Source organism: Lotus japonicus, chromosome 3 (genome assembly GCF_012489685.1).
Source record: "Lotus japonicus ecotype B-129 chromosome 3, LjGifu_v1.2".
Taxonomy (NCBI): domain Eukaryota; kingdom Viridiplantae; phylum Streptophyta; class Magnoliopsida; order Fabales; family Fabaceae; genus Lotus; species Lotus japonicus.
The window spans coordinates 72,269,163-72,411,192 of record NC_080043.1 but is presented as its reverse complement, the minus strand read 5'-3'; the positions used below and the strand labels follow the sequence as shown (position 1 = coordinate 72,411,192).

Here is a 142,030-nt window from a genome sequence, read left to right as displayed (position 1 = left end):
GAAGAGGAAAAGACGAAGGTAAGTGACCAATGAATATGAGCCTCTAAAAAAGGGCATGAGGCGTTCATTTAAAACAACTCGTAACTGCTCACATAAGGAACATAAATCGTCGCCTGCCAACCAAGGGCAAGGGTTGAGTGAAGAGTCTTTCAAAATGACAAGATTGACGGTGCAACTAGAGACACGTGGGACGCTGATAACAATGTGCCACTATGCGTGGAAACTTGTAAACAATAAATACGCTACCGATCGACAACTCAAAAGACGAATCAAAGAAAAATCTCGCAATCCACAAACACAATAGATCGAGATAGTGAATAGCCGAAGTTAAAAGCACTTGAATACCTTTCACAATCGAAATTGCTTATGTCTTGGGGTTGTGTACCATCCTAAGATCCGATCCAATCAGTCGGTCAGACTTGAAAACACCTTAGTAAATTTTGTCCGGATGTTCGCAACAGTATAATGATCCCAAAGAAGGAAACAACCAATCCACACAATTTTCATTTTATTTTACAAATTTCGGTTTTATTAATAATTAATAATTATATTTGAATATTTAATATTTTTTATTGAATAATTAATTAATATAGTAATTTCTATTTGAGGAGTCGAGGGCTAACCCCCCATTTCATCGAAAATTGATCATGAATGCGCTAAGTCAAGATTGCGGTCAAGCGACCATTGAGGGAGACCAATGAGCATGGAAACCCTAATCCCCCACTCTATATAAACATAAGTAATCTCCAATTGTACGACACACTAAATGAGCAAACTAGAGAGGTTCAATGAAACGCACCGTTTTAGTAAATGAGGGTAAAATAAAAAATAATAAAAAAATAATAAAAAAGAAGACAACAACGTAATGGAGGGAAAATGGGTTGAATACCCATTATTTTCTTTCTCTAGTACCCGAAACCTCACTTCCCCCTTCTGTTTACATTCTTCTTCACCTCAAAATTTTCATTCTTCTCCTTTAATACTTTCATCTTCATCATTTATGTGCTATCATCAACTCAAAAACACGGATACCCATTGTAGATTAGGTTTGCAAATTGAGTGATTTGAAGGTTACACATCTTCTGAGTTGGGTTCTTTAGGGTTCTTTGAGGTAAAGTCTACAACCCAAAAACTCATAATTTTACTTTTGCAACATGTGTGGGTAGTGAGTACTGTCATAGCATAGTAGACATGAGTTCTCTAAAACCCTATGTCTCATAAATTGGGGGTTTTTATCTAATCTCCTTGCTACCCATTATTGATGCTTAGATTCACAAGGAGGCGCTTCTCTTGGTCCAGCGGAGGGCATGTGAAGAGATTGAGCTTGCTCTTCATAGTTGTGAGTGTATAGTTTATAAACTGGCAAGTTTTTATATTTAATTTCTTTTATGGGAGAAGCAAAACATTTTCAGCTCAAGTTCTTCAAATATGATATCTTAAGTTCATGAGTCTATTTAATGTTTGAATCATATGAATTAAATTAGTGTTCAAACTAATTTTGTTGCTGCCCCTTTTCTCTCTATATGTAAGTCCTTGACTTTTGATTTTCTTTTAAACTCTATGTGTTATGATACTTAAGTTTTACGCTTTAGGAAAATGATAGAAGATTCACGAATGTGCTTGACGGCTATGTGAAAGTTTAGAATTTAAACTTATGAGAAGGAAGACGAAACTCAATGATATTTGAAAAGTTTGTACATGATATATATATACATATATATTTTTGTATTTGAACTGAACCTAAACCCATATTCTATCGAATCTTATGAATGAAAATATGTGATGAGTTCCATTTTGGAATGTCGTAAGTCGTAACGAAGAGATAATGCGGCATATATACCGTTCGTCGCAACGAAGAGATAATGCGGCATATGTACCGTTTGTCGCAACGAAGAGATAATGCGGCATATGTACCGTTCGTCGCAACGAAGAGATAATGCGACCTATGCACTTTATGTCATAGTACAATACCGTTCGTCACTTCGAAGAGATAATGTGACTATGCAAATTCGTGCTTTATAGTAGCACACCGTTTTTCGCAACGAAGAGACAATGCGGCCTATATGCATATAGTTTATGAAAGTTATTGTTAGTGAGTGATGAAAGTTGGAGTGCTTCGCTGTTTTATGATTCAGTTTCCCAATTAAAAGCTTGTGTGAAAGTGTATGGAGTTTTCACAAATATAAAAATGTTCACGAGAATATTGATTTAAAGTTTCCTATATATATATACACCTATGATATGTCAAAGTTCAGGTTTGGTTTTAATGATCGTGCCTTGACTGCTTCTCTTTTCCGCGCACTTTATTTGCTATGCCTCACTAAGTCTTTGTGACTTACCCCATTATTGTTTCCATTTTTTTTAGATTCACAAGCAGTTGTGTAGCAGATTTTTGGGCCTTGCTGAGTTACCCAAGAGTCTTCACTTGTTTTGGTATGCCTCCCTTGTGCGGTGGCTAGTATGTTCTTTTTGGTCGACTCCAGTATAATGCAGCCATAGGGATAGAGAGTCGTTTGCTTACTTTGAGTTGTAATTATTAAACTCACTATGTTAGCACTTTGTTGGGCTCATACTCTTGAAACCCTATGATGAGTGTTATTTTGTTATGATGTAATATCTTGTTATTGGATATCTAGATGTATGTTATGACAGGTATTTATCATTTTGATGATGATGATGTTGAAAATACAAAGGAAACTCTGTCGAAATTTCTGTAAAACTTGATACTTTAATTTTAAGTGTCCATAGTGTGGTTTTGTCTTTAGACTTGCCAAACTAGTTAAGGGTATGATGGTTGCTAGTTTGTGCGCCGATCATGAACCTAGAGTGGGTTGTGACATTCAATTTATCAGTTGACCTAACCCTCTTGGATCTTGCATGAACAGAATCCAAAACTAAATTCTGATCAAGTTCTATTTGCTGATTCATGTGTTTTTGGATAATGAGTAAAAGGAAAATCACAAGTTAAGGAGTTTAATAACCGACAAAAACAGGGGAGAAAACCCATGAGTTAAAAAAAAGAATATACCATTTAAGAAATTTAATGACCGACCAAAAGAGGGGAGAAGAACCCACAGGCCACAACTCCAAAGCATGGATAAATATGGTCTAAAAGTTCCAAACCACTTGGATAGTTGGATTGATACACACCCCCAATAAACACCACCTTTTATTTTCCCTTGCCGTCCATAATTTTTTCCCATCTTCAAATCTTTCTACTCAACTACCAACTGCATCACAACATGAACGAGAAAAAGGAGAAAGAAAATAAAATCTTACTATTGAAATATTGAAAGATGAAGAGTGAGAGAAGGAGAGAAATAAAGAATTAGACCTACTTTTTCACTCCTCACTGCACTATTTCTATTAATTAATTAATGCCTCCGTTCTTATTGGATGACTCAGTCATATTTATATAACAACTCTGATTCCCCTTCACTCTTATGCGCATGTAGTGCAGTGGTCCTCTCTGATCTTGTGAGCTTTCATGGCGAAGAAATCGCAGAAAAGCCTCAAGAACAACACTGCTTCCACTAACAACAGAAGAAGTAAGAATAAGACACCAAAACCAGTGAAACGGACACGCAAAACCACCTCAAGAGACTCACCTCCACAGCGAAGCTCAATCTTCCGGGGTGTCACAAGGTGAGATATAATATCAATTCACATCTATATGTAGATCTTCTATTTTCCTCTGTTTTTCTCTGTTTCATACTATTATATATTTTGAGATGGGTGATTATGCATGTGGTATTTATTAGACATCGATGGACTGGTCGCTATGAGGCTCATTTATGGGATAAGAATTGCTGGAATGAATCACAGACCAAGAAAGGAAGACAAGGTTCTTATTTAATTAATTAAGTTTCTCTTTTCATATTTCTAGCTTAATTTCATGATCTCTTTCACTTAATTATTTGATTTATTGTCATCTTACATATGTTGTATTGGTTGGTGATGGCAATGGAAAACAACTTGCTACAGTATATCTAGGTATGATTTGAATTTTAGTTTATGTAACAGTAATCATTCACAAAAACCTTCATCTATAAATGTGTTTTTTTTTATTCTTAGTAATTTTTCTACTTAATTTGTTAATTTTGAGAGTTGAAGTTCCTTGTGAATGGGGGCGATTTAATGAGTGAAAAGTTGGGTTTGATTTGTTAGGGGCATATGACAATGAAGAAGACGCAGCACGTGCCTATGACTTGGCAGCATTGAAGTACTGGGGCCAACACACCATTCTCAACTTTCCAGTATATATCTCTTACCCTTTACTCAAATCATGATTTGGTAAAAAAAAATATATTCAGAACTAGATATGATGAGTTCATTATATAAATATTTTTGGTTATAGTTATCAAATTATCCAGAGGAGCTCAAGGAAATGGAGGGACAGTCAAAAGAAGAATACATTGGATCCTTAAGAAGGTTTAGTTGTTAAATCCTTAATATTAACCTTTTATTTGTTTCTTTGGAGCTATTAATGTCTTTTTCTCAGGGTTTATGTGACTTCATAGAATCAATCTTCATTCTTCAATATGCAGAAGAAGCAGTGGGTTCTCTCGAGGAGTCTCAAAATACAGAGGAGTTGCAAGGTACAGGGGATTTATTGCAAAATGCAATATTCTGTGACATTTGAATATTATGATCATTTCCACGCTACTACTTATCAAAAGGGGATGAATCTGTTCTTTCAATAAAATAAATCAATGATTGTTTTGTTGAAGTTTGAAAGTGGGACACACACAACATACATGTAAAATAATTATTTTTTTTAAAGAATGTGATAATTTAATTAAAGTGGAGTTGATGGAATAGAAAGCTAGGTTAGTAGTCTTGTTATGTTTATGGTTTTCATTTTGGACAAAACTTAAGGACACTTTTTTAGATGCAGTTTTTACTGTACTTCAAATACAACATGAGATGTATTTAAATTTTGCATACCCAAGAACTTTAACTAGAGTTTACTGTTCTTTCAAACCTGTGATATCCACAAATTCGGTTATTGATGAAGAACAGCAGAACATTGGTTGAGGTTCATTTATTTCACATTGGAAGCTTTGACTCAAAGATTTCATATAAATTATCCTAATTTTTGTTGTCTCTAGTTCAATTTTAATAGTTTAATTCCCGCAAAATTTGAGGTTACTATAATTATTTTAAATAAAATTTTAATTATTTATTCAAATGAAGGGGATTTTTTTATAAGCAAATGAAGGGGATTTATAATTTTCTCAATTTCCATAGTGAAATTTTCATTTTTTCAATAACATTAATCCTCACGGCCAACAGTCGTGAGACTAATCTCTCACCCTACGGTTAGCGCACTAAACGGTAGGAGGCTGACTAATGAGTTTTTTCTATCATTGACATAATTTTTCATTATTAAATTAATTTACATGAAAATTTTAAATTTACTTTTTTATACCCTTCAATGAGGCAATTATAAGGAAAAGTTAATCCGTGACAAATGGGTTACCACCTTTACATGCAGTTCATTCCTCTTCATATATTTCTGTGTAAGTTTTTTTTTGTACTGTAACTATTTCTCTTTAAATAGTTAAATTGGTGACAGATGCTCTGCTAATTAGTTATAAATAAATGTTTAGACACCACCATAACGGAAGATGGGAAGCTCGAATTGGCAGGGTCTCGGGCAACAAATATCTATACCTTGGAACTTACGGTAGTTAATTCATTTCCTATATGATACATTTATTGCTATATAGTATATACTGTATGTTAGTACTAGTACTAGTACTAATTAAGTGCATGCATGGTAGCTTCATTAATTGTTCTTATTGCTCATAATGTCAAGATCTTTCAAAAACATACATTAACATGTTTTTTTAGTCATGATCTCCCCTCGATAATAAATGAATAATTTTACTGTAAATTCTGATTAAAATTTTGGAAATTGCATTTACCTCCCGTGAAATTAACCGTTATTGCACTTAGTTCTCATTTATTTTACAAAATGCATTGAGCTCCCCTATTTCATACTATATCATTAGAATAATAAAGATATGTTCGGTGTTATAATAATATATTTAAGGGGAGGTCGATGCAATAATGATAAGTTTTATAGGAGATTTATGTAATGTTTCGATAAAATAAAAGTTGTGTCTTGTTTTTTTTTTTGAAGCTGTGATTAGTGTCTTGTTAATTGTTATAAATAATACAAGAAGGATCGAGTTGTGTAAAAAGGTAAATGCAATTGGTCCTAATTTTTTTTCCACATCTCAATTTTTTAATTTCCATTATGAAACTAGCCAAGAAAAGTCATTATCAAATGCATTTTATGTGCAACACGCTTAGTTTTCTTAGACAAGAGTATGTGGCATCATCATATTTGGATGCATTTATAGGCTTTATCTATATCCTGATGGCAAACTGGAGGACAAAGTCATAACATGTCACATTTTGCAACTATTTGAACATTTTTTAGCATGTGCATGTGTTTGTATATTATGGGTCGTTATATTATTATGGTAATCCTAATCAGCGTATAATAAAACATGCCAGAGAAATGTTTATGTCAGCTCCCTAATCAAACAAATTAAATAATCAAATAAATTTTAAACGTGGATTGGAGATAAAAAATTAGATAGAGATTAGGGTGTAGACTATTGGAAAGAGATATAAAGAGATAAAAAATAAGTGATAAATGAAATACATAATGTGAAGTGATCGGAAAAAAACCATAAGAAAAAATATCCAGATGTGCATACACTGTATAGTAGTTTATGAATTATTAATGTTCCAAGGCAATTGATTAATAGATGACGCTAGCACCTGAAAGTTTTAAAATTCATTTGACCATACCTTCCAACAAATAAGTACCTACTTCATATCTACCTTCAAAAAAATGAACCTACTTCTTATGACTAAGGTCCCACGGACCAAAATCAAAATAGCTGGAAAATTTGAAGTTCAAAATATGCAATCAAATATAGTTAGTTGTGATATTAGCTGCCAAACTTCAACCGCTTAGTAAAGCTATTTAATAGAAGCTCTTATATTATGTGCACATACATTATTTTGGCCCACACAAAATCAACACACGTTAGTAGGGTTTGAATCACCATAAAATTTAATGGTGATTAAAAACTGTCACTAATATATGTGTCGATTGTTTTGTTGGTCAAAAGTGTATATACTGACAACATTTTTGATTTAATAGTGATGCCATTCGATTTTAGTCTTTTGATTCAAACAAATTAAACCCATAAAGAAATGTGCATCCTAATTAATTAGGTATCATCATTAATTTTGATTTAGCTTACTGTATATGTGTATTTATGGTGTCCTGGAACAGCTACACAAGAAGAAGCAGCCATAGCATATGACAGGGCAGCCATAAAGTATCGAGGACTTAATGCCATTACAAACTTCGACCTCAGCCGTTACATCAAATTGTTACGTCCTCAAACTCAAGACAGCAACAACCATCAAGACCAGACTAGCAATCAAGAACTCGAGGTAGAGTTTGTTTCCGATGAGCTTGGCTCAACTACGGGTGAGACCGCACAAGATGATGCGGTCTCAACATCTTCAACAATTGGCCTTCTCTTACAACCGTTCAAATTCAAAGAAATGCTAGAAAAGACTTCTTCAGCTTTAGCACCAGTAGAGTCAACGACCCTTCCTCGACGAACATTTCCTGAAGATATTCAAACAATATTTGAAAATGAAGATTCAAGTATCTACACTGAAAATGATGACATCATATTCGGTGACTTGAGCTCAATTGCTGCCCCAATTTTTCATTTCGAGCTTGATACTTAGAAGAGGGAACTTCCAGCCTATATTTATGAACAATGTTTTATCAATTACGTTAATTTTCAAAATGTCATCAACCAAAAAAGATGACTAGGAAATTAGGGTATGAGTAACGATTAAGCGAGTGAAAGATTTTTTTTCAAAAGAGTAATATTTTTTAATGAACATTTATATGAGACGGACAAAAGGAATATGCCAATTTTATTTAACTTTCATATATACTATTCATCTCTTACAATTGTGATGGAATAAGATAGCAGTGAATAATGACCTTTGACAATTTAGTTTTATTATGCTTTGTTTCAACCATATATTTCTAGTTCACTCTTAATTTTTTTAATGCAAATTATGAACTGATCATCATCTCTTAAAAGCATGCTAATTTTACATATGTAAGTAACAATTCAAATATTCAATCCCCATAGTCAAAATTGTTAGATTTCATTTCATGATTAATTCTAACTCCAAAATTCGTATTTTTTTAGAATAAAACTGCAAATCATAGCTTCCTATATGACATAACAACAATTACTATGTAAATTTTGAGCAAAGTTTCACGTACGGCAATTCAATATTGCAGTGGTTAAAAGTGATTTTTTAAACACCTAGGTCCTTGGTTCAATTTCTAGATTATTTCAATAGATGATACTTGTGGTTATAACAAAAAGTTCACATACGGTCAACAAAGAAATTGGACGTAAATTTGATGTCCAATTATAATACATTTATAAGAATATGTGGAACACTCATTTTTTTCTCTATATCTCAACTTTTAATTATGACAAATATTATATATCATTGCCTTTACTTCTCTCTATTCTTATATTTAAACGTCTTTATGGTCTACCAAATATTTTCATGTAATGTCACATGAACATTGATATTAATTGGCCCATATATGTCGAACACCCATGTGTATGTATAATATAGACAAACATCAAATAATCATAAGTATATAGTAAAATTAAGGGTTAAACATCATCATATTGGTCCCTGTCTTTGTGTCGCCATCTGATCTAGGTTCCTCGCCGAAAAAATTATTGGAAAATGTCATCTTCTTTATAAAAGGTTTGGAGCAAGTCCTCGCTCGCTGGAGTCTAGAGCTCCGACGAGTGATGATTTAGATCGCTGACTGTGTTAATTAGGCTGACATGAAATTAAAAATTAAAAATTAATTACATGTCACTTTTATAATCTAATTAACAAATTATTAAAAAATCATTAATTTGTAATTTCATAAATATTAATATCTAAATAAACACACAAAAATTCATGAGTATTATCAATGTTCTTCAAATTTGCTTCAACCAAACTTGAACCCAGAAAAACAAATCATTACCAAGAACATTGATTTAATTTCCAGAATAAAACTAACAACAACGGAACAACATAACCCAGCAACATCACCCAATTTCCAGAGCACAATATCAACCCAGAATATCAAAATCAAATAACCCTAATCCCCAATTTACAACCCAGCAACATCACCCAATTTCCTAAATTCTTGCAGATCCCCCAAGCCTCCTAATTGATTCACCATCCCTTTAAACCAAGCCAATATGAATGAATTGAATAAACCAGTTGACTACGAACCAGTTGAATAGGCACCCTTCAAACAATAGCATCAACACCAAGCCAATTTGAAACGAAGTGCCACAACATTGAAATAAACAAATCCACCTAAATTTAGAACTGACACACAGATTTCAGGCACACATCACTGTTAGATGAAACTTTAACATTGTATTGATTATTGAAGAGATGAGGAAGATGGTTTTGCAATGTAAACAGGTTGTTTGTCGTTCCCTCAGGTTCCATGGTTGTGGGTTTCAGTATCTAGTTCTTGGGTCTTCTACCATCCTCTCCTTCCTCAACTAGTTCTTGGAACCAGATCGAAGTCCTCCCCTATCTCAGGAACAGATCGAAGCCTCCCCTCAAGCTTTCTCGTCGTCGTCAACAAACTGAGCCCAGATCGAGACTATGCAAACACGGATCGGAAAACCATGGGTTTGTTTTGAGCTTTTAAGGTTGCCAAGGGGGTGGTTCCGCCAGCGATGGCTTGGCTGACGGTGGTGATGGCTTTGGTTTGGTGTTAGAGAGAGATATATATGATGGTTCAGGAAGAAGAAAATATTTTTGAAGGTGAGGGGAGTGGAATGGGTGGCGGCTAAAGGATTAAAGGGAGAAGATGGTTGGTGGCAATGGAAAGAAAGATGGAGAATTAGGGTTCATGAAAGATGAAAGCAGAAGATGATTCTTTTTTTGAAAGAGAAGAAAATGAATTCTGAAAAGATAATTGTTTATTTTTATTTTTTATTAGTGAAAGATAATTGTTAATTTCTTTTATTTATGTTAATTTAATTTAAATTTCTGATGTGTTATTTTTTAATTCCATGTCAGCCTAATTAACACAATCAGCGATGAGCTCCGGCGAGGACTTGCTCCAAACGTTTTACAAAGAAGAGGACCTTTTCCAATAGTATTTCTGACGAGGGACCTAGATCAGACGACGACACAAAAACAGGGACTAATATGATGCTTAACCCTAAAATTAATGTACAAATATGTATAGAAAATGAGTAAATAGTCATTAGTCATATTAGTACTCAAATACATATTTGGTTGACCAAAATTAGTCCTGGAGGTAATGGCGTGAGAGACTAATGTGATTTCGAGCATCAGTGTGGTGATTTATGTATTATTTTCAGAAACTAGCATGACCGATATTATCTTTTTTCTAGGGACTAAATTGAATGTGTCTATTCTAACACAATAAAACGCAAAGGGCAAAAAGTGGGATCAATTCAGTTCAAGAGCACTCACCAAGTTGCTTCATGAAATAGCGAGTAGTGGATTCTGAAACTCTGCCATGGTGACTGTTGTAAGCAGCAAGGTGCCCACCACCACAATACTCCAAAACAAAGTAAATCTCTACTGAAAGTTCATCAAGAAAATAAGAGTAAGAATGAAGAAAGAAAGAGAAAGAAAGAAAAATAGGTTAATTACCAAAAGATTAATTGGAGTGTTCCTTTCTTGGCACTCTGATATCTTCAAATTCAACTAGTTCCACAGCTCCCCTGCAACTTGTTCCACCTTCATTCCTCATAAATGCAAACTACTCTCCTGAAACACTCCCTGGAATGATCAATCCAACTTGGTTGGCAAGTTCAGATGGGACAATACAAGTGAGGTTATTGCAATTCACATCTAACCATATGAGCCTCCAACACTTCCCAATCCCCATACGAACCGACTCTGTATTCCCCCAATGGTTCGACATACCACATACTTCACATATCGCGTACTACCATCCCGTACCCGTACTACGTATCGGAGCGTATGGCAAACCCGGTAACTATGCTCTGGGGGATATTTAAAGTAAGTGAATTGTTATCAAGTTGGAGAATAGCAAGTGCATTCAGGTTCCCAATACAGGAACCCCCGGGTAATGCGGTTGCTCACGAGGGACACCCAAATCATGTTGGTGCGGTTGGTAACTCACTGAGGAATCGACTTGAGATGAAGTTATTGTTGAGAATCAATGACTCAAGGTTCCCTCCTCCTTCAGGAATTTCCCCTGAAGTTGTAAGCCACATAATCAAGTCAGAGATTAGGCAAGGAAGTTTCCAGAGAGAAAATCCTCATTCTGTAAAACCATTTACAATGGTTCAACACTCTCAATACCACTTTTCCTCTTCCCAACACTCCACATCATTTTCTCTCTCCAATTCAACACTCATTCAACTTTTACCCACTCCAATGATTTTTCATTCAACACCCTACCCCACCACTTTTTTATTTCATATTTTTATTTAATTTTATATTTTTGTTTTTATGATTACATAAAATTATAATTATCGATTTAAATTAAATTAAAACAATAAATACTTAACAATTATTATTTTTTAAATATAGACAGTAATTTATTTTATTTAGAAGAATTCTGGGTGTTGAAATGATAATTGTTGGGATCCATTTCAAAACAAAGACTAATAGAAAGATAATAATAATAGTGAAAAACTTGGTTTTTTTTTCTGTGTCCAAATCAAACGAACCAAGTCTCTATTTATAGAGGAAAAAAAATCATGAATTTTGGTTAAAAAAAAATTTCCAGAATTTTTTTTTTGCAATTAAATAATTGAGTTCAAAAGATTAAGATGATAAAAATCCAGGCAGTCAATCACACGTTACCACGTGTCCTAGCCTTGGCAGATTCAACATGTTGAGAGTTTTCATCACCTCTCTCCACCACATCATCTTTCAACACTCTTCAACAAACCATTGCACCTAGGGGTGGCAATATGGGTTGGCGGGCCGGGTTGAGCCCAACCCGTCACTAACCCGTCGAAATGCGGGTTGGGTTGGGCTAGCCCACTTTTAGTATTTGGGTTCAAAGTCTCAACCCAACCCATATTTTGACGGGAAAACGGGTTGGCGGGCTAACCCACTTAGAAAATGTAGTGAAATATAAAAAGAAATGCAATGAGAAATTTTAAGCAATCTTTCACTTTTTATATGTTGACACATGAAAAAAGTAGAATTATACTTGTTCTTTATCTTTAAATGTTATGAGTTCAACTAGAAAGTCTCACCAATAGCAATAACAAAAAAATATTTATCATGTGTGGTTATTAAAAGTTGTAAAACTGTAACCTCACTAGCAACAAGAGTTTACTTTAGCCAATAATAGTTAATCAACAATTATAAAATATAATGTCGAGTAGTCATGAAAGTTTTAGATAAAACATAACCTACGAATAAGAGCAGCAACTTATATAGGTGAATCCATTGAAGGGAGTTTTCAAAATAATTTTTTTTTTTAGTTTAGGTCTGTCGTATTATATGCGCACCTTACAATAATCTACTAAAAGAATAAAAATAGAAAGAAATTTTAAAAAATTTCAAAAAAAAAGTGAAAAATGGGTTGGCGGGCTAACCCAACCCAACCCGTCATTAACCCGCCAAAATACGGGTTGAGTTGGGTTGACCCACTTTTAAATTTGGGTTCAAAATTCCAACCCAACCCGTCAAAAAAGGTGGGCCAAACGGGCTGGTCCAGCGGGCCAAGCCCATTTTGCCACCCCTAATTGCACCCATTCAACACCAAATTCTTCCCCTTTCAACACACTATTGTAAATGGTCTAAGTTTAGAGACTAACTTATAGTGACACCGTGACACATTAAGCGATGAATTAACGCATTTGAAAAATTAAGCGATAAAAACTCACGGATCAAAATTACCCCAAATTAGTACTCCATCTTTTTCATAATAATTGTCCGCTTAGCACTTAGAGGAAAAAAAGATTATGGATTTGTGATTAAGCTATGATTGAGTTATTGATTTATCATTTATATGCATTGTTAAGTTGTGTTTACACGGATTTTTGGTAAACAAATATCCTCTTAGTTCGACTAAAGGAAGTTTAGATTTCAGGGTCCTTTTGAGAAAACGTTTTGCCAAAGTGTAGTGTGTGGACGGATGTGTTTTCGACAACAATAAACAACTTCAAACGAAACTTGATTTTATTGAATATGAGTCGATTACAAAATAGTTAAGCAAACCAAAATAACATGAAAGCAAATTTCGACAAAACAAGCTACACATAAGAACTGGGAATTAACAAACTGAAATGCAAGGAAATTAAAGCGTTGGTTCTGCAACATACTCCTCCATCATCACGTTCTGCTCTCGAAGTCTCATTGATGCGGACGTTTAGAGCTTTTAGTGAGTTTTCAGAGTTTTCTAGTTGGGAACCCCTTCTTCTGCTGCTGCTTCCTCTATTTATATTGTTCTTTCTGCCCATGTTCTTGGCGGTTTTCCTTGGATGCACGATGGCTTCGTGGGTTTTGAATTTTGGCGCCATACCCCACGTTTAGCCGATGGTCTTCGCGCACGTGACTCTATTGCCACGTGGGTGGTTCTGAGTCGTGGGCAACCGTTGCTATTCGTGGCATCGTGGGTGTACGCACGTGCTTGTAATCGCTTGTTATTCGGTAACTGCCTCTTCCATTAAGGTGATCGAGATTTCTTCATCTTCTGAGTGTGTCGAGTTATGGCTTTTACTAACTTGTCCTTGAGGGACATCGTGTGCTGAGTTGCCGGCTTCGCCCAACCCCTTCTGTCGAGAAACCATTTTTTGTACCATGGTGTCGATAATTGTAATGCTTGTAATTTTGGCTTAACAGTTGCCCCCCAAAAATGTTGGTTGTCGACTGCTTTAGCTCAAAGACACCAAGCATTTTTTCTTATCGCAGCCGTTCAATTCCAACGATTCAAATGCTTTGTGCTCTCGACCATTCGATCTTCAAGTCCAATCGGCAGCCATAACGTCTGGTGACTTCTCCACTAGCTGACAGTTATAGCCTTTTTAGGGCCATGATTTCACCTATGCCAAAAAGCTGAGAGGTGACATGAATTAATTAATAAAATAATCGCTTGGAACCCAAAGTTTTTATAAATTGCTGCTCAATGCGGCTTGGGTTCCGTTTCCCCTTCCGTTTATAAATACCCTCTTGGTATTCCTTGTTCAAGCTTTACTCTTTCATCCAACCTGCAACTTCTTCTTCCAGACTTCATCACTTCATCTTCTTCCGTCTTCTCTGAAACACTTGCTGCGTCCTTCAATGGCTTCCAATCCTGAGCAAACCATTCCGTTGGCCACCGAGCTTAAGCTGGATGAGTCCAAACGCGTGCCAATCCCAGAACCTCCCAACGAAGTAGAGAAGAGAGCTATCTGGAAATCCCAGGTACTCATTCCTTTCTCTGTTAATGGTACTTTACGCGCCATTTTGGGCCCTTTGAAAGTAGTGAAGCATGATAGGCCCAATAGTCTCCCTGAAGAACATGAATCATTTCATCCTAGCGTTAGGGGAGAGGAGCTCATTTTGGCATTTCAACCCTCTTACCGTATGCCATTTCTTTCTGACCCGAAACGAGCCTTTCGTTCGGCCCCTCCTAACCCTTCTGCTAACGACAAGGCCTACCTGAAATGGTTAGATAGGGTTGAGGGAGATAAGAAACAACACTGGAAGGATGTAGGGATTTTCGACTTGATTCAGTTGTCGAGATCTCCAATCTCGTATAACCCTGCTATGCTGTTGAGTGCACTTTATTTCTGGGAGAGGTCCACTAATTGCCTTCATGTTCCCTTTGGTATGATCACCCCCACCCTTTTGGATGTTGCTGCTATCACCGGATTGTGGCCCATTGGTGATGATTATCATTCTGCACCTGCTCCTGTTAAACCCATCTCGATTCCTACTGACAACATTTCGTTTAGTCGATTCATTAAGGACCATTATGTCGAGAGTGGTGAGGTGTCTGATGCTGAGCATGTCGCTTTCTTGCTGTATTGGCTGTCTGCTTATGTCTTTTGCACCAAATCTTTGCGCATACCCGCCAAGCTTTTGCCTTTAGCCAATCTGCTTCACGAGGGTCGACAACTTGCTATGGCTAGGCTCGTCCTTGGCAACCTGTATAAAATGCTGAATGAAGCTGTCGAGGATATCCGGAACACCAAGACCGTCTCTCTGAATGCGGCTGGACCACTTTGGCTGTTTCAACTTTGGTTGAATGCAGTCTTCGAATCTCTTCTGCCGGTACAAGATAATCCTCTAACTGCTTCTAACACCAGGATTGATGCCCATAGGCTCGAGACCCTGACCCCTGCTTATGATGCGTCGAGTTTCGAAGCGGACTTCAGGAAGTACTTTACCATGTTTCTCGAGCTGAAACACTACCGTTCCAGTTTCTCTCCTTACAGCAAGGCTATTCGTGGCCCTTTCTGGCTGAGGAATTCTTATCCTAATGCCTCTGATTCTGCGTTGCCCAAGGAGCACCACATCACACTTTGGAGGACCCTCTTATCTCCTAGGGTTTTAACTGTGGGCTTTGCTAGCAGTGACTACACTCTATGTGGCTACAACCCTCAATTGGTTTCTCGACAGTTTGGGCTTAGCCAAGTTCTACCCAACACTTTATTTGACAAGAGTCTAGTCCTGTACCCCGGAACTATTAAGAGGGTTTCTGTTTTCGACAAGACTGTTCAATTTTATAACAAGAAACTCCTCAACCTGAGCCCCTTCACTTACGCTCCTTCATATTATGCCACTAATGCTTTCAAAGCCTGGTGGTCTGAGTATTGGGCTCAAATTTCGAAGCCCCTCGTCGATTGTCTGCAATGCATGACAGATGCTTTTCTTTTGCAGAAGCAGGATCCGAAGAAGACCAAAGGTATGCACCTGGCAGAAATTCGATCTTTTCAAGAGTTCTTCGGTGTGGTATATTACCCAACTCTTCGCCTTCGAGATACAGTTGCGCAAGCAGCTCAAGTATTAAGGCAAAAATGGGAACTTAAAGCTAAGAAATCCAAGTTAGTGGTTCCTCCTGGTGAGGAAGGTCTATCTTTTGTTATTCGAAAAACTGGCTTTAGGTTCCCGTCTTTGCCTACGAGTAAGTTTGCATTGGCTTTTCCACCGGTCTTGCCTAAATGGGTTGACCATATAAACATAAATGTATTGGCCAATCAAGCTCTACCTCCTCGAAAGCGAGTGACTTGGACTAAGTACCACCTATGGAACTTTCCGTATCATGTGCCCGTCGAAATCTTCAACCACATATCGCTGAACATGCGTATTGGTCAAGGTAATACTTCGACTTGGCCTTGGTTTTCCTGTTTTACTTCTTAATTTTTCTTTTGTTTGCAGCTGAAGTCATTATTCGACCAGCTCCTCAAGTTATTTCCCCAGTGGCTCATTCCTCCAAGGACCAGCCGGTCGTGATTGAGGATGATGATGATGATGATGAGGATGATGATGTCAGTCTTGCTGACAAGCTCAAGGTACTTTCCTCATGCTTTTACCTTTTCCTTTTCGATTTCCTTGGATTATGGGCTGACGTATATTTCGACAGAGCCGGAAACGGAAACCTAAGCCTGTTGCTTCGGCCAGTCAGAAGAGGGCCAAGGGGGTTGGTGTTTCCACCCCTAGTGGGGCTTCTACGTTGGCATCTGATGCTCAAACAGAAGTCGCTGACAAAGAGGGTGGTGGCGGCGCCGCCATTCAGGTATGTTCTCCATTCTCGAGGGTACCTTGTGATATTTTTAACCCGTGGTTTCCTAATCTGAGTCATCTCTTGTTTGTTTTGTTTCCTTTAGACTGATGTTCATGAGCACTCTACCTCCAATCCTCCATCCCGTGAGAATTCCCCAGCTCCCATTCCTGCAAAATCCAAAACTGAAGGTGTCGAGAAACCTCCCAAGGCCGCATCCTCAGCTAAGAAGACCTCCTCATTTGAGGGAAGGAGGAAGGTCAGGAGCAAATCTCGTCATAAGTCTCCTCGCCGTTCCAGAAGCTCCACCAACTCGAGCCCTTCCAAAGACTCTGCTTGCCAGGTATCTTTATACTTTTCATGTTTTGTTGACTCCTTTAATATGCGTTTTACTTTATCGAAAGGACATAAAAGGGGTTTTTCTTGCAGGAGACTCAGGGTACAGCTTCTCCCATCCGCGAAACGGAGCCCCTTCCAGGCAAAGATGACAGCCCTATGCCTCCTCCAAAATCGACTGCCACTGTGCAACATTCGCCTCAAAACAAGGGTGGCTCTTCATCTCATGTGTCTAGTGAAAAGCTCGACACTTTATTTGAGGAGGACCCGCTGGCAGCTTTGGATAGCTTCCTCGATGGCACCTTGGAATGGGACTCTCCACCCCGTCAAGTTGATGCTACTGCTGAGACTGCTCAATCAAGTGGGGTAGCCAATTCTCAGCAGATCGAGGAGAGTATGGGTCGGCTGAAGGCTATTGTCTTCGCCAATGGGTTTCTCGACCAGATCCAAGCTGATCCTCAAGCAAGCCATGCTGCTAAGGAATTGCTTGTCTTCCTTCTTGGCCAAAAACTCGACTCTCAACAGGCTGCTGCTTTGGCTAACCTTCAATCTTTTTTAGTGGATGCTTCGGCCACCTTTCATCAAATCAAGGACGTTGGTCAAGCTGTCAGCTTTAAGGAAGCAAAAGTCTCTGCTGGTAAAGCTCAAGTTGCAGCAATGAAAGAGGACTTCAAGAAGTTCACTGCTAGGAAGGTTTTGATCGCAGATGAAATCTCTGAAGTCGACATCAAACTTGAAGAGCTGCACCGAGAGATTACCAAACTGGAGAAAAAGCGAGCTGATTTGGTCGAGGAAGGCCCTGCTGTGAAGGATCAATTGGACGTGCTTACTAAAGACTCCAAGGCTCTGATCATCTCGACAAAAGAGGTTATCAAGGAATTGGAGATTGATCAGGCTGTGAAGAAGGGTCTCGATGCCAAGATTGTCACCTTTGCTGATTGTTTGAACTCTTTTAAGACCCTGCTGTAGGACTTTTTTTCTTTATTAATATGTAATGATGGCACAATTCTAACCATGGCTTTCGATGCCAATTGCGTGTAATATTTCGACAATGGTTTTGGCACCTAAGCCATACAATTTGACGTTTAATTTGCCAAGTCTTTTCAGTTTCCACTACGCATTTATTTTGACGGCTATTCATTTATTGTTGCATCGCTCAAACTTCCTTGCACCCCCTCACACAGTCGTCGCTTTGTTTCTGGGGAATGAACCAATTTATTGCAATCTTATACCACGTTTTCTTGATTCAATGCAAGTCTTTGTTCATTAAAAGCCAAAGCTATTCACGATGGTGGTGGTAATCTGCATGGCCTATAACCGTAAGATGAAGAGTTGGCAACTGATTGCCACTAATTAATGCATTCCTTGGTTGTTACCCTATAAATGGAGCGTTTTTTGTTACTCCTTTTCAGTAACTTCTCCAAACTCTCCCTTGTTTCTTTTCCAGAATTCTTTTCCTGCTTTCATAACTCCCTTCAGTCATGGCTAGCCGTCGTGTTCTTAACCAGATCCGGAACTTGGCTTTTGATCAAGACTTATTCTGGGAGTTGCACTCTTTCCTCCCTTTGGCTGAAGAGCTTACGGGGCTCATTAACCAACTTCTTTCGAGGAATATTATTGCCTCGGTAAGAATTCCTCTTCAGGAGTTCTTGGGCCTCCTGCACGAAGCTGTACCTCTATATGAAGAACACCGGGAGCTTACTGCTCGAGTGTTCTTTGCTGAACACCAGATTGATGAGAAGATGGAGGAGTATGAAGAGTTGAAGGCTGCTCTTAGCCAGGCGAAACTCGAGGGGAATGTGGGAGCTCTGAAACCCTTGGTGGACAAGCTTTCTTCTACTGCCCGTGAAGAGCTGGATATTCGACAGGAGAAATCGCGACTGGAATCCCAACAAGAAGATGTCTTGAGGCGCATGGAGCCTCTTAGGGCCAGATACAATAGTTGTAGGGCCAACCCTCCTTTTTAAAATTTCTTTGCCATAGTTGTAATGCTCTATTCTATTCAATAAAACATTCGCATTTGGCAATTGATTCTCTTTTACTTCTTTATTCGATGTTTATCTCATGCAATGTTGGCTTATACGTTTTTAAATATTTGCCATTTATCGTCATTTGTCGATTACCTCCTAATTCCTTAATCGAATAAGCGTTGTTTAAAAGTACTTTCTCGACTGAAAAAGGGCCTTCCCAGTTTGGGGACCATTTTCCGTAACGTTTATCTTTTTTATCAATTGGTAAGACGACCTTCCATACGTAATCACCAAGCATAAAAGATTTAGCTCTAACCTTTTTGTTATAAGCTTTAGCAATGCGATCCTTTTGCCTGGTTAAGGTATCCAACACCAATAGTCTTTCTTCGTCGAGATTGACTAATTCGTCAAGCATCATACTCCAATAATCTTCACTTGGAATTTCCTCTTGCCTTTGAATTCTGCATGACTGTAAATATACTTCTACTGGTAGTACCGCTTCTTGACCATATGCTAGTCGAAAAGGCGTTGCTCCGGTAGATTCCTTAGGTGAATTCCTGTAAGCCCAAAGCACTTGGCCTAACGTTTGATGCCAGTTTTTAGGTTTTCGACCAACATGTTTTTTAATCAAGGAGATCAACGTTTTGTTGGCCGCTTCGACTTGACCATTCGCTTGAGCATAATAGGGGGTCGAGGTTAGGAGTTTTATACCCCAAGATTCTGCGAATGATGCTACCTTTTGGCCTACAAACACTGTGCCTTGGTCTGTAGTAAGTGACTCAGGTAGCCCAAAGCGGTACACTATGTGATTCTGAATGAACTCGATCACCGTGTCCTGGGTCACATTTTGTAGAGGAATTGCCTCTACCCACTTGGTAAAGTAATCTATAGCCACTATGATGTACTTATGCTGCCTAGAAGAACATGGGTTAATTTCGCCAATTAGGTCTAAAGCCCAACCCCTGAATGGCCAAGGCTTAATGATCGAGTGTAGTTCACTTGCTGGCACATGTTGTATCCCCGCGTGTCTCTGACAATCTTGGCACCTCTTGGCATACTCCATACAATCTTTCATAATAGTAGGCCAATACATCCCTTGTCGAAATAGGATCCACTTCATCTTGATTCCTGCCTGGTGTGCACCATATAGCCCGTCGTGAACGGCCGAGATCGCTATGAACGCGTCGTCTTCACTTAAACACTTCAGTAGTGTTCCGTCGATGTTTTTCTTGAATAGCTCGTTTCCCATGATGACATAGCTCATTGCCCTGTATTTTGTCTTTCTATCTGTAGTACCCACAGGATTCTGCAAGTAATCGACAATTGGCTTTCTCCAATCATTAGGTGCCATATTGTCAATGACCAGGATGTCGAGGTTAGAGGGGTTTAGTTTTTCTTTGACCTCGATAAGCTCTTTTAACCTACATTTATCGACCATATATCCTGATGCGATTTGTGCCAATTCATTGGCTTCTTGATTGTCCACTCTGGAAACGTGACCTAGCCTAGCTTCGTCGAACTTGGTCAACAAATTACTAGCTTTCGTGTAATACCTAGCTAGATTTTCACTAATGCACTTGTATTCCTTGGTAAGTTGCTTTATTACCAACTCAGAGTCCCCTTTTACGACGACATTCTTTGCCCCGAGGGCTATCAAGATCTCGAGGCCTGATGTTAATGCCTCATACTCAGCCTCATTGTTTGAGCAGTTACTCTTAATCCTAAACTTGAATTTCGTGGGGATGCCCCTTGGGGATACGATGAACATCCCGATCCCAGTGCCATTCTTATGGCTAGAACCGTCGAAAAATAGTTTCCAAGGTTGGATGCCTACGTAAGTTATGATTTCTTGAGGCAAAGTATGGTCTGCCAGGAAGTCAGCAATTGCTTGTCCCTTAACTGCCTTTAGTGGGGCATAAGTTAGTGAATACTCGGTTAGGGCTAAAGCCCATTTACCAATTCGACTATGCAAGATAGGTTTGGATAACATGTGCTTTATTATATCATAATGAGAAAAAACCATTACATCGATTGGCTTTATATAATATTTCAGCTTTACACAAGAGAAGTACAAGCATAAACATAATTTCTCGATCATAGTGTATCGAGTTTCTGCATCATTTAACACCCTGCTTAAGTAAAATATGGCTCTTTCTTTGCTATCTTCATCTTCTTGAGCCAACATGCTTCCGATGGTTCCATCCGTGGCAGAGATGTACAGCTTCATTGGCTTTCCTCTTATGGGTGGTGCCATTATAGGTGGGCTAGACAAGTACACTCTGAGTTCATCGAACGCTTTTTGATGCTCTGCTTCCCAGCGGAACGCATCTTCCTTTTTAAGTCGAAGAAGTGGGGAAAATGATTTGGTCTTCTCACTGAGGTTAGCAATGAATCTCCTTAGGAAGTTAATCTTTCCCAATAGTGATTGCAGTTGTTTCTTGCTAGTTGGTGGACTAGTGTCGAGAATGGCTTTAGCTTTGTTCTTGTTAATCTCGATGCCCTTTTTATGCACCACAAAACCCAAAAAATCACCTGCAATAACACCAAAGGCACATTTAAGGGGATTCATCTTCAAGCCATATTTTCTCATCCTCTCAAAGGATTTCCTTAGATGCAACAAATGGTCATCCCTTGATGGGGATTTCACCACAATGTCATCAATATAAACTTGCATGAAGGTTTCTATAAAATCATGAAAAATGGTATTCATTACCCTTTGGTAGGTCGCGCCAGCGTTTTTCAACCCAAATGGCATGACCACCCACTCGTACGTCCCCAAGGCACCGGGACATCGAAAAGCTGTTTTCGACACGTCCTCTTCTGCTATGAAGATTTGGTTGTAGCCTGAGTAACCATCCAACAAGCTTAAGTATTCATGACCTGCAGCTGAATCCACCATCATCTCAGCAATAGGCATGTGATACTCGTCTTTTGGAGTGGCGGCGTTAAGATCTCGGAAATCTATGCAAACTCTCATCTTTCCATTCTTCTTGATTACTGGAACCACGTTGGCTAACCAGTCCACATATCGAGCTGTTCTGATAAATTTACACCTGAGGAGTCTTTCGATTTCTTCCTTGATTTTCACCAACACATCTGGATGGAACCTCCTGGGCAGTTGCTTGACTGGTTTCTTGTTTTCTTTGATGGGTAACTTCAATTCCACCACTTCTCGACTGAGGCCAGGCATTTCATCGTAATCCCAAGCGAAACAGTCTTTGAATTCCTTGAGTAATTTCACCATCCTGTCTTTTAGCTCCGGGTCAATGAGAGCACTAATATACGTTGGCCTCTTTTCTAAGCCATCACCCAGGTCTACTTCTTCTAAAGGGTCTTGCGCTTCCATTCTCTTGGAAAATTCGACCACTGGCTTCTCGAAGCCTAATGGGCCTTCATCATAGATGCAATCTAGCCTCAGATTGCAAAGGTCCTCGAATCCGCATTCCTCAGCACTCCGCTCGTTTATTTCTATGCACGTGTCATCCTTATTTATTGTTGCCTCCTCCTGAGGTGTCAATTCGACAGGCAGGATTGAGACATTAGCTTCGTCTATAGCCATTTCTTTGGCTATCCTCTCGGCCTCCAAGGCCGTTCTTATTTTGTTTTCGGCTGCGTAAGCCGAAATTCGAGCCATGCTCGAATTAATCATCTTTATCATTGGCTTGCCACCCATCAGTGACATCTTTCTCTTCATCACTGTGCCATCCACTCATGGCATCAGGTTTACATGCTTCATTGAGGTTTAGGCCCCGGATGGGATCCAACGTTACTGAGTACTCTGAGTAGGGGTTGAAGTACTGGCTAGCTACTGTGTCTAAAGGAGCAATTGTGGCTAAACTCTTCTCGAAATTCTTCTTACCAACGTAGCTTGTTTCTGCTAAATAGTAGCTTTGATCTGCTTGTACATTTTCAACAACTCCATCAGCTTTCCAAATGGATATACGTTGGTGTAAGGTCGAAGGCACTGCCCCCACGCCATGAATCCATTCTCTTCCCAGCAGCAAATTGTAATTGGCCTTTGAAGGGACCACAATGAACAATGTGGAACGGGCTACTGTTCCTACGGTTATGTTCAACATGATTGCCCCTAGGGAAGAACCTGTCTTTCCTTCATAATCGGAAAGCACCATGTCATGTGAGATTAGATCCGCTTCAGTTTTTCCTAACTTCTTGAGCATAAATCCGGGCATGAGGTTAATTGCAGCTCCCCCGTCGACAAGGACTTTGTTAACACCCTTCTCCTCGACTCTGGCCCAAACAAATAGCGGTTTCAAATGGCTCTTCATTTGCTCGGTTGGCCTTTGGAAGATAGCTCTTTCATCTTCGACGGATCCTCTCTGCATCACATAATAACACAAAGGATTGTCATCTGGTTCGTCGTCGACATAGTAGTCTTCCTCGCTTTCAGTGACCTCTGAGATTCTATCGAATTCTGCAGGTAGGATGGACACGATGCAGATGATGTTGAGCTCTTCTCCCTCACTGTCGTCGAAATCTTCGAGCATGTCTTCATCCTCATCCTCGACGACATCCTTCCCTTTTTCCTTAGCTGGATTTGGTGGTATGGTTGTTCCCTGTTTGATGGCGTGATCCAGCTGGTTGATAATCGACGCCACACTAGGTTCATTGCGAGAGTTGTCTTCTGGCTTTATGTCCCATAGTGAACGGAACTTGCCACCTCTTTCCCTCTCAGCTTTCCTTTTCCTCAAAAAACGCCTGAACTGAGTCCTGGTCATCTGTTCGGGAGCATAGTAGTTCTCAGAGCCATAGGAGTAGCTTCGTGACACACGGGAATTGTTGATGTAAGAGGATCCCTGGCCTAAGTCGATTTTCTGCCACTTAGGGTATGGTTTTGGCCTTGGAGGCGTTGGCCTGAACCATTGGTTTCTTGGCAATCCAGCATTGGGGAGGTAAGTTTTGTCTTTACTGCTTGTTTTCTGGCCTTTATGGCCATCGATTTCCTGGTCTCTTTCGACCCACTCCTCGTGAGGGTACTTCAGTCTCCTGGATACAGGAGCCTTCCTCTGATAATGCCTTTTCATTTCTGAATCTTGATAGGCCTTGGCTGCGGATTTGTCGAAAACAGCGCTGCATCGAGGGCACAGCATAACTTCTTTCTCGCCATCTTTGCTGCGGGATAGAAACTCGACAAGGGTTTCTCCAGCCTTGGGGTAAACCTCTTCCAAGTTCACTTCTTTCACGACGTCTGGTTCTTCGACAGCCGTGTTTTCCTCCTTTGCCTCCTCGAGTGTCAGGCCCAGATTCAGCTTCTCGGAAATGTCAACCATGCCAATGTAGAAAGGTTCCATGTAGTTGGCTTCAGCTACCTGCAGTGGGTCGGAGTCAATCTTCATTTGACTTTTGGCTTTTTCGTCATACTTGAGCCTTCCTGAGTCCAATGCCCCCTGCACGAGGTCCCTGAAACGAACACATTGTGAGGTCCAATGACCAAAAAAGTTATGATATTTGCAATACTTCTTCCCTTTCCTTTGTTCAGGAGAAGGAAGTTTTTGGTCTTTGGGGACCACAAGCAAACCATCAGACACAAGTTCAACCAGATTGACGTCATTCAAATCGACGTCCGCAGGGACTTCTCGATAGACACATGGACTCTGACCTACTGAATCCGCATCTATGTACGCTACCTTCTCCTTCTTTGGCCACTTAGTAGTCTTGGCCCTTTCCTCTGACTTTTCGGCCTTTAGCAATTCGATGTGCCTCACTCTATCTGCGAGCAAAGACATATCTCGAATATACTGAGTGTCGATCTTCTTTCTAATAGAATACTCTAGACCACCAGCGGCTAAGACAACTAGCTCGTGTTCAGGAACATGGGTGAAGCATCGAGATTTAAGCATCCTAAACCTGTTTAGGTAATCATCAATAGACTCTGCTGGCTTTCTTTTGACACTAGCCAGGTCCTTCAAACTTACTTTGCACTCTCCCCTAAAGAACTGTTCATGGAAAATTCTTTCCAACTGGGCCCATGTATGGACTGACCTAGGAGCGAGGGTGGTGAACCAGGTAAATGCATTTTTGGTTAGAGAACTCGGGAAGTACTTCATTTTCAAATTCTCATTGATGGCTAAGTCTCCTGCTTCGATTTGGTACCTGGCTATGTGTTCTACCGTGGACTCTCCTGAATCCCCTGAGAACTTAGTGAATTTGGGGACCTTCCAGCCTCGAGGAAGTTCTGATTCGAGAACCTCCTCTGTAAAGGCTGACACAAAATGGGGTCTATTCGCGAAACCCACGTTGAAACCATGTTGGTTCAACAATTGCTCCACCACAGCAGCAACATTTTGTTGCCCCCCAGCGTTCTGGTGTAGAATTCTTTCTAGCACACCATCAGCGTGTTCTTCCCTGTTTACCATATACACATTTTGCAATGGTGGCTGCACTGCCTCGTACAAAGGGTTTGCCCTCATCTCTTGGTGTTGCGGCGCCTGATAGCGCACCGGGGCAGGGACATGGTTAGGCAACGGGACTTGGTTAATCCCTGGTGCCGGTTGGATTTCGACTGGTGCCCCCAGGGCTGTCGCCAAACGATCCATCTGTCGTGCCAAATGCTGATTATTGGCATTATTATTTTGGAGCACAGGGTTGATTAGCTCACCTATCTGTCGAGATAGCATGTTAACCATTTCATGGTTACTATCATCTACTTGCTGCCTAATGGCTTGAAGTGAACCATTATTCATACCTGTAGATAAATAAATTTGTGAACTAGATCCAGGAATAGGGGGACTAACACGACTTCCCAGGTTTAACATTGTTCCATTTGCCCCAAAAGGGGGTATGCTGAATGGGGGAACATTTTCAGGGAACGTCGAATACGTGCCTTGTATGCCTTGCATCATAGATGTAGGCATACCATAAGGCATGTCCCTCGTAATCGTTGGAACAATTTGTGCCTGTACTGATGTAGATACAGGCATTTCTGCAACTGCAGAAATTGCCACGTTCTGGGTTGGCATACTGGTGCCATGCCCCATTCCAGTAGACACTTCTTCATTATTATTACCACTACTTCCCCCGGGACTACTCTGATTACCCACGTTAGATCCTTGAGGGGAGGTTCTTCCTCGATTGCTTGCCATACTCAAACTCTTACCACTTCTCAGATGCATATAAATCACAATCAAGGCAAGTAGCAAATACCAAATAGCATGCAGCAAACAAAACACACAAAACACTTCTGTAAAACTTAGTTTTCACAAAAACGGTCCCACTGGGTGTGCCAATTTGTTTACACGGATTTTTGGTAAACAAATATCCTCTTAGTTCGACTAAAGGAAGTTTAGATTTCAGGGTCCTTTTGAGAAAACGTTTTGCCAAAGTGTAGTGTGTGGACGGATGTGTTTTCGACAACAATAAACAACTTCAAACGAAACTGGATTTTATTGAATATGAGTCGATTACAAAATAGTTAAGCAAACCAAAATAACATGAAAGCAAATTTCGACAAAACAAGCTACACATAAGAACTGGGAATTAACAAACTGAAATGCAAGGAAATTAAAGCGTTGGTTCTGCAACATACTCCTCCATCATCACGTTCTGCTCTCGAAGTCTCATTGATGCGGACGTTTAGAGCTTTTAGTGAGTTTTCAGAGTTTTCTAGTTGGGAACCCCTTCTTCTGCTGCTGCTTCCTCTATTTATATTGTTCTTTCTGCCCATGTTCTTGGCGGTTTTCCTTGGATGCACGATGGCTTCGTGGGTTTTGAATTTTGGCGCCATACCCCACGTTTAGCCGATGGTCTTCGCGCACGTGACTCTATTGCCACGTGGGTGGTTCTGAGTCGTGGGCAACCGTTGCTATTCGTGGCATCGTGGGTGTACGCACGTGCTTGTAATCGCTTGTTATTCGGTAACTGCCTCTTCCATTAAGGTGATCGAGATTTCTTCATCTTCTGAGTGTGTCGAGTTATGGCTTTTACTAACTTGTCCTTGAGGGACATCGTGTGCTGAGTTGCCGGCTTCGCCCAACCCCTTCTGTCGAGAAACCATTTTTTGTACCATGGTGTCGATAATTGTAATGCTTGTAATTTTGGCTTAACAAGTTGTGAATCATACGTGACTGCCATACATTTAAAGTTGTGGAATTGATGTTTACAAAAAAAGAAGAAGTTGTGAAATAGATCAACCGAACCAATCCAAACCGTTCATCATCGGTTCGGTTTTAGATTTTTTTTTTTTTTTTTTGCTAACAATGGATCAAAACTGAACCAATGAATTTTGATTGAATCGATTTCTGGTTTCACCTAAAACCAGTCCAAACCGAACTGCAAACACTCTAATTAATTTGAGGGAGTATAATACTAGGGGATGAAAAGTAGAATTAGAAAAGCACATGCCCTTGGTACGTGTTCGGTTTGAGTCCATTTAGCAAAAGCTCATGATAAAGTGACAAGTCGTAAACAAATGGAAAAAATGTGAAACGTGAGACATAACCTTCCCCAGTTCCCACAATAAAATCAATGACAACCGAAAACGAGTGGCAATGGTGTGAGTAACTTGGATACTGACAAACACAATCACATCGCTTCACACATCCTCAAAACATCTCAAACCCAATGTCCATTTTTTCGTTTGTTGTTTCCCTCCACCACCGTCACTTTTTGTGTGAATGAACAGCTATGACCAGCTCACTCATTTTCCCCCTTTCCACCTCAACTCTCACGTTTCCCTCACCCTCCACCACCTCCCGATTCAGAGTCTCCGCCATGGCCACCAGCGTCGCCACCAAGGTCATGCCCGCCGTCATTGTCGGCGGCGGCAGGGTGGGAAGAGCTTTGCAAGAAATGGGTAGCGGGGAAGATCTTCTCCTTGGGCGAGGAGAGTTCGTGCCTCTTGAATTTGAGGGCCCCATCTTGGTTTGTACCAGGAATGATGACCTTGATTCTGTGCTTCAGTCTACTCCTCCTTCTAGATGGAATGGTATGTTCTTCAATTCTTCCATATTTATGGTTTGTGATTGTGAGGTTCTGTGATTGAGGATGAATGGGTTGATGGGGTGTGGCAGATTTGGTGTTTTTCCAGAATGGAATGCTGGACCCTTGGCTTCAGAGTAAAGGTTTGAGTGATGCAAACCAGGTGTTGGCTTATTTTGCTGTGTCAAAACTAGGAGAAACCCCTATTGATGGAAAGACTGATACCAATCCTGAAGGGTTGACTGCTGCTTATGGCAAATGGGCTTCTGTTGTTTCTGCAAGATTACATGCTGGAGGCCTCTCTTGCAAGGTGTGAATTAAATTTATCTTGCAATGCTCTTTTCTTTCTAGTAGATTTGAGTGTTTTGAATGTCATGTACTGTAATTTATTTGACTATTTACTTTGTTCTTTCTTAAAAGTGAAATTGTTGTGAATCTGTACACATCTGATAACATATCACGGGTTGATCTGTTTCGAAAGCCAGGTTCTTGACAAGGAAGCATTTCAAAAGCAGATGTTAGAGAAGCTCATATGGATTTGTTCTGTCATGCTTGTTGGAGCACGTCATGGAGGGGTTTCTGTAGGTAACGTGGAAAAGGAATTCCACTTGGAAGTAAGCTTTGCAATTGCCATTTTCTCATAGTTAAATTGCGTGTTCTGTCAATAAACATTCGCTTGGTTGGAAGATAATATTGTAATATGTACATGTATAGATTGAGTTGTGTAGTTAATTGGATGGTTTGTGATTGCAATCAGAGTCTTTTATATATGTGTGTGCATGCATATATGTATATATATTTCTTCTTCTATCCAAAATGGAAGAATCAGTTTCCTGCATCTTTTTAGCAGAACTGAATCTGTTAGTAGTTGGTGCCATTTGCAAGTAGGGGTGCAAATGAATTGGGAAATGGCTCCAAGTTTTGGGTGAAATAAGTTATCATGAAACATGTTTGAAGTTAACAATCTATGTATTCATCTGTTGTGGTATGTTTGAGGGGTTGATCCTGGACATACAGAGCTTGTGTCCCAAATGGATGACCTGATATTGGACTAGATTGTGCTTCTTATATAAATAGTAGATATACATATTTGAACATGAACCAAGTTTCAACTGTGATGTTGGGCATAAAACAGAGCCCAAAAAAGAAGCAACTGTGAAGATTTTTTAGACAAATATTTTGAGCCTATATAATGATTTATTGAACCAAAAATGGAGTCAGAACTAACTCATGTTTACACTTTCAGCTGTGTAGCCTTATATCAGAACTAGCATTAGCGGCAGCAAGTGAAAAGGGGTTAACATTCGAAGAAGGCATGGAAGACCGCATGTGTGCATACTCGCGAGCTGTAGCCCATTTTCCCACTGCAGTTAAGGAGGTAATGACACAATTGATGGAATGAATCTTTAATGAGGAGTGGTAGCAACACATTCTTTAACACTTGCCTCGTAAATAGATTACTTTTAAAAAAATGTGTCAGACTTTGTAAAAATATGAACAAATCATAGAGTGGGATGAAAAGTGTGATAAAAAAAGTTGAATTGCTGGCATTTCTCATATTCAATTCACAAGATACCTATGGTATTTGCTCTTATCTGTATCTTGGCTTTGCTTGCAGTTCAAATGGAGGAATGGTTGGTTTTATTCTCTTTCGGAGAAGGCTACTGCCCAAGGCAAGCAGGATCCATGCCCTCTGCATACTCAATGGCTAAAAGAGTTAAAGATTGTATAAGATTTCAACTCTCATGCGTCACTGGGTTACAAACTTCCAAGAGTTATATGTAAACTGTAGTGACTAGGTTGAAAGAGTAGTTGGTTACCAGCTTGTAAGATTTATTCATGCGCCACTAGGTTAGTAGCTTTCAAGAGTGACTAGGTTTGACAGAGCAATTCGTTTTATCAGCTTGCAAGATTTGTTTGTGTTAGAAGGGATTGGAAAGACAATTTTATTAAACTTTTCTTTTTTGATACAAAGAGGCCCTGAAAAGTTAGACTGAAATAGGGAAAGAAATCCCAACACAATCATTACGGATTAAATCCCTGCACCTAGGAGGAGGTGAATCCATGAGATGAATACCCATCTCCAGCTCACTGCTCATGGGCTAATCCCTTTGTGCCTGGGCTTATCTATGTGCTCAGTGGTGTTATTTGAAATTGATTTTGGTCCATCTTTAATACTCCACTTGCTTCAGCTTAGTTGTGTTTGTCGTTAAGTTACTTACGAAGTTCTTGTGTAAACTCTAAACTGTGTTATTATTGGCTGGCTTCAAGGAAAACAAATTCACTTTAAGTGATGAAGAGAGTTAAAAATTTCTCTTCATGTTGCCTCTGTTCCCTTTTCTTCGTATAACAATTTTTGTTGACGTCATCGTGTCAAACTGTCAATAGGTAGCCTTTAGGTCTTCTTCAGGTGGTTTTTTAGTGTGTTCCCATCAATTACATTATTTCTCAACCTTTTTAATATAAATAAAAGTCTATGTATAGGATCAACAATGGTTTGGTGTTCGATAGGATTAAAATGAATAGACAAAAATGCTAAAACACATTTTTTGTTTTGTTTCTCAAGATATCTTTTCAGGACAACCATAAGTTATGAGATTAATTTTCTCTAAGTTTTAAGATCACATTAAGTGGGTAAGTCTCTCCTAATAAATCATCCTCCATACACATCGCTCAGTGATTGAACCCTGATTAGAATTGTGCTAGACCATATTAGTAGTAACAACTCTTTTAAACACGCACACTCTTTAACACTCTTAATGTGATTGATTTATTTTAAAACATCACAAGTGTATTGAAGAGTATGTTTAAAAGAGTGTGATGATGACACTCCTCTAAAACATAATAGTATTTATATCATAAGAGTTGATCTACTACATCGAAAAACAATACTCACTCTGTTTCTTATTATAAGAATAAAAAAACTACTCACACAGTTTAAGAAATCTAGTTAAAGCAGTTTAGTGTATCGATTTTTTTTTCACTGAATATCAACTTCCACAATTTCCCTTAACCCACTTCTCTTAATTTTTTATGCATGATCAATGCTTAAGAAAGTGGAAAATTTTATAAAAGTTAAATTAAATAAGGATATTCTTGATAAAAACTAATTGATGTACCACAAACTCCACTTTCTGGCGAGAAAGGCCGCATCAAGAGAAGGGTCTCAACACAACATATGGGGGCAACCGCCATCTGCTGTGTATAAGTTGTTGTATCTAGACGCGTATGCGTAGTTCTCTTGCCTGTTTAATTTTCCTTTGTAACCAAAAAACTCCAAATTGATTTTTATAAAAAAGACTAAGAGCGAAAAGCGTGTAGGAAAAAAATGTAAATGGTGGTGTATACTCAAATAATGAAGACTTCTTGAGTGGCATAAAAAGAGGTAAAAAAAAAAACAAGTAATAAATATTATATATAATGTGATGTGATAAGAAGAAAAAAATTGTGTTACATAAAAAAAAACTTGGCTTCATCCCTAATTGCCAGATAGATTGCATTGAATCATGAATAATGTTGTGTTAACATCTCATTTCCACCTCCATTTTATATAATTAGGAAGAGAAATGAGAGAAATGAGTGATATGATTTATGATTTGATAAAAAATACAGAGAAATGAAGAAAAATGAGATGAGAAAGAAAGTAAGATGCAAATGTAACCCTTCTTGCCCAAAAGTGTACGACAACTTTATGTCCTTAATAATTGATGAAAATTTTAGTGCACAGAGTATGACTTTTTTTTTTTGGTTATAGAGTATGACTTTTTTAAGACAAAGATATAACACTGAATAATCATCTTGTCGCAGGCTAGAAGATATGTTCTATGGACGAGAATTGAATTATTAAGAAATGGGGTGGGTAACTACATGCCACTCATAGTTATTAGAAATTCACTTTTACAAATAAAAGATCTCTGGCGATCATATTTTTCTTTTTACAGAAAGGAAAACTCTTTTTTCCTTTTTAAAGGAAAAAAAGAAAATAAAGTAAATACCGTAATTAATTAGAATAAATATTTGTGGGTAAACAGAAAATGAAGTATTACTATTGAAGTTTATGAAGACTTTTTTTTTTTTTTTATATTTTCATTCTCGTGAAGCTACTATTAACATATGTGCAGAATATTCAAGTCAAATTCAATTAAATCAATTATTTCTTTTAAATTAATCAATCAATTTTTTAAAGGTAAATATTTAATAAAATAAATTTAAATTTTATTAATATTTTCAATCAATAATTAACTTTATTCATTGAATAATAAAATAAAATAAGATAATTACAGACATTCATTATTTATTAAATATTTCAATATCTAGATATATATATTTTAACTATTATAATTGGTTATAATCAAGTTAAGCTTTTAGAAAAAAATAGTTTTTTTTAAAGAATAGAAATCCTCGTGCATTGCACAATTGCGCGTTCAAGGGAGAAACAACAACAGATTTTCCAAAATTTTCTGTGCTGTAATTTGCACCAATCCAAACCATCCAACTTCAGAAAATACACTTACTAATAATAATGAGAAATATCAACAACACTCTTTTTCATTAACCGATTAAAATTTATGTACAATTTACTAAATTATATTAGATTATATAGGTCTTATTTATATGAATTTGAACCGATTAAAAAAACAGCATTAGAAAGAGATAATACTAATAGTAGTATAATTTTATTTTATTTGTTTTATAAATTAAGAACAAAATCATATGTTTCCTTATTTTCATTTTACTCTTGACTCTGCTAAACCAGACAAACCACACACAAATTTGGTTGCGGCTCTCAGATTCTCCCAGCGACTCTCCAATTTCTTCTTCCTCTACAAAACACAACACAACACAACACTCTCAGACTGAGACTTGTTGCTTTTGTTTTCTTGTTGATTGTGTCTTTCTACCTATCTGTAGTACCCACAGGATTCTGCAAGTAATCGACAATTGGCTTTCTCCAATCATTAGGTGCCATATTGTCAATGACCAGGATGTCGAGGTTAGAGGGGTTTAGTTTTTCTTTGACCTCGATAAGCTCTTTTAACCTACATTTATCGACCATATATCCTGATGCGATTTGTGCCAATTCATTGGCTTCTTGATTGTCCACTCTGGAAACGTGACCTAGCCTAGCTTCGTCGAACTTGGTCAACAAATTACTAGCTTTCGTGTAATACCTAGCTAGATTTTCACTAATGCACTTGTATTCCTTGGTAAGTTGCTTTATTACCAACTCAGAGTCCCCTTTTACGACGACATTCTTTGCCCCGAGGGCTATCAAGATCTCGAGGCCTGATGTTAATGCCTCATACTCAGCCTCATTGTTTGAGCAGTTACTCTTAATCCTAAACTTGAATTTCGTGGGGATGCCCCTTGGGGATACGATGAACATCCCGATCCCAGTGCCATTCTTATGGCTAGAACCGTCGAAAAATAGTTTCCAAGGTTGGATGCCTACGTAAGTTATGATTTCTTGAGGCAAAGTATGGTCTGCCAGGAAGTCAGCAATTGCTTGTCCCTTAACTGCCTTTAGTGGGGCATAAGTTAGTGAATACTCGGTTAGGGCTAAAGCCCATTTACCAATTCGACTATGCAAGATAGGTTTGGATAACATGTGCTTTATTATATCATAATGAGAAAAAACCATTACATCGATTGGCTTTATATAATATTTCAGCTTTACACAAGAGAAGTACAAGCATAAACATAATTTCTCGATCATAGTGTATCGAGTTTCTGCATCATTTAACACCCTGCTTAAGTAAAATATGGCTCTTTCTTTGCTATCTTCATCTTCTTGAGCCAACATGCTTCCGATGGTTCCATCCGTGGCAGAGATGTACAGCTTCATTGGCTTTCCTCTTATGGGTGGTGCCATTATAGGTGGGCTAGACAAGTACACTCTGAGTTCATCGAACGCTTTTTGATGCTCTGCTTCCCAGCGGAACGCATCTTCCTTTTTAAGTCGAAGAAGTGGGGAAAATGATTTGGTCTTCTCACTGAGGTTAGCAATGAATCTCCTTAGGAAGTTAATCTTTCCCAATAGTGATTGCAGTTGTTTCTTGCTAGTTGGTGGACTAGTGTCGAGAATGGCTTTAGCTTTGTTCTTGTTAATCTCGATGCCCTTTTTATGCACCACAAAACCCAAAAAATCACCTGCAATAACACCAAAGGCACATTTAAGGGGATTCATCTTCAAGCCATATTTTCTCATCCTCTCAAAGGATTTCCTTAGATGCAACAAATGGTCATCCCTTGATGGGGATTTCACCACAATGTCATCAATATAAACTTGCATGAAGGTTTCTATAAAATCATGAAAAATGGTATTCATTACCCTTTGGTAGGTCGCGCCAGCGTTTTTCAACCCAAATGGCATGACCACCCACTCGTACGTCCCCAAGGCACCGGGACATCGAAAATCTGTTTTCGACACGTCCTCTTCTGCTATGAAGATTTGGTTGTAGCCTGAGTAACCATCCAACAAGCTTAAGTATTCATGACCTGCAGCTGAATCCACCATCATCTCAGCAATAGGCATGTGATACTCGTCTTTTGGAGTGGCGGCGTTAAGATCTCGGAAATCTATGCAAACTCTCATCTTTCCATTCTTCTTGATTACTGGAACCACGTTGGCTAACCAGTCCACATATCGAGCTGTTCTGATAAATTTACACCTGAGGAGTCTTTCGATTTCTTCCTTGATTTTCACCAACACATCTGGATGGAACCTCCTGGGCAGTTGCTTGACTGGTTTCTTGTTTTCTTTGATGGGTAACTTCAATTCCACCACTTCTCGACTGAGGCCAGGCATTTCATCGTAATCCCAAGCGAAACAGTCTTTGAATTCCTTGAGTAATTTCACCATCCTGTCTTTTAGCTCCGGGTCAATGAGAGCACTAATATACGTTGGCCTCTTTTCTAAGCCATCACCCAGGTCTACTTCTTCTAAAGGGTCTTGCGCTTCCATTCTCTTGGAAAATTCGACCACTGGCTTCTCGAAGCCTAATGGGCCTTCATCATAGATGCAATCTAGCCTCAGATTGCAAAGGTCCTCGAATCCGCATTCCTCAGCACTCCGCTCGTTTATTTCTATGCACGTGTCATCCTTATTTATTGTTGCCTCCTCCTGAGGTGTCAATTCGACAGGCAGGATTGAGACATTAGCTTCGTCTATAGCCATTTCTTTGGCTATCCTCTCGGCCTCCAAGGCCGTTCTTATTTTGTTTTCGGCTGCGTAAGCCGAAATTCGAGCCATGCTCGAATTAATCATCTTTATCATTGGCTTGCCACCCATCAGTGGCATCTTTCTCTTCATCACTGTGCCATCCACTCATGGCATCAGGTTTACATGCTTCATTGAGGTTTAGGCCCCGGATGGGATCCAACGTTACTGAGTACTCTGAGTAGGGGTTGAAGTACTGGCTAGCTACTGTGTCTAAAGGAGCAATTGTGGCTAAACTCTTCTCGAAATTCTTCTTACCAACGTAGCTTGTTTCTGCTAAATAGTAGCTTTGATCTGCTTGTACATTTTCAACAACTCCATCAGCTTTCCAAATGGATATACGTTGGTGTAAGGTCGAAGGCACTGCCCCCACGCCATGAATCCATTCTCTTCCCAGCAGCAAATTGTAATTGGCCTTTGAAGGGACCACAATGAACAATGTGGAACGGGCTACTGTTCCTACGGTTATGTTCAACATGATTGCCCCTAGGGAAGAACCTGTCTTTCCTTCATAATCGGAAAGCACCATGTCATGTGAGATTAGATCCGCTTCAGTTTTTCCTAACTTCTTGAGCATAAATCCGGGCATGAGGTTAATTGCAGCTCCCCCGTCGACAAGGACTTTGTTAACACCCTTCTCCTCGACTCTGGCCCAAACAAATAGCGGTTTCAAATGGCTCTTCATTTGCTCGGTTGGCCTTTGGAAGATAGCTCTTTCATCTTCGACGGATCCTCTCTGCATCACATAATAACACAAAGGATTGTCATCTGGTTCGTCGTCGACATAGTAGTCTTCCTCGCTTTCAGTGACCTCTGAGATTCTATCGAATTCTGCAGGTAGGATGGACACGATGCAGATGATGTTGAGCTCTTCTCCCTCACTGTCGTCGAAATCTTCGAGCATGTCTTCATCCTCATCCTCGACGACATCCTTCCCTTTTTCCTTAGCTGGATTTGGTGGTATGGTTGTTCCCTGTTTGATGGCGTGATCCAGCTGGTTGATAATCGACGCCACACTAGGTTCATTGCAAGAGTTGTCTTCTGGCTTTATGTCCCATAGTGAACGGAACTTGCCACCTCTTTCCCTCTCAGCTTTCCTTTTCCTCAAAAAACGCCTGAACTGAGTCCTGGTCATCTGTTCGGGAGCATAGTAGTTCTCAGAGCCATAGGAGTAGCTTCGTGACACACGGGAATTGTTGATGTAAGAGGATCCCTGGCCTAAGTCGATTTTCTGCCACTTAGGGTATGGTTTTGGCCTTGGAGGCGTTGGCCTGAACCATTGGTTTCTTGGCAATCCAGCATTGGGGAGGTAAGTTTTGTCTTTACTGCTTGTTTTCTGGCCTTTATGGCCATCGATTTCCTGGTCTCTTTCGACCCACTCCTCGTGAGGGTACTTCAGTCTCCTGGATACAGGAGCCTTCCTCTGATAATGCCTTTTCATTTCTGAATCTTGATAGGCCTTGGCTGCGGATTTGTCGAAAACAGCGCTGCATCGAGGGCACAGCATAACTTCTTTCTCGCCATCTTTGCTGCGGGATAGAAACTCGACAAGGGTTTCTCCAGCCTTGGGGTAAACCTCTTCCAAGTTCACTTCTTTCACGACGTCTGGTTCTTCGACAGCCGTGTTTTCCTCCTTTGCCTCCTCGAGTGTCAGGCCCAGATTCAGCTTCTCGGAAATGTCAACCATGCCAATGTAGAAAGGTTCCATGTAGTTGGCTTCAGCTACCTGCAGTGGGTCGGAGTCAATCTTCATTTGACTTTTGGCTTTTTCGTCATACTTGAGCCTTCCTGAGTCCAATGCCCCCTGCACGAGGTCCCTGAAACGAACACATTGTGAGGTCCAATGACCAAAAAAGTTATGATATTTGCAATACTTCTTCCCTTTCCTTTGTTCAGGAGAAGGAAGTTTTTGGTCTTTGGGGACCACAAGCAAACCATCAGACACAAGTTCAGCCAGATTGACGTCATTCAAATCGACGTCCGCAGGGACTTCTCGATAGACACATGGACTCTGACCTACTGAATCCGCATCTATGTACGCTACCTTCTCCTTCTTTGGCCACTTAGTAGTCTTGGCCCTTTCCTCTGACTTTTCGGCCTTTAGCAATTCGATGTGCCTCACTCTATCTGCGAGCAAAGACATATCTCGAATATACTGAGTGTCGATCTTCTTTCTAATAGAATACTCTAGACCACCAGCGGCTAAGACAACTAGCTCGTGTTCAGGAACATGGGTGAAGCATCGAGATTTAAGCATCCTAAACCTGTTTAGGTAATCATCAATAGACTCTGCTGGCTTTCTTTTGACACTAGCCAGGTCCTTCAAACTTACTTTGCACTCTCCCCTAAAGAACTGTTCATGGAAAATTCTTTCCAACTGGGCCCATGTATGGACTGACCTAGGAGCGAGGGTGGTGAACCAGGTAAATGCATTTTTGGTTAGAGAACTCGGGAAGTACTTCATTTTCAAATTCTCATTGATGGCTAAGTCTCCTGCTTCGATTTGGTACCTGGCTATGTGTTCTACCGTGGACTCTCCTGAATCCCCTGAGAACTTAGTGAATTTGGGGACCTTCCAGCCTCGAGGAAGTTCTGATTCGAGAACCTCCTCTGTAAAAGCTGACACAAAATGGGGTCTATTCGCGAAACCCACGTTGAAACCATGTTGGTTCAACAATAGCTCCACCACAGCAGCAACATTTTGTTGCCCCCCAGCGTTCTGGTGTAGAATTCTTTCTAGCACACCATCAGCGTGTTCTTCCCTGTTTACCATATACACATTTTGCAATGGTGGCTGCACTGCCTCGTACAAAGGGTTTGCCCTCATCTCTTGGTGTTGCGGCGCCTGATAGCGCACCGGGGCAGGGACATGGTTAGGCAACGGGACTTGGTTAATCCCTGGTGCCGGTTGGATTTCGACTGGTGCCCCCAGGGCTGTCGCCAAACGATCCATCTGTCGTGCCAAATGCTGATTATTGGCATTATTATTTTGGAGCACAGGGTTGATTAGCTCACCTATCTGTCGAGATAGCATGTTAACCATTTCATGGTTACTATCATCTACTTGCTGCCTAATGGCTTGAAGTGAACCATTATTCATACCTGTAGATAAATAAATTTGTGAACTAGATCCAGGAATAGGGGGACTAACACGACTTCCCAGGTTTAACATTGTTCCATTTGCCCCAAAAGGGGGTATGCTGAATGGGGGAACATTTTCAGGGAACGTCGAATACGTGCCTTGTATGCCTTGCATCATAGATGTAGGCATACCATAAGGCATGTCCCTCGTAATCGTTGGAACAATTTGTGCCTGTACTGATGTAGATACAGGCATTTCTGCAACTGCAGAAATTGCCACGTTCTGGGTTGGCATACTGGTGCCATGCCCCATTCCAGTAGACACTTCTTCATTATTATTACCACTACTTCCCCCGGGACTACTCTGATTACCCACGTTAGATCCTTGAGGGGAGGTTCTTCCTCGATTGCTTGCCATCCTCAAACTCTTACCACTTCTCAGATGCATATAAATCACAATCAAGGCAAGTAGCAAATACCAAATAGCATGCAGCAAACAAAACACACAAAACACTTCTGTAAAACTTAGTTTTCACAAAAACGGTCCCACTGGGTGTGCCAATTTGTTTACACGGATTTTTGGTAAACAAATATCCTCTTAGTTCGACTAAAGGAAGTTTAGATTTCAGGGTCCTTTTGAGAAAACGTTTTGCCAAAGTGTAGTGTGTGGACGGATGTGTTTTCGACAACAATAAACAACTTCAAACGAAACTGGATTTTATTGAATATGAGTCGATTACAAAATAGTTAAGCAAACCAAAATAACATGAAAGCAAATTTCGACAAAACAAGCTACACATAAGAACTGGGAATTAACAAACTGAAATGCAAGGAAATTAAAGCGTTGGTTCTGCAACATACTCCTCCATCATCACGTTCTGCTCTCGAAGTCTCATTGATGCGGACGTTTAGAGCTTTTAGTGAGTTTTCAGAGTTTTCTAGTTGGGAACCCCTTCTTCTGCTGCTGCTTCCTCTATTTATATTGTTCTTTCTGCCCATGTTCTTGGCGGTTTTCCTTGGATGCACGATGGCTTCGTGGGTTTTGAATTTTGGCGCCATACCCCACGTTTAGCCGATGGTCTTCGCGCACGTGACTCTATTGCCACGTGGGTGGTTCTGAGTCGTGGGCAACCGTTGCTATTCGTGGCATCGTGGGTGTACGCACGTGCTTGTAATCGCTTGTTATTCGGTAACTGCCTCTTCCATTAAGGTGATCGAGATTTCTTCATCTTCTGAGTGTGTCGAGTTATGGCTTTTACTAACTTGTCCTTGAGGGACATCGTGTGCTGAGTTGCCGGCTTCGCCCAACCCCTTCTGTCGAGAAACCATTTTTTGTACCATGGTGTCGATAATTGTAATGCTTGTAATTTTGGCTTAACAAGTTGTGAATCATACGTGACTGCCATACATTTAAAGTTGTGGAATTGATGTTTACAAAAAAAGAAGAAGTTGTGAAATAGATCAACCGAACCAATCCAAACCGTTCATCATCGGTTCGGTTTTAGATTTTTTTTTTTTTTTTTTGCTAACAATGGATCAAAACTGAACCAATGAATTTTGATTGAATCGATTTCTGGTTTCACCTAAAACCAGTCCAAACCGAACTGCAAACACTCTAATTAATTTGAGGGAGTATAATACTAGGGGATGAAAAGTAGAATTAGAAAAGCACATGCCCTTGGTACGTGTTCGGTTTGAGTCCATTTAGCAAAAGCTCATGATAAAGTGACAAGTCGTAAACAAATGGAAAAAATGTGAAACGTGAGACATAACCTTCCCCAGTTCCCACAATAAAATCAATGACAACCGAAAACGAGTGGCAATGGTGTGAGTAACTTGGATACTGACAAACACAATCACATCGCTTCACACATCCTCAAAACATCTCAAACCCAATGTCCATTTTTTCGTTTGTTGTTTCCCTCCACCACCGTCACTTTTTGTGTGAATGAACAGCTATGACCAGCTCACTCATTTTCCCCCTTTCCACCTCAACTCTCACGTTTCCCTCACCCTCCACCACCTCCCGATTCAGAGTCTCCGCCATGGCCACCAGCGTCGCCACCAAGGTCATGCCCGCCGTCATTGTCGGCGGCGGCAGGGTGGGAAGAGCTTTGCAAGAAATGGGTAGCGGGGAAGATCTTCTCCTTGGGCGAGGAGAGTTCGTGCCTCTTGAATTTGAGGGCCCCATCTTGGTTTGTACCAGGAATGATGACCTTGATTCTGTGCTTCAGTCTACTCCTCCTTCTAGATGGAATGGTATGTTCTTCAATTCTTCCATATTTATGGTTTGTGATTGTGAGGTTCTGTGATTGAGGATGAATGGGTTGATGGGGTGTGGCAGATTTGGTGTTTTTCCAGAATGGAATGCTGGACCCTTGGCTTCAGAGTAAAGGTTTGAGTGATGCAAACCAGGTGTTGGCTTATTTTGCTGTGTCAAAACTAGGAGAAACCCCTATTGATGGAAAGACTGATACCAATCCTGAAGGGTTGACTGCTGCTTATGGCAAATGGGCTTCTGTTGTTTCTGCAAGATTACATGCTGGAGGCCTCTCTTGCAAGGTGTGAATTAAATTTATCTTGCAATGCTCTTTTCTTTCTAGTAGATTTGAGTGTTTTGAATGTCATGTACTGTAATTTATTTGACTATTTACTTTGTTCTTTCTTAAAAGTGAAATTGTTGTGAATCTGTACACATCTGATAACATATCACGGGTTGATCTGTTTCGAAAGCCAGGTTCTTGACAAGGAAGCATTTCAAAAGCAGATGTTAGAGAAGCTCATATGGATTTGTTCTGTCATGCTTGTTGGAGCACGTCATGGAGGGGTTTCTGTAGGTAACGTGGAAAAGGAATTCCACTTGGAAGTAAGCTTTGCAATTGCCATTTTCTCATAGTTAAATTGCGTGTTCTGTCAATAAACATTCGCTTGGTTGGAAGATAATATTGTAATATGTACATGTATAGATTGAGTTGTGTAGTTAATTGGATGGTTTGTGATTGCAATCAGAGTCTTTTATATATGTGTGTGCATGCATATATGTATATATATTTCTTCTTCTATCCAAAATGGAAGAATCAGTTTCCTGCATCTTTTTAGCAGAACTGAATCTGTTAGTAGTTGGTGCCATTTGCAAGTAGGGGTGCAAATGAATTGGGAAATGGCTCCAAGTTTTGGGTGAAATAAGTTATCATGAAACATGTTTGAAGTTAACAATCTATGTATTCATCTGTTGTGGTATGTTTGAGGGGTTGATCCTGGACATACAGAGCTTGTGTCCCAAATGGATGACCTGATATTGGACTAGATTGTGCTTCTTATATAAATAGTAGATATACATATTTGAACATGAACCAAGTTTCAACTGTGATGTTGGGCATAAAACAGAGCCCAAAAAAGAAGCAACTGTGAAGATTTTTTAGACAAATATTTTGAGCCTATATAATGATTTATTGAACCAAAAATGGAGTCAGAACTAACTCATGTTTACACTTTCAGCTGTGTAGCCTTATATCAGAACTAGCATTAGCGGCAGCAAGTGAAAAGGGGTTAACATTCGAAGAAGGCATGGAAGACCGCATGTGTGCATACTCGCGAGCTGTAGCCCATTTTCCCACTGCAGTTAAGGAGGTAATGACACAATTGATGGAATGAATCTTTAATGAGGAGTGGTAGCAACACATTCTTTAACACTTGCCTCGTAAATAGATTACTTTTAAAAAAATGTGTCAGACTTTGTAAAAATATGAACAAATCATAGAGTGGGATGAAAAGTGTGATAAAAAAAGTTGAATTGCTGGCATTTCTCATATTCAATTCACAAGATACCTATGGTATTTGCTCTTATCTGTATCTTGGCTTTGCTTGCAGTTCAAATGGAGGAATGGTTGGTTTTATTCTCTTTCGGAGAAGGCTACTGCCCAAGGCAAGCAGGATCCATGCCCTCTGCATACTCAATGGCTAAAAGAGTTAAAGATTGTATAAGATTTCAACTCTCATGCGTCACTGGGTTACAAACTTCCAAGAGTTATATGTAAACTGTAGTGACTAGGTTGAAAGAGTAGTTGGTTACCAGCTTGTAAGATTTATTCATGCGCCACTAGGTTAGTAGCTTTCAAGAGTGACTAGGTTTGACAGAGCAATTCGTTTTATCAGCTTGCAAGATTTGTTTGTGTTAGAAGGGATTGGAAAGACAATTTTATTAAACTTTTCTTTTTTGATACAAAGAGGCCCTGAAAAGTTAGACTGAAATAGGGAAAGAAATCCCAACACAATCATTACGGATTAAATCCCTGCACCTAGGAGGAGGTGAATCCATGAGATGAATACCCATCTCCAGCTCACTGCTCATGGGCTAATCCCTTTGTGCCTGGGCTTATCTATGTGCTCAGTGGTGTTATTTGAAATTGATTTTGGTCCATCTTTAATACTCCACTTGCTTCAGCTTAGTTGTGTTTGTCGTTAAGTTACTTACGAAGTTCTTGTGTAAACTCTAAACTGTGTTATTATTGGCTGGCTTCAAGGAAAACAAATTCACTTTAAGTGATGAAGAGAGTTAAAAATTTCTCTTCATGTTGCCTCTGTTCCCTTTTCTTCGTATAACAATTTTTGTTGACGTCATCGTGTCAAACTGTCAATAGGTAGCCTTTAGGTCTTCTTCAGGTGGTTTTTTAGTGTGTTCCCATCAATTACATTATTTCTCAACCTTTTTAATATAAATAAAAGTCTATGTATAGGATCAACAATGGTTTGGTGTTCGATAGGATTAAAATGAATAGACAAAAATGCTAAAACACATTTTTTGTTTTGTTTCTCAAGATATCTTTTCAGGACAACCATAAGTTATGAGATTAATTTTCTCTAAGTTTTAAGATCACATTAAGTGGGTAAGTCTCTCCTAATAAATCATCCTCCATACACATCGCTCAGTGATTGAACCCTGATTAGAATTGTGCTAGACCATATTAGTAGTAACAACTCTTTTAAACACGCACACTCTTTAACACTCTTAATGTGATTGATTTATTTTAAAACATCACAAGTGTATTGAAGAGTATGTTTAAAAGAGTGTGATGATGACACTCCTCTAAAACATAATAGTATTTATATCATAAGAGTTGATCTACTACATCGAAAAACAATACTCACTCTGTTTCTTATTATAAGAATAAAAAAACTACTCACACAGTTTAAGAAATCTAGTTAAAGCAGTTTAGTGTATCGATTTTTTTTTCACTGAATATCAACTTCCACAATTTCCCTTAACCCACTTCTCTTAATTTTTTATGCATGATCAATGCTTAAGAAAGTGGAAAATTTTATAAAAGTTAAATTAAATAAGGATATTCTTGATAAAAACTAATTGATGTACCACAAACTCCACTTTCTGGCGAGAAAGGCCGCATCAAGAGAAGGGTCTCAACACAACATATGGGGGCAACCGCCATCTGCTGTGTATAAGTTGTTGTATCTAGACGCGTATGCGTAGTTCTCTTGCCTGTTTAATTTTCCTTTGTAACCAAAAAACTCCAAATTGATTTTTATAAAAAAGACTAAGAGCGAAAAGCGTGTAGGAAAAAAATGTAAATGGTGGTGTATACTCAAATAATGAAGACTTCTTGAGTGGCATAAAAAGAGGTAAAAAAAAAAACAAGTAATAAATATTATATATAATGTGATGTGATAAGAAGAAAAAAATTGTGTTACATAAAAAAAAACTTGGCTTCATCCCTAATTGCCAGATAGATTGCATTGAATCATGAATAATGTTGTGTTAACATCTCATTTCCACCTCCATTTTATATAATTAGGAAGAGAAATGAGAGAAATGAGTGATATGATTTATGATTTGATAAAAAATACAGAGAAATGAAGAAAAATGAGATGAGAAAGAAAGTAAGATGCAAATGTAACCCTTCTTGCCCAAAAGTGTACGACAACTTTATGTCCTTAATAATTGATGAAAATTTTAGTGCACAGAGTATGACTTTTTTTTTTTGGTTATAGAGTATGACTTTTTTAAGACAAAGATATAACACTGAATAATCATCTTGTCGCAGGCTAGAAGATATGTTCTATGGACGAGAATTGAATTATTAAGAAATGGGGTGGGTAACTACATGCCACTCATAGTTATTAGAAATTCACTTTTACAAATAAAAGATCTCTGGCGATCATATTTTTCTTTTTACAGAAAGGAAAACTCTTTTTTCCTTTTTAAAGGAAAAAAAGAAAATAAAGTAAATACCGTAATTAATTAGAATAAATATTTGTGGGTAAACAGAAAATGAAGTATTACTATTGAAGTTTATGAAGACTTTTTTTTTTTTTTTATATTTTCATTCTCGTGAAGCTACTATTAACATATGTGCAGAATATTCAAGTCAAATTCAATTAAATCAATTATTTCTTTTAAATTAATCAATCAATTTTTTAAAGGTAAATATTTAATAAAATAAATTTAAATTTTATTAATATTTTCAATCAATAATTAACTTTATTCATTGAATAATAAAATAAAATAAGATAATTACAGACATTCATTATTTATTAAATATTTCAATATCTAGATATATATATTTTAACTATTATAATTGGTTATAATCAAGTTAAGCTTTTAGAAAAAAATAGTTTTTTTTAAAGAATAGAAATCCTCGTGCATTGCACAATTGCGCGTTCAAGGGAGAAACAACAACAGATTTTCCAAAATTTTCTGTGCTGTAATTTGCACCAATCCAAACCATCCAACTTCAGAAAATACACTTACTAATAATAATGAGAAATATCAACAACACTCTTTTTCATTAACCGATTAAAATTTATGTACAATTTACTAAATTATATTAGATTATATAGGTCTTATTTATATGAATTTGAACCGATTAAAAAAACAGCATTAGAAAGAGATAATACTAATAGTAGTATAATTTTATTTTATTTGTTTTATAAATTAAGAACAAAATCATATGTTTCCTTATTTTCATTTTACTCTTGACTCTGCTAAACCAGACAAACCACACACAAATTTGGTTGCGGCTCTCAGATTCTCCCAGCGACTCTCCAATTTCTTCTTCCTCTACAAAACACAACACAACACAACACTCTCAGACTGAGACTTGTTGCTTTTGTTTTCTTGTTGATTGTGTCTTTCTACCTATCATGATTATGCTTCCAGATTTCAATTCAGGTAGGTAAACCACACCCTTCTCTTCTCACTCACTCACTCACTCACTCACTCACTCACACCCTTTTACTTCTACTTTTCCTTAGATCCTTCTCATTTTCCTTCTTTTTTATTGCTTCTGAAATCTTTCTATATAAAAAGACTAGATTTTGGATTCTGGGACTGGAACCTTGTAATGATGTTGTTATGCTATGAATGTTAGACACGTTTTTTTTCTCCCCAGATCGCAACCTCACTCTCTAGATCGTCTTACCTCACTTGCTTCTTCTTCAAATGAACAAGTGGGTCTGCTTTGCAGGCGCAATGTGCCTGCTGTGTGAGTTTTTTCTCCTGAAATCACAAGGTTCCTGTCAAAGTTTCTATTTTTCTGTGTTTTCATCATGTGGGGTGTTGGTTTTTTTTTTTTTCTGCGTGATTGGAGGGCAAAATGTTCATGGAAGCTTCCCTTTTTCATGTTTGTCAATTCCGGGGTATTCTTTAATCTTCTAAAATTCAGTGCCAACTTGTTGGCATATGTGGCCTCAGGCCTTCTCTGTTTTAATTTGAAACAGTGGATCCATTGTCTCTTATTTCCTGGTGTACTGGTTAGCACGAGTTTGATGCTGTCCTAGTGTTTGTCTTTACTAAGTGTGGAGTTGTTGGCAAAACAAAAGGCTCAACAACTCCAATATGGTCATTGCTGCAGGCTTAAATTCCTTTGCCTTTTTATGCAACAAAGAAATTTCCAGTTCAGGAAATTTCTCTGCCTATAAAATTTTAGAAATAGCATATTCTCATTAGGGTTGTCAAATAGCGGATATCGTGACGCTAGCGCTCTGAGGGCGTAACATAGCGGATTTTTGGCTTTCCGCTCTACGATCCGCGATTAAGAACACTGCTTGCTTCTCATTCATTACACATATTTGTAGACATGCCCTCCTATTTAGGCCTGTAATTATGTAAGGACGGATTACTAGGTATATTCTTTGATTGTTTCTTCATTCTATTGATTCATTCATTGATCTTGTGGTAATGGTTGGGGGAGTTGCTATGCTATATATATCTTCAATTGCGTGTGCATGCATTCAGAGTTTTAAATTGCGGTTGCGTTGTGGAATTGCGCCCAAATGCGGGTTGATGCAGCCGTAATTGCTGTCGTGATGCCGTTGCAGTGACTCCAAAACCCTTACGTTGCGAACGCAATTGCGGTTGTGAACCGCAATTTAAAACTCTGCATGCATTAAAGGTGCTTGGAAGTTGACTATCATATACTTTCTTTCTTCTTGATTATTTATACCTATTTAAGTGGCAACATATACAAGATTTACTTTCTTCGTGATGGGAAATGATTAGGGCAACATTTGAGATATATGTGCTCCCTTGGATGTATTAATTTTTAACAAGACTCATTATGTTCTGAAGAATTTGATAGGTTTATGTCAATTACGAATCTAAGATTCTCAACTTTGTTCTAAAGTTTAATGTTACTCTCATCACTGATTGTGAGTTTTGCTTTAATTACTAGTTATTGATCTTCTCTGTTCCTGTTGGCTGAATAATGTCTAACCCTTTCAGGATTTTATTTTTAGAACTTTCAGGATCACTTTGACAGTTTGACTTGTCCAGTATCAACTTTTGGTCGTACGATTGCGAGTTCTTCCATTGAAGTTAGATGGCCTCTAGAATCCCATCTCATCAGCTTAGCAATGGCCTTTATGTATCAGGGCGGCCTGAGCAGCCCAAAGAAAGGACTCCAACGATGACCTCAACAGCCGTGCCATATACTGGCGGAGATATAAAAAGGTCTGGCGAATTGGGGAAAATGTTTGATATTCCTACTGATGGCTCTAAATCTAGGAAATCTGGACCCTTAACAGGTGCTCCTTCACGGACAGGATCTTTTGGAGGAGCTGGTTCACATTCTGGACCAATCCAGCCGAATGCTGCTGCTCGGGCTGCCTATACTACTTCAGGTCCCATGACTTCTGGTGGTATGCCAGGTTCGACTTCAACAAAGAAATCAAATTCTGGACCACTGAATAAACATGGAGAACCTCTTAAAAAGTCTTCTGGTCCTCAGTCTGGTGGAGTAACGCGTCAAAATTCTGGACCTCTTGCTCCTATTCTTCCTACAACTGGTCTCATTACATCTGGGCCAATCTCATCTGGCCCGTTAAACTCTTCTGGGGCCCCTCGGAAAGTGTCTGGTCCTTTGGAAACAACGGGTTCAATGAAGCTGCAAGGTTCTGCTGCTGTTCACAATCAAGCTGTCACTGTTCTTAGTCAGGATAATGAGTATTCCTTCAGAAGGAATTTCCCAAAGGCGATGTTGTGGTTATTAATTCTGCTTTTTGTAATGGGTTTCATTGCTGGTGGTTTTATTCTTGGAGCAGTGCACAATGCCATTCTCCTTGTTGTGGTCGTGGTTCTGTTTGGCCTTGTTGCTGCGTCTTTCACATGGAATACTTATTGGGGAAGAAGAGCTATTATGGGCTTCATTACTCATTATCCAGACTCTGAGCTTAGAACTGCAAAAAATGGGCAATTTGTGAAGGTCTCAGGGGTATGTTTAGCTTCACTCTGCCTAACTTATTCCCTATTCTTGAAAAGTTCATCTTCTCTTCTTGTGTTTATATTTTCTATGTTAAATAATAAATCATACTGCACTAATTTCTAATGTTTATCTTCTTTACATGTCTTTACGTCACTTTGATCTTGCTTTTAATCATAAATTGTTCTTCACCTGCTTTAGAAGTTGTTCACGTAGTGAAATCAAGAGACTAAGCTAGGTCAAACTGTGTCCCTAACTCAGCCCTAGAACACAAAAATGAACATGTGTCTATGCCTCACTCCCTTCTATTAATATTAATATTTATTACATCATTAAATCAATACCAAATCACACCTCTTTTAAGCTAGGTCAAACTGTGTCCCTAACTCAGCCCTAGAACACAAAAATGAACATGTGTCTATGCCTCACTCCCTTCTATTAATATTAATATTTATTACATCATTAAATCAATACCAAATCACACCTCTTTTAAGCTAGGTCAAACTGTGTCCCTAACTCAGCCCTAGAACACAAAAATGAACATGTGTCTATGCCTCACTCCCTTCTATTAATATCAATATTTATTACATCATTAAATCAATACCAAATCACACCTCTTTTATGTGTTGGCGCGAATCATCACCATAACTATCCCTTCCGTAATTTCCGAGTTGCCTCGTAAGCATGGTCAGCCGGTCATTAATGAAGGAGCTGATATGTCCCCTGAATCGTGGGATTATAAGAATGTGCGGAAACTTGGTTGGCCAAATCTACGCATGTAACTAAGTCGGTCCCCATGTAGGAAGTAGGAACAAATGTATTTTTCTTGTCTTATAATTTGCAGAAGGTTTTCTAGGATGTCATTTTTTAATTAACATGGTGGAAGGATGGAAAATCTACAAGCATGTTTGACAGTCAAACCTAATTTTTGTCAATTTTAAGAAATTATATGATTGCTACGCTTGGCAACATGATACTCCTAGTAAATAGCCTTAACTGTATGAGTTATCTAAACTGGTACAGCTAGAATATGGACTAGATACTTCCACTAGTGTATGACTTCAGTATGGTTTAGATGAATGTGACTATATTTAATATTGAAAGTTTATCTTTGTAATTTGTTTCAAGACATGACATGATTGCAAATAAAAAAAATGAAAATAAAAGGAAAATTTATTATGAATGAATGGAAAACCTTTATTTTTTCCAGCAGTTTGAAATAATGTTATTTACATTATATAAGCTCTTGGATGATTCATAGATGAGTGCTTTTTTTTTCATGTACCTTTTTTGCATGGTCTACAGCCATTTGTCTTATCAGTATCATTACTATACTTCACCCATGTCTTATTTTGATATCAGTGCTTCAAAAAGCAAGATTAAGCTTGCACTTGATTGGGTTTCTTGTACATATCTTTTCTATAACTACATCACAATGATCAAATATGTTTTGTTGTGATATATGAAGGTTGTTACCTGCGGTAATGTGCCTCTGGAGTCATCTTTCCAGAAAATCCCCAGATGTGTATACACGTCAACAAGTTTATATGAATATCGTGGGTGGGACTCAAAAGCTGCCAATCCTACACACCGTCAATTTACATGGGGCCTTAGATATTTGGAAGTGAGTTACTAAGTTTTATCTGGGTTGGTTATGATGGAATTTAAATACTTTACTCTGATGTCTTTTGTACAATTCTTTACTTTTATTCAGGGCCCGAGGGGCACGGCAGTGGATAACATGTTTCTTCTTCTAATAAATTTTTTAGTATTGTTTTGACTTTTGAGTTAATGGCACTATCATGCTTGGGGGGAAGGAAAGTCATTCACTATGGTGGTGTTCTCTCCCTTATGAATGATTCTAATAACCTTTGTACTCATCTTGATTAACATTTTGTTTCCTGAAAAAAGGTGGAATTCAGATGGGTGCCCAACCCTTAAACTTGTCACATTGTGTTGAGACCTAGGATGTTTATTGTCAAGCTTTTTCATGGCACTCGAGGTTATATTGACCTATTTATGCTTTCGTATGTGGTTGCCTGACATCTGTACATTTGTATTTTCTTGATTGGTTTTTTGAACCATTTTTTATTGTTATATACTGCTTAATGAACTTGCTATGTCTACACGAGTCTGCTTTTTGGAACTGTTATTTCTTCTTTGATTTTGTTCTTTTCGGGTTAAAGGGACTGCTAATTCTATTGGCAACATTACTTTTCACGCGATTGACTGGAATATATGCTATGTGACAGAGGCGTCTGGTTGACTTTTACATCTCGGATTTCCAGTCCGGTTTAAGGGCATTGGTTAAGACTGGGCATGGAGCAAGAGTGACCCCTTACGTCGACGACTCTGTTCTCATCAGTGTAAATCCAACCAAAGAAGAGTTGTCACCAGAGTTCCTCCGGTGGTTGGGGGAGAGAAATCTATCAAGTGATGACCGCACCATGCGGTTGGAAGAAGGGTAAAAGTTCTCTTTTATGTTTCCCTGCTTTTTTATCTTTTTTGAATATAATAAACTCATTTGTCTCTGTTTAGGGGTTAATCCCAAATGGAGAAGTTTGAATTAAATCTGTATACGTGAGTGGTTCCAATTTTTTAACCTGTTGATTTTATTTAGCAATGTACTAAACTGATTATTACAGGTTTTTAGAACTAGGGTTGTCATTTTCATCAAGATTTCCACACTTCTATGTGATGCCTAGTTTTGGTTCAAGAGAGATAACATAACATTGTGAAACTTTTTTTCTGGTCAGGTACATTAAAGAAGGAAGCACAGTAAGTGTAATGGGGGTTGTTCAGAGGAATGAGAATGTCCTTATGATTGTCCCTCCGCCAGAGCCTATCACTATGGGTTGCCAGTGGACCAAATGTATCTTTCCAGCTAGCCTTGAGGGTATAGTTTTACGATGCGAGGACATGTCGAAGAATGATGTGATACCGGTTTAACGCTAAGTGCAATGTGTAGGATCATCTAGTTGTTGCTCCTAGATAGTATTCTTTTCCCCTCTATTATTAGTGGTGGTGGAATATCATATTGACAGATTATTTTAGATTAAAATGGCAAAGCTGTGTGTTTATTTTTTCTCCCTTTTAATTGCTGTATAGTTCTTGTTGGTTTGGTGTTCTTTCTAGGGTTTGTAAACTTTGGTAACGTTTGGTGCAGTGAAAATTCTTGCATGTATGGGCAGATTGTGATTATGCTAGCATTCTATATAGAATACAAACTTTATGCTGTTTGCAAAGCTCCCACCATAGCAGATATGGGCAAGAGTTGGCCTATTATGTATCTACTGTCGTTAGCCTTAGCTTGCATTTGCAAAAGGCTGCTGCTGTCTCCATGACTCAAACATGTGACTTCTATGTCTTGATGTGTTAAATATTTGAGGCAATCATATTTGAGTTGTGTAGTTCTATTGTTAAATCGGTAAACATATGAGGTTTTGTATATATAATTTTGAAAAGTTCAATAATTAGATGTTAATGAATGGAAACTCTGAACTCCATCCTCAAAAGATTAGGGTATCACCACATTTAATTTTTTTTATCAAAATACATTTAACTATTAAAGTATTACAATATTATGTGCGGAGTGATTATTAGTTCTTTAAAAGATATATAATTACCACAAAACGAATTTAAGCTTCTTTAAACTCATAAATACAACTTAGGAATCAAATGTGAAATTATAAGCATTGTTCATTACTCACAATGGTAGCTCACTTGACAAAACATATTAAGTTGCAAATCTGAATGACATGGTTCGGGCGTCGGTGAAGGTCGGTTCGGCCAAGCTCGCCGTCATCTGCGTCGGCCTTCTAGGTTTCGCTCTCGTCGCCGACTTCCTCTGGGCTTCCTCTTCCTCCTCCTCCATCTGGACCTCCAAACCTTCCACCACCACCATCGTCGTTCCCAATAAACCAGACAAGAACAAGAAAGATGCTGGAAGAGTCCTTGCAGCAGCGTACGCCGATTTACCCGGTCCCCAACTCACCTGGCAAAAGATGGCACCGTCACCCGTCCCTCGTCTCGACGGAGCTGCAATCCAGATTCGGAATCATCTATTCGTCTTCGCTGGCTACGGCTCCATCGATTCTGTAATTGCCATTTTTCATTACATCACAATCTCGATCGAAACCCTGACTGATTCTGTTTTTTGTTATTTTCAGGTACATTCACATGTTGATGTATATAATTTTAGTGATAATACTTGGGGAGAAAGATTTGATATGCCTAAGGAAATGGCACATTCACATTTAGGGATGGTGACTGATGGAAGGTATATTTATGTGGTTACTGGACAGTATGGTCCTCAATGTAGAGGTCCTACGGCGCGTAATTTCGTGCTTGACACTGAAACAAAGCAATGGGAAGATCTTCCTCCCTTGCCAGTTCCTAGGTATGTTGGATTCAATCCAATTTTCCTTTGCAATTCACATGCTGAAAGTTTTCACTTGAAATATGATATCTTAATGGTGCTTTGCCAATTTTGCATCTTGATGTCCCTACTGGTAGTATAGTATTTCTATTGACAATTAGTTCTACTTAGTGTCTAGGCATCTTCTAAGTATTGTTGTTAACATTTTTAGTGGTTTCAAACCTTTAGTTAGCATCAGATTTCCCTGTGTAGTTGGTTGCTTCAAATTTCTATGAATAGTTATACTTTCTGCTAGTGACTTGCTTCAATTCAATCCTTTTGAAAGAACTGCAATAAATAGAAGAGAATGATGAAGACTGAAATTTTTGACATGAAACAGAAATAGAGGATTCTAAGGGAAGGGAGGATATCTGGTCAAACTCACTTCGTCCTGTCTTTCTTGCTTGTCAGCTGCACTCTCTGCCCATAATGCTATCAGATAATGCAGAATTTTATAGCACAAATAGAAGGTGCTAGAGAACCCGGATTTGCAGCGGTGTCTGAGAGGTCATCTTATTTTTGTTCATCAAAATTATCTTTAACTAATGGGATTGGAAAGTTGATGTTTGGAAGGAGTAACAGGCGTAGAAACTATGAGACTGCAGAAGTTTGGGAAAGAAGATAGAGTGTTGGGTTTTTTTTACATTTAAAATGCAGTGTTAAAGGAAAACAGGGGCTCTTATGTTATTTGTATTGCTAATACTAATACATACACAAACGAGTTTATGGTGCAAAATGATAATAATATTTTAACTTCATTGACAACTAAATAGAACTAACTTTAATAATGTTATCGTATCCAATTTTATTCAGTTATCACTAGTCTGACTTTTGTTGGAGGTAGAGGGGGGCCTAGAAAACACTATAGATCAACCAATTAAGGATTTTATATTTAAATTGTTTGTTTTATGATATGATTTATGATCAATGTTGTTAATGGCGGACTATGGCGGATTGTTGCAGGATGTCGGCCATGGCAAAGAGCCAAAAACCCCACTTAGTGATAACACTGTTTAGGATAGGACATTATCTTCTTGCTTGATCCATACAACCAACCCCACTTAGTGAGAAAATACTTTTGTTATTGTTGTTCTCTAGTCTGAATATTTTCAGCCATAAGGAAACATGTGTGTAATTTTTTTGTATCGTGGTTTTGGGCGGAAAATTTTGACAATATTATATTCAGATATGCACCAGCAACTCAACTATGGAGAGGCAGATTGCATGTGATGGGCGGAAGTAAAGAGAATCGACATACACCTGGATTAGAACACTGGAGTCTTGCTGTGAAGGATGGAAAAGCATTAGAAAAGGAGTGGAGAAGTGAGATACCCATTCCCCGTGGAGGACCTCACAGGTTCGTGACTGTCTGATACACAAGTCATTCAATATAATAAGGGCTAGTGTAATACTGCATGTATAGACTATAGAGATAACAATAACATATTAGTAGCCTATTTTGTTTTGTTATAGCTATAAAAACATCAATTAGGAAAAGTGGTTTTTTCTTATAACAGTGTGTTTTACTACTATTGTTATTTATATGATTTTTTCGCAATACATTATTTCATTTCATGTTTCTCCGAAAGTCACATCTTCATAATTTTGAACCATTTTGGTCTCTTAGGTGGCATTTGATATCGGAAGAACTTCATGGCTTCCTATTTATTTCCTTTTTTTCTAACTTCTCCATTGGATTTTATACTCCAAATTCTATGCCCTTTCTGATTGTTGGAATGTGGCAACATGGAAGTTTTTCTTTTCTTGCCTTTACTAGCAGTATCATTTTTCATTATGTTCTCTTGGCCCTTATGGTTCATCTAACTTGGATGCTGTAAAGTGCAGTAAATTATTTAGCATTAAGAATGAAGCTGGATACCGTTTTTCAATGGATTTTGGTACAAAATTTAGACATTAGGAACATGTCATTTGAGTCCAACACATTATATTTAATCTAGGTTGATTTTCATATCATTTTCTTATTTGAATGCCATCATGTATATGTCACCTGCAATTTTTGCTACTTATTAATATCCTATTTTAGAGCTTGTGTTGTAGTTGATGATCGTCTCTATGTTCTTGGTGGTCAAGAAGGTGATTTTATGGCCAAACCTGGGTCTCCTATTTTTAAGTGCTCACGCAGGTTGGAGGTAAGTGACAAATAATATTATTATTCTTGTCTTATTTGGCCATATTGTGGTCAAACCCAGGCATCGTGCTCCTTTATATCAATTTTGGCCGAAAGATTGTGTTTGTGTGTGTGAATGTGTTTTCCTTTTCTCTAAACTGAATTGATAGTACATATGATTGACGTCCTTGTAATTTTTATTGATTCTAAGTTTTATTTTTTCACAAAGCTGCCTCATAGTTTGGAATTCTCTGTGCTCATTGTTTACTGTCATGCCAGGTAGTCTATGCTGATGTTTACATGTTGGATGATGAAATGAAGTGGAAAGTGCTACCTTCAATGCCAAAACCAAACTCACATATTGAATTTGCTTGGGTGGTTGTAAACAATTCCATTGTCATTGTTGGTGGCACGACAGAGAAGCACCCTGAAACTAAGAAGATGGTTTTAAATGGAGAAGTAGTCCAGTTTAACCTTAATACTTTGGTACACACTCCTCATATACAAAGCACTTGAGAATTTTGTCTACATTGCTGCATATTTCTTCATACTCAATCACTTATGTTGGCATGCATTCTCATACACATATTACTCATTTATACTAACAACACAAAGAAGTACTTCATTTCCGTAATTTCCTCCTGTTACCCTCCACTCATGTGACCTTGAAATTGGGGTTTGACAAAATTCGTCTATATTTCTCCCAACGCTATGAAGTTTCCATAATTTGTTATTCAGCCAAACTCCTGTCCTAAATAATATTCTATTCCACCTTAAGCTTGCCACAAGAATTAGGATTGAGTTGCTGGAGTGAGATTCTAAAATATTATAAGATGACTGAGCATTCTTGTTCTCTATTTCTTAAAACCTTGCCTTATTTTTAAATAACAAATGGGCTTTGAAGTGTACATTCCACTAAATGAATGTGACCACTGTTAGATGTTCTTGGGTACCTTTTTACCCTCACATTCAGTGAAATTCAAGCATGTCCTGAGTCCTTTTAAATGTCTAGTTTTTCAAAGCTCTTTACTGTCATAAATTATGGTTAGTTATGGACCTTATTTACTGTCAACATGTGATTGAAACAAGGAATTATCTAATTGCTTTAATTCAATACACATGTCAAGATGATAGTCTGCAGATGATGACAGCAACAATATAGTGCATGTTTGGAAATCCTTCTACAATTGATTATGAAGCTAGAATCCATGAAAGAAAAACAGATCCAAACATACTAATTATCTAATTGCAATTAGGAGCATCATACTATGTTGTCAGTGTTACTGATTGTTTATTTCCATTCTTATCAATTTTGCAGAAGTGGTCCGTGGTTGGAAAATTACCTTACCGGGTAAAAACCACGCTAGTTGGATTTTGGGATGGATGGTTGTACTTCACTTCAGGACAGCGAGACAAGGGACCAGATGATCCATCTCCCAAAAAAGTTATTGGGGAGATGTGGAAGACAAAATTACAATTGAATGACTGAGCAATTGATGTGGAATTTTTTAGTAGCCTGTTATTTCTCCAAAAGTGCAGCAGAGATGAAGAGGCCAAAATAGTTACACATTCTTTATCATAAAGAATATTCATTGTTGTAATTTACTAGTAATGACTGTAATTGAATTCAACATTAATAGATGTCGTCATTTGTCACCGATGTTTTGCAAAATTTTACTAACTGGTTTTTGTACTATATATTTATTTGCTGCCTATCCATCTTTTCAAGTAAATATTAGAAGTTGAAGTTGTTTTTTTTATAGTTCTTACTGGCTTATTATTGTTATGTAATTAATAACATAATTTAGCTCATTAAAAGAGTTGTAAATATAAAAGAAGTGTATCAAAATATCCAAATTAGTGGAAATGACTCAACTCAGTTTAAATGGGAATGAACAAAATGACAAAGATTCGAAAACTCTATGGAAATGAACAGTGCCAAAAGTTTTTGCAATCTTCATACCATCGCTTTCTAATTATGTAGTCACAGTTCATACAAGATATTTACAATAGCAAATACATTGGCTGACTAATAGAGCTGCTATTTACAGTAGCAAATACAGTAACAGCAAGTGGCTCTGGATAAGGGTATGTAATTGGAAGATGCAGCACAGAATGGTCTCAAGAGAAAGCACAATAGATCTGCTGTCCATTATAAGTTTATAACATGTTTGGATTAGCTTATTCTTCCCACAGAACTGTTTATGGTGCCCAGAAGCTGCTCGCATGAGTTTTTTCCCATAGTTGATTTGGCCATTTTGATTTTAAAATCAATTGTAAAGGATTTTTAAACATGCGCTTAGTCCTTAAAGCTGAAGCACAAGCTCCACAAGAAAGAGCTCCCCATCAAACCTGAGTCCAGAAGGTTCAGAAGGCTGAAGAAAACCATCCACCATTCCACCAAACACATACAAAAAACGTCCAGAAGGGTCTGCGCAGGCACGATGAAAGGATCTAGATTTTGGTTCATACCCATTTGACCTCCACCTTTTCCACATTCTTGTCAACACTCTCTTGGAGCTCAAAGTGGGTGTCTGCATGCTGATGTAAGGGATAGCACTAACATCTAATACCCAAAAATCATTTTTCCTGTGTCTAGCTGAGTCCTCTCCTCCATAAATTAGCAACCTACCTCCCAAAACCATTGTAGCACTGTGACCAACTCTAGGAAGGGAAACACCATCTGGTATGTTCTGTAAATCATACATGATTTGGAGCCATTTCATGTAACCCTGGCATGTATCCAGTAACCATATATCATCAAGAACCTCATAACCCAAGCCTCTTCCTCCAAATAGAATTGTCCTGCTTCTCCCTATGCAAGTCAATGTGTGCCCTGAACGTGGTGGCGGTGATGGATGCGAAACAATCTCATGCCATGTTCCAAAGCAGGGACTTTCTGACAACTCTAAGACCCATGTGTCCCCCAAACGGAGGCCCTGAAGTCCGATTCCTCCATGGATTACCATTCTCTTGTCATCAATACAACAAGCAGCATGAGCCCCTCTAGGGGGTGGAGCAATAGCCCCCACATCAAGCATTTTCCAGGAAAATGTAATGCCATTGTTTTCATTGTGTGTAACTCGCCCTACCCATGTATCATTTTGACGGTTCCCGTTATCATTGATGCCTCCAAAGAGAACAAGGAAATCACCCATTTCTACACATGTGTGCCCAAATCTCCCACTTGGAATGCCTGAGTGGACTGCCTGCCATTTCAACATTTTCTGGAAATTATTACCTATGTACGCAATCCATGTATCATCAAGATGTCGTCCTAAAACAAAGCAAAATGAAATATATTAGAAGGTAACAAGTTTGTCTAGAGAAAAGTAACTTCCTATAAATGGAAAAAACCAGCATACAGATCAGAATGCAGTTTTATAGGGTCTTGCTCCCTGGGATGGAACTCCTAACGAGAAAATACTTCCTTTATAGTTATATTCGCACCCCTAAAAAATTTATATTACCTTCTTCAATCAGCCATTTTAATTTTCCTTAATATGTTAAATTTTCACACTTTAACCAATTTTTTCTGGTTTCGTCTCTGCTTGCTCCTATATTTTGTAATTTTGCCATGGCATGGAAGATTTTTCTACACATACTCCCCTCTTTAAAATCAAGACACTGTTGATTTCTAGTTTTCATCTTTTTAATGAAAAACAAAAGAAAATTGTCAAACTAGAGACTATTATTTAGAAGGAACAAGAGTACTGAAATTTTACCCCATATGGAATGGCAGAACTAGGTACAAGAACCAAATATTAAATATGGACTAGAGAAAAAGGAAAAGAAAGTGAAATATACAGTTCTCAACAGTGACAGGCTCTACAGACTTGTGAGGAGTAGAATGTCCCCAATGATGAATTGTGTTTGCTCAAATTTTGTTAATAGCTCCCTTTTACTAAGTTCAATGATAGGATGAAACACTATCTAATTGAATCCTTCAATGATGATGTATTTGGACTCTTTTGCTTATTCCAGTCACTAGTAAGAGCCCTTGTATGTTTCAGAAATCATGCAGGTCCATATTTGTTAGATCCCTTTCTCGTCAATGACACACGCAATAGGGAAATTGGTGGAACTTTTCCTCAACTATAATGCAAACACACCCTTAGAATCCTCAATCATATGGTTGTTGTGAGGAGACATCAAAAGCTCATACGTAGCTAACTCTTTGAAATGATAAGTGTTAATCAAACTTGAAGTAGAAAAAATCATGAATTTATTTAATTCTTAAATATAAGCTCGATCATCTTATTTAGTGCTCGTTTGGACGCAAACCAAAGAACACTTATTGGAGCTATTTAGTGCATTTTCTAGTAGATAAGCTCCAATAAGCTTGTATCCTAATAAGGAACAATTACCAGCCAAAATGGTGGATGCTCAAAGTTGCAAGTCACCTAGTGATATAAGTGTGCTCCTAACACATGGCATAACAAGTCCATGCCATTCCAGATTAACCTAATATTTTTATGTTAAATTCCCTTTGTTTAAATAGGGAAAGGGCTTCTTGCCTCTCTCCATCAAAATCAGGTGACAATTATAAGATGATTGCATTTAATTTAATAATCAAAAGCCATGTGAAACACTTTCCAATATGCATAAACAAATAGAAGAAACATCAAAAGGAAGAAGAAAAGAGTAACTAACCTCCCTCAGAGCCACCACCAAACAACACTAGACAATCTGAGACAAAGTTGAGAGAGTGGGAGGCTCTGGCACTGGGAAAATCCAAATCAGACAATCTATGGCAACGAACAGAATCCATCTGAGAAACCTGCTTGTAGAGTCTCATCCAAGGACACTGATGATGGTGATGGTTTTGGTGATTGCTCAGTCTCAGTGCATCCACACAATTGGAACCCAAGTCCCTCAAGCACAGAGATTTCCAGAGAGTGTCAGAGGAAGTGAGATCTCTGAATCTCTTGCAAGTCATGGAAAGGGAAAGAATTGCATCTATGGGTAGAAGGAAGAGGATAGTAAAGAGGTAATCCTGAGCTATGTTGGTTATTGGTGGTGATGATGATGATGATGATCCACTGTAACTGTGATTCCCACTGGCACTAGCTTCTTCCATGGGGGAAAGAACCAGAAAAATAACCAATTTTTATGAGTTGTCTTGTGTTGGGCAGAGACCAGAGAGAAAGAAAACAAAGAGGGTTGTTTCTCTGAGATGCTGATGATGTTTGGTAATTTGGTAAAAAAATTAGGTTTATGTTGTTTTCTGTAAAAGAGTGATTAGAACAAAATGGTCTGTAACCCAAGAGGGTAGCTCAGTTGGCAACACAGACTGAGTGTGGGGAAGAACTCTCGGATTCGATCTCCACACAATACATTCTGGGAGAGGGATGAGAAGCTTTAACTGTGACTAAATCTCGAATCTGCCGGCATTCAAATGGTGACAGGGTACCAGCTGTTTATTTAAAAAATGGTGAAAGGAAAAATGATGGTGTAGAAAGAGACTGATTATATGGACAAGTGGGGTGACCATTTTCTTTGTCTCTTTATGAAATTATGAGCTTTGTCTTTGTTTTAACATGCTTTTGTAGCCTACTCAGCAACTGTGCTACATGCTTTTGGCTTCTTATCTGGACAAGTCAAGAGAATTCAATTCTAGTTCTATGCCAAATGTAATGAGAATGAAACAAGAAAAAGAATCTCTTGACCCTAGCTCAAGATCACTGTGCTTACTACAAAGTTAAAGATTGATGGTTTCCTCATATTGACTATCGTTGTCCGCACTCCATATTTGAATGGATAATCACTGGTATATTGATAAGGTTTGACAAATTAATTAGAGTTTAATTGGTAGGGTATAATCTGAGGGAACTGTGCTGTCCATCTGTGGTATACTGCATATTTCTTCCCTCTGCTTCTGGTTTTTACTAGGCATTGAGCTATTTTATACTATTACTGAAAATTGAGACATTCATTTCATTGCTTTTAAGTTAGGTTGCCACCTATACAGTGAATGGTGTATAAAGCCAAAGACATTCATTGAATGGAGAATCTATAGAGTACAAGTGCCAAACCATCATAGTACATTCCAAAGGAGGCAATCCTTTTCACTTTTCAAACACCGAACTTCCACATTCTAGTAAAGCTAGTCCTCTCAGCAGCATTTTTCTTTTCCCATACACAAAGTTCGATCTCGAGAACTAGTTTAAGGTGAATCAAACATGTACCTCTTAAACCAATCTTTGAATCTAGCAAATTAGGTCATTAGGTATGTATCTAGTGCGAGATAAGGGAGGTTTCAGCATGTAAATGGACACCCCAGTAAGTACATGGCTAAAAAATATATTTAAAAAGAACCAAACATGCACTAATTGTTATATTTTGGATAAAAGAATGATTTTGCATGTTAAGAAAAATTATGTCAAAACTGGTCGAGGCTTTCATATAAAAATCTGAGACGATTAGTTTCAATTAGTAAATACATTAGTTCCCATCAAATTTGGCTAGCATTTTACACTCCACGCATGGAAGTGGATTCAAGATAAGAATTTAGAAAAAAGAAAGCAAAAAAAGGAAGCATACTGTTATTTCTTCTCAGTTCGGGTATGTTATTTCTAGTTTGACTACTGGGTTATTGCCCACGATTTCACGACCAGCCTTAATAAAATATCCTTGCAGTTGCAAGTAAATACACTTTCATGTCAGCCAGGCAAGATGTATAAAATTAACAAGTCCAAAAATGTCAGATTCGAAGCTTGCGGGTTTCTGAACTTCTTATTGATGCAAGTTGTGCACCTTCCCTCTGTGTATTAATTTCTGCAGAGCAGCTTTAGCTTCTTCTAATGTTTCTACATTCTGCCCTTCATCAAATGATATTCTCTGAATGTTGAACTGCATACGTAACATTAAGTTATACAGACAGAGAGCAGCTACAAATGTTAGAAAGCCAATCTAACTGTTGCAAGAAGGAAAGCTTACCTGGGCACCTTGACGGACCCTAATATCAGTCCCTTTGCTGTCTATAGATATGAGTGCTGCGTCGTCTATCTCAGTCTCATTAGATAGAAGTTTCTTTAGGGGCTTTGAGAATATGGCATTGAGCTCCTATTTTTTCAAACATAAAACCAAAGCAATGAAGTGAGATATAACTCTATGTTAGAGATATATGACAGACACTGGCGCCAAAAATGGAAAGATAGAAAATTTTACTCAGGAACCCTAATTTCTCAATATCTTCCCATTGTAGGATAGACCAAGAATCAGGGTTCTGAGTAATTCGAGTAACTCAGTGTCCACAAAATCATTTCCAAATCCAAAACTGAACTCTACCACAACTACTTCTATTTATAGCCTAGCAGCAACACATAGGCAGTTACAAAGTTAGTTACAGCAGAAACTCTGAATTGTTTACAATAGTACTTAGCTACAAGTTATGATCTTCTACAATTCTCCTATTACACTATTCATAGACTCTTTTAAAAGAGAGTCTGTTCCTAACAGATATTGTTAGGAACTTAGGATATATGAAAAATAAAGTTATTAATCAACCCTTTTTGGGAGCTTTATTGAGTAAAAGGAAAGGGGGTTGGGGGCAAGGGCCAACTAGTTAACCTATAAATCCATCCCAGTCTAGTTGAGTGTCCATTTAGTTATACATCCATCTCCAGCTACTAGGCCTAAAATGTTAAGATCTCCCTTCCACAAACCAAACCCCATAAAATTCTCCTCCTAAATGTGGTAAGAAAGAGACAATTACGAGTTATCAATTTCTTTAAAATAGAATTATTTACTTGTGTTTACACAAATCAGATGTTATTGATTTCCTTTAGTTCTAGAGAGAGAAATCAGAAAATTTACCTTTAGATACTGCTCACCACCCTCAACTGCAATCTTATCAGGTTGAAGGGTTTCATATTCCTTTACATCCACCCAAGCAACGGTACCAAAGCCTCCAATGAAATATATGTCACTGTCAATGATAAAAAAAAAAACTGATTGAATTAGGTATGAAAGTTGATAAAGATGGTAACAAACAACATGAAGAATTTGTATTCCTCAATTCTACAAGGACTCGATTGTGCGAAGTGCTAAAATATTATTTAATAAGGAACTATGGCCTGTTTGGATGAGCTTATTTGAGTTTATCTTACAGCATAAACACTTATAAAAGTGTTTGAAAGAGCTTACATAAATAGTTTATGGCCTACCTACCTGTAAGCTGTTTTGAGCTTATTTTCATAAGTTATTCAGAATAGTTTATAAATAAAAAAGTTTATGTTTATTTATAACCTATTTTCAACTTATTTCAATAAATTAGCTTATGAATAAGCGCTTAATTAAAGCTGTTTTCCCAACCGAACCCTATATATATTTTCATGGTAAGTTTCATAAGGGAAAAAAAGACCTGCACTTGTTCTGGACGATACACCAGACAACCAAAAACATGATTATTTTGTAACTCAACAGAAAAAAATTGTTTCTCTTGTCAAAGACATAATGCGCTTTGAGTTATGACTAATACTGACATTTATAAACCAGGCCTAGGTAAAATGCCCCGCGCAAAAGATGATTTGTTCAACACAACTACACAATCAGCTTTGCAACTCAAGAGAATTTGAAAGTAGCCAACCTTATATTCTGCATCCTAAAATAGTAGAAGTTGCCCCACTGTTGAGAAGGACCCTGATGATGTTTCGCAATGTACTGCTTATGAGCCCATTCCTGCTAGCACAAACAGATATTATGATATGTACAAGTAAACCTCTAAGGGATATAGCTCCTCTGAAGTCAAAGGACAACTTTAGAGGGTAAATTATGCCCCATTACAACCATTGATTAAGAAAAAATAATGTTAAACTTAAACCATAATTTGGTACACATGTGCAAGTATATAATCACAATCTCAACCGTTAATTTCTCACTCAACTATTATAATTGCTTACTTTACCCTCTAAAGTAATCCCCTTACTTTAGAGAAGCAAACTCTCTAAATCAAAAGTAGCTCTATATATGTAGTTAAAGGTACAAAGTACAAACTACAAAGAATTGTAAGTTTGCTGACCCTCAAGAACAAATTAGTCAGTAAATAACCTGTTGATCTTCTGGAAGTGGATAGACATCTCCAAAAATTGTCACCCTTGCATTGGACAAGCCACTCCATCCAGGTATCTAACAAACACAACAGCAATAAAACCAATAGAAGGAGAAAAACAAGAATCATAAATATTAAAGCTCACATATGAAATATAAAATTGCAAACCTGAACAACAAGAGTGCATCTTGGGTTAGCCAGCAAATTCCTTGTGTGAATTGCGAGAGGAGAAAATGAAAATACTGGATCTGTGAATCAAGAACATACAACATATTTAACACTACGAACAAACAAGTGAGCCTTATTTAGTTCAAATTTCAAAAGTCCATACTGACGTATAAGGTAATGATCAGCATGAGACAGACTTCAGAAATGATTATGTTGGAATCAAGTGTTAAAGTCAAGTCCCACATCGGAGAAGTCAAGGTGAGAGGGAGAGTTTATAAGAGATGTGACCCATAAACCTAATGCCTTAAGGTTTTGGGTTAAGATGTGGCGTCGATATCTCTTGGTGTCTTGCTCCTCGGCCCATGGGCTCCCCTGTCTCCCCCAACAAGTGGTATCAGAGCCGATGGTTCGTGGGACCATGACGGCTCCTTGTGTCGAAAGTCTTCCTAGCAGTGTGGCTAGGCGGCGGGTTCCGTTGCCAGCGAACGACGGTGCAAGGTGGATAGCTTCCGCATACGGTAGGACCATGGGTGATGTGGTTGAGGGACTCACACTTGAGGGGGAGATTGTTGGAATCAAGTGTTGAAGTCAAGTCCCACATCGGAGAAGTCAAGGTGAGAGGGAGAGTTTATAAGAGATGTGACCCATAAACCTAATGCCTTAAGGTTTTGGGTTAAGATGTGGCGTCGATATCCCTTGGTGTCTTGCTCCTCGACCCATGGGCTCCCCTGTCTCCCCCAACAGATTAATCTTTATCTAGCTCATGTGACAGAAATAAATGATACCACCAAACTGGCACATCCTGGAGCTAGTTAGAATGCTAGTATCTTGAGGTGGACTGTGAATCTTTTATCCATTCTTTGTTTTTCCCGTATTTTATGCGGTATAATAAGTAACGGCCAACTACAATGAAATTTCTGTAACTTAACACCCATATTCCAACTAAAACAGGAACATCATACGTATTCCCATGTGATATTAAATAGATTCAAAGCATATGTTTCTGCGAGAGAGAAGATGTCGGGGGAAAAGTTCACAAGAGAGTGGGAACTGGGAAGGCTGTAACAGCAGGGATGGTTATCACATGTTCACTAGAAGTTCCAGAATTGGGAGCAAAGATAAAGGGAAAAGATAAGAGGAAGAGATAGGTAAGGCTTGAGCTAGGAGAAAAGGCTCAAGTTGGTTGGAGTATTCTGTTCAGTTGCAAAATCTTCATTGTTATCTTCTTGTTTCCATCTGCATTTTATTTTTAACAGAGGGCTGACTCTGCTTGTGAGGAATTTAGATTCCCCAGTTCCTACTTTCCATGCTAATTTTCAGTTTGCATCATATTCTCACTCTTTTCTGAGCAAGGATCAAAACTAGAATGGAACCAACAGCAGTGCATGCCCCCCTATTCATAACTATTTGATTATGTTTATCCATCAGCATACTAAAGACTAAGAAAACTAATTATTATGATTGTTTAGCACCTGGCATCTTGGACCAGAACTCCCAACTTAGTCTCCTATTAACCTCATTGGAACCATGGATGAACAAACAAGCAATAAACCCCCATATGTGCATAAAATATTCACGAGCAAATGGAAATAACTAATCAAGCAAATGAAGAATTATTGACTTACGGCCCATTGAATCTGGTGCAAAATCAACCAAGGAACCAAACGGATATCCTTCTCGCCGGTGGTGCATGCGAGACATTACAGTGCACAAATGAGCAAACCTGGCCTTGAATTATACAAGAAAAAAAAGGCAAATGAAATAAAGAATTAACAAAGGGAATCCATGAACGGAACTTGCACCAAATTCAATTTGACATTATACCAGAAAGACCAGCACCTTACCTGCTCCATCAAATTGCGTACCGCCAAAGCTGGTCTAGGTAAACCATGAGCCGAGGTAGCACTCTGGACACCACCAGAAATAGGTGTTCTGAAAAGTCCAGCCCTGGTACCCCCACCAGATACACTCCCCCCTTGTGTAGTGATAGTTGACCATGACATGTTACTAGTTTGTAGTGGCTCAACTGTATCTTTATCAGAACTCTGAGTCTCAGCATGGTTTAAATTTTCCTTCAAAACAAAAGGCCACCCAACTAAGTCAAAGGGTCAATGATAAAACTTATCTGTTGATCATCTATAGAAACAAAAAACTAGATGACCCATCAATGAACCTATTATTATAAATCATAAAATTTCCCATGAACTGTGTCAGTGTAGTGTAAAACACACAAGTTGGAACTTGAAGCCAGGGAAAAACAACCCAACACAGCATAACACATGTAACTCAGCAAAGTATAAAACTTTATTGATCTATAAGAACAAAAAATAAGTTTACCAATAAATGAACATATTCCCATGAACTGGGTAGGGTAAAACAACACAAGACAATACATGGAACTCAGCAAAGTATAAGAGAGAAGAGGGAAGGGAATGATGCATACCTCTTGAGGCTGAGAAGCTAAACCGGAGGCATTGCCTTCATCGGCATCGCTGGGAAGGTGAGGTGGGAGAGCAGAGACGCGAAGAGAGACAACCTGCGAGGGTGGGTGATGGGAGATTCTGAGGAAAGCGGTGCGCGGTGTTTTGACGGCGGAAGAAGGAGTGCGGTGGAGGAGGGAATGAGTCTCCGCCGCAGGGTGAATCGACAGTGCTTCCATTAGCATAGAACGAAAGAAACACAAAGAGTCTGTGATTGGATTTGAATAATTGGATTCGGTTATAGGTGCAGAATGGAGCGCTCAAAGTTTTGGGTTTTGGTAAAGCCTAAAACCCACAACAAACAGAATACAGAATATATATATATATGTATAGTGTATACCCACACACACGGCCACACTTGCTCTCTTTGTTCCTATCCCAATTCCAATAGTGCTTTTATTCTATACGATTGATGAATGAGGTTGATACTCTTGGCTGACTCAGATTCTGAGATTGACATGAATAATATCATTGATTTATATAAAAAATTCGTTTATTATATACTTTTGTCTTTGACGAGTTTGGGTGGGTTCAACTCCGGTCACCATAACGGACCTGCGTATACTTTCGAGACTACAAAACGCTTATAAAGGTACTTACAGATTGACGAGAATCGCAAATCCAATCACACTATGCCACATCGTCCAAATAGTTTTTACCGTGCCAAAAGTTACATTTGACGGTAAAAATTACCACTAGGGTTCAAACTTACCTTGGCCATAACACAACCCATGGAAACTTACCCCTACATCAAACCTTCCCACAAATACCTTTAAAACAGCTCAACCATCACTCCATGCGGGCCAGGGCTAGGGGACGTGCGTCCCGTTATTCTCTGAACCCTAAGTATAATTTCTCAATCGTACCCTACCTCATTCATAGCTCACCCACCACCTCCGGTACCGGCCAGAGCTTGGGGGTTACAACTGTTATGACAGTCTTGAATTTTCTTCATCAATTGCTTGCCCACCACCATTGATGATGATACAAGATAAGTGAGTATTGTTCTAGTAGTTGTCAAACCATCGACGAGACCACGACCCATTATATTTAAACCACTGCCTTTAGTGATAACCAAAGCTAGGGGACTACTGAATCGGTAGTTACCAAACCCTCATCGTTACCATGACCCATTAGTAGCTCAACCGAATTTACCAAGGCATTTGACTCAGATCAAGACATCCATGACCTTACCATTGTATGATCGAATCACTAGGCATCACGACGACACTTCTCGACGATGTACGAGTCACGCTACCGCCTTTTTTCCCCACAACTAACCTTAGAAAAATCATATGACCCAATGGTATACAAAGAGAAACCTGCAAAAAGATACTTTACCCACCTTAGAGCAGTTGACCAAAAATACTAACCAGGACTAGGCATTGCACCCGACGATAGGTTGACAACTAGCCAGCCTAATCCTTAACGTTGATCCCCTAAGCCCTAGGAGACACATGCGAGATCGAAGGGTCAACCGCAAAGTGCACTGTCTACGAGTATGAAGCGAAAAAGACTTATCCCTGACATCTTCAATCCATGTGAACGAGCGACATTGACATGACCATCACACCTCCAGCGATACTCGTAACGAAATAATTCTCACTCTGTGATCTCTTGAGCTTTGGGGTATCAAGGGTCCACATTAAACCACGCTGCAAGGAAGTCAAAGCAAGACGTTGACGTTACCTTGACTTCGTTAACCTCAAACTATTTAACCAGCATAGAAGAGAGCATCAAGTATGTTTTATAGTTCTAATGTTATACTACTACTATCCACATCTTCCTTTATGCTTTGTTTGGTGGAGGGTGATTTTGATAGAGAGAGATATGAAAGACAGAGTTATGTCTTTTTCCAAAATTGGACTTGCTATTTCAATAGTTTTTTTTTTATTTGGATAAAGTGTATATTTACTACCACTCACCACTATTTTTCACTTTTATCTCTCTTCTATTTTTCTCATAGCAAGTAACCTCAAAATCTACTATATTTATCACTTCTTTCTCTCTACTCATCTTCTATTTTCTCTATTTCTCTTCTAGACCAAACAAAACGTTATTGACATGAGCATTGGACTTGTCCTCTCAGTTACTATCATTGGGCGGGCACCACAGTGTCACCACCACTATGAAGGGTTATAGAGCCAAAGACCACCACATCAGATTCTTATCGTTCATAACTTCAACACTTATCTAAGTGATTGGTCGGACTTAATTCGATCATAAAGTGTTAAAGTGAGTGTTTGATTGCATTTTACTGTATTCCATCCTAGCTCAAACAAGAGATGGAATTAAACCTGGAGGGGGCAGTTTCCCCACGAGAATTTCTATGATGTATACCAGCAATATATATATATATATATATATATATATATATATTAAAAAGTCATATGACATTTTTAAGTGGTCATGTGAGCATTAAATTGTTTTAATCTTGGTCATTGATGATTAGATATAACGATTGTGATTTATTTTTATTTTCTCATATAAAAACACATTTCTCATATGATACATCCTCTAAAAGGTTAGGACATTGATATTGTATTGCACCCACAACAAGAATACTAAAGGCCCCCAATGCCCCCCATATATACGACTATACTTCTCCCTAAAATTTAAACTTACTAAACCTTTTTGGCTTGTAATTCACACTTTTGTTTTCTTTCTCAATTGTACAATTCATTATTTATCCGTCCATTCTACTTCAATTTAATTTATCTATCGATTCTCAATTGTGCTTCATTTTTATGGACGAGAATTGAGTTCTCAACCACATAGTTAAGGGACGAGGTGAACAATCACCAAGGCACACTATATAATTATTTTTTAGTTACTAAGATATTGTCATTTTTTATCACTCTGCAACTTTTTTTATTGATTATTCATAGTAATGAAATAAAATTGTTTATAAAAATCTTGCACATAGTGAAAACATAAATGAAGTCAAACCATGGAGAATTTTGATTTTTTCCTTGAAAAGCTTACTAATGATTATGGTTTAAGGCTAAGAATATTGCTATATCATTTTAGTGATAAGATGAATGTTAATAACACTCCCTTTAACACTATATTTTAAACACTCTTCATCTTATCAGTTAGAATTCATGCTAATCCTACTAAATTGGAAGTTGGTCAACTAAAATGTGGATCCACATAACTACATAAGTTTCAAACAATAAATGAAAATGTTGAAACAATGAGTGTTGATAGCATTTTGCTGCTGCTAAATACAAAAGGATTTTCTCAACTAAAAGTAATATTGCCTCACAAGTTACAACACTGCCTCAAACCATATAACCTATACTATTTTATTCAATTGTACACCATTTAATGGGCTTACATCAACATGAGACTAAGATTCTTTTTGCGGAAAATTTGCACATGCAAACTCCCTTCTCTATATAGCTTTTCATTGATGTCTCAATTTTGAATCCTGCTTTTGGTATCTTCCAGTTCAAGTTTTAAAACGTTAGGTACAAGTTTCAACATCCCTCACCCTTTTCTGCCCCCTATCACATTCACACCTTCTACACTGATTTGTCACCTTACTCCTTTCGCTTTAAGTTGAGCTATTTTGATTATATAGATGTACCTTACCATTTTAATTAGTAGCTTTCATGCTATTTTGATTATATGCATTTGGATTCATTAGGACTTGAAGATTTTCATCTCTGCTTCATATCTCCAGAAATGGCAAATTTTGTTGCTTCAGGCCTATCTGCTGAACCTGCTTTCAGAAGAAAGATGAACTTTTGATGACAGCCAAATCGATCTGCACTTAATTTTTTTTAACTTTCTTGCACCCAAAGACCAGAATTTCAATGAGAAATTCCAAAATTCCATGTAGAGGATTGGATTATCGTCTCTGCATTCTGGCTTTTGCTGTGTGTTTGGTGTTGATTGGGACAGTTTCAAGATTGAGTTTTGCAAACGTGTCTTACACCACAGTCACCAGGTTACAGCACTACCATCCTAAGCGAGATGTATCAAAAGGAAAAGGGTACCCTCCTGTTCTTGCGTATTGGATTTTCGGCATGAAGGGAGAGAGCAACAAGATGCTAAGGCTGTTGAAGGCAGTGTACCATCCAAGAAATCAGTACCTACTTCAGCTTGATGATGGTTCCTCTGAGTCTGAAAGAATGGACTTAGCTCTTTCAGTTAAATCCCATAAGTTGTTTGAGGCATTTGGGAATGTGAATGTCATTGGGAAAAGTTATGCCATCAATAGGATGGGATCTTCTGCACTTTCTGCTCCTCTGCATGCTGCTGCTTTGCTTCTTAAAGTTAACTCAGATTGGGACTGGTTCATCACTTTAACTGCTTCAGATTATCCTCTTATGACTCAGGATGGTAAGTGACACTTAAGCTTCTGTTCATCTAATGTTCACTTTCTATTTTTGGTTAGCACAATGTGTTAATTCCAAGTTGAGGTCAATTTGAAATTCTAAAAGATTCTGAATTCAGTCACTCCAACCAAGTGCATGTTTGGAAACCATTCCATAATTGATTCTGAAGTCAGAATCAATTCTTGGGGGAAGCTTTTATGAGTCGCTTCTGAGTATCAGAATTGATTCTGATAAAAGAGAAGTTGATCCGAACATGTTGCAAGTAAATAAAGCTGATTGCTTGACATTTGAATTACCCTCTTCCTAGTTTGTGTATCTATCTTGAGATGAATAAAAACCAGTAACCACACTGTCAAAAATACTAAAATGGCTTGACATCTTCAATTCTCATGATTTTCATAACATCCACATTGTTATTTTTTCCTGAACTGTGATCACCTGGCTCAAAACAACTTTGGAACTGTGTTCTTCATCGTGAGCCTTCATTGTGATAAAAATTTAAATGTGCTTTGGCCTTTGTGTATTTTTGTGCAGATCTCCTTCATGCTTTCACGTTCTTGCCAAAATATCTCAACTTCATTCATTATACTAACAAGACGGTTCGGAACGTGTAAGTAATCCTCAAATTAATCAAAGTCTGGATGCATGTTATGAAGTATAGACTGTAGTGATAACTATAGCTGCTGAAGTACAAATTAGTTACCTCTTTTCTGTTGTGTATGAGTAGAGAGGATTATATTACCTGAATGCAACACAGAAATAGTCTAATAGTATAATTGGAGCAGCTTATTTGTCCTTGGAATCAATTATGGCACTCAAATGTATCACACAAGTTTCTCTCCAGAATTGATTTTGATTTTAGAACCCATTATAGAAGAATTTCAAAACATGCTATAAATCATGACTAGTTTAGCTGTTAATTATCCAAAGAAACATAGATGATTTTCAATTTCAGTAACATGTTGGTAACAGAAAAAATAGGAACAAGTTTTTCAAATATCTCCATCATGTTTGTAAATAGGTTATAAAGTCCCTGACCTGATGCAGGCAAAGAAACACTGATCAAATTGTGGTTGACCAAAGTTTGCATTATGAAAAGAGCAGCCCACTTTTCTTTGCTGTGGAATCCAGAGAAACCCCAGAAGCCTTTAACATGTTTCATGGTATGTCTACTTTCAAACATCCAAGTTCAGACCTTTGTTAATTCCCAAGTAGACATTGGAAATGATGAATCAAATTTGATAATTGAATTTTAAGAATGAAAAAATAAACCATGTTTAGAGGGCGTGACCCTCCACGTGTGACTTTGAAGTCATAGGTTTGAGCAGTGGAATCAATCTCTTGCAAAAAATGCAAGTTAAGGCTGCCTATATTAGATTTACAAAGTAGCTCTGACCCCTCCCTGAACCTTTTTGGTAGCAGGAGATTTATAGCACCATGTTGGCTCTTTTTTCAGTATCTCATGTCATTTAATCAACAGGTTCACCTTGGGTGATTCTTACAAGAGCTTTTATGGAGTACTGTGTGAAAGGGTGGGACAATTTACCGAGAAAGCTTCTAATGTTCTTCAGCAATGTGGTTTATCCCCTGGAATCTTATTTCCACACAGTCATGTGTAACTCCCCTGAGTTCCAGAACACCACTGTGGATAACACTTTAATGTACAGTCTTTTTGACACTGATCCTTCTGAATCCCAATTGCTTGATATATCACACTATGATACTATGTTGGAAAGAGGGGCTGCATTTGCACGTCCATTTGGTGAAGGTGATTTGGTTCTGGAAAAAATTGATGATTTGATTCTTAACCGATCTTCTAATGGGTTGGTTCAAGGAGAGTGGTGTTCTAACACTGAAATAAATAAGACTAAAAAGGTTTCAGAAGATGAAGGAGAGTTTTGCTCACTATCTGGAAACATTGATGTTGTAAAGCCAGGTATGTCTGGCATCAAGCTTGGAACTCTACTAGATGAAATTGTAAATAGTGGGAGATCTAGAACTAGCCAATGCCAGTTCTATAAAGGGTGACAAAGTAAATGTTGCTAGAAACTCTTTGAATGTGATCCATTTTTACTTTTAACAGCTGATGGAGCTTTGAAATTGCTCGACTATTTAGGTGTGTCTGATTATAATTGAGTGCAACGTGAAGAAACATTTATCTTAATTCATAAGAAGAGTTTGTTCATTTTTTCTCTTAAAGTGATTAGTAACATCAGTTTGCATTGATATGATCAGATAATTAAAGGTTATGTCAGGCTAAAAAATGAGTCTCTTTAAAAAAAAATCATTCAATTTGCTCATTTTGGTTTGTTTTACGTACACATGATGTATTTTATGATTGACGAAACTAGATCGCATTTAAGTTGGGGTACTAATTGACATTAGCATTTAACTGACTTTGCAACGGTTAAACGCGAAGAGTAAAGACAAAGGCACTTAGTGGAGTATTCAAACTTCTGCAAAATAAACACGCAAATTATGTGGCGATCATTACATCACTACCAAGCCGCCATAATTTATTTATTTTTCAATAATTTGCATATTGTAATGACTTTATATATCAAATGACAGTTGAGAATCCCTAGTATTTTTTTCCTATTTTATTCAATATCCCTTTTATTGAATAATGACAACCCATTTAAAAAACATATATTAAGAGAGAAAATCCTAAAGAAAATTACTAGCAAGACACACTCAACCTTGATTCTTTTTAACACACTCTCTTATTGGATGGAATTTATATATGTGCCCCAAAATTGAAAGTTGAACAGCTGAACTAGAACTCTAACCCAAGTGAACCCAACATGAAGTGATGAAAACAATAAGCTAGAAATAGAAAGTATTTGGTGGAAAAAATGTGTGAAAGAATGTACTGCCAGTATTACTCGAGATTTAATGAGAAGAATATTTTGCCGACTTCTTATTATTATTTAATTTGAGAAATAATGGATAAAAAATAAATTTGAATCTAATTTTTGGAGGATCTTGTCAAATTTTTATAGGTTGATTGCTTAAATTTAAATAAATCATGGATGACTCTCTAAGTTAGTCTTTGTATGATTTACAATTTTAGGTCTTTGCAATCATTTTGGACAACTCTATGACTTGATGTTCTTTGCAAAATAGTGAGAGATCGTTAGCTGCTTAAAAATATCTCTTGAATTATTAGTCCATCACAAAAGGTTTAAGGTTTAAAATAAGTTGTAAAGTTTGTAGCCATGAGTTAATGAATATTTTTAAAGAGATCAAATTATGGTTAATAATGAGCCGCGACAACTAAAGTCGTATCATGAATATAAAACTCAAAGTTAATTATGAATAATTGAATATTTTAAAAGAGATCAAAATTATGGTTAAGAATGAGCCGTGACAACTAAAGTCTTGTCACATGAATTTAAAATTCAAAGCAAACGAAACATGTGGTTTAAACATAGTCTCATTTAAACACAAAGAATCTCAATACGTAAAATCCCACATATCTCGTTCTCTGTCTCTCAAAAACTTTAAACAGCAACCACAATGAAGTACTGCATTTGCTATTCATCAAGGCTTCTCAGACCTCACTTTTGAGAAGCACTTTTTGGCCACAACTTCCTTTGTGTGGTAGCTCAACCTCTTTGATTGGGTCTTTATGTAACCTCATGATATTTTCAGGTTGTTGCGGTGTATTGATTATTACACGCCATATATTGTGAAAAGCAGTATAAGGTAACAAACATGTGGTTTTAAATTTGGTGCTCCATGAATGATAGAACATCAATTATGGTTGGTGCCTGCTCCGAAGCAAATGAATGAGCCTCAACTAAAACAAATTAAAATTTCTTGGCAGAATTCAGATATTGGTTTTTTCGATTTGAAGTAGCACCTACCAGTGCCTTTCTTTCATTTCCAAATATCAGTACTAAGATAGAGACGTGCAGGCATCAGCAACATGAATTAATGGTTCACAAAAATTGATTCTTTTATTTGAGCCTGATAAAACCAAAATTAGCTAGACGTCACAATGATGAGTGGCACCAAGTTTAGAATCATTAGATGCAACATCGTGAACCCGTGTCACACATTTTGGGTTCAATTTTTCTTACGCCACAACATTGATTGATCTAGTGAATGAGACTTGTCCACATAATGAAATTTCACAATTGCATAATCACTTTTGCAATATTTGCATTCCAATTAAGCACATTTTGAACATTACTCAACTCACTTTCCTTTTCTTTGCGAATTTGTTGATTCCATTCATTACACATTTGATAAAATAGATAACCAACAATGATCACAGTAGCCTAGTCCTAAATTGACAAAGAAAGAAAGAAATGAAATGAAACAAGTGAACCATCAAATTGATCTCTAAAAGTGTTTGGTGCAGATAAATTCATCCCTTAACTTAGCAAACACTTCTTGCTTCATAATTATGTAAAATGTCGGTCAAATTAACTCATTGAAATTCAATAAAACATTGCTAGTTAAAATTTTACCAACATTTTACACAATTAGTTATGACTAAGGAAATATTTACTTCTTTTAGAAACGAACTTATTAACACGTAACACTTTCACGGACGAATTTAACCGTTCACTCGAATTCTGTTTTTTGATATTCACACAAAATGTATTGGCTGGTAGAGAATTTAGTGGCTTCAAGACTCGTCCCATCCCTCTTGCAATTCGCGGCGGAGCGTGAAGGCACGTGCGAGCTTGGCATGTGCGGCCAGAATGAGCTTAGCTGGCACTCCGGAGATTGCTTCCAACCTCGCCAGATTCCGACACGTGGCAAGCGACCCGTCCCCACAAAATCCCAAGCCCAACCAAAACGACGTCGCAGCAACCACCCTGAACGGAACGAACCTCCACGTTGCAACACAAAACCCCAGCGCCTCCGTCGCCACACGGTTACCATCCGCCCCTAACCCTAACCCTAACTCCCTGCTCCATTTCCCAATCACCTCCTCCGCCGCCGCCACCGACCCGTCATTCCCCCGCCTCCTTTTCGCCGCCGGAGAGAACTCGTCGGTCACGGAACTCGAAGAGACGCTCCTCACCCTCACTCTCACCCTCCCAACGTGAACCTTCTTCGGGGAAGTGGAGCAAGACTCGGAGGAGGAGGAGCAAGAGAGGAGATCGGTCTCGGACGGCGAGCAGGAGGAGCAAGTTGGTTGGCGGTAGCAGGGTGCGGCGGCGGAGATGTGAATTCCGGCGAAACGGTTGCAGGTGGAGCAGAGGAGGTGGCGGGGGTGGCGTGCGACGAGGAAGTTGGCACCGTGGACGGTGGCGTCGCAGTTGCGGCAGAGGAAGGCGGAGTCGGAGGGGCAGTAGAGTGAAGCTTGTTGATTGCAAAGCGCGCAAGCCTTGCCACCCTTCTTCATGTTCTTGTGTTGTGCAGTTTTTGGTTTTGAGAATTGAGAGTTGAAACAGAATCTTGATCAATGAGTTTGAGTTTGAGTTTGAGTTTGAGTATGAGAGGAGAGTGTGTATGTAGATGTTATGTATATATTTGTATATTTGAAGGAACTAGTCTCGTCGACTCATGTTATATGTTAATGCTATGAACCCCACCATAGGGTCAATTTAAATATGGGAACCATGCATTTTGCTTTTGATTCCGTCGTTTTGTTTTGCATTTGTGGCTGTGAGTTGTGCTGCTCAATTGGTAACTGCGATGCAAAATTTTACACCACAAATACCTACTAGTAACATTTTTCTCTCACGTCACTCATATTATTATTATTATTATTATTATATTAGCCATTATTTTGATATTTAATTATTTTAATGGCATTTATTCTTTTCGGTTCTGAGATCACGTTAAGTAGGTAGGTCTTTCTCAATAAATATTTTTCCATACGCACCGTTCAAAAATCGAATCCTAGACTGTATGTTTAAAAATTTCACTTATCTGTGCTACTGGTTCTATTTTGTTTATAATACAAATTAATGGTTCAGTATATATTTAGAAATATATGGAGCAATTAAGATAAATTTGTATGGGTGAGAAAATTAAGTTTGAGAGTGAAACATATAATAAACATGAGCAACATAAAGTGATTAACAAAATGACCTTATAACTGCATAAAATATTAAAATGTCACGTGGTTGGTTGGACGGAGGTAGAGGTGCAAAATATCTGGTGGCTGTGTGTGGCGCCAAGTGCCGAGTGCCATGAGGCAACTACGATACAAGGGAATGAAATGAATCACACGTCACAGCCAGCCAAACCATCTCTACCAAGAGTTTAATGCATTGTTGTTACAGCCTCCACGTGGCACCATCCAACTTCTCCCTCGTCATCGAATCTTGGTAAACTAGCAATAATCACTCTCACGAAATTTCCAAATTTTTACCTCTCGCTTTTGAAGAATAATAATTAACAATATAAGTAGTGTTTTTACCTGTGTGCTGCACGGCGAAAGACGATTCTAAATTTCTTACGTCGTTAACATGATTGTTTTTAAAATGAAATTGAATCGATTAGCTGCCATAAAATGAGAATACAATTGAACCTAAATTGGAAATGTTTCCACAACAATCAAATCTCAATTGAATCCAACAAAGACTGAAAATTACAGCAATAACTTCTCTATCTCAATCAAGCATAAATTCATCAAATCCATATTATTGATTTGTAGAAATATGTGAGAGATAGAGTAAATTATATAGGTTGTTAAGTTTATTATGATAGAAAAAGAAGAGTTAGAAGAGAAAGATTGATGCAGACTATCTCCCTTCGTTTGGTTGAATAGAGAATGAAAAAAAAAAAGATTAGAGTTGTATGAATTGACATTTTTAAACAAAATTAAAAATATTAAAATAGTGATAGACTGAATAAATTAATAAGATTACAATTGGAAAGCTAAAAAAATTATTTAGACCTTCTTCTATTTCTTCTCAAAATGAGATGATTGAAAAATGACGTAGAACTCACAAAATGAACCCCTCTATTGCCAACCAAAACACAATAACTTTTCCTCTATCTCCTTCTCTCTCCTCTATTTATCTCTTCTCTTTCTCTAACATAAGAAACAAAACATAAGAGAACCTACTTGAATAGTTTGGAACTACAAATCCATCAAGAGGAAGACTATAACAAAATGACACATAGGAGAAAACAGGCATAGGAGAACTTGAAAAATTCTAACAATTTTAAGTAATTCATTCATTTAAAGAAAATGTGTCAAAGCTTCTAAAGCGAGTGCGAAATTTAATTACAGGGGATTATTATTAACATGAGGAATTTTTATGTAGAATGTTCCTCCCCGTGAGATTTTTTTAATAGTTTATGATAAAAAAATAATGAAATTATGTTAGAATTTATTGTTAACCTTTAAAAAAAACTATAACTCGCCATGGGTTTATTTTTACCAGGTAATTTGAACAAAAATGAAGGTAGATTATAATGCTGATATTGATTTTTGAATTTAATTTCTGTTTGTAAAATTATTTAACTAAGAAATATTAATCTTCTAGAAAATTAGTTCTTTCAAATTAGTTCTAGTTTTCTTCTTTCCCGTTCCCATAAACCAATTTATGGAGCATAGAAATTACCAAGTAATAATTGAATCCCTCTTTGGGTGGAAACAGGTAGTCGTAGAAGGAGAGAGGTAAGAAAAAAAAGTGAGAGAAAATATGAAATATGATAGATAATAAAATAAGAGAGATAAAAATAAAAATGGGAAAAAATAGAGTGTATAAAAAAGTTGGAGTGAATATATCACTGTTGATACTCATTATCATTAATTGGTGGATTGATGGAAGTAGAAGTCGTCGGTTATTATACCGAGTGTTGATAGAAAGTAGTCATAATTATTTAAAAATATCAATCATGCAAGTTATTCTCAATAAAACTTGGCGAACCTAAAAAGCTTTGAGGTATAAGCAAAATATATTGTTGTTTCATATAAACTCTTCTAGATTTATACTTCATTTTATATTGGCAATCTCCCTCTAGTAAGCATCAAATTTAAGCATATATTAAAATTAACTAAAATCATACTCAAACAAAATCCAAAATGGAAGCACCAATTATTGGACTATTGTTACAGAGGAATTTACTGAAAGCTTGTATACATTTTTCCCAAATAGATGGGGACATGGTACCGTGAAGATTTCTAGTTTTGTTCCTACAATTTCAGAAATCTTTGAGAGCATCATATGTGATGGAACCTCGTAACATTTCTCAGCCAAGTATCTCACACACAACTTGTATGCAACCGAACCAATATTGGTAAGCAGAGAATATTAACATGCTGAAATAGAAATCACTTGAAAGAGTGTTTTGAAACTATGCATTGTTTTGATTATATCCAGTTAAGTTGGTATGTTTTTTAGGACAGGGAGTTCAACATAAGGAAAAACTTTCCTAATGCCATGCCATGAAAATTTAAAGGTACCTATCATAATGAGATCCTACATGTGGTTAAATGGTTTTTAGACCGAATAAAACTATTACAAAACCAAGTTAATGTGGTAGACTACTAACAATGATAGTTGAAGTTGAAAATCTTTGAAGGATTACTAACATTACAAATGAAATTTTCCAGACGTCAAAACTTTTAGACTGCAACTTCCAACTGTGCTTCCTAGGACATATTCAAATATTCTGAAATCTAAGCCTGCCCCCCTCAACATATGGTTGTAGTTATAGAAAATTCTGAAATATAATGCACAATAAATGCAAAAAGTCCCTAAGCTTGCTGCTGCAAGGATGCTAGAGGAATAATTTCTTCTAGCTTCAGTATACCCTCATAATATGCTTCCAGCGGTCAAGATCAAGAAGTCATGATGAGACCCAACTAATCAAAGTTGACTTGGATAAAATCTCAAGAATTTCTCATCTTGAGACTCATCTAAGACTTTCTTCATAGCTTCAATTTTCCATTGTTTAAATCTCACGATTTCTTGTCTAGTTGTAACACATGCTCACAATATGAGAGAAATAACTTAAAATGGAAGCTGGTCTAACAAACCCTAGGAATCATTTCTAACAATACCTACAAACTTGTGAAATATGTAAACTGAACACAAAGAAGAAAAAAAAGTAGACAATGATGAGTAAAACCTGCCCAACTCATCTTTCTAAAACGTGCCTCTTTGTTCTCTTTGGTAATGTATAAAATAGATAATAGATATTTTTCAATTATTCTCATGGATTATATCTTTAGCCAATAAGGCTGTGGTAGGCAGTTATGAATGAGTACAGAGAAATAAGAGCTCATGACTGTGGGAAAATGTTTTGGATGTACACATGAAATAATAAAATTAAAGGGGCCATGAGAATTTATCAATGAAGAGAGGAATCAAAATTATATTCACCATAGACTTAATTTAAATTAAATTATAACATTATTAATATTTCTTGTAAAGTCTCATGTTGATGAATTAGGAAGAACAAAATACAAAGTTCCAAACATCAATAGCTCTAAATATTAATCTCTAAAATATCATGCAAACAACTCAATGAGACATATTTTCCATAAAACAATCCGCCATATAATATGCAGCTACTCTCAAAACATTTTTTCCCTTTCTGGTTAACATCTTAGCTAGTATATGAGATTATACTGCAGATGACATGTAAAAGATATTGTAGTTGATAAAATCATCACATCAACAGGCTCGCTGTGAGCAGTTTCATCATATTCATGTGTAGTGCTTTCTCTAATTATGGACTCATCCATTATATGAAATTAATGAGCTGAGCTAAACAATTTAGCTCATATATGATAAACACTCAAATTACAAAAGAAAATGAGAAAATATATGGATCATATTTCATATTGGTTCAAATTTCATCAATATGAAAAAAATATATCAATAGACTAAAGTTAGTTCAATAAAATTATATAAACGATACCTTATCATCTATCAATATCATCTCTATTCCACTAACTTGTCCTCCCCACGTATGCACCATAACCTAATAACCCTGGCAAAAACATTACAATTATCCCTAATTGGATTGAGGCTCGCAATCTTATCATAAACAAGAGACATTGCAAGAGGGAAAACTAAGCAGCTGAAAAAAGAAGAGGGGATTCAGAAAGGGATTCGTTTGAATTGAGATGTAAAGTTGTTGAGTCAAAACGTGAATATTGGTGAAGGTGAAGTTAGTGGGAAGAAAGTTCTGATTGGATAGGAATGAGGTAGAATATTTAATAATAATAATAATAATGATTAAATTTTTTTTGATGAAATTTTTTTATTGGTTCATAAAGAGGTGGTGGGAGACAATTTTGGAATTGTCATTAATATTAATATGAAGCATATAACAGGATTATAAAATTCGAAATATAAATAAAATAGGTGGCTTATTACATGCTTACCCTTCAATAAAAGAAAGAATATCAAATGAGTCATTCCAAAGTTTCCAAAAGTAGTAATGCTAATTTCTTTTTGATTTTTTTAATCATAGAAAAATAGTTGAAACATCTCCCAATGGATGTCAAGTGTCAAAACTTGCCATCTTTTAGGTTCTCTTTTATATACTATTTAGATTAGATTAGGGGCTGGAAAAGGGAGCAGAATTTGAATTAAGAGTATTGAATGAGAGAAGAGAGATTTGATTGACAAAGAGAAAGGTGGAGAGTTTTTTTTTAGAGAAAAGGTAGAGTAAACATAATATCAATCAATTAGTTTAGAATATAAGGATTGTGTAAAAAGTGAAAAGAATATGATGATTTTTTTTATATAACTTTATATTTTTTAATATCATAAAAAAATCACGTTATACACAATCTCTAATGTTGTTTAAAAAAAAGAATGTCTAAAGTTAAAAAGAGCTTATAAAAAAATCTAAAGCTAAAAATTATTCTAAATTTAAAATAACCGTAAAAGAAATTAAATAAAAAAGAGAACAATCAGAATGGTAGAATAAAATTAAAAGAATATGAATTCAAATCTTCTTGAAATATAAAAGGTTGTTTTAGGGTTTTGGGATATTAATGGGAGGCGGCCTAGTTTTTTGTTTCGATGGTTTGTGAGGCTAGCTACTGAATTGGTAGAATCTATCAGAAAAATTTCTTATGATGTTTCACTCTAGATTTTTATCAAGTGCGTAATTAACCACATCATGACTGCTACTATCACAATCCAACATTTTATATGCCTCTATTTTGATTCAAACCACTCCATAGACTGGTAGAATTAATATTAAAGCACTTATTATTAAAGTGCACGATAGGAAAAAAAATAAAAAATAAAAGCTAGTGGGCCTATTTTACAGGGTCCAAGCAACAATATTTAATCAACTTTATCTTAACACTAAACCAAAAGAAAGAAGCATGGGTAGTTTGGTTGGCTCTTAACACTTTTTTTTTAGCTACAAGAGGAAGAGTTCTAAAACAACAAACTAACGAAGAATATCAAAGCATAAAAACCTTAGAACCACATAAATAAATGCGATATTTAGAGGGGGTATTTTAGATTCCAAGAAGGTTGTAGACTTCGTTCAATTTAGGTCTTGGATTTGGCTTCAATCCAAACTAAATAAACTTAGCTTTTCCATTTATGGTTGCATCTGCAACTATTATTGTGTCTGTCAATTCTATAATTTGTTCATTTTGATAAGTAAATCTTTGAATATTAGTTTGCAAAACAAAGTTCGCGTAAATGTGAGTTTGCAAAACATAATATGAGTTAATATGAGTTCATTATAATGTGATTATACTTTTATTTCAAAAGAAAGTTTCATAAAATGAATCTTGTTTAGATAGTAATAGTTTTTTTTAAACAAAAGCAAAGAATGAAAAGATAAAACAAAAGAAACAAAGGCTTTAAGACGGAAACACCTAGAGCATCAGCCTGCAATAAGGGCATAACACTAGTTAAAGGAGAATTCCAAACACTGGTAGCGCTCGAATGAGAGGAACCAAGCTTCGCCAAAAAATCACCAACGACATTTCCTTCGCGAAGCAAGTGACGACAGTGGACAGCCCAACTCCGACGAAGCAGACTCTTAATGCTACTAATGATGCAAGCATACTGATGAAACAGAGGATGATTTGAAATGATAAGCCCTAGCGCTAGCATAGAGTCTGTGAAAAGCTCCACACATCTCTTACCATGCTCCCAACACAAAGTCAAGCCCCGAACAATAGCCAAAAGCTCCGCACAAAGACTATCACCAAATCCGCATTTCCAACGAACCCAAAAATCCAATTACCCTCCGCTTAACGCACAACGCCCCCAAACCCAGAGGGACCCGGGTTCCCAAAAGAATTGCCGTCAGTGTTGTAGTGAAACAAAACCTGGCCTAGGTGGGATCCATCGCACCCAACGCTTTGTCTGCGGAGAAATAGAACGATGAAGAACCTGAGCAACCAAAGCCCAAAGAGCCCGAGCTTCACACACCACCTGGAAAGTCTGCTGATTCGAACCAGCAAACAAAACTCTACACCTAGCTTTCCAAATCATCCAAGTCGTCGACAGAATCACAAGCAAGCTAAAACCATAAAAATCATGCAACACCTCCTGAAAAGACTAATGCGTGAAGAACGTAGCCGGGAACACAAAACCGATCTCACGCCAAACCTGCAAAGAAGCTGGGCAATTCCACGAACAATGAACAACTGTTTCCATCATAGTACGATACCGGCAACAAAGGCCAGAACTAACCATGTGACGATGAAACAAGAACGCAGAGCTAGAGAGAGCATTAAGAACAATTTTCCAAACAAATAACTGGATATTATGCGGAACCTGAAGCTTCCATAAAACATGTCAGAAAGGAACAACCGGAGGAACATTATCGCGACCCACCAGCCATTGGTACTCATTCCCCCATTAACAGTGTGAGACCAAATCAAACAATCCGGAGTGTCATCATCGAACAGAACTTGCTGAAAGCTACCCATATACTACAAAAGATAATGGGGAATACAAGAATACAACAAATTAGCATTAAAATAACCTGTGACATAAACATCCTTAAGAGTAAGATTTTTATCATGAATATCCACAAAAGGAAACTGACGACAAATATGACCCATGGGAAACCAATTATCAAACTAGGAAGATGACTTTCTCACTGTGAAACCATCTCTAGTAATAGTTAAAAGCACTTTTATAAAAAAAATGAAATTGATTACTTTTTAACTATAGTGAAATTCATAAATAAACACATTTGGAGAAAATACTCATAGAAAAGAAGAACATTTAGAGAAAAGAATCATAAAAAAGAAGAACATTTAGAGAAAAGAACCACTTATAAAATAAGATCTTTATCCAAATACCAGTTCAATGAAATTCACAAATAAACAAAGCCACAAAATGTATGCTCCAACCCACAGCAAACACGCAGCAAAGGAGAAAGGAGAGGGTCAATTTATGGTAATGTGATGGGGTTAATTATTTTTCAATTGAATATTAATTACCCTCAATGGTTCAACCTAACGGAGAAGTGATGGTTGTGTTGCGTTGAGTGAAAGTGGGTTCTAGAAACAAAGTAAGTTAGGATGGATGTGTGGGTTGAAAATATCTAAACACAATAACACATCGTTCAGTGCAGATTAAGAGCACATTGAGGGGGTTCAAATTGAAAAACAAACCAATAATGATATATGATATGCTCACACATCATTTTTAATACATTTCATTTTCACATATTTTTATTGCTATTTCTTTCTATGAATGTCAATGGGTACGGGTGGGCATGAGTAGTATACATCCATCACCCGCTCTGCAGTTAAAAATTCATACTCGTTCCTGCTTCATACTCACATGGACATCCATTAAGTGAGTTTTAAGTGGATTTTATATTATGCGTGGATATCCATGGGCACCCATGAACAATTTTTTTTTTGAACTCGCCCATGAACATATATAAACTCACACATATTTGTTCAACTAAAAATAATATTAAAAATTAAATTCAAGATTAGACTTCACAGTCCATATATGAAAGTGAATAATTTTTTCTTCACCCTTTTTTTAGTTTAAGAGATTTTCTGAAGATTACCATCATACAAGTTTATTTGAAAAGGAGAACTACTCCAACACAAAGTCATTAGAGATTAGATTTAATATACACCTCCGATTATATATATGATATTTTAATATTTTATATATCGGGTGAGTATCCATGAATATGGATATATCAATATTCGTATCCGCCCCATTAATAAATTGATAGTGAAAATATCCATTAAATAAATATGTGGATACCCGTGAGTGCGGGGAGTTTTACCCATAGGGAATTTTTATCCACGGTTGTGGATAATTTTGATATCCCTTGACATCTCATGCTTTTTCTCTCTTACTTTTTCTTTTTTTTCTATCTCTCTCCTCCTTCCATCTCTCTCCACCTCAGATGTGTGAAAAGAACATGGCTTAATTGCAACTTTGGTTCCCGACGTTTACCAATGCCACGATTTTGGTCCCCACCTAATTTAATTACATGGATGGTCCCCGACGTTGTAGGTCGTGTGTAACGTTAGTCCTACCGTTTATTTCTTAATGGAGGAGGTTTACGTGGACGTCCAGTTGGAGAGAGAAATGAGGTATGAGGAGAGAGGGAAGCACGTGAGTATCACGTGACCCTTATCTGAACCCATTATACCCAAACCCCTGACCTCCCTGGAACGAAGAAGGTAACACGATTTAGATCCCTAGGGTTTCAGATTTGGGTATAATGAGTTCATATAAGGTTCACGTGAGTTCACGTGATACTCACGTGCTTCCCTCTCTCCTCAGATCTCATTTTTCTCTCCAACTAGACGTCCACGTAAGCCTCCTCCATTAAGAAATAAACGGTAGGACTAACGTTGCACACGACCTACAACGTCGGGGACCATTCATGTAATTAAATTAGGTGGGGGACCAAAATCGTGGCATTGGTAAACGTTGGGGACCAAAATTGTAATTAAGCCAAAGAACATTACACAATACACACCCTTAAATGGTGTTGGCTTCGGTGATACACTTAAAAACTAACACACGGTGGTGCAGTTGAATATATACCTTTAGATATAGTAATAAAAAAATCAACGGTTTAGATTTAGATATTTTTAAATAATTTTAAACTTGCATTCCAATATTATCCTTTTCTCTACAGTCTTCGTTCCAGTTCCAAAACTAGCAGCACCACCAAGAGCTCCGGTGGACGTTGTCATCTCTGACGGTGACTCAAGCAAGCGCCTCCGATCAATTTTCCGGTGACCCAGCAACCCTCTGTGATGCAGATCTACATGGTGGCTGAGTTTCGTGATACCTCTCACTCTCTCTCCCAAATCAACATAAAGGAAAATGTAAAAAAAGAGCTAAAAGATCCAAACTCACAAATCTGGTGATGAAACGAATGAATATGAATCTGTTTATGCTGCAAATGAAAAAAAGAAGAAGAAAAAGAAATGGGTATGTAAGAAAACCTGAAATTGTTACTGTAAATGTCACCCTCCCTTGATTTTGCTAGCAAAAAAAATAGATCTGATCTGAAAACAAACAACTAAGTCATTAATGGATGGAACAAAAGGGGGAAATATAGAGGGGTATTTTCCAGCGGATGAGAGGCGGTGGAGGGCTGCCGGTGATGATGCACATTCACTTCCTCCATGGATTACGGCCAACTTGTGATTCATAAAAAAAAATTAGGAAGATAAAAAATATTCATGGGCATTATTATCATTGACTATTAAAATTAAAATGTACTACGGTGAGTCACTTTTAAAGTAACCCACCGAAGACGCCGTCCCCTTAAATTGAGTTGAGCACTTGTTTAGGGGTTTAAAAATATCCAAACATCATGACACAAAGTTAAAAATTGCCAAATTGGTGTTAGCCCTTCCAAACAGAAATACAAACATGACCTAAAGCCTATAACTAAGTAACTAACTGTAACCAACTGACAGAGGCACGTGTACAGTAAGTGAAAGTAACCACAAAAGGGTGTGAATCTAGAAGCATTGTTGCAGTGGAAGTGTGGTTTCTTTCACGTGATGTCCTCCAACAACAACAACAAGCGCCGCCATGTCCCCCCGGCACCACCGGAAACTGTTTTCCGAATTTTATGTCCGGCCGCCGCAAAGACCGCCGACTTACTGGGCCTCGCCGGCGATGGAGTTAACATTCACGTTGACGACTTCGGCGGCGGCGACGATCGCCTCGTTACTATTGTCGGCGCCGCCGAACATCCCGCTTCTTGCGGCGGCGATGAGTCGCCGGCGCGGCTTGCCTTAATTAGGGTTTTTGAGAGAATGGTGGAGGAGGAGAGCACGACTTCGAATTCCGCGGTGGCGTGTACTTTGGTGGCGCCCAGCTATCAGGTTGGAAGTATACTCGGGAGAGGTGGCAAGTTTGCTGAGAAGATCAGGCAAGAGAGTGGAGCTCAGGTTAGGGTTTTGCCCAAGGACCAACCTCCTCTTCCTTCTCCTGGTGATGAGTTCATTCAGGTATTCTTTTCATATGATATTGCATTACCAATGCCACTTATTGCATCAAGATTGTCAATTATTTTGGATTAAGAGAGTTCTGCAGTGTTTGTAAATTGTAATCTATCATTTTGTTTCTTTGATTTTATAGAAGTAATCAAATTAGAGGTTGTTTTGTAGAATTAAATTTTGTTTACCTTACCTTATGCAATGGCTGCAAATTTGTGGCTGTATTTTAGTAATTTGTAGTGCTAATAGTGGTTTTCTTACTTGAGCTCTGACTCATTGAGGGAGGTTTATGATATATGCAGATAACGGGAAACTTTAATGTTGTAAAGAAAGCGCTTCTTTCTGTTTCGAGCTGTCTCCTGGATCATGCGAGGATGGATGCTGAGAATTCTGGTGCTTTTGTACCGTCTGGGCCTGGGATAGGTCATGGAATGGCACCTCCTGCTCAGGGTGAACCTTATCCTCAACGGGGTTACGCGCCAGGCCCTTATGGTCCTGATCATCATCCCAGAGGGTATTCTCCTTTTCCGGGTCCTGAGAGCGCTGGACCTTCTCATAGAATGTTTGTCGAAGAGGAGGTTGTCTTTAAGCTATTGTGTCAGCAAGATAAAGTTGGTAGTCTTATTGGGAAAGGTGGTTCGGGGGTGCGGGCTCTGCAAAATGAAACTGGTGCATCTATACAAATTGTGGAGGCTGGACCTGATTCGGATGAGCGAGTGATTGTGATATCTACGCGAGAGGCATGATAACTACTTAACTCTGTCTTGCATAAATTATACTCTACTTGCACCTTAGTTATAGTTACCCATAGGATAGTTTTGTACATGAAATGGTCAATAACCTTGCAATATGTTGTGTTTAAAATTCTTCTGTAACTTTGCTTTGGTCGGAGTAAATTATGTCAGCTCTTCGATGTTAGGTCTCAAATGTTTGTGGTTGGTTGCTTTGGATGCTTGTTCAGATTATTGTGAGCTGGCTCTCTGGTCTCAAGTTATTATGGGGATATTTGTTAGAAATCTAAAATATGATTGTTCTTTTGTTATAATCGAACAGGTAACAAATGTGTGATTTTTGTGGCTGGGGGTCCAGCTTCAGATTGTTTACTATGTGAGTTGCTGTTGAGTTATTCTAATAATGGTAACTTTCCTGTATTGATAGTTTTCGTTACAAACATGTTGGCATCCTTTAGGAAAATGAAGAGGGAATTTATTAAATCTGACATACAATGTCTATGATATTTGTGAAGGAAACAACACTGAAATTGATATAACATTCTGCAGAATTCTGACCAGAAGCATTCTCCTGCCCAAGAAGCTCTTTTTCGCGTTCATTGTCGACTTACAGAGATTGGATTTGAACAAAGTAATGCAGTTACTGCTAGGCTCCTTGTGCGTTCACCACAGGTAGGCTTCCTCTTGGGCAAAGGAGGTCATGTTATCTCTGAAATGCGAAGAGCCACAGGTGCTAGTATTCGTATCTTTTCAAAGGAACAGATTAAATACATTCCTCAAAATGAAGAAGTTGTACAGGTATTTGGCGCTTTTAGACACGCATGTGAATTATATTCAATAGTTTGATGCCATGTAAGTTCAATCAAAATGAAAAAAATAAGAACATTAAAAATAATATATCAGGAAATGACATATAACTCTCATCTCCCAGAATTTTGTATGCTTTTCTTTTTGACACTGATTTGTGTTTTGCTGACCAACTTTCTATCACAGGTTACTGGGACCTTACAATCCGTACGAGATGCCTTGTTTCATATAACCAGCAAAATTCGAGAAATCATTTTCCCACTGAAGACCCCTCCTCCAAATTTTGGTGTGCCGCCACATTTGCCACCATTTCCAGAGATGCCACCTCCTCCAAATTTTAGTGCACCGCCACATATGCCACCATTTCCAGAGATGCCACCTCCTCCGTCTAGGCCAAGAAATCACTTGATGTCCTCTGGCCACCCCCCTCCTCCAGTTGGGTTTCCTCATGGGATGGAGCATTCATCTGCTCCCCCAATGCCTGTTGATCATCAGCATGCATATTTACATGGCATGAATCGTGGTCCACCTTCTCTAGCCCCACCACCCCCTCCAGCACCACCAAACATGGATCGAGTTCCCTATCCTCGTGGTTATGAAGGACCAAATTCTCCTAGATCATGGAATCCTCTGGTCAGTTCCACTTTCTGGGTGTATTAATGCCTTGGGGATTTCATATATATCGGTCTAAAGTCTAAACCCTTTCTTTTTTGGTCCCCTCCACCCGTGTGCCAACCCTTTGTGCATTTTGGAACGATGTTATAAGATATAAGTATAACTCTTTAGGTTTGTATTTCAGGCAGTGCAAAGAGGAAATCCAGGAGGGACAGCTGATACTTCTAGTTTGTCTTCAAGAACTGGGACTCCTGGAAAGTGAGTACATGATTTTCTTGTATTTTCACACAATCTTATATTTTATCTTTGTCGATAGGCGCTTTCCTCGGTGTTGTGACTAATGTTGAATTTATAATGATTTGTATGTTATTTCCAGCAATGGAAACCCCTTACAGAATGCTACTAGCTCGACCGTTGAGATCACCATCCCTCATATGTATTTAAGCCACGTGTATGGGGAGAACAATAGTAACTTAATTGACATTAGACAGGTTTGTTTATGTACATTTTTAGTGCATGTTATGATACACAATGGTGAAGTCAAAAATCACAGTGGGCAGTCACAATAGCTAATTGAAGTTGTTACTATCCACCGTGATTTTGGCCCAATGTGGTTTTCCACTGTGTATCCAAACAAGTAGTCAATCCCTTTGTCTACTAGAAATTGTCTTGGTGTTTTGACATTAGGGTTTTTCTCAGATATCTGGTGCAAACGTTGTGGTTCATGATCCAAAGGCTGGAGCCACCGAAGGTCTGGTCAGTGTATCTGGAGCACCTGATCAAATTAACGCTGCTCAATGCCTAATACAAGCTTTTATCTTATGTGGGCAGACTACAGCTTGAGACTGCAGGGACAAAGGTTTTCTATAAGCGGTTTTCAAGTTTATACCTTTAAGGTCTTGTAATTCTTGTACTATCATGTTAGAGATGTTCATATCAAGGTTGAAATACTACTTTGTGAATTGTACGTTCAGCTGACATAAATTTATTCAGATTTTCCAGCGCCAAATGATAAGTTACCATGTTTTTATTGTTGATTCCAACTATTCAAGCCGTAAGTTACCCTCCTAACATAAATGATAAAACTTGTATTGTTGAACAGTTTGGAAGGTTAAGAGAATCATTCCCACTAACTTCAAAAAAGTTGTCTTTGAACCCCTTCCCGATTTTAAGTAGTTTCATTAACTAAACAAACATAAAGACCAATTTTCTTAAAATACAATTCAACTGCTCAAACTCAAAAAACCTCTGAGAGTTCATTAGAGCTGTTTGGAACCCAACATGAATCAAATTGTCCAAAAAGAACTAGCTGTGCAATATTACATGGTTTTACTAATATATAAAACAGAAAGCTCATTCAAAAATTTACGCCAAAAATGCCGAACTAGCCCTTTATATGACAAAAATATAAAGGTCTATGATGATGATTCATCAGCATCTCCTGGGACTCTAAGCACTATCTGGCTGGCCTCTGGGTTTTTGTTCTGAAAAAAGTGGAAAGCAAAATTAAGTTCACGAGGATGTAAATTTAAGTTGGAAAGAGATGGATAAAAACTCATGAATTCATGGTTTTCCACCTCATTCTTGTTTAATGAAGAATTTGGTCCAGGCATGAGTGCTGCTGCCCTTGATAAGTCCCTCAGAGTTCCCTGTGGTCCAGAAAAATGGAAACTTAAAATAAACGAACTGAGACAAAATATGGGATAATTTTTTTACCAAATGATACCACGTGAAAGTACTTGACATAAAATAAAAGTGCAACATGCTGTGTATTATCCCTACTGCATTTAAATTGATAATGAAACATGAAACATCTTTTCCAAGTCCAGATACCAGAATTAGTCATATATTTTAAAGAAACACAGTGGCTGTGTTGTAATTTTCTTTTAAATACAAATTAGATACCAGAATGATATGTTAACTCACTGAAGATCCAAATGATTAGAATTGATGTTTTATGTTTTCCCTGAAACTAGATTAGGGCATGGTGTTGGAACTGGATCTGTGATGGTCTCTTCAAGTAACTTAAACCGATTGTCAAATCATTGATTCAGGTCCAACTTAAGATCAGATTATTTAAATTCAAGTCCGTGATTACTAATACATACTGATTTAAGGTATGTTGGACGTTAAAAAAAGCTTTGCAGCATTCCATTTAAAAAAGGACATAATCCCTAGAATTCAATGCTGCAGTTTCCTTGTAGGTTATTGAATTAATGTCTAGATGAAACATGCATTAAACACAATAGCATCTAATATTATTAGTGACCAGCGGAGCCCTGCATGATATAACATCTGCAAATTAACATTCATATCAAGATAGTATATGCACATAATTCAATGGATAATATTAAGATGTCCATAATGTATTAGAAGGGACATAAACCACAACAAGGTACTTTTTCAGTTGTTTAGAGAAAAACATATACCATAACAGTTAATTTTATAGAACAACATAGAAAAGACAAACAGTAGAGGACATAAGGAATAAACATAGCTCCGATTTTACCTTATTTGCCCACATAAGTCCACAAGCATTGCAGAGGGTTCTTGGCCCTTCAGGCCCACGCCGCATCATTGGTGTGCACTTCTCACTGGTGCCACAGTGTCTACAACTGCCATGAATTGATAGAATACACAATTCATCAATTAAAATTTACAAGATGAATTCAGGATAGGCTCAAAAGTTTCCAAAGGGACTAGACTAAGGCTTTCATTTCAAGCCATGATAAAGTTAACCATAAAATCCAGAATACTTATTCATAGTTTTGTCTCTCTTGTTTCAGAATGAACCACTGAACTTACACAATATCTTGCTGTTGGGATCCATTATTGTCTCCCGTCCAGTTTTCATTTGTTCCCCAATTTGTTGCATTTGAAGTAGATTCATCATGGTTGGACTTGGTAGATGTAAACTGACCTTTATTTCTTTGCATCCTACAGAAGTCAACATGTATTTGTCAGCAAGTGGTGCAAATATAACAAAATAACAGACAACAGCATATAAACTTGCCAGATCTCATACATTCACTATATTTATGCTATTACATAACTTTAAGAAGGCTAAAGCTAGAAGATGGTAGATGCACATATTTCAGACGGAGTTAAGCTGGAACTTTACTGGAGTGTTGAGTATCCATGATGTCCCTAACAATTTTGCTGAGTTAAACCATGCCTGTGAAGGCTACATGATTTTGAAAGAATTTATACATGATTTCCCAAAGCTACAACGAGGTATCTATAAAAGTAACAAAAATAACCTAAGAGGCTAATACAAGACTCTGCCATCATTTCGACAATAAGAGCTACACAAACAACCTCTCTAATGATTTCATTCCTAATCCTATCTTGTTTTGCATGACCACCCAGCCATTGGAATATTCTCATCTTTGCAATACTAGCCTAGCTTTTCATCATCCAATATTCAATCCCAAACAACATTGCAGGTCTTATAGCTGTGATAAAATTTTCCTTCAAGCTTATGCAGTACTTTTTGATTGCAAATTATACTCAAAGCAATCCTCCATTCACACTGCGTGGATCCTATGCTCAGCACCATCTTTATCTCCGTTACTTTGTAAGATAGATCCAAGTCCAAGCCTCCAAGGTACTTAAAATGTGAGACTTTTGGTATTATAAGCCATCCAATTTTCATTTTAAGCTTGAATTTGTGAACCTATGTTAAACTTGAGCCCTATAAACTCAGGACAAGCCATTTTCATTTGCAAAGATTAGGGACCAAATCGAAGGTTAACAATGGTGCAAATTTTCTTTTCCTAGGTATTATGCAGAGCAAAGAAAGAAGGGGGATCACTCATTACTTACATCAGAAGTGGGATCACTCATTTCAAACCTCACTACACCAGCAGGAAATTAGCAACTAGTTCAATGTCATACAATGTTAAGCAGCATTCTTGCCATAAGGATTTTTTAAGGAAGCCCGGACACCTACCAAACATCCCTGAAGGATGAAACATGACAAAGAAGGCTGTGAAAGTTTAGAGGAAACTCGGGGAAGAGAACAAGGAGATCTCTGAAAAGGGGAGTGGAGTAATTTTGTAGATCACAAGAAGCTTATTGGGCTCAATTGTATTCTCAAGAGCAGAAAATGGAGATATATATGTTGGAATTCAGTAAGTGAAAATAGGTAATGGCAATGGACCTAAGGATTCCTCAAGATGGAGTCCAACTAGAGGAAATTGTCATGTTCCTTATGGTGTACTACCAGCCACTTTGAGGGAGGGTGATAAGAGAATCCTGAGAAATAGTTAACAATGGTTGGAAGGCAAGGCAGCTTTAAAAGGAAAATATATATGATTGCAGACCCTTCAAGGAACTTGCCACTACTTCCTCCTTTCCACCCTTTTACTGTTATCAACAACTCAAAACATTTACAAACATAAATTGAGTAGACTGTAGAGTGAAGTTATGATTTCCACATAAACTAATATTCCATGATAGCTTAATCTAAGTTATAATGATAGTAAGCACAATACCTCAACGCTACTTCTTTACGAACAGTATAACGGATTTTTTTTTCAAAATTTCGTTCCTTCCGCTTTTCACGAAATCTAATCAATGATGCTATTCTCTGAGGGACGCTGAATTTTGGTGGAGTACCAGAAAACCCCTGATAAAATACTCCATGAGCAAGATATTTTACTAGCATAATGCTATAAGTCACACTCTAACCAAATAATGTAGTAATACCCGGTTATTCTGGTGAGGAGAAACTGGCATAGCAGGCCCAGTTGGAGGTATTTCACGGCCTCCCAGTAACAGCAGTACAGCTTGAACCTGAGAATGACACCCTAGGATTATCATAAATAATTTTCTTCAATGAATCAAATTCTAAGTAGGTCCGCAGCTTGATTAATAATGGAAAGAATTCCTTAATTATCTTATACCGAAGCAGTCTTTCAAATCATATTATAATACATGCCAAAAAGCATGTTAAACTGCATAGTATGATAAGCTTTCCAATATGAAAAGCATTGAAAATTGAGACAATACAAAATCGATACCTGTGCATATAAAGTATGGGGTTCCTGAGCTAGAAAAAAGTCAACATTTCTTGTTTGATCCAATTTAGCAACAATAATGACCAGTGCTAGAAGAAGGAAAAACCAAACATGCGTAGCTGTTATCCATGTGAATTATAAAATTGTGCTTTTTGCTATAAAAGCGTAGCTGTCATCTGTTGGAGTTATTGCCGTGTAACTAGGAATTCACAGCTTTGAGTCCATAAAGTGCATTACAGCAATATTTGCTGAAGCAAGCATGTAAGGATCCATAAATGGTCATGAAGTGCACCACTTGACAATAATTTCAAAGATGGATTCTATTATTTATAACTCAAGCATTCCTGTGTTTAATGATTTCATGCATAGATTCTCTCTCACACGCAAACATTATGGAGTCATTAAACTGATATAATTGAAGTAATCTACAGGAAATTAATATTTTCAGCAAAGGCTTTTCAAACAGAAGATAATACCATGTCAATGCAAGAGTAAAAAGCTCAGATAAGTTGATGCACCTTATCTGGTGAAACCGAGTCAAAGACATAAACCTGGCCCTGAAAAGACAATGTAAGCTGATCCCCACCATCACTCGCTTGATCCACCATTACAGTGTGATTGTCATGGATATTTCCATGGTTGGAGGGAACTTCACCTTCCACACTCTCACCTCCACCACAGTTAGTATTGTCACCGTTATTCTGATCATCATCAATCCCATTCCCATTGCTCATATGGTGCAATTCATGATGCTCATGTTCTTGCACATATGGACCAAGCAAAGAATGTTGTTCATCACTGATGTGTGTCCGAGAATCACCCCCATTAATACTATCCATGGTACAGAGAGAGCCCAAAATACCTTTGGAAATGGCAGAAAAGATGATTAAAGGCAGCCAAAGAGAACTACTAGCAAAACCAACAGAGAAAAATAAAGAAGCTACTAAATATGGACTAAGCAAAGCATGACATTCTAGCAGCAAACCAACTATACATAAAATCAGGAAAGTGCATTGAGATAGCAAGAAAAGTATCAGAGTGAAGGATAGTGTATGATATGACATTCCAATTCCAATTAAAGTATGACAACAGACAAACATCAACATTCATCAATGGCTGCAGGATGAAACAAGGAGAAAAACATAGCCAAAAAAGACAAGAAGATACTAGAAACAGCCAAAAAAAAAACATTTGAGGTGAATTTACAGACTTTGATGGATCCCTATTGTAAAGGAATGGTTTTGAATCACAAACAATGATCAGAAAAACAAAACATCCAATACTAAACGATGTGAATCAAAGGAAACGACCCACAAAAGATTTCATTATGATATGATGAAAAAGAATGCATTTTTAAGGAGAAGAACTCACGGGCAAGGTAATTGGAGGTTGTGGATTGATTTGCAGAACAACCCAGAAGCGCAAGGAGGCACAGGATTGGGTGACAGGAAGTGAGGAAGAAGATGAAGAGCAAGAGAGAGTAAAGGGGGGAAAATGAAATGCGAGTGAAAATGGGTAAGGGTGGGTCGGTAATGAAAAGGGATGAGGAATGAGATCAGAGACAGACAGGGAGACACACGACAGACAGAGCCTAGTTCCAAGTCAAAATCTTTTTCACAAACCAAAAAATATTTCATCATTGCGTCTAATTAATAACTTCTTAAATTTATTACATCATCTTTTTTGAACAATGTTATAGTCAGTAAACTGCCAACAACATCTAACACAGCTGGTACATAGCTTGACTCTTTTTAGAGTTCGATTCGAGTTCAATCCATTGATGGTGCCTATGAAAAACGGTTAAACCTGAAAACCGTCCCTGAACTTTGAACGAGATTTGATTTTTGTCTCTCGTTGGAAAATCTTCCTATGAACGCCCTCAAACTTAGGTTTTTTTTTTGGAAACCATCCTTGCCGAAAAATGCTCCGGTCGTCGTGATCAGGTGTCTGTTTTGGGTCTATGTGGACATGTCACGTCATTTCATTAAATGACGTGTAATTTAAAAAATAAAATAAAACTAACATAAATAAATTTTAATTAACCCCCAAATCTTTACTAATTAAAACTCTAACCGTAAAACTAAATCTAACACTAACCTAACTTCATCTCCTAATAAATTCACATTGAAACCCATAAAAGTCATCATCTTCACCTATTTCTTTCATCATCTTCATTTGAAACCCATAAAAATCCAATTTGGGTTTTGCAGGTCTTCTTGTACTTCCGGTGAGAGGAAGAAAGAGGAGAAGGGAAGATCTGAGTTCATGGACCACCAATCTGGGTTTTGCTTCTTTTCATATCTGCATTTGAAACCCTTTGATCTGGGTCTGACATCGTTCGATCAGGGTCTCACAGCCAACAATCTTGGTTACATGAACCGAGAGAGATGAGAAAAAGAGGGAAGCGAAAGCAAAAGGGAGATGATAAAGAGAGGGTTACGAGAAAAATGGTGGTGAGAGAGGGTTACGTCAAGCAAAACAGATACCTGACCACGGCGGCCGGAGCTTTTTTCCGGCAATGATGGTTTCAAAAAAAAAACCTAAGTTTGAGGGCGTCCATAGGAAGATTTTCCATTGAGGGACGAAAATCAAATCTCCAAGGGTGGTCCCTTGATGCCCTATATTCGAACACTACTACTAAGGTTGTCTCTTATCCTCCACCGATCACCGCCACCTCCACTTCCATTTACAGTAGTATTATTGTTGGTTCAAATAAATGATATTAGTGTTTAGTTGATGTGGAGCGGCCAAGCAACCAACTAGTTAATTTCCTAATCAAAATGATTGCTTAAGGAGGAGATTATGTGCCTCAACATAAGTTTCTAAGATACTTCGAAAAACTCTTAGTTAACCACTACTGAGAAGTGCAAGGTAAATGACTTGGAGATAGGAAGTAAACTGTTGGAATGATAAATAAATGACTAAGGATAAGTATTAAAGACTTGAAAATTAATGCTAAAATGTATATAAAGGGCTCAAAAGTAAAGGAAAGAAAAGATATACGAAAAATTTGTAATTGTATTTATGTTGGTTGATTGTGTTTTTTACAATTGACATCATCCCTTATTTATTGGGTGAATTCTAACTAGCTACAAGGGTTACAAGGCACAACATGTTCTCTTCCACATTCAAACATCTCACTTAGTTCCAAAACGGGGGTGGTGTTTGCTTCTATGTCCGAGTCAGCTTTGAATATTTGAACTTTTATGTGTATCGGCGGGCTCAATCCTTAGAAAATATTCATGTTATTAAGGGACAAATTCATTTCCGGTCTTAAGCATAAAAACTTAGGATTCAAATAGTTATCATGAATATAATAATTATCCTAAGTCTTTACAATATTCCTTGCTTGAAGATTCGATCCATGTGCTAAGCTACCCCTGTTGGCTACTTCTTCATAGACCATTAAACCCTCAAACGACTAACTATTAAACTCTACCCAACTAGCACAAATATGCTCGTAATGATTTTAGTCATTTTATTACGCTTCAATATTTTGGTGTCAATAATTATCTAACTAGTATTTTTAGAGGGTAATGTCAAACCAAATCAATATAACAAACAAAAGAAATGAAAAACTTTTGGAGGTTTAACTAAATAGAAGAAAAAAAAAGATGACGTATTTTAGTAAATTGTCAAACTAAAGGAAGTGAAAGTGAAAGATCACTCTATTCATCTCATGACTCATGATGGAGCTAGTGGCAACAAGGCTAAATTGGGTAGAAGGAACAAAAGAAATACAAAGCAATAAAGGATAAAGAGGGTCGAACTCAAAAGGAGCAAGTATGCTACTTATGTAAGAAAGTTTGACATTTAAAGAAAGGTTCTACGAAAAGAAATGTTTGGTTAAAAAATAAAGGTAAATATTATGTTTTAATTAGTTTCGAAATCAAACCTTATTGAAGTACTCCAAAAAAAATTCTGGAAACTTACAGTGCTAGACAAAGAAGGAGCTCCATTCTGATTAAAAAGTACATCACAATTTTAACATTACAAAAAGGTTGTGTTTTTTTATATTCAAGTGCTGAGAAGAGAAGATAAAAAAGGTTGCAATTTTTATAACTTCATGCATTCGACCCAGAACAGTACATAACAAAAAGGTTGCATTTCTTTTATATTCAAGCAGAGAAGACTGAAGAGAAGATCAAAAAGTTGTAATTTTATAACTTCATGCATTATTCAAACCCCAACAGTACAATACATAACAAAAAGGTTGCGTTTTTTCGATATTCAAGCAGAGAAGACTGAAGAGAAGATAAAAAAGGTTGTAGCTTTTTTATATTTAGTGTTCATCAAACAGAGAAAATTAAAGCAGAGAAGAGATCAATAAAAACTTACAATACATAACAAAAATGTTGCGTTTTTTTGATATTCAAGCAGAGAAGACTAAAGAGAAGATAAAAAAGGTTAGCTTTTTTATATTTAGTGTTCATCAAACAGAGAAAATCAAAGCAGAGAAGAGATCAATAAAAACTTACAATAGTACTAAACATAGCTCCATTTAGATGAGTTAATAGAGCTCTCCACCTCATTGTTAACATAGCATGTATGCTACTTAAGTAAGAAAGTTTGACATTTCAAGAAAGGTTGCACGAAAAGAAATGTTTGGTTCAAAAATAAAGGTAAATATTATGTTTCAATTAGTTTCGAAATCAAACCTTCTTGAAGTACTACAGAAAATTTTCTGGAAATTTACAGTGCTGAACAAAGAAGAAGGAGCTTCATTCTGATTAGCTAAGCCAACTTTCCACTTCTTCTCCTTCCAAAGTTCATATACAAAAAACAAAGTACATCATAATTTTAAAATTACAAAAAACTTGTGTTTTTTTATATTCAAGTGCTGAGAAGAGAAGATTAAAAAGGTTTCAATTTTTATAACTTCATGCATTCAACCCAGAACAGTACATAACGAAAAGGTTGCATTTCTTTTACATTCAAGCAGAGAAAACTAAAGAGAAGACTAAAAAGTTGTAATTTTTATAACTTCATGCATTATTAAAACCCCAACAATACAATACATAACAAAAAGGTTGCGTTTTTTTATATTCAAGCAGAGATAACTGAATAGAAGATAAAAAAGTTGTGTCATTTTGATATTTAGTGCTCATCAAACAGAGAAAATTAAAGCAGAGAAGAGATCAATAAAAACTTATCATAGTACTAAACATAGCTTCATTCAGATGAGTTAACAGAGCTCTCCACCTCATTGCTAATATAGCATGTATGCTACTTAAGTAAGAAAGTTTGACATTTCAAGAAAGGTTGCACGAAAAGAAATGTTTGGTTCAAAAATAAAGGTAAATATTATGTTTCAATTAGTTTCGAAATCAAACCTTCTTGAAGTACTACAGAAAATTTTCTGGAAACTTACAGTGCTGAACAAAGAAGAAGGAGCTTCATTCTGATTAGCCAAGTCAGCTTTCCACTTCTCCTTCCAAAGTTCATATACAAAAAACAAAGTACATCATAATTTTAAAATTACAAAAAACTTGTGTTTTTTTATATTCAAGTGCTGAGAAGAGAAGATTAAAAAGGTTTCAATTTTTATAACTTCATGCATTCAACCCAGAACAGTACATAACGAAAAGGTTGCATTTCTTTTACATTCAAGCAGAGAAGACTGAAGAGTAGAACAAAAAGTTGTAATTTTTATAAATTCATGCATTATTAAAACCCCAACAATACAATACATAACAAAAAGGTTGCGTTTTTTTATATTCAAGCAGAGATAACTGAATAGAAGATAAAAAAAGTTGTGTCATTTTGATATTTAGTGCTCATCAAACAGAGAAAATTAAAGCAGAGAAGAGATCAATAAAAACTTTCAATAGTACTAAACATAGTTCCATTCAGATGAGTTAACAGAGCTCTTCACCTCACTGTTAAAATAACATGTATGCTACTTATGTAAGAAAGTTTGACATTTCAAGAAAGGTTGCACTTAAAAAATGTTTGGTTCAAAAATAAGGTAAATATTATGTTTCAATTTGTTTCAAAATCAAACATTCTTGAAGTACTACATAAAATTTTCAGGAAACTTACAAGGCTGAACAAAGAAGAAGGAGCTCCATTCCGATTAGCCAAGCCAGCTTTCCACTTCTTCTCCTTCCAAAGTTCATATACAAAAAACAAAGTACATCACAATTTTAAAATTACAAAAAGGTTGTGTTTTTTTATATTCAAGTGCTGAGAAGAGAAGATTAAAAAGTTTGCAATTTTTATAACTTCATGCATTCAACCCATAACAGTACATAACAAAAATGTTGCATTTCTTTTATATTCAAGCAGAGAAGATTGAAGAGAAGATCAAAAAGTTGTAATTTTTATAACTTCATGCATTATTTTATTTTTTTGAAAGATAAATATGATTATATAAATAATAATAGTGTTGAGAAACATCTCATCCCAACATGGGTATAGTGACCACGTCAACAAAAGTTGACTACAAGCTCAAACTCTATAGCAAAAACCTCCTGAGAACCTCTAAAAAACCCACAAGCATACAAGAATGCTTTAACAACATAACCCAAGTCAATGAGCTGAAAAATACAAATAACGACCTCTAATCAAAGCTTCGACACAGATAAGCTCAATCTCAATAAGTACATTACATAAACAAAAAGGTTGCGTTTTTTTTATATTCAATCAGAGAAGACTGAAGAGAACATCAAAAAGGTTGTGGCTTTTTGATATTTAGTGCTCATCAAACAGAGAAAATTAAAGCAGAGAAGAGATCAATAAAAACTTACGATAGTACTAAACATAGCTCCATTTAGATGAATTAACAGAGATCTCCACCTCATTGTTCTTCTTCTCCAACTCTCTCACTCTCTTGTCTAGTGTGTATTTCTATTTCTGTTTGTGTTTTTATCAATTCAAAAGACACTCACTCTCACCCTCACCTGCTCTGCTCCCTGCTGTGTGTTGTTTCCTGTTTGCAAACATAGGATCCGCGCACCATATGCAGGTCTATATGCTTTATTTCTACTTTAGGTCATGCAAATTATTCTGTGGTAAAATATTTAGTTAGAGTAAGTGGTAAAAAAAACCTTTTATTTTAATGGTTGCTACTCGTTGTCTATAATATAAATTGTAATTGGAATGCAATTGGAAAGCTTAAGAATAATTTAAGATAATATTTGAATGCTTAATTTTGAAACATTTGTTGAAATCATATAAAGGATTTTTTAACATGAAGGAATTAGGTTTTTAATCATTTTTAAATAGAATCTAATTTTACTTTTTAAGTTTTGAATAAAAGATGAATTAGGATGTACATAGTTTAATTTATAATACTTTATTAAAGAAATAAGGATATTAAGGTGAATGAAATTTAATGAAAGCATTGGGGTTTACCCTTTTTTTATTCTTATACTAGTATTTTTTACCCGTGCGATGTACGAGGATATTCAATTTTTTTTTGTGTGATTTTTATAAATATGTGTTATTTTTTAAAATTTATTTTATATCATTTTTTTTATTGAACGTTTGTTTTTGCTTTTTTAAGTTGCTATTTTTTTTCTTAAATTCCCGATTGATGGTTATTTGTTTATGTACTAAATAGTTTATTACATGGAGTTGAAGTAAGATGTATGTGCTAAAAATAGACACTTAATTAGTTTTTTTACAATTGGAATAAGTACATTGAGAATAAAAATTGATGTTCCACATTTCATGTAAAAAGTTCTTCATATGACATTGTGAAAGACTTCTTTGTAAACTACATTTGAAATACTATCAGAATTGTAGCCATCACTATGGAAAATGAGGATTTTTAATGCTTTACGATGCAGGACTCTAGAGAATGCTACAAATAGTTAGCCATGTGAAAACATTGATTTTGACAAATATAACCCCACCTTTTTTAATGATTGCCCTTGACTTTTATTTATTGTCGTGGCAAAAGAGAGTGTTATAGAAAATTGTCTCCTTTGAAATTTGAAATAAATCCTCATATCTTGTGGAGTTAATGTAAATCTTGGTATGGACACTCTCTGTCCGGCATTTTTTCCAAATATAACATTTGCTTCCAAAACATAAGTAGATTGAACTATAGAAGGCTAGAAGCCATTGAATCACCTGGATGTGGGATCAAAAGTTTCTGAGGGATGTCCAAGGTAGTTTCATCTCTTATCTGCTTACCTGTGTTTCCATCTCCTATGCGAAAAAAAATTTAGCTCAACAATATTTGTATCTGATTTTCCGGTTTGTAGCCTCACATTTTTTGTTAATAAAAGTACCTTATCTCGATTCCAAAGATAAGAACCATTGTTATAGCTAGCATTAATTTAAATTTCCTTAGAATTTTTTGGCCAAAATTTTGAAGCATGGAATATTTCATTAAATTATATTATTGTTAGAAATATGTCTCTCAATGGACTAATTTTTTTTTGGTTCGGTGGTGATTGGTTAAATTCAAAACTGACACTATGGGGACAAATGTCAAAGTCCGTGACAATGATCAAAAAGATAAAAACACATTGATAGCGGCATGGATAATATCATACCTTCTACCTTTAGGCACAACTGGTAAAATTTGGCTAAAGACTCCACCAATACAATGAACTTTCCTCTAAAAGGTTTGTTGTGGCTGTTGTTATTAGTAAATATCATAATATATCTTAGAGTTTGATCTTCAGTTTCAAAACAATATTATGATTTTATCATCATTGTTGGGGTGAAAATTTGAACCATATTATGATTTTAGCTTTAATGATCATTTCCATCATAAATGATTTTAATTTTAATAACGGCTATATAATTCCTAAATGATATTAATTCAGCATATGCAACTTTTAATTTAGTTTTATTGCATTAAGTTAATTAGTTTATTATTTTTTTTGGTACATAATTAGTTTATTATTAAGAAAGAGAATTTAAATGGATTTTATTTAATTATCATGAATGCATGTGGCATATTTGCTTTTACTACAAAAGGTGCTCTATTATAAGTTCAAATTTAACTCATGGAAACTCAAGCTTACTAAATGACTCATAATAAAAGATTAACAACATTAAACCTTGTAAGTGACTATTAAATACACTTTACCTTGTAACTGACTTTGAAAGACACTTAAAGCAATGATTAAAAATAGGAAACATAACTGACAATGAGCAGTTATTTTTAACGGTTATTGGTAAGTATTGAAATAAAAGTAGCTTCTGTGATCAAATGCGCAATCCCCTATTTCAGCTATTTTGATTCAACACATATCAGACTTGACCATGATAGGTTGTCTCCTCATGATTATTTCTATATTGTCTTCCATGGTAACAACTCTATAGGTGTATTCTTCTTTAATCTCAAGACCTACAAACAAACAATTGATAAGGTCAGGCACAATTTTTAAAACTATCAGAAAATAAAACCAACACCCCTGAGTCCTCCTCTGTTACTTGAACTTGAATATTTGACTTTCAATTTGAAAGAATAAGTCATCCTCTAGAGCAAAGTTTCTAATCATTGCAACATTTGCACCATTTCTTCTTCTCATCTAATAATATTTCTTCTCTGTTGTAAAAATCACATACTTGTATCAAAATCATTGACACAACACCTCCAGAATCTGAAATCAATTTTTGAAGAATTTCTCTTCTAAACCTCATCAAGTTTCCCTAGAGATCTCCGTAGAGGTCTCATGTCAACCAACTGTAAGAGAACAAACACTATGATGCTAAAAACCTAAACAATAAAAAGAAATGTATAAGCATGCATGCGGATTTAACTGTTAAAGCTTTACCTTAGCTATTGCAGCCACTTTCTGATAAACAAACAACCCTCATTCATGAGTGAAATCATTGTAGAGAAGAAAAAAACTTATCTTAAACATTTCATATTCAAATAAATCATAATCAAGCAATTTATTACATCCAAGATCTAATTCTAAGTGGTTCTACACCAACGACAGAAGTGATAAGTGTCAATTTTACCTAATTTCAATGAGAAATATAGACATTTATCCTTGTAAATTCATGAGAAACCTTGACCAAATCTAATTTCTTTTGTTTAGAACTGTTGTTATATGTACTTTAGGATAGAATGTGCTTAAACTTGATTATGATCTTGATTTGTGTTTAAGGAATGAAGATTCAATGAAGAAGACAAATTTTGGCAAGAAAATAGGAATTTGAATATGCCCAGGGCGCCCAGCGGTATGCAGAGGCCGCTCAGCGCCCAAGGCGGTGGCAATTACCCTCCTCTGAAGTAACTGGCCGCTCAGCGGCCAGGCCCGTGACAGCACATTATAAAAGGCTCTTTTCATATCAAAACAGGATATAACTTGGTTTTTGGGGAGAGAATTCGACAGAGAACATAAAGGGAAGGAACTTAGAGCTTGGGTAAGCTTCCATCGAGCTGGAGCTACGCCGAAGTCGGCACGGATCATCACTTCCATCCTATTTCTCTTGTAAGCTTGTCTAGCTTCCATGTCTATGGATAGCTAAGCTTTTCTTTGTTAGGATTTGGTGTAGTACCTTGACTCTATGTATCTAATTTAGTTCTTATGCATATGAATCTATCTATCTCTTGATTTCAATGATATAATCTTGTTCTTAAAGCTTGTTTTAACTTGATCAATTAGAACTTGATTAGAGATTTGATGTGTGAGTGAAAACTACATATTTGAATTGGATTTAGGTTATATCATCTAATAATTCTAATTGCTAGACATAGAGTTAGGTTTGTTAGTCGTTAAACACCCGAATCAATCACGCTTCGCTTTGTTAGTTATGCGAGACATCGGTAATTAGGAGAGCGGACCGTTAATCTTCTCATGTAAGGAATTAATGAGTTAGATAAGAACTGGTGTGATGGAATCAAGAATAGAATGATTCATATGTGTTGAATTAACGGATTCATAACAGTTAAGGTGCGAAACCCAATCCTAACAAGTTTTCTCAATCTGTTTAAACCCGTTGTTATTATCGCTTTCCTTTATATTTACAACGTATTTCGAAACAACCAATCAAAAACTTTGTTAAATTCATTGCTTAAGTGGTTTTACTAAAGAACGACGTTGTATTTCCAATTCCCTGAGGACGATAAAAACCCTTTGCTATACTACGATTGAATCTTGAAGGATTCGAAAGTGGTTAAGTAAAAATCTTTCAACAAGAAGAAGATCGAAGTCCACTTTAAGCTAAGAGAAGTAAAGATACCCAACCACACCAAAGTCATACCACTTTCTGATGAGCAAGCTGAGACCACACTTTTTCTGATTTGCAATCTTCACAACTCAAAGCAGCCACAACATGCAAGGGGCTAAGCAACAGGCTCTGTCACGACCCGAAAACCTAAGCCGTGACTGGCGCACAGACTAACACCCTAGTCTGGCAAGCCTGTTTCTCACAAAAATCATTTTCCAAACTATTCTCTAAAGTTACATATGTTTCTCTATATTTTATAAAAATACATATACAAGATCTCATCTGTATTACCAATATCTCAAATGACAAAACCTGTCAAATAATGATCTCCATTTTCAAACTTCCATTAAAAGGAAATTTTCAATTTTAGCACTCTAGTACAACTTTTACAACAAAACAATAAATAAAAATCTAAAATCTAAAATCCTCCTAATACTCCCTATAGCTGCAGATAACTAGAATCAAATAAAAGACACCCATCGAGCCACCAACCAAAGGAGGCCTACCAATAAGATAAATTGAACGATTTGAATCTGACACCCGCTTACTACTTAGTTGCTTGTGAATCTGTGGAGGGAAAATAATGAATGGGGTAAGTCACAAAGACTTAGTGAGCAGTCATCAACCACCATGAACAGGAAAGGGAAACAGAATAAGCACGAGTTTTCCACCATCAATTCAATGTGGACAATATATATAATATAAATAAAATTGATAAGAACCATTTCAAATAAGAGAGCATCAAACTTGCCAAGTTTATAAATAATCATTTCAATGAAGCTTGATAAAATCCAGTCAATCATATGAAAGCATTTGAAATCAGAAATATAATTTAATATCATAGGGCCACACATGTAGAACCGTGAGGCGGCTCCATCTCGTTGATAGCCCTCTCCTCCTAAGGGATGGCCTATCCGATAGGGGCGGCTCCATCTAACGGATAGCCCTTTCCTCTCTCGTATCACATGTCGTATCGTATCATCGGGGGAAGCTACATCTCTTTGATAGCCCTCTCCGTGCACTGGCGGCTCCATCTAACGGATAGCCCTCTCCTCCCGGAATCAATCTAGCTAGGTGCACCTAGGTCGTTACCTCCGTTAACGGCTACGGGGTTCTATCAAGGATCCCCAAAACCATTTTCTCAAATCAATTCAAGTCTCGTCAACAGTCTCAAAATAAACTTTCCAATACTCATCAATGCTCTTCAAATAGCATTCTCAATATCACATTATTCTAAAATAAAATCAATGAATAAATTCTCTGCTTATATCAATTTATAAAGCATTCTCATAATGAACTTAATAAAATTCACTTTGAAAGAACTCAAGAACCTTAAAAGCATGTTTCCCCAATTTTCAAATGAATAGGTAATCTATTAAAATAATAAAAACTAACAGTTATCGAGTAATAAAATTATGCCACAGTAATTGAAACCACTCACAACCAAGACGAATCAACTGAATCGCTCTCAACAGCTCCACGCCAACCGAACGAACCACTAGCCGATAAATCTGAACACCAAAATTTAACTTCAAACCTTCAGCATTAATTACCTTATGTCATACTACCCGTAAACAATTACTAAATCCCCAATCATGTACCCAAAACCCTAAAATAATCCTACTCAAGTCTAACATATACTATAATATCATTCTTAAATCTATAAGTGATAGATATACCTCAATAACCCGACTGAGTAATCATGAAGGGGTGGGTGCTCTTCTCATTCCTTAGCACAAACCCTATCTCCCAAAACCATGCCAACAACCTTTCCACTTGCAAGATATTTTTGTCCTTCAATAGCATGAATTTCATGGGGTGATTTGGTGTAATTTTCTTATGGTGAAGAATGACAAAAGATTGAAGAAGAAAGTGATGAAGGAGCGCTGCACCCTTGCCACAGAGCGAAAGAAAATATCGCGAGAGAAGAAATATGGCTTTTTAGGAATAGATACTGGGCATAGTGGGTTTCCAAAGGGCCAGGTTAGTTTTTTAATAGGTTTTAAATTTTAGAAATAGAGAACTGGTGCCGTGGGTTTTATTTTCCTTTAGGTAGGTTAGTATAGTATTATAATACATAACATATATGTATATTATTGTTTGTTATGATTTTTTTTTAATGATCGTTTCAGGCTCACGAAGAAAAATGGCGCACTCTTGAAAGTAGCATGAAAATTAATTAATTTATTAATTAAAAAATGAAAATCACTGGTTATCAATCACTGTAAGAGAAAAAATCATGAAAAGAAACGAAAAAGGCTTAATTTATTCTACTGAGAAAACATACCTAGAAAGAAGAAAGTTCACATTCCCTAGAAAACTCACAAAGAAGGACCAGACATCAAAACTTATAATGCAGCAATGAGAGCTCTTGATCTGATAGCTTAAAGTGTTATTTGGGACAATGCATGTTCTCTTTTGACAACTCCATAGCGCTTGCAAATTTAAAAATTCTAGTTTTGGACCCTAAAATGACCTCCCCTGCATATTGTTCAATCAACTAAGAGCATATCCATCAATGAAACTCATGAGAGTTGCGAAATCAAGTTTAACAATATTTTATACAATTTCTGAGAAACTTCAGTATCACACTGCCTCAAGTTAAAATACCAAATCTCCATAAGCATACTTGATATGGTAAAAAAAATCCAAAACTCATTTTCAACCTTATTCAATGATCTGAGAACCAAAAAAGTAAAAAGAGATTTCTTACATTTGTTGTTTGTCCATATTGTATGCTGACAAATCCATGTCTAAGTAGTCTTAAGAGGGAAGAATAGATCATAACAATTAGTCCCCACAAAACCATAATTGAAAAATGAACCAAAAACTCAAAGTCTAAATTTAAAAGGTTCCTAAACACATAAAAATCATTTTAGCATAAAAGTCTACATTCTCATTAGGATCAATGAAAAATATATAAACAACAATTAGTTTGTCAATTTTGTTCCCATACTCACCCAACTTTCCATGTAACCCTATACAAGTTTTAACATGAATGGGTGCCAAACTAAATCTAGCATTCCATGGTAAACTTTCAGGGAGAAAAAGTTTCCAAAAACACATATCCACACACTTATTTTATGCCCCACATTAAACAACATATAACTATATGATGATATCCTAGCCCTGTTCTTTTGCAGCATGACACCCATTGCTATAGTACAAGGCTGGTAAATCTCAAATAAGGTAACAGTTCAAATAATGAAATTAAATTAGGCTTTTATATCTCAGAAGCTTACTACCCAAGCACTCTATTAAGTTGTAATTTTTATTAACTGAAAAGTCAAAAGCAAGAATTTATAGATTACTACTAATAGAGTTTACTTAACAAAAGTATGTAAACAATAGCAATGACATCAAAATATTATAGCAAAGAGAAACAATAGCAATGATAGCAAAATCTTTATAAAAATATTTCACTATCTTTATTGAAAACTTCTCAAGTTATTGTTATATATCTACTGCATAAAAGTCTCAATCCATTAATGTTCTTGAAGTGTTCAATATTGAGGTGGAAAGACAGCTAGATAGAAAAGTGAAAATGGTGAGGTCTGACAGAGGTTGTGAAATTTATAGTAAATTTATGGCAATATGTAATGGTTGGTCACCACAGTATAATAATGTAGAGGAATCGTTCTCTTATGCATATGATTAGACGGATGAAAAATTATAATAATGTACATTTATCATCGTGGATTCGTGCATTAAAGATAAGTACATATTTGCTTTACAAGGTTCTTGGTACAACACTTACGAAGATTCCTTATGAATTGTGGATAGGAAGGAAACCCAGTTTAAGACACCTTCATGTTTGAGTTTGCAAAGTAGAAGTAAGGATGTATAATCTGCATGAAAAGAAGCTTGATAAAAGGACGGTTAGCGGTTACTTCATTAGCTATCGTGAAAAGTCAACATAGCGCATATTCTATTATCCTAACCATAGTATGGGAACAATAGAGTTTGGTAATAATTGGTTCATTGAGAATGATTAGTGGATATATCCTTGGTGGTTGACCAAATTAAATTTAAGTCATAGTTGTGGCTCCAAGTTAAAAACAAGAATTTCAATTCATTTATTTATGAATGGAACCAGAACCACCTTGCTTCTATCTGCTTAAGAGGTGGGATTTTGGTTGTGCGCGCAAATTCTATTTTCTGTCTACTTGGTGAAGTCTGTTGTATCTTTGCTTCTTATGAAACTGATATAAATTAAAAGGAATGAGATGAGTCTCATGAACTAAACTCATGTTGATAATTTAAAATTGGATGGAATGTGGACTATTCTATCAAAGGTGAGGGACTACGTTTCAGTTGCTCAATTACATAAGTCTGTGATATAAGTTGTGGTTTCTCCTTTGAGGAATGACCATCACTTATACTGGTTTGGTTATTATTGGGATGGATGCTTCTCATGAAGGTTGCCTTAGCCTTAGTAACTATTTTTTGCATTTTGTAATTGCAATTGTCCAACAGTAGCAATTCATTTCTATTGTAATTAGCCTTTTTCTGATTATCTTTGCTACTTTATGTTTTGGGTTGAAGTATCCCTTGTACTTTTGATTCAATACAATCTTTAGCTTATCAAAAAAAGTTGAGAATGATTAGTTTAGTGGGAATGAAGAATCATGGAAAGTGGATATTTGAGAAACTCATATGGAAATTCCTTCAACTAGTGTTTATCATCACATCCTCTTTTATCACAATTACATAAAATGAGGAAACAACACATTCATCACCACTCTCATAAATGAGCAAATGGTAGAAGAGTCACAAGAAATAGCATTAAGAAGGTTGGAAAGACATAAAAGATCAGTTATATCACATGACTGTGATTTATTCTCTTGAAAATGAATGTAACTTGAGCATTGATTAGGATCTAATCTCGTTCAAACAAGCCATGAAATGTAACAAGTATGGAAAATTGTTTAATGCTATGAAAGAATAGTTAAAATCAAGGGATGACAATAACGTATGAGATATAGTCGAGTGGCCTAAAGGTTCAAAACGAGTCGGATGTAAGTGAGTCTGTAAGACTAAACGTGACTCGAAAGACAACATTGAAATGTATAAGGTTAGACTTGTCGTTAAAGGTTATACTCAAAAGGATGACATTAACTACAAAGAAACATTTTCTCTAGTTTCAAAGAATGATTCTCTAAGGATTATTATGGCTTTGGTGGCTCATTATGATCTAGAGCTTCACGAGATGGACAAAAAAACCGTTGTTTTGAATGGTGGTTTAGAAGAAATTTATACAAACCATCTAGAAGGTTTCTTGACCAACTAGATAATTTAGCGTGTAACATAAATAAGTCAATATATGGTCTAAAACAAACTTCCCCCATTGCAAGTTTAATAATACAATTACATCATTTTATTTTGTATTGAACGTTGTTGACCGATGTATTTATATGACGAAAAGTGGGAGCAAGGTTATTGGTCTTATATGTAGATGATATCCTTCTTGTCAAGCTTGTTACATGATGTACAAAATTTTCTCTCTAATAACTTCGAAATGAAAAATATGAGTATTGAATCCTATGTTATAGGAATATAAATATTTTGTGATAGATCACGAGAAATTTTACGTGTGTCTCAAAAAATTTATATCAATAAAGTGTTAGAGAGTTTTAGAAGGGAAATATCTGCAAGTACAACTCCAATTTAGAAAATGTACAACTTTTACAATGCAATGTCATAAGAATGATATATAAGAAAAGGAAATAAATTTTATTCCCTATTCGTTAATGGTTGGGAGTTTGTTCTATGCTCTTGCACTCGACCTAAAATCAACTTTTTTGTTGGAATATTATGCTGACATTAAAGTAATTCCCAAGTAGGCCACTAGAAAGTTGCAAAGAAATTCCCTAGATACTTACATAGAAACCAAGGACTACATTCTCAACGTACAAAAGGTCAGATCATATTGAAGTGATTGACTACTAGGATTCATACTATGTCGAATGCGTAGATTCAATAAAATCTACATAGGGTTATGTTTTTCTGCTAACTGGTGGATCAATTTCATGAAAGAGTGCAAACCAGTCAGTCATTGCTACTTCCAATATGAAAGATTAATCTGTGGCATGCTTTGAGACCACTATTAATGCATTGTGGTTGCGAAATTTTATTTTAGGGCATAGTTTTATCGATAGTATAACTAGGCCGCTAAGAATTTGTTTTGATAATTTCGCAGCTATCTTCTTCCCTAAGAATTACAAGTACTCTAAGGGTACAAAGCATATGGATATGAAATATTTGCTTGTCAAAGAAAAAAAAGTGCAAAAACATGATGTGTTCCAAATTTACCTACTTTTTTCTTGATTATTTGTGGCACTTGTCTATGTAAAAAAATGTAAAATATATCTAAATTTAATACTCAAAGGCATAGTTTAGTGAGTATGTAGTTTAATATATAGACTTTGTGTTAGTCGTGTTGCTAATCTTTAACTTATTTGTTTCATAATGAATTTGGCATGAAATTCGCTTAAGCCATATAAAAACATACATGAAACTTGCAGTCTAGAATTATTCATGGTGAAACAAAGACTCGCTTTAAGCTTGCTTAAGCGATTTTAAGTCAGTCAAAATTAATATAAAAGGTCAAAAGCACATCTTTTGACTCATTCTTTGGACCTTTGAAGCACCAAAAGAGGGAGAACACTTGGGATAAAAAATGTGGACACTTAAAGAGGTGAATCGACCCTTGAGAGATTCATCCATCCTTTCTAGTCTCCTTCTACACTTCTTTTAAGCTTCCTTGGAGATGGAAGACTAACTTTCCTTTTTGTTGGGATTAGGTGTAGCATTTTGACTTGAATGTATCCATTTTAATTCATGTAGATATTTGTCTTAATACTTGTTGTAGCCTCATCATCTGAAACATGATTTTAAATTTGATATTTGAGTGAAAGCTACATGTCTATATTGCATCTGGATTGTATCATCCAATAGACCTGATTGTCAGACATAAAGTTAGGTCTGTTAGTCAAGTCACATCCGAGCTAATTAAGATTTGCTTTGTTAATTATGCGAGAAATTGACAATTAAGATATTGATCTTCTAATGTAGGATATTAATGAGGTAGATAAAAACTAATATGATAAAATCAATATATAATAGATTTTGTATATTGGATCATATGAAACATAAGAGTTGAAATGAATTGTGAACCCTAATCCAACAAGCTCTCTTGTATTGTATTCAAATCCTTTTTAATTTTGTTTTTCTTTACTTTTTAAAGTTGTCACCAAAACACTCTTCAAACACTTTGCAACTCATTGCTTAAGTAATTTAAATAAAGAACTACATTGTGTTTATCAATTCTATACAAGCACAATAAACTTGTAACGTTATTACAATAGAATCTTGGTTTTAAATTTTATAAAGAAGTTCGTTAATGTAAAGACGAACAAAACATAATGTCAATTAAGCATATTGATATGATGATAGCGAATTTGGTAACTAAGGGATTATACCCAAGATATTTTCTAGGCATGTTATAGAGATGTGCATCACATGCAAGTCCTTGTTAACAAATTGACTTAATTGCACTTTTGGTCCCTGATGTAACATGATTGTGCAAAAGTGGTTCTTGATTTTTAAAACAAGCGGTCAACGTCTCTGACGTTTGTGCAGTGAGCGAAAGTAGTCCTTCCGTCCATCTCCGTCAGTTTACTAACGACTTTGGTTGATGTGACCTTCATTAATTGACGTCGCACGCCACATCACCCTTTCACATAAATAATTGATTATAACAACAATAATTTATAATCAATTATCTATATGTGATGATATTTCTCGTATTGTAATGACACTTGTGAATTCAATTAATGTTTTGTTTTTGTTTGGTTTATTCGTTATGATTGAAATTTTTTGTTACCTATATAATTTATTTTGAATAGATTAGTTGATAAAAAATAATTTAAATTTTTTTTGCTACATCGGAAAACTATAAAAAATAATTTAATTTTAGTAAAACATAAACTCATTTATAAAAAAGGAAAAAAATAACTTTAATGGATTAACTACTTTTAAAATATATTAAGTTTTCAAAATTAATTTCAAAAAATAGTTTCCTCTTTTTATTCAACGAAAATTCATTCATTTCTCATATTTTATATCATATTCTATCATTATAGTTCACTTCAAATATAAGATAGATAAAAGTTTGATCTTATTTTATGATACTCTAATCTAACTCTTCTATTTTATCATGTCTATCTTATTATAACCACCAAATGATACATAAATAATAAAGTTTAAACTTTAAATGGCTATAGAGAGTAAATATGAAGAAAAAACAATGAGATGAGGGTTGAAAACTAATAAGTCTATGAATTGAGCCGTTTTTTGTGTAAGACAAGTTATCATTTTTTGGGGTAATCATGTTTTAGTGGGGAACATCCACTGTCGAAATTTTTTCATCAACGAAATTCGAACTCGAGACCTTGCTTAAGGGGAATCAAATGGGGAATTGACTTCGGTAATCATGTTTTAGTGGGTAATCATGTTCACCATTGGTTTGTTCCATTTATATCAAGTTATCGAATTAATTAAAAAAACAAGGCTTAAATACTCTAAGGGTCCCTGAAATTGTGCCCCGTACGAAAATAAGTCCCTGAAAATTTTTTTTCCGATTCCAGATCCCTGAAATTGTTTTTTTAATCAGAATAAGTCCCTGCTCGTGGTTTAAGCCTATCTGGCATATTTTTTGCTGACTCAATATTTACACGTGGCTTTTTCTTTTATTTTTAAATACACATGGGATAAAAAAACTATTAAATTTAAATATAAAAAATTATTTACCTAATTAACCTAAATCTAATTAAACCCACTAATCATAAATCCCTAAATTCCCAAATCTAATATAATCAGAACTCAACCTAAGAGAAGGAAAGGAAAGTCGAAGAAGGAGAAAGAGAAGCAGAGGTAGAAGGTGAAGGAAGGGAGCTTCAGGTTTGAGAACCCCTAGCTTCTTCGCGACGGCGGCCGCCAATATGTGCGGTGGTGGCTCGGTGGTGCCACTGGCCCTTTGTCTCCTGTCTCAATTTCTTCTACTTCGCCTCTTTCGTGTTCTAGTTCGATTCTGGGTTTTTGGGGGTGGGGGTTGGTTCTAGATCGATTTCTGGGTCCTGATCTTTCTAGCTTCATAGAGTTGGGTTATCGCAGCTTTTTCTTCTCACTCTCATTGTGGGTTTTGTTACATTGTTGTTGCTGTTGGTGAAGGTTGTGGGTTGGCTGTGGGTTGATTTTCATGTTGTTGTTGGTGTTCATGTTGGTTGTGGATGAAGGGAGAGAGGGGGCTGGTGTTGTTGGATTGTTGGGTTTCTGGATTAGGGGAGATGCAGGGGGAGAGGGAGAAACTAGATTTCTGGGTTTTTGGGGGTGGGGGTTGGTTTTTGGGATTTTGGTGGTTGGGGGTGGGTTGCGATGAGGTTTTTGCAGTGGGGTTCAGGGTGGGGGTGGATGAATGATGAAGATGAAGAGGTTGAAGGTGATGAAGATGATGAAGATGAAAATTAATTCATGATGAAGATGAATAAGAATTACATAGTGAATAATAATTTGTTTTCTTCTGATTTATTTGTTTGGGATTAGGGATTAGGAATTAATTGATTTAGGGTTTAATTTTAAGATTTATTTGTTAATTATAATTGATTAACACATGTGTAACAAAAGAAAATTAAAAAATCCACATGGAAATGATGATTGTGCAAAATAAGAGCCACATAAGCACATAACATGGGTAGGGACTTATTCTGATTAAAAAAACAATTTCAGGGATCCGGAATCGGAAAAAAAATTTTCAGGGACTTATTTTCGTACGGGGCACAATTTCAGGGACCTATAGAGTATTTAAGCCAAAAAACAATTAACCAATTAAATCAGTTTGGTTTAGATGAATTCTATCTGAACCAAAAAAACAGCCCCATTAGAAGTTGAATATTCACTACGGAAATTGAATTGACTTGGAATTCAGCAAACCTGTGACCCGTGCCGTCTGGAGTCGAAGTCTTCTTCTTCTTCCTGTAACATCCACAATTCAATTCTTTATTCACAGAGAGAGAATCTATAAACCCTCGAACCGAACCTGTTCTGCTGTTCACATCCCACAACTCCAACCACATCGGACAAACACAAGCGTAGATTTCAAGGAACCGATGCCAAGATCCCCCATCTAATTTTAAGGTTGTTGGTTGCTTGTTTTTGCTCTAAAGTTTAGATCTTTGGCGTTTTTTGGATTTGGGTATGGCGAGAGGTACCAGATCAGTGACGAGTAGCAGCAAATGGAGGTACTGCCACCCTTCCTATTACCTCAAGCGACCAAAGCGTCTTGCTTTGCTCTTCATCGTTTTTGTCTTCGCCACTTTCGTTTTCTGGGATCGTCAAACTCTAGTCAGCGAGCACCAGGTTGGTGATTCCTTTACTTCCCTTCTTCAGAATTGTGGATCTCATGCATTGTTTGGAAATTCAATGTTGTGTTTGGAGATTATGTGCTACTTGTTAAGATCGTATAGAATTTGGAGATAGCAGTGAAATTGTGTAGAAGAGGATAGCAGTGCTGTACTGTCTGAGACTGTACATTGATCTGCTATTGCTGAGTTACATGGGATGATTCATTTTGGTGTGTTTACATATCTATAAAATTGAGTGGGCTGGGATGTGGCATAAATCAGAGTATAGGTTGAGAATGAGATTTATTGCATTTTCAATTATTTCTACAAGATAATGAGGAGATGTCAAGCTTTCATATTTGACTCCTGCTAGACAGCCAAATTGGTACTAGTTAATTAGTTTTACAATACTGTAATGACGTGATTGTATAGTACAACTTTACTTTCATTTTCAGTGTGACTTTATTTATAGAGGGAAGATGTAATATATTTGAGACTTTTTTTACGGGATTTGAATAAATTTCCTTCGCTGCGAGTACATGATTTTGCTCTTATAAAACAGGTGGAAATTGCTGAGCTACGGAAAGAAGTGACTGATTTGCAAAATTTGGTAAGAAATTGTCATATGCTTGACCTTTTGGATATGTTGTTTTGTCTATAACATTTAGTGAGTTTTTCCAGTTCCAGAAAAACATTTCATTTAATTTTGCAAACAATAAAAAAAACCTGTTTATATTTGGCATACCCTGCATGACGCCTGCTTGAAACTGACTGAAATCCTCCTGTGTGAATTGTCATTCCCCATTCGGTCTCACATGAAGCTTATTGTCACCTCTCGTTGTTAGCTAGTGAATCCTTTCCTTGAGGCTGTTTCACAGCTCATGGTTCTTATTTGATGACTGCAATATTATGTTACGAAACTTTGTTATTAATCTTCTCTCTGGGAGCTGAGCAATTGGGCTTGTTTCAGTTGGAAGAGTTAAATGCAAAAGGTGGTACTGTCGGGAAGTTTGACTGGAAAGCGAAAAAACTCACCAGTAAAGAGGTCCCTGATGATCCCATTGATATCGAGAGGAGAGAAAAAGTAAAAGAAGCAATGCTTCATGCTTGGGGGTCTTATGAGAAGTATGCATGGGGCCAAGATGAACTTCAGGTATGGTGAATCCCTATTATGAATCATTGACCTTTTACTTTTTATTTCATGATAGTTTTAAATTTATTGGTATTTCCCCTTGGGGGCATCTTCTGAGATGTCCAAAGCTTCTGTTGCAAGGCTATAAGTTCAGCTTCTTTACCTAGATGTAAATCTTGAAGGTCTTGCAAGAACTGGCTTTAATTCACTCATATTTGTTATCCAATCGAAAAACACAATAATTATGTAATTCATGTATGTAAAGTGAAAAGATTATGCCTTTGAAGCTATTAGTCAGTTAATGGGTGATACTTTTAAAACTTGTTCTGATACCATATCCAATATCCCCTGTATTTTTCTTTCATGCATGGTGATCTAATCTAGTGATGTGGTTATGCTGTAGATACGAATATGTTCTAGTACTAAATGTGTACTTTTGAATGATGCATGATATACATTGGTTTGTTTTTGCATAAAAATAATTAAACTATTTGCTCTTTTAATTACACTCTTCACAACTAATAGTTTCATTCTCTTTTTTTGGGTGCTACCAGCCGCAGTCAAAGAATGGTGTCAATAGTTTTGGAGGTCTTGGAGCAACTTTAATAGATTCTCTTGATACACTATACATTATGGGTCTCAATGAGCAGTTTCAGAAATCTCGAGAGTGAGTCTAACTTTTGACTCTTTACATGAAATATAAAATCATGATTATTTTTTGTTTCTATCATATCTCTATATTTGTTTGGAATAAATAGTGGTGTCATTGCTTCTTGAGTTTTACTTGGTAAATGGTCTTGAACATAGAGTAGAAAATTTATTTTATTTGTTTTCTCTCTCTCTCTCTCTCTCTCTGTCTCTCACAGACACACAATTTTAATACTCTTCTGGAGGCTCTCTCTCTCAATTTTAATATTCTTCTGGAGGAAAATTTCATGCTAACGGTTTTTAACTCAAGGTTTTATTTCTGATACATGTTTGTCCTTTTTAACTTCATTGCTGAAATTTTTTCCTTATTCATATATCGAAGCTACGTACATAATTTTTTTTCAGCTGCATGCTGTATTCTTCTGTATAATGTTTAATTATGACACTCTTGGTCATGCTTTATTGCATTCTTTCTGATATTAAGACATTATCTTGACAGATGGGTCGCGAACCTGGATTTTAACAAGGATTATGAAGCAAGTGTTTTTGAGACAACTATAAGGTTACTTTATAAGGTTTACTTTGCAGTTAAATTCCCTTCCCCATTTCCAAAAGCATAATTTTGAGCTTATGATTTGCAAAACTAATTTTTTTAATATTTTTGTTTGTTGGTCTATTTTCACCTCAATTCAGAGTAGTTGGTGGCCTTCTTAGTGCATATGATCTTTCAGGGGACAAAGTTTTCCTCACCAAGGCTAAAGAAATTGCAGACAGATTACTTCCTGCATGGAACACACCTACAGGAATTCCTTATAACATAATCAACTTGTCACAGGGACGGGCACACAATCCTAGTTGGACTGGTGTAAGTTATATAATTCTAAGTATGCATTTCAGTCTTACTGAACGCTTGGATATTTGGGATACTGCTTTCATGGGTTATAGTCTGATACTCTGATCTTAACTACCTGTCCTTGTTTGAATTTTTTTTATCCTTAGAGATATAGCTTTTATGATTTTATAGTCCTTGGTCTTCACTTCTAAGCATGAATATTGTGGTTGGTTATTACTCATTTTTTAAGCTTCATATTGGTTTTCAAGCAAAATTTACTACTAGCGCAATGAAGTTGGATCTGTTATTCGAGTCTGGTTTGGTGACCTTTTAATAGTTTTTTGTATGAGCTTCTTATATACTATCTTTTGTAAAAAGTAAAAGACATTTATATTTTGGTGCAATATTTAAGAAGTAACTTTATGTGTTTGAACTTTGAACAGCCTCTCCATGTTCTCAAAATTTGCTTTTACATGGTCTATTTTTCACGGACATGAAAGTTTGGCTAGAAAAATCAGAAGCACAATTTTAGGACCTTTTTGTCTGAGTCTTGATTCTGGAAATGACTATTTACTTATTTTATTAGAAAAAAAAACAGTATTTCATCTTAGTAGGTTTGTATTAGAGGCGTGAATTTTGGCTAGTTAATATTGCAAAGAACATTCACACGCCTTATTTTAAGATCAGAGACTTTCTACCTTAGATTTACTGAGCTTGATGAATTGGTTTTCACTTGTACAATAGTTTTGATTTTGAATCCCTGGCTCCAGCTGTATTTTTCGCAATCACTACAACTGACTCATTAAAGTTTAATTTCTTTTTGTCTTCATTTTTCTAGGGTGAGAGTATTCTGGCTGATTCTGGCACTGAACAGCTAGAGTTCATTGCTCTATCTCAAAGGACTGGAGACCCAAAGTATCAGCAGAAGGTTTTTAACTTTGACTCCATTTGTTCAATTATTTTTTAAGATGGGGGTATCTCCACATTTTTGTAGGTGAAAATTAGAAATTTCCACTAGCTTTCTACGTACTTCAACCTGACTAATGTATTTAATGGCTAATGGCACAATGTAATTGCTCATGTCTTGTGATTTGTATATTACTTTGGAGGCTAATTTTCTAGAAACGCGCCAATTGGTTTGCACCTTGCAATTTCAGGTGGAGAATGTAATAACACAGCTCAATAAAACATTTCCCGATGATGGATTACTTCCTATCTATATTAATCCTCATAGTGGAACAACAGGCTACTCTCCCATTACATTTGGTGCTATGGGCGACAGGTATTAACACAATTTAAAGACCATCTTTTGTACGATAGAATCATAGTGAGCTTCTGCATTTATTAGCATAGTATGAACAGTGTTTACTCCTAATCAACTTACTTTCCATTTGTTAATTTGGTCTGGCTTGTGATTAACACGATCTTATTGCAGTTTTTATGAGTACTTGCTAAAAGTTTGGATACAGGGGAATCAGACTTCAGCTGTAAAACTTTATAGGTGAGAATAATGTACCTACTTTATCACATTTTCTGCTCTTTGGGCTGTATTGATTGATGGCTTCATGCTGGAATAATTGTCATTGGAACTGTGTCTGATATGATCTGACTTCCTTGGATTAATGAAAGAAAGTTTATGTATTTTAGTCTTTAAATTTTGACTGTTAAAGACATTTCAATTTTGCTTTTCAAATAAAAGTAAGATAAGTTAGTAAACTAGAAATGTCGAGTGCTCTTTAACTGATTTATTTCCACTTCTTGAATCTTGAAAACAGAGATATGTGGGAGAAATCAATGAAAGGTCTGTCAAGTTTGATTCGGAGATCAACACCATCTTCTTTTACTTATTTATGTGAGAAGAATGGAGATTCTCTCTCGGACAAAGTATGATATTGCATTACAATACTGGTATTGTCACATTTAGTATTTACCATACGATATTTTGGTTGTTAGTATAAATTTTCATTGGACTGAGTAACTGCAGATGGATGAACTAGCATGCTTTGCTCCAGGGATGCTTGCTCTGGGATCATCTGGTTACGGTCCTGATGATTCACAGAAATTTCTGACACTAGCAGAAGAGGTATATCTTAATTGCTATTTAAAAAACCCGCAGTTGACTGACTTGTTTTGGTCTTAACTCTTGACTTATCAGTTTACTGTATTTTTTCACATCAATATAATTTTAACCATTTTTATCGTGATTCATAATCGTTTAATTGCTTGTATCAAAATTGTAATGCCAACAGTTTCACTCACACACGTATATATTGTGCTTCGGGTAGATTAGCATGCATGTGAATTTTGAAATTCTATATCATATTTTAAAGACTAGAGAGGGGTAGATGTTGCTATCTGTGTTTTCCTTTGAGGAAGACTTGTTTCCCATTTCTTGCCCCAAGGAATTTATCCTTTAGCTAAAGAAGAGAATGTTTGTCTTGAGCTATAAGTTTATAACTAAGAATTGCATCGTCTATTATATAATTCTCCTATGTGAATGGAAGCGGTGTTGGGGATGTTTAGAGTGAGACAAGCTATAGGGAATTGAACTCTGCATTTATTCTCTGCTATTTGTTGGTATTTTGTTGGAGAATGATGGATTTTATGAGCTCATTGATGAATGTATTTGACTTCCTTTACAGCTTGCTTGGACATGTTATAACTTCTACCAATCAACTCCAACAAAATTGGCTGGAGAGAATTATTTCTTTCATTCTGGGCAGGTTAGTTATTAGTTTATTTGGGATATGCAATTTGAGAATTGTGTGGTCTGAAATTTACTTTTGAATGTTAAGGACATGAGTGTGGGTACATCATGGAACATACTGAGGCCAGAGACAGTTGAGTCACTCTTCTACCTTTGGCGTCTAACTGGCAACAAGACATACCAAGAATGGGGTTGGAATATATTTCAAGCTTTTGAGAAGAACTCCCGCATAGAGTCAGGCTATGTTGGATTGAAGGATGTAAGCACACCTCAATTTCACATTTAATGTGTTTGGGTTTGCATTATTGTTGTTTTAAGTACATCAAATGAAAGACTTATTTGTTTTGGTCCTTCAAAGAAAAGCCTTTACTGAAAAGCACATTGATAAATTGCTGAGGCACTCTATGTGCATTATCAATTGAAAACTTAACTTATTCTCGCATGTTGTTCTTACTTCTCAGGTTAATAGTGGCGTCAAAGACAACATGATGCAGAGCTTCTTTCTTGCGGAGACTCTCAAGTATCTTTATCTTCTCTTTTCACCTCCTTCGGTCATCCCATTGGATCAATGGGTATTCAACACAGAAGCTCACCCTCTGAGGATTGTAACCAGGCATGAAGGGGGAGTTGTTGAGAACTCAAATGAGAAGCAAAAACCTTTTTCTAGATTACGTGGCAGAAAGGAAGGTCGATCTGGTTAGACTTCCGTTCTTCTCCGCCATCACGTGTTGAACCCCTTTTATGAAGATTCGCGAAGAGCAGTTTGTTCCATTTTTATTGGAGCTTGTAAGATGTGAGCATTCCCTCATAGGTGAGCAGTTGAGACAGGGAGGGAGAAGGGGTTCATGCTGCTATAGATGGTGCATAGTATAGGAAATAGGTCTTCACAGAAGTTCTTACAAAATTCAAGGTGGCGACTCGACCCTTTGTTGATGACTGGCCCTTTTGAAATTCATGGCTAATAGGTTACTGCCCTTTATTTTATTCCTTTGTCTGGAACCAAATTTTCCGATCAGTAACTGCACGGTTTATGTATTTGGGGGCATATATCTGCACATTCAATAACAAGACAGTTCCAGCCTTTACTTTTCTTTTTAGTTTGAGCAGCAGTAATGATACGTTGATGCAGGCACGCCACATACATCCCATTGTTCTCTCTTTTCTTATCACATTCATCCTATATTACATTAATTACTTCACTCTTTTATTAATTTTCACTTTGAGTGTATGTTGGGTGTCTATACTATTTGAATGCCTACTGACCTACTCCTTTGAGCAGTCCTTTTACAGTTTTACTCATTTAAGGAATTCTATGGAGAGCTAGCTAGAGCTTCTTTTTTTTCTCTCTAATGAAAATTTGATGTGGTACTAGAGCCCTAGAGTGGTTCTCAGTTCTCAACCATTCTTCATATTTCTCTCAACAAGAAAGAAAAGTGACATAGAAATCAGGAAAACTTCAAATTTTAAATTTTAACCAAATTGAATTTGGCTAAAATAGAGTTTTTATGTTGGAAACAATTTTAGCCTAGTTTTTAAAACTGGAAAGAAGTTTTTTTGATTATAGATTTTAGTTAGAAACACATCACACGTCCATTTCCACCAGTTTTCTTCATGTCTTTTAACTCTTCACCATCACCACTGCGAGAAGCCATTAAAAATTGTTGCCATGCTACCTTTAGGTCTTGAACATTTCTTGTGCTTGGCCCTGCCCATCACCATTGTTGCCGCTTAACAAGCTCCACCACCACTACCATTGCCACCCAGTACCCTTCATCAACAGCACCGCCTAACACCCTATGATGCCACAGACTAACACCTTTTTTCACCACCACTGCAAATCTTCGTTGCGGCCCAACACGAGCTTCCTCTACTGCCCCCATCATCAAATACTGTCTATCACTACCATGCAACCCAACACCCTTCAAAACCACCACATCAATGAGCAAAATTATATTTTAAACATAATAAAATTAAGTTCTTTTAAAATTTCTCTCAATCTTAACCAAACAAAAAATGATTTACTGCCCCTTCCCTTCTCTTAACCCTCTTAACAAATCCCCTCTTAACATAATATTATTAAATTTAAAATTCATCTCTTCTCTTCCCATCCTCTACCCTCCATTAAAATCTCTTCTCTAATTTCCTTTCTTCTCTTCCTTTGAACCAAACACATCTAAGGGTTTTTTGTTATATGGATTTAGCTCCGGTAAATTGTTGAGATTGTGATAATATGCTTACATTAATAATATATTATTATGTTCATTAAATCACTAATTTTTAACCAACTATTATAATTATTTACTTTACCATATAATGTTTTTTTTTTTGAACGATTACCATATAATGTCATTGCATCACTTTTATTAGCTAAGTGTGTGTCTAAGTACAAGTTAGGTTGCTCTAAAGAACGTTTAAGCTAACATAACACTCAAATTCTTTTTACTTTCTCTCCTAACTCATTGAAAAAAACTACTCATTTTCAAAGATACTAATAATGTTTTCATGTGCATACAATCATCTAGATACTATGAAATGCGTGGATTAGCTGTCATGAAGTTATTATAACTTAAGAAATAACCAACCGAGTCTTATTGAAGCGGTTTACACTTTTTTTTCTTTCACAAAGTATTCTATAACCGATAGCCATGAAATTAATCATCTCAAGACTCTGATTTCACATTAAGTGAGTACGTCTCTTCCTACAAATCATTATCCATATTGGCAAGTCATGAGATCATTAACTAACTAGATGCTTAAGGAGCTGAGCTATATAGGAAATGCATCTGGACCTAAATAATACTAGAAGATTCAGTCTTCTTGTATATATGTTAGCAGCTGTGGGTTGGAGAGAGGCACTGAAACCCTGCAATTGCAATTGGTTGAATATTCCATCAATATTTAATTTCCTTCTTTCCACTTCACTCTACTCCACTCCTTTCAGCTCCTCACCATGCTTCTTCAATCCATCAACAATGGAATTCGGAAATAGCTGAAAGCCCTAATTTTGACTCTTACCCATCAACCGATTCATCATCACCTCAACTGGGTTCCCATCATTTCATCTTAAATGCGAATATCCTACAACCTTCTTCGCTCTCGCTTTCGCCGCACTCACCAACACTGGTCTTGTTCAATCTCCATTATCGCTCTCAAACCAGACCACCACCCACGACCAACCACCACCACCACCACCACCTCCCATTCACTCCCCTCCAGACGTTCAATCTGCCTCTCCTTCGATGCTCGTCGCCACCTCCTTCACCATCACCATTACTCCTCCAATCGCGGTACCTCTCTTTTTTTCATTTCTTCTGCTACCCATTATTTTTCCTTATCTTATCTCATTCATTCACCTTTTTCTCTTCACTCTTGTAGGTTTCTTTACAAGGACTAAGCAGACAAAGATCATTGAATTCAACGATCGCCACAGGTTGTTTATTTTTTTGGTTTATTTTTTATGTTTTTGCTAGCATTATCTTTGTTATATATGAAAACAATTTACATTGACATGGATATGTTTCTTTTTCTTGTTTACCATCTTTGTTGTTTGTTTTTTATTCAATTGAGTGAGAGGATAAGATAACAATGCTTACATGCCTTGTTTTTGCTTTTTGGGTTGTCTATTATTGTAGTCAGCGAGCTGTCACGACCGCATTGTGGTGTAACTTTCTTGTATTTTCTCTCAAATTTGGAGTGTGGTTATCTACCTCTAGCCATGTTATGCTAGCTGAAGTTGTGCATTCAGTTGCCGACTTTGCAAACCAGGTATGGTTTAGTTGGCATTGTATGATGGGTTGCTTAATTTGAACTAGGAACTAATGTGTGCTCCGTAACTTATTTTGTAGGCGTTGCTTGCTTATGGTCTAAGTAGCTCGAGGCGCGCACCTGATGCTATTCATCCGTGAGTTGCACAGTCTTGATTAATTTTGTCAAACATGTACCGATTTTTTTGTTACTTATTCAGTTTCAAGCTGTTTTCTGATATTAGATATGCATTCACATGCTGGATGAACTAATGGTGAATGCATAGATAGCTATTGGATCTGAGTTCGGTGAATTGTGCTTCCATTACTAATTGTGCGAAATTTAACGAGACTTGATGTATGAATATTAGTTATAGCGTTCATTACTGTTTTATGGGTTGAAATGAGATAGCCTCTGTCTTCGCATGAATTTAGAACTTAATCACTGCACTGAAATGGTAATATCTTCTATTTCTGTAGTTATGGCTATTCCAAGGAAAGATTTGTTTGGTCTTTGATATCTGCTGTTGGGATATTTTGTCTTGGTTCTGGCGCTACAGTTGTTCATGGGGTTCAAAACTTGTGGATTGCTCAGGTATTTAACTAGGTAGAATGAAAACATTTAGTTTCTTTATCGTTATTTTCATTTTCCATATTTTAATATTTGTCTGTGAATTTTCTCTCAATGAATTGAATTTCGAGGGTTTCCTTTTCAGCCCCCTGAGAATATGAAATATGCAGCTTTGGTCCTATGCGGTTCATTCATCATTGAAGGTACTGCTTTCTGCATGTCAATCTGGTGCAGTCTATTCTCCTTCAGCTATTTCAGTTCTTTCCATTTTTCATTGGGCATTTTTTGTTAGGTGCCTCTCTTATTGTTGCCATACAAGCTGTCAAGAAAGGTGCAGCCGCAGAGGGAATGACAATACGAGACTATGTTTGGCGTGGCCATGATCCTACATCAGTTGCGGTGATGACAGAGGTGGAACTTATTGCACTCAATCATCTTTACTTACTGGAACATGTTACTGTTACTTTGGTTTTAACAAGAATTGCTGATATATCATAGAGGAAGGAAGCTCACAGCTCAGAAATAAGATTTTAGATAAAATAAATTATAAATTATTATTCATCACTTATTTACATATTTGGCCATATTTTTCCTTAGAAACAGTTATTAAAGCTAGGTACACTTTTTCTATTATACAACTAACTCGAACTTTAATTTTTATGTTTCTCATAGGCCATGGTAAAGAAAATGTGTTATTTATTCATTTTGCATCATAGAAAGGAATGAGGAAGAGCGACTTTAAAGTTTAAACATGTATTGCTGAGAGTTGTTTATTCATCTCTCTGCTGGGCTACGCAACAGGAACTTAGTTGTCTATTTAGATTTCAAAACCCTTTAGAAACAAATTAAGATTCTGTCCTGTCGTTTGTTCTTATAAATAATTGAAAAATATGCAGGATGGGGCTGCAGTAACTGGCCTTCTTATCGCTGGGGCATCATTGGTTGCAGTGAACGCTACTGGGAATGCCATTTATGATCCCATAGGATCAATCATAGTTGGCAATTTACTTGGAATGGTAAAGAGGATTCAGAAGACAGCAAAATTTTCCAGCCATTTGAAGTTGGAGAGCATAGAGCTGGTATCTAATTTTGTTTAATTTCATGGTCAATTAACTTTGCAGGTCGCAATATTTCTTATCCAGAGAAACCGACATGCTTTGATTGGTAGAGCTATGGATGATCATGATATGGATAAAGTACTTCAGTTTTTGAAAAATGACCCGGTACAAGCATTCTAGTTTCTATAAAATTGCATAATAGCTTTTGTCTTATTCATTTTACTAAGGTGGCTTTTATGCTACAGGTTGTTGATTCCCTCTATGATTGCAAAAGCGAAGTTATTGGGCCTGGATTCTTCAGATTTAAGGCAGAAATAGGTTATCCTTCACATCATTGTTCCTGTTTAAATTTTTTGATAGTTGTCTAATGTTTTTCAAAAAAACATTATCATGAATATAGTCTTGGAAGTTATGAACATGAAAGGTCTCATTTTATTTTAATTTCAATATATTTCTGATCCTGTTGTAATAGAATCATTCAACCAGTATGGTCTGTCTAGTTTTCAATTTCAATACCTTTATTTTGGTTATTTGCATCAATCATGCTATCCTTTCAAGTTCAAACTTAAATAGTGGTGCTATCTGGACCCTTACAGTTTGTTTTTACCATTCTCACTTTCTGTTAGAATTTCAGGATGGTAGAGTAAGGCTAGTTTGGGTTAACCGTAAAGAAAGGTGTGATCTATCTTTTTTAGGTTCTTTTAAAAGAAGTTACTAGTTGGGGGAAATCACTGAAACTGTTTTATGGAATTTTGCTTTTTTTTCCATAAACACTTGTCAATTTTTCAAAACTTATTTAATTTAAAATTGCTCTTTTTGAAAAAAGAAAAAAACACATATATATGGAGTTTTTCATTTCATAAATTCAAATTTTGACGTCTAAATGCACGAAGCATTTTAAATTCAAGTAATGGTAACAATTAAGCATATGATGGTTTTAATCTGCTCATTCATAATGAAACAGATTTTAATGGAGTGATGGTGGTGCAAAATTATCTTAAAAGGACTGGACGTGAAGAGTGGGCCAAACAGGTTGATACTCTTCTACTACATGTTATAAAACCTTTGGAAATATGCTCTCTATGTTCTGTTGTTATTATTGCTTTTAACTCTCACTCACTGCAGTTTCTTATTACATTATAGCTAAACAGTTATGCAATGGTACCAGTTGAAAATATGTGCTTTGGCAGTTAACCTCATGAAAACTATCCTAGGGCATTAGTTTACATTTAAAAGAATAATATAATCCTGTTCTTGAAGCATGGCTAATTTAACTTAACCCCCTCCTTTCATAATCATTCAACACAATAATTCCATTGCCCTGATTACCAATTTGTGGTTAGAATCTTTAGATATGTAACTGTCATAACTACCTCTGAACTTTTATTGTTTACAGTTTCGTGAAGCTTCAAAGGAGGGTGATGATACTGCCTTGATGAGGATTATGTCAAATTATGGTATGCAGTAGAAACTTGATCCTTATAATCTTGCTTATTGAGAAATGATTACTTGCTGACAGTTCTGAGTTATGGCAGGTGAGGAAGTAGTTACAGCGTTAGGAAGTGAAGTGGATAGGTTAGAGACAGAGATTCAGAATCTTGTTCCTGGCATTCGGCATGTTGATATTGAGGCCCATAATCCAACGGAAGTAACATTATCAACTGAAAAATTTCAATGAATTCAATACCCTATTCTTTTTAATTCATATTATCTAAGCATTTGTGATTATTGATTTGGCTACATCATGTATCACGAGGCCTTTTGCTTCTTAAGGAAATATGAAGTTTCGAGTTACTTGCCTCAGTGCACAAATTCATGTTTTCTTCTCCACCTAAACATGCATGGGTTTCTGGAATGATGTCAGTCCAACCTCGAGTGTGAAAACAAACCATCTATACGAGAGAAATGGTGTTTAAATGCTAAGCTCGATTATATGCTCGGAGATCGTGTCATCTGCAGCAAGTACCTTTTTTCATGGTTAAGTGAATTAACTCAATTAAGTCATTAAATTTCATCACCACTGCTGAATGTTAGCCTAGCCTTTGCTTCAGATAGATTCCATGGATCTGTTTGTAAAGTTAAATTTGTTTCTCCACCAGCAAAATCTATTTTTGGGTGTTTGAATGCTTCCTTTCATAACTGATTCTAAGTTTCAAAATCAGTTATGCTATGAAGTTGCAAAGTTTAGCTTTTGTGGTGGATATATATAAGATTTCACAATTGAAATTCATAATCTTACAACCTACCTTGCTCGAAAAATGTATTTAAATATTAATCACTATTTTTAACTCACTATCATACTAAATTTTACCAAAATAAACTGAGAACATAAACACAAGTGTGCACTAACAACACGGCTATGAATGAATACCGATAGTAGGGAAATATTAAAATTATTTTGTTTGGACGTTGAACTTATCTTGATATTTGAAGAAGTTCTTGGTATCAATAAAGTTCTTCTATTCAGATCCAAACTCATGAATAAGGATGGAGATGGTAGAAATGTTCACTTTAATGGGCGTCTATTCAACTTATTAGCCGACAACTCTTATATATGTTAATCTTGTTTTTCCAAGTGACCACAAATTTATCCGCAGACACTAACTCATTTATCTGCGAGTTAAACGATTCAGCTTGTATCAGCCAACATTAAAACAGTTCAACTTGGACATCACTTCCCCCTAATTGGGTATGCAGGATGCTCAACCCTCAAGTTGAAAGGTCCTCTCCACTAGTTTAAACTCATTCACCCATCTTAATAAGTGGCTGGTGGTACTGTGATTATCTTTACGAAACTTTTCCGAGATTCGACTAACCTGATTAGTAGTAAGAGTGGTTTCGAGATTCGACTAACCTAATTAGTAGTAAGAGTGGTTTCGGACGAATAGTGATTACCATCATGAGATAGCAAATAGCTCTTGTACATAGCGCGCTTCAGAAAGACTTTTGTATGCAAAAAGTTATGTTCTGCCTTCTCTTTAAGTGAAAATGGAGGAGAAATAGAGAGATATGAAGAAAAGATAGGAAAAAAAAGCAAAAGATCAGGATTATATAATTTTTTTTTGAAACTATGATGGATTATACTCCAATTGAATCAAAAGAAAAAGATAAAAAATGAATGCGAGATAATGAAGCTTAAACTGGTTGGAGTATAAATCATAGCTAGTTTCGTATTTTTATACAAGAAAAACAAGAGTTTATTTAAGAATTTTAAAATACAATACAACTTTGTATACATTTTCAGCTATTTGAAAAAGATTGATTAACTTTCTAAAAAAGGATTGGTGAGTAGAAAACAAAAATCATCAGTTACTGCAGTTACGTTGTTTTAGATGAAAATTGATATCAAAATAAGCAGAGTTGATTGTCGAGGACCCATTAGCGGGCGTAGACAAGCAGTGCTCCAGAGAGCAAGTAAACACTGGTTTACAACAAGCCAAGACGACCCATAATTCAACCAGTCCATTCAGAGCAAAGAAACCAGCTTAAATTACAGATCAACAAGACATGACTTGAGCATTGTACCAAATACTAAAAAAGACCCCAAAGAATGGATTTCATTTTGATTGGGTAGTTAAAAATAACAACTTTCAATATAATTTGACAAATAAGTAACAGTTATAAAAAGCTTATCTGTGAATCTCTAAACTCAATCAAGTAGATTTAACAACAAAATTTCCAGTTGATACTGAATTTAGCAATAATTACTTATCGAACATGCAAACAATTTACTGAAAAAAGGAATTGAAAAGAAGCAAATTTGAAAATTGAAATCAGGCAAATTGAGATTTAAAGTAAAACATTCTAGAACAGGCATAGTATGAATAGCAAATAGAAAGCTAAGCATTATATTGAGATTTAAAGTAAAACATTCTAGAACAGGCATAGTATGAATAGCAAATAGAAAGCTAAGCATTATAAACCAAGCATATTCATAAATAGAAAAATCAACATGAAACTCATCACTCAAACTTAAATATATGAAAAACAAATTCAACCTTAGCAAAATGATTTATGAGAGCCAGAAATGTGCTATTTCCAAAATTTCAGATACGAAAATGTATGTCTGATCTTGTTCTAAAGCCAAAGAAAGACTGATTGCCCTAATTAATAATTGGACACTGACACAGCTTAATTCATGCGCCTGATTAGCTCATTGATGTAGTTCTCCCTGTTTCCAGCATCACCTCCTTCAACATAGTGGTTCCTCTTCTTCTTCAAGCCACCCAAAGGAGCCTTGAGCTTAAATGGCCAGAGGAAGTTGTTTGCCTCCTTAAAATGAGGTCCAACAGTCATGATCTCATGGATAAGGTCTTCAACAGAGATGATTCCAAACTTACCCAGGGCCTACATTGTCATCCATGCAACGTCAGCAGCATGTCATGAATGAATTCAAAAAGTAATACATATATTTAGAAAAGGGAGATTGTTGCACCTGCTCAACAATGGAGTTGTCAGTAAGAGCAGTTCTCTGCTTGTTTAACTTGCCATAACCTCTCTTGTAGATAAGTTCCCTTACACTCTTCAGATTAGGGTATCTAGAACCAAAGCAAAAGTGTCTTAAGTGATTGAAAAAATAAACCGAATTTAAAGGATATAAAAATGAAGTTAGCATACCCAAAAGTAACATAAGGCTCAACTCTGTGCAACATGTTGACTGTTGCTTTGTTAACCTTAAGGAATACACCATTGAAAATCTGTTGTACAAAAAGATTACAATCATCAATTACCAAATCACTTCAATACTTAAAAAAAATCAGCACATCATTGTTTGTTAATTCTTATTTACATGCTAACAGAGTACAAACAATAAGTTACAAGCATATTACCAAACACGAGCTTCTTCCAACCCTTAAATTACTTTTCACAGCTTAAATGAGGCAATATCAAAATTCAGTGAGAATTGTAAACTCTACCTGTCTCAATCTCAATAGCTGCAGGATCTTCCTAGTCTTAGGATGCATGGCGTTGATACTGAAAAATCACAGTCAATATGTGAATTAAAACACCACAATATAATAAATCAATAAAGAAATTACAAGCAAATAAACAGAAAACACATACCCACGGATACGAATGATAAACAAGAGCTTAGCCTCAGGATCAACATAAAATCCACCTTTCAACTTAGCCTCACGCTTCAATCGAATCAACTCCTTCTCCTATACAATATAAGGCAGGATCGTGAATATACTAAATAATCGCACTACTATAAATTGGGATAAACAACAATACAGAATGAAACAAACTAATAACAGGTACCTGCTCATCGTACTCCTTGGCGTACTGCTTAGCCCTGCTGTAGATCAGCTTGCGGCTCTCAGCTCTCTTCTTCTTAGCAGCTTCAACCTCCTGCTTCTTCGCCAAAGCCCATTCCTCCTCCCTCTTTCTCTTCTTCAACACAGACTCCGGAACAAATGCCTTCACCTCTTCACCCATCTCTGTCAAAAATAAAATCCAATCACAGTAGATAAACAAATCAACCATGATTCACACTGAAACATCTAGCATTGAACAATGATCTAAAATCAAAATATTCAATCAAACTAAGCAACAAAAAATGAAATCGAGAAACCAATGAAGAATCGATCGAATCGTAGATCTAGAAAGCGGGTCAAGCAAAACGCGAACGATGAATGAAACGCGTAGGTGAACTTACCGATACAGTGGAGGCTCTCTGCAACTGCAACTGCAACCTAGGGTTTCTCGGCGGGGCTTGTCAACAACGTCGAAATGAGATGGCTAGGGTTTTGTAGTGCTTGTGTGCTCTCAGACTAGTGACATTTGACGGCTATGATTAATGCCTTGCTTTAAAGATTGATTCTGACCGTCGATGCAAATGAACCAGTGTTTTTTGTAAACAATATTTTATTTTATTTTGATTGATCACAAGCCCATATCAATAAATAGACCTCAAGCCCACTAACAGCAACAAAAAAAAACCCAGTAGTTAAACTTCTGAGTCTTTTTTCTTTTATCTCTTATTTTTTGTCAACTAATTTTCTTGTTAATGTTATAAAAACAATTTTTTTTCAGAAAAGAAAAACAATTTTCAAATCAATCTAATTTTTTTTTTTCTTTAATTTGATGAAACAATAACTATTAACCAAGCGGACGTTAAAAAAAGCTATTAATTAACCGATAAACTTGGCAATGGGCGAGGGTGGGTCGGGTTTAGCTCTCCTCAACCCTAACCTTATTAAGAGTGGGGCAAATTTTAATACGAGTTTGAAGATGCCAAAAATAAGACATTCAAACCTAAGCTTGTAGGGTTTAGGGAACTTGTGTCCAAATTATTTTTAAATATTTTAATTTAAACTTATTAATTTATACATATTTAAGTAATTCACTTATCAGAGACATTTTAATTCAAATAATTTATGAAAATAGTTGTCAATAATTTTAAAAACATAAAAAATTTATAGTTAAATCACACTTTTAGAAAAATATATGAATTAAATATTATTATTTGACTTCTACTATTATTCAAATTATTTGATTAATATACTAAGGAAAGTTCGGGTTCAAGGTGGGTATTAGTAATCTCAAACTTGTCTCCATCCCCGCTTCTTCAGGTTCAATTTCAAGCTTGATTTTTTCAGAAGTCCGGTCAAATTATATTTTCCCATTAAAATCAGGGTTAGAGTGCGAGTTCGGGTTTAATTTCTATGACTATTACCTTTATATTGAAAAAATTATAATCTTTAATACTATTAAGGCTCGTTTGGTACGCTGAATTAGGCATGATAGTATAAGTTCATACAATATACTATAGACTTATCCATTATTTGGTGGTAACATTGTATTGTATAAGCTTATCCATCAATCCCCTCTTATACATTAAAATGATGAATTATTTAATTCACCATATAGATGATGGATAATGTATGATAAGAGTGTGATGTATAAATTACATGAAAATATTTGATCAACCGCCACCACCACCACCCTCCACCACCATCACTTTGACCGTCCCCACCTCCACCACTGCCTCTGTCATAATTGCCGCCATTATTATCATTTGTATTACCACCACCATCGTGGCCTCTAGCACCACCACCACCACCATCATCATCACCATCACTTTTCAAAACCACCATCAGTGCCACCACCCAAACCACCACTGCCCTACAACAGTACCACTGCCACCCTCCACCCCAACCACTCTCCATCACCACCACCACCACTACCATTACCTATCGTCACAACTCACCACCACCGTCACCACCATCACTACCACCACAACTACCTCCCTCCATCACCGCCACCACTATGCATCATCATTGCCACCTCTACAGCCACTGTCAGGACTCTCACCCTGCATCACCGCTTCCACCACTCAGCATCACCACTACCACCTCTACAACCACACTGCCATGACTTTCACCCTCCATCATCGCCACCATTACTGTTGCTGCCAACACCGGTAAGGTCGACGTCATAACCACCCATCACCACAATCTTCACCACCCACTTACACCATTCTCATTTTTATACTACCTATCATTATTTAATATTTTACGAAATGTAAGAAATGATATGATAAGTTATATAGTTTATGGTCAAATGCAGTATAATATTAAATTTTTATCAGGTCTTATCCTATTAGGCCTAATACAATTATGTTTTATACTATCAGACTTTATACTATACAGGATACCCAACAAGGCCAACATACCCTTATATCTTTTGTTAGTATGTTTTATAAGTTATTTACTTTAAACAAAAATGAACTTTTACTAATACATAATAAGTGTATTTTATTAAAAAAATATTTAAATAGGAAATTTGTTCATTAAAGTGAATTGCTATTTTATATTTTTTGATTCATGTAATGAAAAATATATCTTTTGATATTTAAGCTAACAACATCTAATGCTTGATTTGGATTAGGTGAGAAAGTGAGAAGAAAAATAGAAAGAAAAGGTGATAAAATTAGTAAAATTCATATGTTGTATGATAAAATAGAAACAGAAAACAAATAAAAGGGAAAGAAGTGCGGTGATTGTTTTTTTATCAAAGTAAATTAAGATATAATGTCTTAGGGTTCGTCAACTGTTCTTACATCAAAGGGAATATACCAATCCCTAATAAAGCAATATTATAACACTTAAAATACAACAATAAAATCTCATAGTATGCTTGCTTAACAAAGAGTATAAAACATTGAACCTTCTTATGTCCTTACCATCAATATCAATATATATTAGAAAAGAACAACTTCTAGCATGACGTATCGCTCTCACAGGCCAAGTTAGTGACATGTCGCTCCCAGATTAATTCTCACATAATATTTTACATTTAAGCTATTTCTCCTTGGCCCCACTTGCCACATGTGCCCTGATTTTTCCTTACCTTCTTTCTCCTTAATAAAAAAATACATTTTTAAATTTTAGATTTGATTAGGATTTAGGTTTTTTATTTCTTGATTTTATATTAATTTATTTTTGATTTATTTTTAGAGTATTAATTAATTTTTATGGTATTTTTATTGAATTTTAGGATTTATAATTAATTCCGAATTTTATGAGTTTTTATTGTGATTTGCTAGATTTTAATAGTTTTTATCTATTTTTATTTAGTACATTTTTAAATTTTAGATTTGATTAGGATTTATATTGTTTATTTCTGTATTTTATCTTAATTTATATTATTATTTATTTTTAGAGTATTAATTATTTTTTATGGTATTTTTATTGAATTTTTGGATTTTTAATTAATTCCGAATTTTATGAGTTTTTATTGTGATTTGCTAGATTTTGATAGTTTTTATCTATATTTATTTGGTACATTTTTAAATATTTGATTAGGATTTATGTTGTTTATTTCATGATTTTATCTTAATATAAAATCTGTGATAAGTGATTTAAATCAATAATACATCCCATCAGCAAAAACCCTCTTAAAACCCTGCCTACCTCCACTATCTCCTCCATGGAATTCATCTCCTCCATGCAATTTTCATCTCATCTCTCCACTGAACGGAACCACCCCCACAAAATCGTCTCATCTCTCAACGGAACCACTTTGCCATCGACTTGCAATCGCATCCCTCCGATTTGCTGCCTTAGACTGATTGGGAAGGTTGCAGATGGAGGTTTCAAATTATTTTCTTCCTTTGCTTGCATAATATGTTATGGTTTTTTTCAATTTTATTTTACTTTACCTTTAACTTTCATTCACTCATGTTTGACTTCAAGGTCAATTTCGTTCATCACTTGCCATGCTAATTTCAAATTCTTTTCTTCAGGTTTTTTTTTTATAGATATTCGACCAAAAGAGATTCTTTGGAAGCCATGGATGGTGAGTCCATTTTATATTCTATATGGAATTTTGCAATATTTTGATTTGTTTTTTATGTTTTCTGATTCTCCTTTGTATGTGATTCTATTTTATTCGTTTTTCTTAATTTGCATCTAAAATTTGTGTCCTATGTTATAGGAGGTGAAACATTGATCTGTGTATGTTTTGATTAACCTAATCATTGTCAGTGAAGTGGATTGAGGGAGTGAAAGAATTGAGGGGAGAGAAATGAGAAGTTGTAGATTTTTTCCTTGCAACTTTTTTATTTGGTAATTTTTTCTTTTTGCCTGCTTCTTGCACCGAGGAAATTAATTATTATTGTTGGTGCTTGCCGTTACAACTACAGAACTACGTATCATGGATGAGATTTTACTGCTTATCTTTGTTCGCTCAAGCTATACTATTGAGGTTAGACTTTTAAAACTGGTGCTATCCTTTCTAATATGCTAAACGCCTAAACCAATGTTCTAACAATAAATTGATTTCCTTGGCTTCCCTGGAAACATTTGACATGAATTTATCCGTAGGTACAGAACGACAATGAGGTGCATACCTCTTTCTGACTACACTCTCTGATTCTCAGCTAGCTGAAGATGAAACATGATTGATGACTCAAGATCTTATCTTGCTCTCATTTCAAGTAAGCCACGAAACATGTGAGACCAATACTCATGGAGGTTTTTCTCAGTCCATTATATGTATATATTCACCAGATAAGAGATAGAGATGTGTGTTTGGTGTTGCACTACTGTGATGCATATGTATATATTCACCAGATAAGAGATAGAAATGTGCGTTTGGTGTTGCACTACTGTGATGCATATATAGTTTTACTGACTTTGTTCATCAATTCTACATCTATCTATCATCATTACATATATTAAAAGTCACTTTTCGAAGGCAATATTAGATTTTATAATTAATCATTGTTCTACTATGGTTCAATTAATCAAACTTTAGTGTGATTGGAAGTCTTGCTTGCATGAGTGTGTAATTATCACATTACGATTTAGTATCAGCATATATTTTTGATTTGGTTATTGTACTTTCAACAACAGTGCTACATAAAGCAAATAGTTGTTTTAGCCGTTCAACAAATATAATGGGTCAAAAATTTCTAGAGGGGTTTTCTTCCATTCATCTTCTTTAATAGCATGTGATTAGTTTCCCCTTACAAATAGATCTGATTGGTTATGGAAACCACTGGAAGACCATAGCCAAAAAGTGGCTTCAATTCATTCTTTGGCTTTCATATCTGTCTGCAAATTTGATTGCTATCTTTGCACTATCATAGCTAGATTGATGTTGCACATATTGCAATTATGTTTGGTGGTCTTTAGTCTATCCTACTCTAACATGTCTATCAATCTCACTTCATGAGTTCTTGATTTTCTGTTACTTAGAATGCAGATACGGCTGGAAGCTGCTGATTTGGAAGCAAGTTTCATTTGAATTAGCATGAGTTCATATTAATTCATGTTAAAGTTGGACAACAATCAGGAATAGCACCTAGGATTGCTGCTGATTTGGAAGCAAGTTTCATTTGATTTTTTAATTAGAAATAAATATTTTAATGATTTAAATTCAAAATGTGATACCTTCTTACTTTATGAAGTGCTTTTTTATGCCAGAGAACAGACTCTGGTTGCAGTGAAAATAAAATTTGCATATGATGTTAGGTACTGTGTGGAATTTGTGAGTGTGTTTGTGGATAATTTATAAGAAAAACGGTGGTGATAGTGAGGTAGAGAAATCTGAGAGAGATTTTGATGTAAATGGAGATTTTTCTTTCTTATGAGATTGGACTTTTAACCCTTATCCACACCATTCGAAATTTCCATTACTATTATTTTCGACACTTATGTCACTGACAAATAATAATTAGGTTCTGATGTAATGTATATTCTTTGTAATGGAGAATTAAGTAGTTGTTTTTAAGAGTCTTTTATATATAATTCAGATGCAAACAGTATGCACTCAGCTATCACTTGAGCACTAGAGCAAGTAAAGGGAGCATACTACGACTGCTTTACTATTCTGAATTTTTTTATCGCAGAAATGCTCCGATAAGTACAACAAGCTCAAAAGCAGAATAGCATGATGAAACTACTAAATATTATTAATGAACCAAACCTTTCAGTTCCAAACTGTCAAGACCTTCGCTAGAAATTTGTTCTAAAGTACGCCCATTAATACTACTATAAGAGCAAAGCAACATGCTTCTTCTATTGGGAGATAGACAAAAGCAGAGGTTGCCTTAGTAAGCTTTCTCACCTGGATCAACAAAAAAAGCAACTGAAACTCGATCGATGAAAGTTGGAATGGCAAGGTTTACTCTTAAAGTCTTCGGCAGGAGGAGGATACAAGAGATCGACCTTGAAGCAAGCAAGGTATGGTGGGTGTCATCATCTTCATCGATATTACCCACCAGATAGACTTGAGAAAAGACTTTCAGGCATCCTAAGAGTAAGGAGAAGCTGGATCTAAATGTATTAGAAAGAGCCTAAAAGCTTTTATATATAGGAAGAATATTTTACATGAAAATACTTCTACATAAAAATAAATGTTAATAAGATTTCATCGGAATTTTTTTTTGTTACAAGAAAAACATAATATAATATAGTTTGATGTTAATTTTTTAATACATAATAATATAGTCCACTTTAATTTTTTTGTACAAATTATTATAGGAGTTAAATTCTCCTACGGGAAGAAATATATTTTAACAAGAAAGTACCTTCATTAAGTATTAATTAATGTATCAAATACAATAACAAATTTCGCGGTACATTCTTTTTTTTTCTAAGATTAAAATGTGTTCTGAATGCTTTATTGGTGATTCTTCATATCTATAATTTGTGTTATTGTATTTAGGCTCATGAAGAATGTGAAACGACTTCATGTTGATATGAGTCAAACTTAGTTTATTTTATTGTGTAAAAAATGAGCTCGCATAATCACGTACATAAAGAATCTTTTCTCTTTTTTTCATTGTAGATTAAATCAGCTATTGTTTATTAGTCATCATTAAATCACATCCCCTAATATGTTTTGCATAATTTGAGATTTGGTTAACCAGTTTTTTTATTAGTTATTCAATTGTACGAAGTTCAATCTATGCAACAAGTGTTTTAATTTAAGACTTTTTGTCCACTTTGCACATCATTTCATACTCTTCTATTTCATCAGTTGTTTATTATATTTTTAATGATCAAGGTATTAATTGACCTATCAAATATAATAGATGTATTCCCCGTGCAACGCGCGGGTAAAAAACACTAGTTCCATACAATTGGCTAATCTATATATCTATGGAAAGCTCACTTGAGCTATAAGCATTAAATGCATTAAACAATGAAATAATTAATAATAAGTGGATGTAAATTGAAAGTTGAATAGAATTTGTTAAACTTTTCATTTTCTCATATTTTAAATTAATTTTTAATTTTATTTTAATTTTATTTATTAATTACTACACGAGGGAAATTTTTAAGTAATAATAATAATAACTGAAATTACTAACTTTACATTAATAACAATATTAATAGTTAATATTAATTTTTTATACTTATTTCTATTTGTATAACTTTCTAATTTTTTATATGTTAAAATTAAAATTAATTTAAAAATCATAAGTTGATGAATTTTTTAAAAATAACAAATAAAACTTATTACTATTACTACCTGCTAAAATGTAAAATATATATATATATATATATATATATATCTATCTGTGTGTGTGTAAAGCTCACTTGAGCTATAAGTATTAAATTTATTAAACAATTAAATAATTAATAATAAGTGGATGTAAATTGAAAGTTGAATAGAATTTGTTAAACTTTTCAATTTCTCATATTTTACATTAAATTTTAATATTATTTAAATTTTAATTATCAATTACTACATTAGGGAATTTTTTAAGTAATAATAATAATAATAATAATAATAATAATAATAATTGAAATTGACTAACTTTACATTAATAACAATATTAGATCGTTAATAGTAATTTTTTATACTTCTTTCTAATTGTAAAACTTTCTAATTTTTTATATGTTAAAATTAAAATTAATTTAATAATAATTATTCAGAATAAGTTGATGACTTTTTTAAAAATAACAAATAAAACTTATTTCTATTTTTCACATTGTCTACTAAAATGTAAAAGTTACTTTGAAACTTTGTATTAGGACTTTTCTTTGTATTAAATTAATTAAATTAAAATATTAAAAATGAATAAATTTGTCTAAGTCATTAGCTATTCAACTACCTACTAAAATGTATAACTCAATTGAAATTTTGTTATAAATACACAAAAAAACAAAAAAAATCCTTTGTATTATATACATTAAACTAAACCAAAAAAATATCGATAAAATTTTCAAATCAATTATTTATTAAACTACCAACTAATTTTCATGTTTGTTATATAAGGTAGAATAAAACATGACAAAAGAATCATGAAACATAACACTTAAGTTCTCTAAAAAAGAGTGAAAAAATGAAAAAAGGCACTCTAATAAACAAAAATTATACTTTTATTTGAGGTAGGAAGGTTAATATGAGTTAATACAATGATCTAATAAAATATTAAATTAGATACAAAAATATTTTTTAAAAAATATATTAGTCAATAGTCATTTATTTTTAAATTTAATTTTCATAAAAAATTAATTAAATACATTAAGGAGTAAAATCCTCCTACCTTTGTATTAAAATAAAGAAACCAAAAGAAAATTTCTTTGTAATTAATATGTTAAATAATGAAATAAAAAACTGAAAAAATTGTATTATCAAAAGTAATTCAACTACCTCAATTGAATAATAATACTCATAAACATAAAAATTGACTTGAATTTTGCATTAGGAAAAAATAACTAAAATTTAACTTTATTAATAAAAAATAATTTTATCAATAATTAATTTAGATAAAAAAAATTTAAATTTAAAAATGACGCTATAAGGTATTTCCTGCTTATCTATTTCTGTTTTTTCCTGTTGCTTTTATACTCACTTGAGAGAGTTATGTTTTCAAGACATCTTTTATTCAAATAAATTTCCATTTTCTAAAAAAATATAATGTATGTGTGTTTTATTTGAAGAAACAATCTGAATATAATTTTATGATCATATTATATATTAGTAAAAACAATTTTGATCAAGGTTAATAGAGAAAAAAAGTTATGACCAAAGTTGAATAAATATAAATTTACTACATAATACTTAATCTATTTCATTTATATCTTATTATAGTTGAAAAAGATGAAATTACTTCATTTTTTCGATTTTAACATGTGTAAACCTGTTTGGGAAATTGTAATTTCCCTTTCCAGAAAATGACTTTCTCAGTAAAAAGTAAAAAAAAATGGTAAAACAAATATTTTGATGGTATTAAAAACTTATTGCTTAATTTTTTTTCAAACGGATGGCATTATTTTTCACATTATTAAATAAATAAATATTTAAAATTTTAAAATGATCCAATGCTGATTATTTAATATTAATTATTAAATTTGAGTAATATTATTATTTACAAAGAGAACTCCAATACTATTTATTGAAAAATATTTTTTTTGAAATTATTGAAATGTTGAACACAATTATTATTATTATTTATTTTAAAATAAAAACTATTTTAATATTAATGCAATAATTTAAATTTAAACTATAATCATTGTTATTTAATGTTAAAAGTGTTGTAAACAAACCCGTGCAACGCACGGGTATAATATCTAGTGTATTGACTAAACCGCTATGTCCTACTCAATTTAATTTCTTATTGCATAAGTTGGGCATATGCAATTAGCATGCTCTCACTTGAAGATGTAATAAGATGTTTTCGTTATATTGTGAAATATTATCAAGAAATTGGTGCAAAGCTCTCCCTATATAACTCACAATCCCAATTGGCAATTAATGGTCTTTTCATTATATGACGATAATTAAGATGTAATAAGATGTTTTCGTTATATTGTGAAATATTATCAAGAAATTGGTGCAAAGCTCTCCCTATATAACTCACAATCCCAATTGGCAATTAATGGTCTTTTCATTATATGACGATAATTGGTGCACTTGCCAAATTTTTGCTATCATGATTCTTCACGGAAATATCGAACATTCTTATGTCTTTACCATTCAACAAAATTGCCTAATGTATTGACTAAAGCACTCGGTCCTGCACAATTTAATTTCTTATTCCGCAAGCTGAGGATATGCAAATGGCATGCTCCAAATTGATGGGTGTAATGAGATATTAATGAGTTGTTGTGA

The 142,030-nt window shown here is 36.2% G+C and overlaps 14 protein-coding genes and 2 long non-coding RNA genes across 17 annotated transcripts; 9 read left to right on the top strand and 7 right to left on the bottom strand.

Moving 5' to 3' along the window:
* The first annotated feature begins 3,084 nt into the window (after nt 1-3,084).
* Nucleotides 3,085-7,961, top strand: LOC130745703 (AP2-like ethylene-responsive transcription factor At1g16060). Its single transcript, XM_057598067.1, has 8 exons — nt 3,085-3,645; nt 3,762-3,844; nt 3,985-3,993; nt 4,168-4,256; nt 4,358-4,431; nt 4,548-4,598; nt 5,613-5,689; nt 7,322-7,961. The coding sequence occupies exons 1-8, from the start codon at nt 3,488-3,490 to the stop codon at nt 7,789-7,791; spliced, it is 1,011 nt and encodes a 336-aa protein (XP_057454050.1). The 5' UTR covers nt 3,085-3,487; the 3' UTR covers nt 7,792-7,961.
* Nucleotides 7,962-8,634: 673 nt separating this feature from the next.
* LOC130745702 (uncharacterized) lies at nt 8,635-10,950 on the bottom strand. The gene is made up of 3 exons (XR_009021846.1): nt 10,792-10,950; nt 10,609-10,719; nt 8,635-8,931 (listed from the first exon to the last, which is right to left on the bottom strand). It is a non-coding gene; the product is annotated as an uncharacterized LOC130745702 (long non-coding RNA).
* Nucleotides 10,951-27,571: 16,621 nt separating this feature from the next.
* LOC130745701 (uncharacterized) lies at nt 27,572-30,251 on the top strand. Its single transcript, XM_057598065.1, has 5 exons — nt 27,572-28,081; nt 28,167-28,384; nt 28,560-28,688; nt 29,321-29,452; nt 29,693-30,251. The coding sequence occupies exons 1-5, from the start codon at nt 27,781-27,783 to the stop codon at nt 29,804-29,806; spliced, it is 894 nt and encodes a 297-aa protein (XP_057454048.1). The 5' UTR covers nt 27,572-27,780; the 3' UTR covers nt 29,807-30,251.
* A 9,872-nt stretch (nt 30,252-40,123) lies between these two features.
* On the top strand, nt 40,124-42,803 carry LOC130745698 (uncharacterized). The gene is made up of 5 exons (XM_057598063.1): nt 40,124-40,633; nt 40,719-40,936; nt 41,112-41,240; nt 41,873-42,004; nt 42,245-42,803. Exons 1-5 carry the CDS (start codon nt 40,333-40,335, stop codon nt 42,356-42,358), a joined length of 894 nt encoding a protein of 297 aa, XP_057454046.1. The 5' UTR covers nt 40,124-40,332; the 3' UTR covers nt 42,359-42,803.
* A 2,554-nt stretch (nt 42,804-45,357) lies between these two features.
* On the top strand, nt 45,358-51,332 carry LOC130745696 (uncharacterized membrane protein At1g16860-like). 2 transcript variants are annotated; one of them, XM_057598061.1, is made up of 5 exons: nt 45,358-45,560; nt 47,135-48,099; nt 49,556-49,711; nt 50,340-50,551; nt 50,844-51,332. In XM_057598061.1, exons 2-5 carry the CDS (start codon nt 47,209-47,211, stop codon nt 51,034-51,036), a joined length of 1,452 nt encoding a protein of 483 aa, XP_057454044.1. In that variant the 5' UTR covers nt 45,358-45,560; nt 47,135-47,208; the 3' UTR covers nt 51,037-51,332. The 2 variants fall into 2 exon arrangements, with proteins under 2 accessions (XP_057454044.1, XP_057454043.1); XM_057598060.1 differs by having other exon boundaries at nt 47,126-48,099.
* A 425-nt stretch (nt 51,333-51,757) lies between these two features.
* Nucleotides 51,758-56,373, top strand: LOC130745697 (kelch repeat-containing protein At3g27220). Its single transcript, XM_057598062.1, has 6 exons — nt 51,758-52,184; nt 52,257-52,486; nt 53,691-53,861; nt 54,549-54,654; nt 54,912-55,118; nt 55,951-56,373. The coding sequence occupies exons 1-6, from the start codon at nt 51,846-51,848 to the stop codon at nt 56,119-56,121; spliced, it is 1,224 nt and encodes a 407-aa protein (XP_057454045.1). The 5' UTR covers nt 51,758-51,845; the 3' UTR covers nt 56,122-56,373.
* Nucleotides 56,374-56,561: 188 nt separating this feature from the next.
* On the bottom strand, nt 56,562-59,967 carry LOC130745694 (F-box/kelch-repeat protein At1g51550). Its single transcript, XM_057598058.1, has 2 exons — nt 59,286-59,967; nt 56,562-57,909 (listed from the first exon to the last, which is right to left on the bottom strand). Exons 1-2 carry the CDS (start codon nt 59,710-59,712, stop codon nt 56,939-56,941), a joined length of 1,398 nt encoding a protein of 465 aa, XP_057454041.1. The 5' UTR covers nt 59,713-59,967; the 3' UTR covers nt 56,562-56,938.
* Nucleotides 59,968-61,162: 1,195 nt separating this feature from the next.
* On the bottom strand, nt 61,163-66,684 carry LOC130745695 (uncharacterized). Its single transcript, XM_057598059.1, has 9 exons — nt 66,296-66,684; nt 65,697-65,924; nt 65,478-65,580; nt 63,853-63,932; nt 63,684-63,761; nt 63,223-63,314; nt 62,451-62,562; nt 61,572-61,697; nt 61,163-61,484 (listed from the first exon to the last, which is right to left on the bottom strand). Exons 1-9 carry the CDS (start codon nt 66,515-66,517, stop codon nt 61,368-61,370), a joined length of 1,158 nt encoding a protein of 385 aa, XP_057454042.1. The 5' UTR covers nt 66,518-66,684; the 3' UTR covers nt 61,163-61,367.
* A 2,963-nt stretch (nt 66,685-69,647) lies between these two features.
* On the top strand, nt 69,648-72,863 carry LOC130745693 (beta-glucuronosyltransferase GlcAT14C-like). Its single transcript, XM_057598057.1, has 4 exons — nt 69,648-70,682; nt 71,213-71,288; nt 71,726-71,841; nt 72,159-72,863. The coding sequence occupies exons 1-4, from the start codon at nt 70,154-70,156 to the stop codon at nt 72,704-72,706; spliced, it is 1,269 nt and encodes a 422-aa protein (XP_057454040.1). The 5' UTR covers nt 69,648-70,153; the 3' UTR covers nt 72,707-72,863.
* A 2,158-nt stretch (nt 72,864-75,021) lies between these two features.
* LOC130745692 (B-box zinc finger protein 32-like) lies at nt 75,022-76,214 on the bottom strand. The gene has a single exon (XM_057598056.1). The coding sequence runs from the start codon at nt 76,041-76,043 to the stop codon at nt 75,318-75,320; it is 726 nt and encodes a 241-aa protein (XP_057454039.1). The 5' UTR covers nt 76,044-76,214; the 3' UTR covers nt 75,022-75,317.
* Nucleotides 76,215-86,457: 10,243 nt separating this feature from the next.
* LOC130745690 (KH domain-containing protein HEN4) lies at nt 86,458-90,206 on the top strand. The gene is made up of 7 exons (XM_057598054.1): nt 86,458-87,056; nt 87,347-87,784; nt 88,325-88,573; nt 88,769-89,215; nt 89,382-89,455; nt 89,574-89,688; nt 89,897-90,206. Exons 1-7 carry the CDS (start codon nt 86,604-86,606, stop codon nt 90,038-90,040), a joined length of 1,920 nt encoding a protein of 639 aa, XP_057454037.1. The 5' UTR covers nt 86,458-86,603; the 3' UTR covers nt 90,041-90,206.
* Nucleotides 90,207-90,331: 125 nt separating this feature from the next.
* Nucleotides 90,332-95,834, bottom strand: LOC130745691 (GATA transcription factor 28). The gene is made up of 8 exons (XM_057598055.1): nt 95,590-95,834; nt 94,737-95,080; nt 93,908-93,994; nt 93,694-93,827; nt 92,003-92,134; nt 91,707-91,812; nt 90,775-90,846; nt 90,332-90,681 (listed from the first exon to the last, which is right to left on the bottom strand). The coding sequence occupies exons 2-8, from the start codon at nt 95,055-95,057 to the stop codon at nt 90,613-90,615; spliced, it is 921 nt and encodes a 306-aa protein (XP_057454038.1). The 5' UTR covers nt 95,058-95,080; nt 95,590-95,834; the 3' UTR covers nt 90,332-90,612.
* Nucleotides 95,835-105,661: 9,827 nt separating this feature from the next.
* LOC130742521 (uncharacterized) lies at nt 105,662-107,349 on the bottom strand. The gene is made up of 3 exons (XR_009021176.1): nt 107,043-107,349; nt 106,805-106,874; nt 105,662-105,930 (listed from the first exon to the last, which is right to left on the bottom strand). It is a non-coding gene; the product is annotated as an uncharacterized LOC130742521 (long non-coding RNA).
* A 7,933-nt stretch (nt 107,350-115,282) lies between these two features.
* Nucleotides 115,283-122,328, top strand: LOC130745689 (mannosyl-oligosaccharide 1,2-alpha-mannosidase MNS1). The gene is made up of 14 exons (XM_057598053.1): nt 115,283-115,779; nt 116,326-116,373; nt 116,734-116,916; nt 117,450-117,562; nt 118,043-118,105; nt 118,237-118,408; nt 119,214-119,303; nt 119,533-119,657; nt 119,811-119,876; nt 120,151-120,259; nt 120,360-120,458; nt 121,018-121,098; nt 121,171-121,341; nt 121,544-122,328. The coding sequence occupies exons 1-14, from the start codon at nt 115,618-115,620 to the stop codon at nt 121,781-121,783; spliced, it is 1,722 nt and encodes a 573-aa protein (XP_057454036.1). The 5' UTR covers nt 115,283-115,617; the 3' UTR covers nt 121,784-122,328.
* A 1,559-nt stretch (nt 122,329-123,887) lies between these two features.
* LOC130745688 (metal tolerance protein C4) lies at nt 123,888-128,248 on the top strand. Its single transcript, XM_057598052.1, has 13 exons — nt 123,888-124,369; nt 124,458-124,512; nt 124,715-124,847; nt 124,928-124,983; nt 125,306-125,420; nt 125,542-125,599; nt 125,689-125,807; nt 126,293-126,412; nt 126,518-126,619; nt 126,700-126,772; nt 127,419-127,486; nt 127,851-127,911; nt 127,990-128,248. Exons 1-13 carry the CDS (start codon nt 124,150-124,152, stop codon nt 128,130-128,132), a joined length of 1,323 nt encoding a protein of 440 aa, XP_057454035.1. The 5' UTR covers nt 123,888-124,149; the 3' UTR covers nt 128,133-128,248.
* Nucleotides 128,249-130,344: 2,096 nt separating this feature from the next.
* Nucleotides 130,345-132,254, bottom strand: LOC130745687 (60S ribosomal protein L7-4). The gene is made up of 7 exons (XM_057598051.1): nt 132,114-132,254; nt 131,717-131,895; nt 131,519-131,616; nt 131,371-131,428; nt 131,072-131,151; nt 130,890-130,992; nt 130,345-130,801 (listed from the first exon to the last, which is right to left on the bottom strand). The coding sequence occupies exons 2-7, from the start codon at nt 131,891-131,893 to the stop codon at nt 130,586-130,588; spliced, it is 732 nt and encodes a 243-aa protein (XP_057454034.1). The 5' UTR covers nt 131,894-131,895; nt 132,114-132,254; the 3' UTR covers nt 130,345-130,585.
* Nucleotides 132,255-142,030: the final 9,776 nt, after the last annotated feature.

Coding starts and splice junctions, on each gene's coding strand:
- LOC130745691 (XM_057598055.1), bottom strand. CDS start 95,057: ATGGATAGTATTAATGGGGGTGATTCTCGGACACACATCAGTGATGAA. Junction 91,813..92,002: donor TCCCAACAGCAAGATATTGT/GTAAGTTCAGTG, acceptor AATTCATGGCAG/TTGTAGACACTGTGGCACCA. Junction 90,682..90,774: donor CTTCATTAAACAAGAATGAG/GTGGAAAACCAT, acceptor CACTTTTTTCAG/AACAAAAACCCAGAGGCCAG.
- LOC130745696 (XM_057598061.1), top strand. CDS start 47,209: ATGGCCTCTAGAATCCCATCTCATCAGCTTAGCAATGGCCTTTATGTA. Junction 48,100..49,555: donor AATTTGTGAAGGTCTCAGGG/GTATGTTTAGCT, acceptor TGATATATGAAG/GTTGTTACCTGCGGTAATGT. Junction 49,712..50,339: donor GGGGCCTTAGATATTTGGAA/GTGAGTTACTAA, acceptor GCTATGTGACAG/AGGCGTCTGGTTGACTTTTA.
- LOC130745692 (XM_057598056.1), bottom strand. CDS start 76,043: ATGAAGAAGGGTGGCAAGGCTTGCGCGCTTTGCAATCAACAAGCTTCA.
- LOC130745689 (XM_057598053.1), top strand. CDS start 115,618: ATGGCGAGAGGTACCAGATCAGTGACGAGTAGCAGCAAATGGAGGTAC. Junction 118,106..118,236: donor GTTTTTGAGACAACTATAAG/GTTACTTTATAA, acceptor ACCTCAATTCAG/AGTAGTTGGTGGCCTTCTTA. Junction 121,099..121,170: donor ATTTCTTTCATTCTGGGCAG/GTTAGTTATTAG, acceptor TTGAATGTTAAG/GACATGAGTGTGGGTACATC.
- LOC130745693 (XM_057598057.1), top strand. CDS start 70,154: ATGAGAAATTCCAAAATTCCATGTAGAGGATTGGATTATCGTCTCTGC. Junction 71,289..71,725: donor AACAAGACGGTTCGGAACGT/GTAAGTAATCCT, acceptor GACCTGATGCAG/GCAAAGAAACACTGATCAAA. Junction 71,842..72,158: donor AGCCTTTAACATGTTTCATG/GTATGTCTACTT, acceptor TTTAATCAACAG/GTTCACCTTGGGTGATTCTT.
- LOC130745695 (XM_057598059.1), bottom strand. CDS start 66,517: ATGCTAATGGAAGCACTGTCGATTCACCCTGCGGCGGAGACTCATTCC. Junction 65,581..65,696: donor TACGCAATTTGATGGAGCAG/GTAAGGTGCTGG, acceptor GTATAATTCAAG/GCCAGGTTTGCTCATTTGTG. Junction 62,563..63,222: donor TTTAGGATGCAGAATATAAG/GTTGGCTACTTT, acceptor TATCATTGACAG/TGACATATATTTCATTGGAG.
- LOC130745703 (XM_057598067.1), top strand. CDS start 3,488: ATGGCGAAGAAATCGCAGAAAAGCCTCAAGAACAACACTGCTTCCACT. Junction 3,646..3,761: donor ATCTTCCGGGGTGTCACAAG/GTGAGATATAAT, acceptor GGTATTTATTAG/ACATCGATGGACTGGTCGCT. Junction 4,599..5,612: donor AAATACAGAGGAGTTGCAAG/GTACAGGGGATT, acceptor ATAAATGTTTAG/ACACCACCATAACGGAAGAT.
- LOC130745690 (XM_057598054.1), top strand. CDS start 86,604: ATGTCCTCCAACAACAACAACAAGCGCCGCCATGTCCCCCCGGCACCA. Junction 87,785..88,324: donor TTGTGATATCTACGCGAGAG/GCATGATAACTA, acceptor AACATTCTGCAG/AATTCTGACCAGAAGCATTC. Junction 88,574..88,768: donor AAAATGAAGAAGTTGTACAG/GTATTTGGCGCT, acceptor TTTCTATCACAG/GTTACTGGGACCTTACAATC.
- LOC130745697 (XM_057598062.1), top strand. CDS start 51,846: ATGGTTCGGGCGTCGGTGAAGGTCGGTTCGGCCAAGCTCGCCGTCATC. Junction 52,487..53,690: donor CCTCCCTTGCCAGTTCCTAG/GTATGTTGGATT, acceptor TATTATATTCAG/ATATGCACCAGCAACTCAAC. Junction 55,119..55,950: donor AGTTTAACCTTAATACTTTG/GTACACACTCCT, acceptor TCAATTTTGCAG/AAGTGGTCCGTGGTTGGAAA.
- LOC130745687 (XM_057598051.1), bottom strand. CDS start 131,893: ATGGGTGAAGAGGTGAAGGCATTTGTTCCGGAGTCTGTGTTGAAGAAG. Junction 131,429..131,518: donor TTTATCATTCGTATCCGTGG/GTATGTGTTTTC, acceptor GTGATTTTTCAG/TATCAACGCCATGCATCCTA. Junction 131,152..131,370: donor AGCTATTGAGATTGAGACAG/GTAGAGTTTACA, acceptor TTTGTACAACAG/ATTTTCAATGGTGTATTCCT.
- LOC130745688 (XM_057598052.1), top strand. CDS start 124,150: ATGCGAATATCCTACAACCTTCTTCGCTCTCGCTTTCGCCGCACTCAC. Junction 124,370..124,457: donor CCATTACTCCTCCAATCGCG/GTACCTCTCTTT, acceptor TCACTCTTGTAG/GTTTCTTTACAAGGACTAAG. Junction 127,912..127,989: donor GAGGATTATGTCAAATTATG/GTATGCAGTAGA, acceptor GAGTTATGGCAG/GTGAGGAAGTAGTTACAGCG.
- LOC130745694 (XM_057598058.1), bottom strand. CDS start 59,712: ATGGAAGAAGCTAGTGCCAGTGGGAATCACAGTTACAGTGGATCATCA. Junction 57,910..59,285: donor TGGTGGTGGCTCTGAGGGAG/GTTAGTTACTCT, acceptor GCTTTGTTTTAG/GACGACATCTTGATGATACA.
- LOC130745701 (XM_057598065.1), top strand. CDS start 27,781: ATGACCAGCTCACTCATTTTCCCCCTTTCCACCTCAACTCTCACGTTT. Junction 28,385..28,559: donor CTGGAGGCCTCTCTTGCAAG/GTGTGAATTAAA, acceptor TTCGAAAGCCAG/GTTCTTGACAAGGAAGCATT. Junction 28,689..29,320: donor AAAAGGAATTCCACTTGGAA/GTAAGCTTTGCA, acceptor TTACACTTTCAG/CTGTGTAGCCTTATATCAGA.
- LOC130745698 (XM_057598063.1), top strand. CDS start 40,333: ATGACCAGCTCACTCATTTTCCCCCTTTCCACCTCAACTCTCACGTTT. Junction 40,634..40,718: donor TCCTCCTTCTAGATGGAATG/GTATGTTCTTCA, acceptor GGGGTGTGGCAG/ATTTGGTGTTTTTCCAGAAT. Junction 41,241..41,872: donor AAAAGGAATTCCACTTGGAA/GTAAGCTTTGCA, acceptor TTACACTTTCAG/CTGTGTAGCCTTATATCAGA.